Below are 144,179 nucleotides of genomic sequence, written 5' to 3'. Positions count from 1 at the left end.
TTGTATCTCTTTCAAAGGTCATCTTGACTCATCTTTTAATCCTTGTTTTCATCCAAAATCAATTGTGTTCACTCTATATTATTTTTAAATGATATTTAAATACAATTATTTTCTTAAAGTTATTGTGGTTGCTCATGTTTGATTTGGTCATCGAGCTTGCTTTTTGTTATACCAAAATGTATAAGCTTCAACCACTTTTGTCAAAAGCATTTAATGTTTTTAGCCGTTACTGTATAAAAGAGGAAGTCTCTGCTGTAAAGCATTATTCCATTGCCTAATCTATCGAAGAACCTCATAAAAGCTTGGATATCAAAGGAAACACAAAGCAAGAGAGAAACATATTACAAGCAACCTCCAATGGAAACATTTATGAGTTTAATGGATCATTTATGATCCTAAACTATAAATAGACTCATTTATGAAACCTAAAGAAGGAGAGGAACAATGAGAAAAACAAGAACATTCTGCATTTATTTGAACGTCAAAGCTTACCTACCTTCTGTATATCATTTATTGTTAAAAAGCTTAATTGATTATACATCTGCTCTAAAAGAGAGTTTAAAAGAAGTAGTAGTTCATTCTTAAACTTACTCTATTTATTCCTGTTTTACATCTTCAAAACAAAGGAACTTAAGCTTAGGAAGCTCAAGGGAATTTATCATTACCTTTGTAAGGGGGAGAGTTTCAAACTTATTGAGAAATCTGTTTATGTACCGAGGCAATCAAGAGCCTAGATTAATCTTGGTAATATAGTTGGAAATATCAGGAGGTTCTCGAGGACTAAATGTAGACTCAAGTGGTAGGAGTCAAACCAGGATAAATCACTTGTATCAAGCTCTGCTCATCTAAATCTCATGATTGGTGATTTTATTCCTTCATCTCACTTATTATTATTACTGTATTTCAGTTAAATTTTCAATTAGCCCAATTCACCACCCTCTTGGGGCATTTACATTGATGGCATTTGACAAATTAAAATCAAATGATAAGCAGATAAACAAAAACATATATGGAATAATTTTGGATGAAAAACATTGAATAAAAATTACTCACTTTTGGGAATATCCAAGTGAGTGGGCCTTTTTTTTGTACCATTTTTTAGTGGGCTATGGCTTCCCCTCATTATTTGATATATCTTTAGTGAACTATAATGGAATTTATGTTAAAAAAAATAAGATTCTAAAACAATTTAAATATCTTAAAAACTAACATTTATAAAAAATAACCTTAACTTATGTGTTAAATACATCTCTAGTTTCAATAGTCAATAGCTTTCCTATGGAACAAAACTAGTAAATCTTATGTAAATATGGGCAGACAACATAAAAGGACCAGTGGTAACTACAGCATATAAGAAATAAATTTAGTATATGAAAACAAGAAAAATATTGCCAAACTAAATATATATATGCATAAATATAAACAACTTGCCTTTCAAGTACTGAGGCCAGATAATATGATAATTTTCTTTTTGAAATAGTATTTCCTATTGGACGTAATGGCTTGTGACATTATGTTTAGCTTAAGTTTTGATGATGAAAAATATAGATGAGTTAACTATATACATAGTACCATAATCTTCATACCCAACCTATACTTATATACATATTAATACTTGGACTAACCATTTTGTTCATGATATATCATTTAAGGTTATCCAAAGTAAAGATGAGAGAATGAGCATGAAGAGGAAGAAATCAAAGTCATCATTAGCATGCATGCCATACTTAAAATGGGAGAACATAAAGAGAAGGATGATCTAAAAAGAGTTTAAGAACAATGAAGACATTCATACAAACTCGGATGCATCTTGAAAGCCTTAGACTTGATAGGTATAATATCATTTGGATAGAAATCTTTATATTAAACCCATTGACTTAGTTTTAAAATATTGGCTCAAGATATTTTAAATCAGAACATGCATTTTAGCTATAAAGAGAAAGAGTGAGATATATTTTTATATAATCATGTTCTTTATCTTTGATCATATATATCTCACAAGCTTTGAAATGTTTTGATTATTAACTTTATAAAGTTATCAAAGTTGTCCTATTTACTCAAAAAGGAGTTAAGTTGAAAAAGTTATGAACACTTGAAGTCTAAGCTTTAAAATGAGAATTGTGTAGAAAATTAGATTTGACTTTTCATTATGTTTTTAGTCATATCCAATAGCTTTTCAATTATAGTTTATTTATTAAAATGGATTTCTACCGAGAAAAATATGAATTTTAGAAGTTGAGTACTGAGATATTATTTTAGTACTATATTCAGAGTTGACCTTCATTCACTTTTTAATCATATCTCAAAATTTACATTGAGTTTAAGTATAAAATTTAACACTAGACTTCAAGAGCTTTCCATAGATATTTAATTTATTAGATTTGGAGTTGTATTGAGTGAGTTAGAGCCTTATGAAATTTTATGTAATGGCACCCTCTAAATCATGTGTGAATGAAAGAGGGACATGTAACCTCTCCCAATATCCACCTAACATTAGGAAAGGTTAACCTAATCATCATATCCTTGAACCAAATTGTATTCAAAAATATTGTTTGAAAAGCTTGGGAACTAAGACTTATTTTGTGAATCATCAAAATCATTTGAAATACAATACAAAATAATTGTTGCACAATGGAAGACTAATTCTTGCATTCATCACATTGAATACATGCCTTTAAAATAAAGAAACAAAATTAAAAACTGGGCCATGTGCTATAATATGTGGCACAAAGCCATGAGCAGTCCTTCTTTGTGCCATGCGCCGTAACATGACATGCAATGCACCACAGTGCAAGTAACAGTATTTGTTACCGTTATTAGATAGTTCACAGGGTGAACTTCTGGCATACATCATTTCCGCATATGACATCTAATTGGAGTGGTTTAAATGCCCACTCAAAACTTATTTCATAAGTTATTTAATGAGATATGCTTGAACATGATCCAACAATCTAATCAAAATTTAGGCACCCAACTGCAAAAAGCTACTTTTTCTAAAAATTTTATACACCCAAGCACTAAAATCACTTTCATTGTGTCATTAGACAATTTTAGGCCTAGAACCAAGTGCAAAAAGACATTATACACCTGATTGAACAAAATTTATATCATACATACTCACATATCAAAATTTGGCTACTCAATAAACTATTTTCACACCAGACTACTTTTAACATCTTTACATAAAAATAGTAGTTTAGCCATATTCACCATAATTTCACTACTAATCCACATGTTTCTAATTTCATAACATGTTCACAACTAAATCTTATCACATATTGCTCTTTTACCACATATTTATACAGATGGGCTAAGATTTATGAAGTTGTAACATCTCCAATTTCTAATTCTTCTATTAACACTGATTAAGGGATGAATTAGTAATTTAATGTGGGATTAGGATTGTGGATGGTGAAGTGTTAAATTGACTTTTGGGATGTTAAATGAGCAGATATGAGTAGAAGAGTAGCATCTCAAAGTAGAGCATATGAGTATAATGGGGATTTCCTTCACTATGCCACGGGCCATAGCTGAGGGTAGATGTGCCACAGCATGTGGTATAGAATTCTGATAAGTGACTTCATGTATTAGCTGTGAAATAGAAGGGAAAAGAGGACAAGAAGGTCCTGGCATGGAGAAGAAAGGGGACCTTTGCTAGGGCAAGTGATTTCAAGAGAAAGGACAATGTTTCTGACTTGTTACTTATTGAGTAAGTCTTGTACTACCTTAACCTCTAATTCTATCTTATATTTTTCTTTGTTTTAACTATTGAGAAACTAAATTTAGAAGTTTTAAGGAGATGATTTCTTATACTATAGTAATATAAAGGTCCTCTAGGACTAAACTAGTACTTTGTGACTGGTTTGAGTCAAAACAATAAAGCTTTAAAGCTATAAACACAATTTGACCTAGTCTAAAGACAGAGTGGTGAGAGAAGATTTGATTGTAAAGGAGTTGATGCTTGTATTGAGTGGTAATTAGTCTTGGTGTGTATGAGTAAATGTGAATAGAGGAAATGATAGTGATTAGGTATTAAATTGCCACAATTGGCACATTTAGTCAATAAGACAATTGACCTTGGCTTGCTAATTTGGTGTAGATTCTTATGTACAATAAGTTGAATAGCTAAAGAAACTTAAATAGGGTTGTAGAACATGGGTAACCTCTTCTATTAAATAGAAGGGTTGAGGTAACCATATAGTTTGTTATATTGATTAGCTATTATAACTGTGTAGAAGTAAATATGAAATGGTGAATTTGTTGTTTTATGAGCTTTATGCATGATTGACACTGTAAATAGTTTTAGCATGAAAATCTGTTTGTGAAATGAAATTTGAAAGGTAATTGATTTCAACTGATATATATGTATGCATGTTTATATATGTGTGCTTGTGCGTATGTGTGTGTTATGAAACCTAGAAAAGTGGTGAAAAGTATGATCATAGGGGTGGAAGTTCACCTAAGGTATGTGTATGTGGAAATGAGAGTGAACAAATCCATATGGTTAGGTTAGCATCATGGGACATCCAGTGTAGCATATTATAAGATAGTATAGAGAGTAATCCAGTATAGCATATTATAGGATTATTACCGTGGGACATCCGGATAATCTGGAAACTCCATATTGCCCGTTAGGGTGAGGTTAGGAGTTAACGATACCTCTATCACAAGTGTGTGACATGAGGGAAAGCATAGCCCAAAGGTAGGATAGATTACCTTTTTCCAGGTGTTTCTACTATCAAAAGTATGCTCGAGTCAATTAGTGATTGATCTAGTAGAGCCTATGGTTTTATCTTGGGGAGCTTTAGAGGATCGGTGGATAGATGATCATGGTAGTATATGAAAATGTGTGAAAAATATTTATATGAGAAAAGTTATGAGTAAAGCTTTGTTATGATAAATATATAAATGCTATACTTTGGTTTTAGTACATTTGCATGGTTATTTGTGCTAATAGACATTTAATAAGCTATATTGGTTACTGAGATGTTGATCTCACTTATGGTTATTTATATTTTTTAAGTTCTAATAGTTGTAGTGCTAAAGGGAAAGACTCAGGCTAAGAATTGTGATTTTCTTGATATGGCCTTGTAAGAATCAGTGTAATGAATTTGTATATAAGTAGTGGTAAATGTATATATAAGTTGCCTTAGGAAACATTTGCATTTTACTGTGAGTTTTTTTTATGGTATTTGGTGCTTTGACTTCCCAAGCCCTACGTATATGAGTGTACATGATGAAATGATAATGTAGGCTAGTGGATGAATGATAATGTGTGTGGAAATGGTGAATGTAGATTATGTATGTGAAATTGGCCTAGTGTATGAATGAAATTAAAGAAATTTGAATATGCCCAAGTTATGTGTAATAGATAGTTTACAAACTAATTGTGTGTATGTACATTCTATTGTGTATATAATTGGTCAATCAGGTGTACATTGTCTAATTGGACGTAGTTAAGGCCCTAAACGATGTTAATGACTTGTGGTTTCGATTTGAGAGGATCAAGTGGCAAATTTTGACTTGAAATGATCAAAATGCGCTTGGGTCTCCAATTTTCAAAAGGAATATTGGATTTTAACAAAACCAGTGTTATTGGTTAGATTGTGAAATAAGCTTCATGTAAGCGCTTTAACCACCCCAATCAGATATCAAAAGTAAAAATCGCATACTTCTAAACTTCATATCAAATATGAAATTTGACAACAGATTTTGAAACATATATCGCGATGCATGTGTCAACAAAAGACCACATGGCGTGGCGCATGGCACAAAGCATGCAATTGTGATCTCTATGTCACATGCCGCCGTGCATGTGGCACAAGCCACAACGCGTGGCCTTATTTTGATTTGATTAGGTTGAATTGTATATGTTTTCTTGTTGATCTTGAGGTGCTGTTGCACAATGCTTCTGTTGTGTAATATTTTACTACTCGGATATATTATTAAATGATTTTTGAAATATTTTATCTGTAACATCCCAAACTTTCTAAATAAATGGTTTTTAAATGGATTAGCAAATTGAGTGGGAGATCTTATGGTAATTTCAGCGAGGGCATTACAATTAGTTGGTATCAGCTTCTTAAGTTTTGAGATCTAGCCACTTTAATTATTTGTTGCATCCATTCTACAACTTGGCAACTTATATATTTTTCATTACACCTATTCTTTCCCTTTTGCTTAACTTTCTTTTACTTCCCACTTAGGACAAGAAAAAATGAGAAGAATAGGTATTCGGGCTTCGAGAAGCACTCTAGTATGAAGGCATTCGGTAGAAGCACTCAAGTATCAAGGCATTCGGTAGAGAGTGGTGAGAGAGGATTTGATTGTGAGGGAGTTGATATTTGTATGAGTGGTAATTAGTCATAATACGTATGAGTGAATGTGAATAGAGGAAATGATAGTGATTAGGTGTTAAATTGTTGCAATTGGTTTGTTGAGTTAATAAAACAATTAACCTTGGCTTGCCAATTTGGTGTAGATTCTTGTGTACAATGAATTGAATAGCTAACGTGTTAAATATTGTGCCCTAAGGCCAACTATTGTACTATAGACATTGTTATTTAATGAATTTTTCTTTTGTTATCATATCAATTGCATGTTCAATATGATAACTATATCCTTGGATAAACTATAGTGATTGTCCTAAATGTCCCTAGTTAGTCATCTATGAGGGATCATAGATGAAACATAACTGGTATGACTTTAATTAATTATAGAGATACAAATTAAAGTCATAGGCACTTGAAAGAGTACAAGGTGCTGGATTGACCCGCTATGAGAAAGCTACATGGTACAAGTCATAAGCTTATCTCATATGTAACTATATCACTAAGCCCTTTGACCTAAGATCATCATGGATTCCTACATGATGACCATTGAACTTTAACCTAATTAAAAGTCACTTTTGACTGGATGATCATAAAGGTTATGATTGAGTTTAGTGATATTCATGTAGAGGAATATGAGTGGCCAAGATGGAATTTGTCCCTCACATTAGGTGAGAGATATTATTGGGCCCCTTGGTGAATAAGACTGAGAAAATGTATGGCCATACTATAATAGAAAGGTTTTTCCATTGCTATAGTCAGTCCACTCAAAGATCAAGAAAGTAACGGTCAGGTAAAGGAGAATGACAATTCCATATCTCATACTTGACTGAAATATCGTGTGACAAAAGGGATGTGATACGGTTGCATGATAGGTTACATCAGATCATCGATCCCCATGTGAATTGGATAGTTGCAATGTCTTGCTAGAGGCTGCGTAATTAGCCTACTGCCAATTTCATATAGGCCTATAGGGTCACACACAATAACAACCTAACTCGAGCTATAATGTCTAAGTTCATTAAATATGAAATATGTCTAGATTCAATTAATGTAATATAGGGTAAATAAATTATATATATATTTGAATATTTATTTGATTAATATTTATATATATATTTGTATGAAATATAAAATATAAAATATAATTTTATATATAAATATTTATATATATTTATGTGTGTGTGTGTGTCTGATATATATATATATATGTATATGTATATGATATATAAAATTAAATATAATATATCTATATATATATATATTTGAAATATATATGTATATATATTTGTATATATATAATGTAATATGTATATGTGATATATATCATATCATATCATATCATATTATGTTAGTTTTAAATTTAATTTTATATGATAGATTAATAGATTAAATTTAATAACTAACATGATATGAGAGAATATCATGTTAGTTTTATGATTCAAATTTATAAGATAAATTTGAATTACATATGATATCATGGATTAAATTTATGAGATAAATTGAATTAAAATTTTGTGAGCTTTTAAGTGAAAAATGAAAACCCTAATCCATATACTATATATATAAAGGGACATCTTTTATGAAAGAGGAGAGAGTTAAAAAAGTTCTAATAACAAAAACACTTTGAGAGCCACGAAACACCTTAAAGAAGGAAAACTAACGTTCAAAGAAGAACAGATGCTGGGAGTGTTAGCATGCTGTTCGAGTTAAAGAGTTGTTTGTGTGGATACTAATAAAGGGAGTAGATCTACATTATCAGCTCCTAAGATCCAAACTCTTGAAGAGAACGTGCACTAAGTTTGAATAATTAAAAGGTAACTCTTATATTCACCTTGACTTAAATGAGTTTGTTCGGTCCATATCAGTATAGGGACTTTAAAATTTTAATCTTCTACCCCACCTCCCTATCCAACATAAAGAAACTCAAATAGGGTTATGGAACACGAGTAACCTCTTCTATTGAATAGAAGAGTTGAGGTAACCTTATATTTTGTTATGTTAATTAGTTATTATAATTGTGTAAAAGTAAAAATGAAATGATAAATTTGTTGTTTTATGAGTTTTGTGTATGATTGACATCGTAAATGGTTTTAACATGAAAATCAATTTGTGAAATGAAATTTGAAAGGTTATTGGTTTTAATTGATGTGTGTGTGTACATATTTATATATATGTGTATGTGTTATGAAACCTGGAAAAGTGGTGAAAATCATGATCATAGGGGTGGGAGTTCATCCAAGGTATGTGTGGATATGTGTATGTTGAGATGAGAGTGAACAAATCTATATTATCAGGCTAGTAGCATGGGACATCTAGTGTAACATATTATGGGCTAGTACTATGGGTAATCCAGTACAACATATTATGGGAATGTTATCATAGGACATCTAGGCATCTGGCAACTCCTTAGTACCCATTAAAGTATGGTTAGGAGTCAATAATGCTTCTATCATAAATGTGTGACATGAGGTAAACTAAAGTCTGTAGGTTGTATACATTACCTTTTTCTTGAAATTCCATGATAAGCTTTTTAAAACTCTTATCCACACATGCTTTCATTCTGGTACATACTTGTTTTGACAAGGTTCTCGGTCATGAGCCTTTTTTATTTTAAACAAGCTTGCTCCTATTTCGAAACATTTGTATTTTGAATTTGCTACTCGAAGGAAAATTTCTTGGCATGTTTGAAATGAGCAAGTCTAGGTTGTTATGCACAGCTTGATTCAACTTTTGGAATCTCCAAAGTCTTTTGACTTTTAGTTCATGTTTGTGTTTGCTTTAATCCCCTTTAATTGCTAAATCATGCCTGAATCATCATTGAGACATGTTTGTTTTGACTCAGCTCTCTCACTAATCTCTTTGAAATAAGAACCTATAAAATTTTAACACAAATGGTATCCAAACTTTATTGGATCCAATAAGGTTAGATATTAAAGCTCATACACTTCTCATCCTATTAAAATCAAATCATCAACAGTATGACTAAACAAGTTTATGCACAAAATGATTTTAAACCAGAATTTTGAGTAATTGGATTATAAAATAAGTAGTAAAAACAAACTCCTCACTTCACATGTGATGTAAGGGACTATGATATTTTGAATTCAATGCTCTAAAATGAGATTTTCAATAGTATGCATTTCTCAAACTTTAATGAATGACTATGAAAAATTTAGTTTGAGATGAAATCATTTTTTTAAGAGGCATGCAAAGTTTCAAACTTGAGAGCTTTCCTTTAGAATAAGCAAATATTCTAGCATTTATGCATTTAGGATCATAACTCAAATTATGCAAATAGGGTGCAAAGGATGTTTAACCAATGTGAGACTCTATATGATCAATGATGTAATATGTAGAATATGAATTTATGCTTAAAGTATGTTATTGATATGCATATGCAACTCATGCCATGAATTATCAATTTAACAAGTAAGAACCTATCCAAAATGTTATAAAATAATACTAAGAGTAAGGGATAGGAATTCTCATTGATTTTGGCATAGTTGTCATTCTCGCTCTCCTATATCTTCTTGGATTTGCCTACTCAATGATGGATGACTTCAAGTTCCTTGACTTGACTTAAGCTTTTCTTCTATAGCTAGCATATCATGCTTACTATCTAAATGGAATCACAAGCTTGCTAGAAAATATTAGTTCTTTTCATATCCATTCAAGTAATTGGTATGAAATTTGAGATATGAGTATTGATGCATATGTAAAAAGCTTAATGATATGAGTTATGAAAATCATTTTGAAATCAAGTTTCCTTAGGCAAACTTTTCATGAAAATCTCAAAAATTGAATGAAATCAAGTTGATCGTGATTTTTCATGAATGAAATATTTAAAGAGATTTGAAAATGGCAAATCATAATGTTGTCAAATTATAATTGTTTCAAATCATGCATATGACTATTTCAAAAGAATGTATTTTATGAAATCATGAATAATTTGATATTATGCACCAAAAATGACAAGTTTCAACCATTTGACAAAATGTGCACAATTTAATTAGTCCATTTAGCAATCATGAAATTTGATTTGAAAGCAATGAATGATGGATTGCTAAAGGAAAGCAATAAGGACTCTTATCCTAAATGAGTGTATCATAAAATATACGATAAAGTAAGAAATGATATCACCAATTTTGCACATGTCCTTGTGAGATTGCTAGATTTGGTGTGTCAATGTTGATCTTTCTATCTTTGCATAAGTAACACCAATCTTCATGCCCTAATTGTTCAACTTCCTCAAGATTTGTTCTATAGCATTCTTGAGGTGAATTTTCTTTCTTTATCTTCCTACAAAATAATGGAAACCTTTCTTTTTCAAGGTATCCAACTTAACTTGGATCCACTAATCGTTAGCTTGTAGGAATCATGATTCATATGCTCTAAGAAATTTTATCAAGTCATAATAATTGAGCATAATGGGTTAAATATGTCTTTGTGCATAAAGGATAGTTTTCATTTGAAACCAATAGATATGCTCAAAGAGCTAATCTATTGGACACTGCAAGTCCTTTATAAGAGATTTGTCAATAATGATTTTCAAAGGATATGTTATGAAAAATTCATTTCAAAATAGTGTGAAATGTTCATTCCTAAGGTCACAATATTTAAACCTCAATAATTATCATAAGTGATAGTGTTGGAGGTTTTACCAATATTATACCTTGACCTTTATGCTTGGAGGTTTGCATTTGTTCACTAATGCATAAGATGTTGAGATTTTGTATGTTGCCTTGGGTGCATGTTATCCTCTCTCATAAATTGTAGACTTCACAAGTCTTCTTCTTAGCACTTGAGAGGTCTTTCTTTTCTCGTTGCTCTCAAGGTAATGGAATAGTATTTTATTTTATGGTAGTTCATTCTTGAGGTGTGAGGTGCTCTTTTCCATTACTTTCTATGTGGATAGAACTTTTCATTTTTAGCGATGGGTATCTTGAGAGTTCTCTTTGCAAGTACAAACTCCAAGAATTGTCTTTTATGCACTTGAGAAGCTCTCTTGGTCACTTCTTCCTTTCTTGCACCAAGCTGTCCCTTTTTCTTGAATTATCTCTATACAAGTGAAGCACTAAGAGAACATTTCAGTACCCATTTAGCTTGGCTCCTTGTGTAACATCTTGAATTTCTAATCCTGCATTAATGACTAATTATTGACCAAATTAGTGATTTAACGTAGGATTAAAGTTCTAGATAGTGAAGTATCGTAGTAACTTTTTAGGGTGTTATATTAATCCAATTGACCAAAAACACTTAATTGTTGCTTAAATTTATTTTTAGCTATACATTCTTTTCTACTTAGCCATTTTATGTTCATTATCCCTCAATTTCCACCCTTTTTTGTAACATCCTGAATTTCTAATCTTACATTAATGACTGATTAGTGGGTGAATTAGTGGTTTAATATGGGATTAGGATTCTTAGTAATGAAGTGTTATTTTGACCTATTGGGATGTTATATGAACAAATACGAGTGGAAGAGTATCATCCTAAAGCAAAGCATGTGAGTATAGTGAGGATTTCCATCACTGTGCCACATGCGGCGATGGGGGATTATGTGCCGCAGCACATGGTACAGAATTTTAATTAATAGGAACGTGTCCAACTCATAAAACAGAAGGGAGAAATGTGGGAAAAGAGTTTTGGCATGTAGAAGAGTAGGGGATGTGCTAGGCAAGCATAATCAGGAGCAAGGATGGCATTTTTAACCTGTTACTTATCGAGTAAGTCACGTACTACCTTAACCACCAATTCTACCTTATTTTCTCTTAGTTTTAACTAGCAAAAAATTGAATTCGGGAGTTTTAAAGAGTTGATTTCTTACCCTATAGTGATTGAAAGGTTCTTCAAAACTAAACCAGTACTTTGTGACTAGTTTAAATCGGAATGATAAAGCTTTAACACTATAGGAAAATTTTCCCCAATCTAACTAGAGAGTAGTGAGAGAAAATTGGCTATAAAAGGTTAAAGTTTGAAATGAGAGGTAATTAGTGGTAATATGCATAATCGAGTGTGAATTGTGGAGTTAATAGCAATTAGGTGCTTAATTGTGATAATTGGCACTTTTGTCAATAGAAAAATTCACTTTAAATGCTAATTTTTATGTAGATTCTAGTGTGTGATGAGTAGATAAGCAGAAAGAGATTTGAGTAAGGAATTTACATGGGTAAAACCTTTCTATCGGATAGAAAGGGTAGGATAACCATATAGTTTATTATGTTTATTAACTATTATAACTGGGTAGAAGTAAATACAAAATGAGAACTTTGTTGTTTTATGAGTTTGAAGTATAATTTGACATTGTAAATGGTTTTAGCAAGTAAATCTATTTGTGAAAGGTTATTGGCTTCGATTGATATATATATATACTATGTATAAAAGTATGTGATGTGGAAATGTGAATGAAAGTAGTGATTATTGTGGAAGAGCATAATTATAGGGGGTAGGAGTTCCCCCAAGATATGTGGGCATGTGTGTGTGTGGCTGTGAGTAAAAATTCATATGGTTGGACTGGCATCATGGGACATTCAGTGCAGCTTTATATGGGCTAGTACCATGGGTAATCTGGTACAGCATATTATGAAACTATTACTATAGGACATCCGGATAGTTTAGCAACTCCCTAGTGCCTGTTAAGGTACGGTTAGAAGTCAATAATGCCTCTATCATAAATGTGTGAAAAGGTAAACCATAGTCCTTAGGTGGGTTAGATTACCTTTAGTTGGGTGTTTCTGCCACCAAAAGTGTGCTCAATTCAACAAGTGATTGATTCAGGAGAGCTTATGGTTATGTGTAGGGGAGCTTTAAAAGATCGGTGGATAGATAATCATGCTAAAGAGTAAAAGTGTTTGAAACATGTTTTCTATGTGAAAACAATATCTTAGCTATCATATACTATATATAAATGTTATATTATGGTTTTCATTACTTTAATATGTTTATTTGTGGTAATAGGCATTAAACGAGCTATATTGGTTGCTGGGATTTTTATCTTACTCATGGTTATTTACATTTTTTAGGTTTTGGTGCTAGTGGATTAAAGGGAAAGGACCTAGGCTGAATTAATATCTCTTGCTTAAATCTTTGTAAGAATTGGTGTAATGATTTTGTAGATTGTTAGCTAAGAATGTGTATAAGTTGCCATAGGATTAGTACATGTTCATAAAGCTATATTTGTGGTATGTTTGATGATTTTGAGTTCCCTAGCCCTTGTATATTTGTGAATGGTGAAATGACTAGATGGGCTAGTGGATGAATGTATATGTGTGTTAATACGTGATGTGTGAAGTGGATAGATAGTGATTTGGCCATGTATGGGATTAAAGAATGAAAATGTGATTTTGGCCCAAAATGTGAAATAGGCATCTCACAGGACAATTATGTGTATGTTTGATATATTATGTGTAACATCCTAATACTTCAAATCTGGAAGAATGGATTAATTAAGGGATAAATTAGTTAAAAATATAATTAATTTATTTAATTATGTTTTTGGGTGGCTAATTAGATTTTTGGGTCATATTTGGCTCTAAATTGAGATAGGATGAAAGTTGGATCAAGTCGGGAAGTATCAGGGGGAGCAAAATCAAGTTATTGCTCGCTGCGCCGTGAGCTGTGGCTTGCGTGGCATGCGCTACGGTGCACGGCGTAATAGGCAACTTAAATTTTTAGGAATCAATAGAAAAAATTAGATTTTGGGGTGGAAAACCTAGAGCACGAAAGGGGCAACTTTGGGTACTGCTAGGGCATCAATTTAGGAGGATTTTAAAGATGATTTGAGCCTTCAAACTCTTGAGTAAGTTTCCTATCCTTCTCCTCTACCTTTTCATCTCATTTTTCATAGGATTTGGAAGAGTGAGAATTTGGTCTGATAGGATTAAGCCATGAATCAATATTTTAAAGGTTTCTATTGACTCTAAAGGTTTAATTTAGGTTTGTTGATCTTGATATGTGGTAATATGAAGCTACTTTATTGCTTAGTGGAAGTTGGATCAAGCTTTATCTTGATCATGTGGTTTTGAAGTGTGATAAGTTGAGATATTTAGTTTTATGTTGTCATAGAGTAGAAGGAGGCTTAAAGGGATGATGTGAACAAATTTTAATCTTGACAAGTCTATTTGTTGAGAATTTGAGTGAGAAGTGGGAGAATTGGGAGGTTATTATTAGTTAATGGTGCTTGTGTTAATTGAAAATTAGCATATAATACTTGTTGATGTAGATGGTGGTGTGGGAAGACTTACCTTGACACAAAAGAGAATTTAGTACCACGGGTAACCCTTTTAATAACAAAAGGGTTAAGGTAACTAGATAATTTGCATTGTTTATTGCCTTGTATAAGTTATTCTCAAGTTCTTTTCTATGATTTGTTGAGTATATATGTATAAATTCTTTAAAGGTTAACTATTTTAGAAAAAGTGGAGTATTGGTTTGTAAAATTCTATATTTTTGAAGTAAATGGAAAGATTTTGTTATACTTGTTTAAAAAGTTATTTATGCATGGTCAAGTAGAGATATGTAGTGAAATGTGGCATATTAGAGGGTGGGAGGTCACCCTAGTGGAGATAGTGAAGATTAAGTCCATATGACAGTACTAGCACCTTGGGATGCCAGGTGCAGCATTTACTCTCCTTAGTGCCCGAAAATGGGTGCGGTGTTGGAGACTTACTCTCCCTAGTACCCAAAAGGGTGCGGAGTTGGAGACCATGCTCCTTAGCATCCGTAGGATGAGGTGTTGGAGTAATGACACCCCAATTACTTGTAATCGGGGGAAATAGTAGTTCGGAAGTGGTTTAGGACACCTTGGCCGGGTAGTCCTACCATGGATGGTGAGCTTGGGGACCATACATGTGGTTTGATTCTGTGAAATAGTCTACTGGTTCGATCTGGAGTATTGGAAGACCGGAATGATTAGGGATCATGCATGCAAATTTGTGGTGATATTATATGATGTGATTATGTTACTCATTTTAATACTTGTTTATAACTTGGCTTGTTAATCAATAATGTAGATTATCTTAGTTACTGAGATTTTTATCTCACCCCATGGATTATCATTTTACAGGTGCTACCAGTGAGACTGAGCTAGGGAGAAAATCGGGCAGGGGCTAGCATATCTGTTACACTCTTTATAAAGCCTGATTTTGGTTTGAGTAGTGTACATAAACTTGTTATATGATATTATATGTTGCCAACTAGGAATGCATATCATTTTTATTGGTTGCACTTGTTTGTTGTGTATTTTAGCCCAATATTATATATGAGGTGAATATGTGGTAATTTTTATGGTGATGGGCTAAAATATTAATACAAGTACAAGGAATGTTTTATCTATGTGGTGACAATGTATTGGTAGTGTATTATGTGGCAATAGAAGCCGAATAGTGCTTGTAGTGCTAATTGTGCAATTTGGCCATATTAGGCAACATGGCCATTGAGTGGCCAAATTTTGTGTTTGGTATGTTTTTGTGTGTTTGAATGATCACTCAAGTGTATTTTGGTTTATTGGACTTGGTTCAAGCCTCACAATGGGTTAATGGTATAAGTTATGAGTTTTGGGTATTGAATGGTTGAAAATTTCTTTGAAAAACTAACTTTTGCATCTGAGTATCTAAAATTCTCATATGGTGTTGGATTGTAATGAAACTTGTACCATTAGTTATCTTATTGAATAAGCTTCGTGTGGGCGCTTGAATCACTCCAATCGGACATCGGATGCGAAAATGGCACGCGTTTGAAGTTTGTCCAAAAAAGCTGTCATGACAGCATTACTGTCATGGACACATGCACTGCGGCATATTTTTCACAAGCCGTGACATGCAGTACAGCAAGAAAATATGGCATTCTATGTCACAAGCCCAGCGCACGGACCACGAGCCACGGCGCATGGACAAAAACACTCAAAAATGACATTTTGGCCCTGTTTTGAAGTAGTTTTCTTCCTAAAACTTTGTCATACTTCCAATGCCTATATAAATCATTAAGTTTAAGCTCAAACTATCAATTTAAAGGATTTTTATAGGATCCCAAATATTCCTCAATTATTTTTAAAAGATTATTAGTTTTAACCCTTTTATATATAATGTGAGATTAGGAGCAAATCCTTGCTCCTAATTATGATTGGTTGTTGTGATTGTGTGGTGAATTTTGGTAATGTCAAGGTGGACATTACATTTTTTAAATTTTGGTAATATCAAGGTGGACATTATATTATGCATCTGTATGGTTAATCAGGTGTGTATTATTCAGTTGGACATGGTCAAGGCCTAAAAAGAGACTAATGACATTTAGTTTTAAATTGAGACACTTGAGTGGCAAAATTTTAAAAATGGTCAAAATGCACTTGGGTGTTCAATTTTTGATAAAAATATCAGATTGAGATGAAACTAATGTTATTAGTTAGATTTCAAAACAAGCTAGTAAGGATGCTTGAACCATCCCAATCGGAAATTGAATATGGAATTGGCGCACATCTAAAGTTCATATCAGAAACTGCCTATTAATAGTAATTTCAAGTATGTGTGCCAACGCATGTACTCGCATGCTACGACGCACGGCACAGAGTGAAACAATTGTGGCCTTTGTCCCACATGCTATGGTGCATGTGGCATGAGCCGCAGTACACGATGTCAAATTTCACTTTGTTTTTTTTTCAGATTTGCACATGTTCTCCTGGTTCTTTATGCATGTATTCATATTGCTTCCACTATATGTATAAGGTTGTATAACTCGAGAGATTTATAAAATGACTCGTGAAAAATTTTATTTGGGATCCCAAGGTTTTCAAATTAAATGGTTTTAAATTGATTGTAGTGCAGTGCATGATAATGTTAGTTAGGGCATTACATTTTTCCTTTAATTTAAGGCCAAATTTAAGCTTATAGTTTTAAAGCTTTATCGTTCAACCCTAAATCAGCCACAAAGCCTTAATTTAACTATTGAGAACCTTTTTATTACTATAAGGTAAGAAACTAACCCCTCCTTAAATTTCCCTAAATCCATTTCTCTGACTTATACTAAGAGAAGTTATAGTAGAATCAAAGCTAAGGGTTGTATGAGACTTACTTGATAATCTACTAGTTGGAAATGCCTTCTGATGCTTTGAAAATTGATGACCTAGCTAACCTTTCTATTCTTCTCCTCCCTACTTATGCTTTCCTCTTCCTTTCCCTCTATTTTCACGAGTGAGACGTGTACTTATCAGCCTAATTATATGCCATGCGCCATAGCACAGGCAGCTTGTGCCACGACGTGTGGTATAGTAAGGAAAATCCTTACCGCATCGTGCACACTTCTTTCTAAAATGCAATTTTCCACCCATATCTATTCATTCAACACTTTAAAGAATCAAATCACCAAGTAACCATCCAAATTTCTTACCATTACTAATTAGTAATTCACCCCTAATTAGTAACTAATTACTGGATTAGAAAATTAGGATGTTACAATTCTCCCCTCCTTTTAAGAATTTTACCCCCAAAATTCATAAAACACTTAAACTTATACCTATGGAAACATATGGGGATATTGTTACCTCATTTTATCCTCTGTTTCCTAGGTAGTATCATTAGGAGCTGTGTCTTGCCAGAAAACTTTCACCAATCATATGGTTTTTTTTCTCAACTACTTATCCTTTGCATCTATGATCCTCTCTGACTCAGCCTTATAAGTCAAATTCTCCTGGAGCTCAATCTCTTCTAGTTCTATGACATGAGAGAGGTTTGGTTTGTATTTCTTAAGTTGTGATACGTGAAATACATCATGCAAACCCGACAATTGTGGCGGTAAGGCAACCCTATAGGCAACTGGTCTAATTCTCACTAGAATCTCAAAAGGACTAATGAATCGAGGAGTCAACTTCTTATCTCTAATCAACCTCTCGATTCCTATTGATAGAACACATCTGTTATGCAATTTTGTTTGTCAATTAGGACCCTTTTATTAATGATTTATTACAACAAGTTCACTCATTGCATTAGATTTGGAATTTTGCCTAATTTTCTAGGTTTAGTGCATTAAGGGTATTTTGGTCCAAAAAATGAACTTTTGAGAAAATGTACAAGAAAAATTGAGAAAGTCCATTTTATGTCTAGTTGATGAGTGGTGAAATTATATTTTTAAAATTCATTTTAGTTTAGGAGTAACTAAATAAAAAGTCAACACTTTCTTAAGTGTTTTAATTTGACCTAGTTTTCGGTTCGTCTTTGTGTGAAAATTTTTATATAATTTTGTGTAGCCTAAAACTTAGTTATTTTAATTAATTCTCCCTTTTAATTATAAATTTAATTCTTGATATTAATTATATTTTATTATATCACATGCTATTTAATTGAATTATATGATTTATGTGACATAGGTGGCATGTGACTTATGCATTAATTAGGTAATTAAGATCAACACTCCCCGAGGTCAAAGCTAATGGTTTGCACTTGAATTAGGCTTTATTTGGGAATTAAATCAGCTTGAAAATGTGGATCATACATGAGAAATTACACACATATTGGAATCATCTGCCAACCAGTAGGAGGTTGTCACCTAGCAAGTGTGACAAGGCTCCCATTTCCACTTCAATTTCTTTGTCTTTTTTTTAATTAATCTTTAGCTAATGGGAAATACTTAGGAGCACATCCATACACCTCATTTTTAGATCTAAAACATCTCATTCATCTTCCACATTTTCTCTCTCTTGTTCATAGTGTTCTTTATTTTCTCTCTTTTGTTCTTTACTTTCCAGCACCCTAACCTCCATTTTCAGCCACTAAACCTCCATAAAACTCACACCATTCTTCTCCTTTCTTCATTTTTGTTCCATCCCTTCCTATTTCACAAGATTCTAAGCTCATCTTCTTCATCCTAAGTTTCATGAATTTTAGTCAACAAGCTTCCAACTTAGGTTTCTTGAAGATGGTGAAGATTGGCTAAGTTTCTTGGTGGAACCTTAGAGAGATGAAGATGGAGGATGAGTCTTGAGCTTTAAATTGGCTAAGTTATTTTATTTTCTATCCTCTTCTCTTTTTACTGGATGGTTAGATTCCTTAATCTAGGGTTTAATCATCTTAGCTTGTAAATTCTAATTTGAATTTGGTGTTGATGTAAAGAGAGAGAATTGTTTTGTTTAATTCCTTCCTTAGATAGCCATGATTGAATTTTACCACTCTTTGTTTGGCACATAATCTTGTGTTTTTCAATTAGTGAATTACTTATGTTAATATTGCATAATATTGTGGTGTTAATGCTTGTGTTGTTGAGTAGCTTGACATAATCTTATGGTTGTTCAATTTATATGTTTGACCATGGGAGTTCAAAGGAAATTTTGAGTGAATCACTTGGCTAATTTTCACACTAATTGGTTAATTAAAATAGGGACTTTAATCTAAGACCTAGGGAAGTTAACTAATTCGGTTAATTGGCTTGAGATAACTTTCTTAAGTCATGGCAGCTTTAGTCAAGAGGAAAGAGAAGCTTAACTTAACCTAATCATGAGAAGATAATGAGTCCAAAATCAACTAATCTCTAGGGTTCCATTATTATGAAAATTGAATTGCATTTCACTCACCTTATTTAGCATTTTAATCATTAGGTAATTAGTTTAGATAATTATGTAACTAAATTCCTACAACTTTGGGTGATTTATTCTACTAGATAACTTTCAATTAGACTTAAAATCATTCCTTGGAAGATGACCTAGGGTTGGCCCTATATTGCATTAGGGTTATCTTTAGTTTAATTTTGAGGATGAGCAACTAATTCTTATCACCTATCACTAGCATAACCCTCATAAACATATAATCTCCCACCAAGAACTTTAATGGCCTTATACACCTATCTGCATAACTTTTTTATCTACTCTAAGCCGTTAACAACTTTTACTTGATTAACTAGATCTTTTGAGTCATATGTCCACAATATTTGGTCCCAACATACTCCTCTTACTTAATTCTATCCAACATAGTAGTAATCTACACTTTCTCCTATATAATACCTCATAGAGTGCCAATTGAATAATGGATTGGTAACTATTGTTGTAAGCCAACTCAACTAAAAGAAGATGGCTGTCCCAATTACCCTTCAATTCCAATACATAAGCTCTCAACATATCTTTTAGAGTCTATATAGTCCACTCTATTTGCCCATCCATCTAAGGATGATAAGCTGTATTGAATCTCAACTCAGTACCTATAGCTCGCTGTAAAGCTCCCTAGAACTTGGATGTAATCCTCGAATCTTGATTAGAAATGATATTCTTCAGCAATCCATGTAGCCTCACAACTTCTCTGATATAGATCTGTGTCAACTTGTCTAAAAAATCATTGATCCAAATAGCTAGAAAAAGAGCCACCTTCGTGAGTCTATTAACACCTATAGTATCATGCCTTGACTGAGTTCTCGGCAACATAGCTATGAAATCTATTGATATACTATTCTATTTCCATTTAGGGATATCTAATAGTTGTAACATTATAGCTAGTCTCTGATGCTCTATCTTAACCTTCTAATAGGTCAAATATTGAGATACAAACTCAGTCACTTCTCTCTTCATACTCGGCCACCACCAATACTGCCTTATATCCTGATACATTTTCTAAGCTCTTGGATGAATTGTATATTTATTACAATAAGCTTCATTTGGAATAGCCTTCCTTAGATCTACATCTTCATACACATAAATTCTATTTCAATAGACTATAAATGTATCATCATTGTAACTGAAATCTCTAGTTTGATTTGACTCCACCTCTTCTTGAATCCCAAGAAGATATTCATTTTCTAGTTATACTATTCTCAATTCCTTCCAAAAGTCACTATTGATTATAGTAGAATAAGCACTAACCAATGCCTTCAGTGGTGCATCTTACTACAACTCTACACAGGATTCCATCAATTTATGTTCCTGTACTATTAGGCTTGCCACATGCAAAGTCTTTCGACTCAATGCATCAACAACCTATTGGATAGGGAGGCAACTGAAGATTAAAATTTTAAAATCCCTATCCTGATATGGATCGAACAAACTCGTTTAAGTCAAAGTGGATAGAAGAGTTACCTTTTTAATTCTTTAAAGTTGGCACACATTTGGATCTTAGGAGCTGACCACATAGATCTGCACCCACTACCGGTATCCACACGAACAACTCTCTAACTCGAACAGTGTGCTAGCTCTCTCAGCGTCTGTTCTTCTTTAAACGTTAATTTTCCTTTCTATAGGTGTTTTGTGGCTCTCAGATGTTTTTTTTTTGTCGTCATAACTTTTCTAACTCTCTCTCTCTCTCTTTTTTAATAAGGACGTCCCTATCTATATATAGTATATAGATAAGGATTTTGTCTTTCACTTAAAAAATCATGAATATTTAATTAAATTTATCTTATAAATTTAATCTATAATATTATATCTAATTCAAATTAATCTTATAAATTCAAATTATAAAACTGACATGATATTCTCTCTTATCATGTTAGTTATTAAATTTAATCTGTTATATAAAATTAAATTTAAAACTAATATAATATAATATAATATATATCACATATATTATATTATATATATACGAATATATATATACATATATATTTTGAAAATATATATATATATTATATTATCTATATTTAATTTTATATATCATATATATATGTATATATATATATATCTGATATATATATACATATATATGGAATATATATATAATATATATATTTATAATTTTTATATTTCATATAAATATATATATATATATATTTATTTATCAAATAAATATTCAAACATATACATATATATATAATTCATTCACCCTATATTACATTCATTGAATCTAGACATATTTTGGATTCAACGAACTTGGACATTATAGCTTGAGTTAGGCCATTTTTGTGTGCAACCCTATAGGCCCATATGAAATTGGCAGTGGGCTCATTATGCTATTAGCCCACAAGTTACATGTTGCCTCTAGCAAGACATTGCAACTGCCCAATTTACATGGGGATCGATGATCCAATGTAACCTATTATAAAACCATATCATATCCCTTTTGTCACGCGATATTTTAGTCAAGTATGAGACATGGAATTGTCATTCTCTTTTACCTAACCCTTACTTTCTCGATCTCTGAGTAGGCTGACAGTAGCAATGGAAAAACCCTTTCTATTATAGTATGGCCATACATTTTCTCAATCTTACTCATCGAGGGGCCCAGTAATATCTCTCACTTAATGTGAAGGAAAAATTCCATCTTGACCACTCATATTCCTCTGTATGAATATCACTAAACTCAATCATAGCTTTTATGATCACTCGGTCACAAGTGACTTTTGGCTAAGTTAAAGTTCAGTGATCATCATGTAGGAATCCATGATGATCTCAGGTCAAAGGGCTTAGTGATATAGTTACATATGAGATAAGCTTATGACTTGTACCATGCAGCTTTCTCATAGCAGGTCGGTCCAGCACCTTATACTCTTTCAAGTTCTTATGACTTTAATTTATATCTCTATAATTAATCAAAGTTATACCAGTCTTGTTTCATCTATGATCCCTCAATGATAACTGACCAGGGACATTTAGGACAATCATTATAGTTTATCCAAGGATACAGTTATCATATTGAACATGCGATTGTTATGATAACAAAAGAGAAATTCATTAAATAATAATGTGCATAGTATAATGATTGGCCCCAGGGTACAATTTCCAATACAACAACATTTACCTTATTCGAATGATATCTCAATTCAAAATTATAATCCTTTAGAAGTTTCATCCATCTCCTCTGCCTCATATTCAATTCCTTATAATCCACTAGGTATTTCAAACTCTTATAGTGGCTAAACACACTAAATACTACACCATAGAGATAATGACACTAAATATTTAGAGCAAACACCATAGCTGCAAGCTCTAAATCATGAGTAGGATAATTCTATTCATGCAGTCTCAACTATCAAGAAGCATATGCTATCACTTGACCATCTTACATCAAGACATAACCCAAGCCTCTTAATGATGCATCAGTATACACCTCATAAGGTATCATCAAATTAGGAACAATCAACACTGGTGCTATGGTTAACTTTTCTGTTAGCTTCTTAAATGCTATTTCACACTAATCATCCCAAATGTACAATTAATCCTTTCGTGTCAACTTAGTTAAAGGAGAAGATATCTGAGAAAATTCTTAGATAAATTGCCAATAATATCCAACTAATCTTAAAAAATTGCATATCTCCATGACCAAACTAGGACGTTCCCACTTTAATACTGTATCAACTTTATGTGGATCCATAGAAATCCCATCCGCAAACACCATGTGTCCCAAAAATCAAACTTCTCTTAGCTAGAACTCATACTTACTAAGCTTGGCATATAACTACTTATCCTTCAAAATCTAGAGCACCGTCCTCAAATGCTTCACATGTTGCTCCTCATCTTCAGAATAAATCAGGATGTCATCTATAAAGACCATTGTAAACTGATCCAAGTACAGCCTAAATATACAGTTCATATAATCTATGAACACTGCAAGCGCATTGGTCAATCCAAATGGCATAACCAAAAATTCATAATGGCTATACTGAGTTCCAAAAGCTATCTTGGGCACATTTGCTACACTAAATCTTATTCTTGGCAAGGGATACTTATTCTTCATAGTCAGCTTGTTTAGTTGCTGGCAATCAATGCAAAGACGCAAATTATTGTCCTTCTTCCTTACAAATAGAATTAGTGACCCCTAGGGTGTTGCACTCGGTCTAATAAACCTTTTATCTAGGAAATGTTCTATTTTGTTCTTCAATTCTACTAATTTTAATAGTGACATTCTATTCGGGGCCTTTGATATTAGTTTAGCTCCAAGAACCAAAGCAATTCAAAATTCTACTTCCTTTTCAAGAGGTAATCTGGTCATTTCATCTAAAAACACCTTCAAAAACTCACTTATTACCCCAATCTTCTTTATACCACCATCATATATCATACTGGATGCAAAGAACACCATGTACAAATCACACCTTTACTGAATCAACTTCTCTGCATTAACCATCGACAAGAACTTAAACTATTATTTCACTCCATATTATGTCTCTAACACCTATTTCACACCATGAGCTGTAAATATAACACCAAAAAACTTATCTGAACAACCAATTAAAACCATAAATCATTAAGTTATGATATTTGAATTCTCTATACTCTTATTATATGAAAATGATTGATTTTGAGCTAATATCATTTACATTTGCATCATTTGAGTATTAGATCTTTATTGTACTTATCATTGCTCTTAGAGAGAGTTTTAATTAAGTGATTTACATATTTAAAATCATTGTAAAGGTGAGGGAGAAATTTTTCTTATAATCAAGAGAGATTGTTCTCTTAAGAAAAGAAGCTCACTAGTAAAGTGAATTGCTATAAAGGCTTACAAGTGCCCGAATTAAACTTGTGGTTGTATTGTGGTGGCAAGAACCCATATAAGCTTGTTTTATAGTGAAGAAATCTCAACTAGTTTCTTATGGACTAGATGTAGGCTCAAGTGGTGGAGCTGAACTAAGATAAATCATAGTTTGCACTCTTTCTTCCCTTAACTCTTTATATTTCCAACAACCTTAGTTAATGCTATGTTTTAATATACAAAATTGAATTTGATAGATCTAATGCTCTTATTTAAACTTTCACTTAGAAATTGATTTTACACATATTGAGATTGTGAAGATTACTTTAGCATTCTTATAAATAAATTTTAGAACTCAAATTTGCCTGGACTTTTCTTTACATCTAGTTTTGCTGAAGAGTATCAAAAGAACTGAATATTTAACATTGTGTTGCCATATCTAACATTGTCCAATTCACCCCTCTCTTAGGTATGTTGCCATATCTAACATTGTCCACGTATCTCATCCTATCAGGGATATCATTGTGAGTTAGCATCACAGAGGCAAGACATAAAAATTCAAATTGATCTTCTTTGGGTCTAGTGCAAAGATTACTGAGAAACCTATTAGTAATAGGACAAGAATTGATAACATATAAATGAAAGAAAATGAGATAAAATATAAATAATAAATTTATAAGAATTCTAGGATGTCTTTCTTATCAATTGCAAAGGGATATGACCTATCTACACCCACAATTCCTTTACTTCATACATACATTTTGGAAGAAAAATATGGGTTGGAAGCATTTTACTCAAAAATTCAAGCAACTCTGTGAAGCTTGAATCGGTTTACCTACTTCTTGATTTTAAGTTAACCAATCTCAATATAGCTATTAAGAGGGTAAAATTGGTACACCTCAGGTATAATGGCTTCTTTGCATCACCACATAAGTTGTCATATACCTGTGATTGTGCAAATGATGCCATCTCAACATCACGAATCATATCATCTGTTATATAATCCAAGTTATTCACAATTTTCTCATTTTAGGACATCAAAGTTGTTCCTACTTGCTATAATATTCTAATTTTCTAATCCTATGATTAGTCATTAATTAGGAGTGGATTAGTAATTAGTGAATGATTAGAAGTTTGGATGGTTATTTAATAATTTGACTCCTTGGGATGTTGAATGAGTAGATGTGGGTGGAAGAGTTGCATTTTAGAGGGAAGTGTGTGCACGTGGTGAGAATTTTTCTTGCTGTACCACGCGCTGCGACTAATGCTGCCTATACCGCGGCGCATTGCATGAAAAATGACTTAATAAGTCATGAATTGGCATGAGATTTTAGAAGGGAAAGGGAGAGAAAAACATGATGGGAGAAGAGAAGATCAAGGGTTTGCTAGGGCAAAGGTTTTCAAAGTTTTGGAAGGCACTTTCGACTAGTAACTTATCAAGTAAGCTTCATATAACCCTTAGTTTCAATTCTACTATAATTTCTCTTAGTATGAGTTATAGAGAAATTGAATCAGAAAAATTTAAGGGCTTAGTTTCTTACCCTATTGTAATAAAAAGGTTCTCGAGAGTTAAATTTGAGCTTTGTGACTAGTTTAGTAATGAACAATAAAGCTTTGAACCTATAGGCTTAAATTGACCCTAAATGAGTTAAGGTTAGGGTTGAAAATTGTGAAATAAGTGAATTGGGAGTTAAAGAAGTGATAACAAGTGGTAATTGAGTGGCAATGGACCTAGATTAGTTAAAGGAATGGAGTAAACTGCTCATTGTAACCTTAATTAACACTTCAATATTTTTTGGTCAATTGGATCAATTGACTAATTGTGCCAATTATGCATAGATTGACATATATGATGTGTAAGCTGAGGAGGAAGATTTATAGTGAGCTTTTATGATAATTGAAATCCACGAGTAAACTTTCTTATGATAGAAGGGTTGATATAACTAAATAACATCTTCTATTTGACTATTTATTGGATTGCGTGTAAGTATGCTATTTAGTAAATGAAACTATTTTAAACTGAACATGTTTTGTGTTATTGCATGGTTATTCACTACTACAAAAACATAAATATAAGATGCCATAAAAAATGATGGTCAAATAAAAACACGTCATATATAAGAGAGGTGGATGATGGCAAGAAAAAAAATGATGGTTGTTCAAACACCCGTCATATTTTGTCAGACTTTAAATGATGGGTATTAAAAAACCCGTCATTTATTTTAGCCCAATATTTTATTTACTAGAAGGAAAAAAAACTAAAAAATAAACTTGCACTTTAAATGACAGGTATTTGAACTACCCGTCATTTAAAGTTTAAACAATATATGATGGGTATTTAAACAACCGTTATATATTGAGGCCGCCGTTTTAGTTTCTTAAATTAAAAAATAAAAAATTTTAAAACTTTAAATGAAATACCTGTCATTTAAAGTCCCAACAATATATGATGGGTTTTTTAAAACACCTGTCATATTTTAGGGCCAACATTTCATTTTCTTGAATAAAAAAATAAAAAATTTTAAGCTTTAAATGATGGTTGTTTAAAAGAACCGTCATTTAAAGCTTCAATTACATATGATGGGTGTTTAAAACACTCGTCATTTATTGTCATTTTTATTCAGTTTTCAAACTCATTTTTTCATTCCCGCCTATTCATCTTCTCGGTTTTCTCTCTTCTCCACTTCTACACGGAATCTGTAGAAATCTCTCAATCTGCCTCCATTGTTGCCATCAACTACCTTAGTCCCTCTCCAATATGAAAGTGATTCTTCTACGCTGTTCATTGCCACTCTCATTTGCTTCCTCTTTGTGTTTCACTATCTCTTCTTCAAGGTATATGGGTGTGTGATTTTTATGGTTTTTCTTCATTTTCTTCCAATATGCTTAGATTTCTAGATTATGGGATTGATTTATTTAATATTATGGATTGTTTTATTTGTTGATTTTTGTTGTTTAAATTTCTCCTCATTTTTGTTAAAATTGTACAACTTGAAAGTGAGTAATGGATGGAGTGATAAGAGCTTTATAAAAAATCTTACACTTATAAAACAACTTCTACCTGCGAACAACGAGTTTTCAAGGACTATGTATGAGGTAAAACAAATGCTACGCTTAATTGGCATGAGTTATGAGAAAATACACACCTGTCATAATGATTGCATATTATTTAGAAATAAATATGCATCATTAATGGAGTGTCCAAAATATAATGCCTTGCACTACAAAGAGAATGGGAAGAGTCTAAAGAAGGCGTTATGGTACTTTCCCACTGCACCTAGATTTAGATGGATGTACAGTAGTGCAAAGAATGCAAAAAATTTGACATGGCATGCAGATGAACAGATCAAAGATGGGAAGCTTCGACATCCAGTTGACTCTTCACAATATATGAATGATTCTACAGTTGCAGATGATCCTTTTGTGGGGATATCATTTGAAAGTTACTTCATTGAGGATGAAGCCTTTTATATGAAAAATGATCACAACGAATGTATTTGAATTTTAAAGGAAAGAGGTAGAAGCATTTGAGCAAAGAAGGGGAAAAGATAAGGAACGTAAAAGAAAAAGAAAAAGAATAAATTAAACCTGTAGGTTACTTGTTTGGTGTGATTTAAAATTTATTGTTATTTATTATATGCTATATATTTTTTATAATGTGTGATTTACATTAAACCGATAAATTACTTATTATGTGCTTTATTTTTTTATATTGTTATTTATTATTTATTTTGTTTTTCTACTTTTGTAGGAAAATGGCTTCTCAAAGGAGTGCTGGTCTCAGTGGACCTAGTAGTACTGATCCTAACGTTGACATGAATCACCAGTAAATTCAGCAAGAAGCAAATCAAATAACAAGAGGATTGATATTGATGATCGAGGTGAATAGAAGAAGGGCTACTGGATAAAAATATGAAGTTGAATGGAATTTCAAAGGTCAACCTATCAAATCCAACTGAAATAAATTCATCAACTATATAAGGGTTGTGGCAAAAGCAAATGTGCGATTACAATTAGGCACTAAAATGATGTTAGTCCAGCTACGAAAAATTATATTTAGGAGCAAGTAGAGGTAAAATGCTTTACTTACATTGTTGTAGTTAATTGAAATTACTTGACCAAAAATCTAATTAATTGTCTTTGTTTACAGGCAACGTTTGCAATTGATGCTAGTAGGATAAAATTTTTCATCCAACAAGTTGGAAAGGCAATGCTAATATTTTAGTATTTTGTGGGAGTGAAATACATTAAAAAATTAGGAGGAAACATTAGTACTGAGGTCCCCGACTTGATAAGGCCATTAGTTTCACACGAACAGTGGGATGAATTTGTTGCTCAATGTCTCGAGAGACAATTTCAAGTAAGAATAATGAGATGAATTAATTTTTTATTATTATTGATATATTTAATTCTATTGGTATGATTCTATGTGTTTTGCACAAGAGTTGAGCCATAAAAAGAAAGAGTTGCATGAGACAGATCTATACCCTTACAAGAAGGGGGCATAGGATATGCAGGAACTAAGCAACAAATGATAAGTTAATATTTATACTATATAATTTTAGCTTATTTCATGGATATATGTAGTATACTCACATTCAAATTTACTTAAATTCATAGATTGAGCCAGAGGGTTCAGGGGCAAGCTCAATTTCACGTCACAGACTCTTCATAGAAGGCCGAACCAATAAAGAAAAAAATATTGTTGATAAACGTGTTTAGGAGCTTGCTGACAAGAGTGTAAGTACATTAACTTAACACTTTTTTTCATACTCAATCAACTAATTTAACTTTCTTACTATATATTGCACAGGCTGAGATCAAGAAAAGTGGCATGCCTGATGATGATGTCTTGGGCAAGGCGTTGGGTAATACCAAACACCCTGGTCAAGTTAGGATATATGACTTTGATGTAAAAACAAATATTTAGGTCATAGAAGAAAGCAAGGTCAATAGAGGATGTGAGTGCAAGGGCTGAGATTGCCACTTTGAAAGAAGAGCTATCTAAGTAACGAGACATGATTAAAGCTTTGCTAAAGGACAAGGAGAGGCGGGAGGCAGAGTTTCATATTAGTCCTAACGGGAAAGATAGTTATAGTGTTATGCAGCCTATTAAAAATCTCCCTGAGGTAAAACATTATTAATTTATTTCACTTATGTTTCACTATTTCTATTTTCCATAACTTTAATATAGTATATTACTTATTAATATAGGGTGAGAACCGATGTGAGTTATTGGCAAATAGCCCAAATCGTCATGTGATTGCTATCGATTAGGTGTTTAATTTGCTGGGAGACATGCTACATGATATGCCACTCCCTGCGTCCTATGTACGTGTTGCTATTAATATGCCATAGAATTTGAACTATCCACTACTTATTCCCACTGAGGATGCAGGGATTGTTTGATAGGCGACGGGTAGTTTTATTGGATGGCAAGCTAGTCAAGTTAGGATGCTAAGTCTAAAAAAACTAGCAAAGATACACAGTAAAAAAAAGATAATACCCTGATCTAGACTCTCCTCTAAAAAGGCAGTCTCCCATAAAGTGGTGCCTGAACAAGAGCCTCAATTGCCAAGCCAACACAAAAATTTGCTCCAGGCATATGCAACGGGTCATAGGTCTAATCCTCCGATCTTGCAAATCCTGTTTAAGGCTGGTATATATGGCGAAGACTGATCTGATATGCTTTCGCTTGATGTTGTTGAAGAAGTGCTTCAACATGATATGACCAGTCTCACTATTATTAACTTCTACATATGCTAATTTTTTTTCATATATGAATAGTTAATATTTTAAATATAAACTAATCCATTTCTTGTATTTATAATAGCTGCTTGTATGAAAAATTTGTTGTCCCTTTCGATCTACAAACAAAGTTCGTCTTTGTTAGTTCTCATGAAGTGGGTGCACATGCCTTGATTAAAAGTGACAAAATTTTAGAACAAGCAAAGGCATTAAGCAAAAATTTCAAAGCAAGGGCTTGAAAGGGAACATTATTCATAATACCATACTGTCAAGGGTAATGAAATTCTCGCTTATCTTAATAACTTTTTTATTTTTAATTTAATGGATTAATTATAATTTTGCAACACTTGTTAATAATATTAGGGACCATTGGATGTTGATTGCCACTGAACTATTCGGCAACACTCTAAAGATATATTATCTCAATTCTCTTAGAGGGGAACCAAGGAGAAGATAAATTTTATGAAAGTTGATTAATATGTAAGTGCATAAAGTATTTCATATATTTATTTAATTATTTAAATTCCATGCTAACATATTTTTTATTATTTTATTAGGACGATTGTGTTATATTGCACTAACACAAAACAATCAATTTCAAGGTCCTTTACACATTTTGATGCAACCTACGCTTGGAATATAATTAAGGCAATTGGAATCATTTATTAAATTGAAATTTAATGCATTAATACATATTCATCAATTCTTTAATTTTTAGTGTCCAAGACAAAAAAAATAGCTTAGATTGTGGCTATTGCATCATGAGGTTCATGAAGGACATCATTATTCATAACGAGAGCATAATTCCCAAGATGGTATGTCAACAATATTAACTTTTAAATTACAAATATATTTAACGTATTAAAATTATATTAATATATGGTAGATCATTTATATTGCAATACTATGATAATTCTTATGTTGAAGAATTCGGGGATGCAAAAATAAATGAGGTAATTGAAAAATAGTGTCAATATATTTTTCAAGTGTGGACCTCATACAAAGAAGATCAATAGAACTACTTTGAAGAAGTAGTTAGGAAGTTTTTTTTTAATAGACAGTTTATTTTTGAAAATAGTTTACTTTATGTAATTACATTTGTTATTGATTAATTTTGAAATTGAATACAATAAATTTTGTTGATATTCAAATCTGGAATGGTTGGTTGTTGCTATTTTGATTTCTTTTTGCAGGGGGCTGGTATAAAAATAGCTCACATATAAAAAAAACTATATAATAAATGACGATTATACAAATAATCATCATTTATACTAATATAAATGATGGGTATCTTATTTACCCATCATTTAAAGTATGGTGCGAATTGTTACAATACTTTAAATGACGGGTAAATAAGTTACCCATTATTTATATTCTCATTTCACTTGTCTTCTATAAAAATTTTATTTTAAATAATAGTTTTATAACTGTCATTTATTGGTAGACTTTAAATGTCGGTCGAATAAATGACGTGTATTAACTGTCATTTATGGACTAAAATAATCATCATTTATTCCCTTTTTTATAGTAGTGATTGCATGAAAGTGAATTTTGACCTAAATGACAAGTGAAATTGTGTGATAGTATTACAACTGTGTATATATGTACGGTGGTGAGTGGGAATCTATAATTGGTTTGGAAAGCATGATCATAGGGGTAGGAGTTTACCCATGTGAAGTATAGTGAAAGACCATATGGCATCATTTTCCTTAGTGCCCAACGGGGTGCAATATTAGAGACTTGTATCTCCTTAGTACCTATTGAGGTACGGTGTTGGAGATTATCTCCTTAATGCCTATTGAGGTACAGTGTTAGAGATTTGGACTCCTTTGTATGGATGTGATGAGGCATTAGAGTTAACAACACCCTATTGTGTGTATTAGGGGAAACTATAGTTTGAAAGTGAGATAGAACACTTTTGGCTGGGTGACTCTACCACTAAAATAAGCTCAAGGCCAATGAGAGTGTATATTAGTCTAAGGCGAGCTTATGGTTTCAAGTTAAGGTAATTTAGAGGTTCGATCGGTAATGATTATGCTATATGTTAGAAAAGTGGTGAATGTAGTGGTAAAAGAGGTGAAATGATACATATTATTGTGATTTGAAATGAAACATATATATATGTTATGTTTAATTGTATTTTATGCTATACTTGCTTATAGTTGCATGTGATAGTTGATAGTAGAGAGTTATTCTATTACTAAGATTATTATCTCACCCTATGGTTACATTTTTATAGGAAAAAGTAGTGATCAAGGCAAGAAGAAAGAGTCAGGACTGGCATAGTGATGCCATGGATGTGAAATCTTTGAGTTTGTGTAATGAACTATGATTTAATGTAATATTATATATATAAGTTGCCATGGGTATTACATGCATGTTTAAGTTGTAATTTGTGGAAATTTGTAATGATTTTATTAATCTTAGCTCATATGTGGAAATGTGTAACCTTCCCCTATATCTGTCAGATATAGGAGAAGATTAACTAAGTCACCACATCAAAACCATTAAAATAATAAAATGCTTTATTTGAAAAGCTTGTGCCTAAGACTCATTTTACAAAATCATCAAAATCATAAGACACTTGAATAATGCGTAGTGGAAATAACCCCATAAGCATTCATATAACTTATTGCATGCAATTAAAACAAAGAAACAAGGTCTAACTTTGGGCCATGCATCGCAGTATTAGGTACAAAACCACACGCCCAGATCTTTTCTCTGTCATACATCACAATGCACAAGTCTAAATTTGCTGCTGTCATTTGACAGTACTAATGACGAACTTTCGACATATGCCATTTTCACACATGAGGTCGAATGGAGAGATTCAAACTTCCACACGTAGCTTATCTTATAAGCTAACTAATGAGACAGGTTTGGAGATGATCCAATGATTCGATCAAAATTTAGATACCCAAGTGCAAAAAGTCACTTTTTCTAAAAATTTCGCGCACCTAAGCATTCAATTCGATCCCTTACTCTCATTATACCATACTAGGCCTTGAACTAAGTCTAAAAGGACCTAACTCACCTGAATGACCTCATTTCATTACTTATATACACACATATCAAAATTTGGCTATTCAACAACCAATTTCCATAAAACATAAAATTGCACAACTTGGCATAATTTGGCCGACTTGGCTTTTTTCACCACAAAATCATATATATCCACATTTACTATGTGGTCAGTACTAAATCTTAGCCCATACCATTCATTTGCCCACATATTTCTACACAAAGGCTAAGATTTACCAAAATTCACAACATTCACCACAATCTCTACATTCAACAACTTATAACCATTCAAATCATGCATGCAACCTTATGGCAACTTATTTACATAATTTCACTAAAGATTTAGTACATTACACAAACTCAGAGGTTTCACATGGCTTTAGCAACTCCAAGTAGCTATGTATGTACCTTATAAGGTAACCTCAAATTATGGATAATCAATACTGGTGCTGTGATTAATCTCTCTTTCAACTTCTAAAATGCCACTTTGCACCGGTCGTCCTAAATATAAAGCTAATCTTTTCATGTCAGCTTAGTCAAAGGAGAAGCTTTCTAAAAAAAATCCCTGGATAAATCATTGTGAACATCATATTTTGTCCGGGCATTTTTTTAAAATTTAATAATATATCAAAAAATATAAAAAATATAAAAATGAAATTTAATCCTTTTTTAGGATTATATTTTCAAAAAAATCTCACTTAAATTTAAAAAAAAAAATCTCTCTTAAATTATCTCAACCATTCAAATATTGGGAATTAACTTTTAAAAGTTAACTCATTTAAATTAACTTTAAAGATTAGGTTAACAAAAAATATATAAAAAAAGTGAAATAAAGTAACTATAAAGACAAAGGGGCAGGTGAAATGATATATCACCCACCCCAAAATTGCTTTTCAGTTTTCATAGCGAGATCAGTGGAGACACAAAAGAATAAAAAAAAGGAAGCTCAGAAACAGCAAGACCAGAGACATGCACGACAGAAGAGAAAAGTGAAAGAACACGTATACATACTTTCAGGCAGCAGAAGAAAAGAGACAGAACTAAGACGCATGCATGCATGCAGCAGATGAAAACACGTGAAAAGCTTCACTTTGCAGAGAAGAGATGCAAGTTACAGACTACAGAAAAAGAAAAGATAGAGTAGAGGGAGCAAGTCCGAGAGAGCATAAAAGAGAACAAAAAAAGAGACAAGAAAAAAGGACGGGGAAGGGAAGAGAGGAAAAACTAGAAGAGAAGAAAAAAACAGCAAAGGAAGAAGAGAGTCTGAGAGAGGATGGAGAATGAGAAGGAGGCGGAGAGTGAGAGATGAGAAGGAAACAGAAAAATAGAGCACGAAGAAAAATGCAAAAGAGAGGATGAAAAACCAAGAGGAAGAGAGCCAAAGACGTAGGAAGGAGAAGAGGTTGAGAGAAAGAGCAAGAAAAGAAGAAAAAGAGAGAGACAGAAGCGATAAACAGAGCGAGACTAAGAGAAGAGGAAAAGGAAAGAGCACCATGACGTTATGGCAGACACAGAAAACTAAAGGAAGGAGAAAAAAACTGTAAGAAAGGAGAGAACACAGACCACAGGCACACAGAAAAAAATAGACAGTAGAGAACAAAAACTGGATGAGAGAGACACAGAAAAACGGAGCAGAAAATAGAGACAGAGGAGGAAGAGAAAGAAGGAGATTGAGAACGAAAAACAGAGCATGGGAAGAGAGGAGAACAAGAGCACAGAAAAGAGAAGAAAGAGAAACTAAAAAAAAGAGAAGATAGGAGGAACATAAGCATGAACAGAAATGAAGAAGAGAAGAGAGCAGGTATGATAAAATGAAAAAACAGAGCATGAAGAAGGAGCAAAAAAAACTGGATGCAGACAAAAAAAAAGGGAGCCATAAGCCTGAAGAGACTGAGATTAGAGAGGGAGGAGTTTGCTAGACAGAAGTAGTAAGACAGATCTGGGACGTGCTACACACAGGTTCTTGCTTCTGAATCTGAAATGCACGTGTTTAATTTCTGTTTATTATTCCAAAAATAAATTTCATGTTTAGATATCTATCTAATATTTTTCAATTCCTAAATGAAAATCAATGTAATCATCATTTTTTTAATAAAAAAAGAGTGTGTGAAAAAGAAGGATGAAGAAATTGCAAATAATAATTTTTGCTTGCTATCATAACTAAGCTTGATTTGATTTTAGGCATAACCTCATTTCAAATAAAGAATTAGTGTAATTATTAAGCAAGTTCTTTAAATGTGTTTTTAGCATGAAAGGGTATATTAATTTGTGTGGGCATGATTTTTTTTTTCATCTCCATTAGTCCTAAGGTCCTTTACTTGTCAATAATATTGCTACACTCATATCGTATGGCACTCTCCATCATGATTATATGTACGATTTCATTTATTATGACAAGCCTATTTTATAAAAGGCAGAGGGGAGAGAATTCGATTCTTACCTAATTGAAAGAAAAATGAATGAAATGAATAAGAGAAATTTATCTCTAATCATTTACTTGTCGTGTGAGATTTTAAGAATTTTTACAAACATTTAAAGCAATCTCATACCATGTAAATCAATAAGATTTCGCAGGTATAGAAATTCAATTTATATGTATAATCAATGGTTTTAATGACCAACTATTAAAACTAACTATCTTTTTATAATCTAAATAATCTATTTAAGTAAGTCCTTGCAGATATAGTGATTCCCAATTTTTATAATAAATAAATGATTTTTGCAAATAATCATATAACACAATTTAGAAAATTAATTAATCAAATTAATGTATTTAAATTGTAATCATATTCACCGATTATATCTTTTAGTCATGTGAGATTTTTGAATCTCCATAGACTTCTAAGATCATCATATTATCGTATGAGTCAATAAGACTCTACAGATATAATGATTAAGTTTTTATATATATATATATATATATAAAAATTATATATTAAATCAATCAAATTAAAAATCTATTTAAATAAATTTATGTTTGTAAATAATCATATAATAAAGAATTTAGAAAATTAATTAATCAAATTAAGGTATTTAAATGGTAATCATATTTATCAATTATATGTTTTAGTCATGTGAGATTTTTGAATCTCTATAGACTTATAAGATAATTGTATTATCGTATGAGTCAATACGACTCTGCAGATATAACGATTAAGTTTTTAAAATATGTATAAATTATATATTAATATAATAACATTAAAAATGTATTTAAATTTAATTCCTTTATCGTGTGAGATTTTGAAATCTCCGCAGATATTTAGGATAATCATATTACTATATAAGCTAATAAGGCTTTACAGGTGTGATGATTAAGAACCTTTAAAACATATATATACACAATTAGAATATATTTTTAACACCTAAAATATACATAAGAATATAAAATAAATTAAATTGCTAAATTATTTTATCGTGTGAGATTTCAAAATCTTCCCAGATATTTAGAACAACTGCATTACCGAATAAACCAATAAGGCTCTGCAGGTATAACAGTTAAATTCCCAATTATAAAATATAAAAGAAACAATAATTTCAAACTATTTTCTTTATTTATTCTAAAAATTCAAAAATTGAGAAGATAATTAAAATTAAATTACTTTTGCAATTTAAAACACACAAATCAAAATTTCAAAAATCGTTTTATTTGCAAAATAGTGAACTGTTTCTAATTAATTTCTCTTCAAAAAATATACTTTCATCAACAATTTTCATGTTCAAACTACATGGACTTTGACCCCCATCACAGGGTACGTAGGCCTCAGAGTCAGATTTTGAGTCAAGTCCGTCCTTCCCTTGTAAATAAATAAATATTTCTCACCTAATTCTATCATTTTTATCAAATACATGAATATAAAAGGGATAATTAAAATAATTATAAAACCATATTAATAGAGCACAACAAACTTCAAGTAACCATTCTGACGAAAGAGTGTTGTGGAGTGCCTAACACCTTCCCCACACTCAACCGGCTCTCGAACCTATTCTCTAATTTTATGAACCACCCTTATCCTCCTTCATTAAATGGTTTTCTGAGCTTTACCTTAAAATCTTAGTGGCAACTCCTCATTCGATCCAGTTCCCGCTGTGAAGGCCGGGACCTCCGCTCGCTCGCCGTCCGCGTCGCATTTTTTCGGGTGCGACAGTTGGCGACTCCATTGGGGAAAATTTAGGGAGTCAAGCCTATATAAGTTTGTTGTGCTCCAAATATGATATGGTTTTTATTTTTGTTATTATTATCCCTTTTAATTTGTGTGTGCCTTTTTCCCCTTCTTTTCCTTTTCTCTCTCTCCATTTTTATGACATGTTTTAGGATAATAACATGCGTAATAAATCCTAGGATAGAAAACTTTTGTTTATACATATATCTGTCTCTGTGTTTGACTTGATTAACAGTTGAGGGTTGGGTAGCATATAGGAATAAGATAACATGCTTGCATGCTCTTATCACATACTGTGCACTTACACAACTCAACACACATATCTTGGGCCCTATACCCAAGTCTGTGAGTACCATAAGTTAGTAGAGGTTAGTAGTGGTTTCTCTCTGGAGTTTTTGAATTCTCAGAGGTTACTATGAATACCTTACCCAAGCTATTACTTGCGTAATAAATTTAGTCCCTAAGAGCTTATGTTCTCAGAGGGTCAAAATTACTAAGTAAGGTCTTCACCATATAGTGAGGGCATCTTGGGAACCTTTTATCTATCAGGATTATAAATCTACCCTGGAGCTACACATTTTAGATGAAAGCTAGTAGCCAACCATTATACCTTATACCTGATGATTACAAAGACAAACAGACTTAAGCATCCCTAAATAGGATACAAAATGAAAGCATGTTTTATTGCATCATCATCATCATCATAACATATCATTTGTGTATGCTACCATAAGGAAAATAGATGTTGGGTACCTTATGCTAGAGCAGGTATTGAATGTCATTACACTAATCAATGTTAATGTGTCACAAGGATGGCGCTAGCATTAAATAATTAAGCTTTGCCCATGGGTGTTTGACCCCAGTGACTACAAATTCATTTCATAACATTGAAGAGTTGATACATTTTGTCAGCTAATTCCTGTTAAACAACTTTTCTTGTTGTGGGGTAAAATAACACATTTCATTTTGAAAGTAAAACATTAGCCATGTATTAGTTTTGACTATTCATAGGCTAATTGTTAATCCTTTCTCCCTATAGTGAAATAAGCATTGGGAGGAGATTGGAAACTTCTCATTCCCGAATGATAAATTAAGATTTGTTTAATAAGAATTAGTTAACTCTTGTGCATAAATGTCTAAAAACCAACTATCCTTGATTTTTTTTTCTCCTTAAAAAAAATAACAATAATAAGCTATAAGGCTATTACTCTCATGACTTTAATCATGTAGGGATTTTGATCCCTTATAGGTTAATAGTTATTTTCCATTTCCCTATGATGCAGTATGCATATGGAGGAAAGGAAATTTTATTTGACATAAATAAGGTAGCCTTGTAATCACTTAAAAAAACAACAATAACAAATTATGAGGCTATTACTTTCATGACTTTAATCATGTTGGGATTTTGGTCCCTTGTAGGTTGATAGTCATTTCCATTTCCTTATGATGCAATAAGCATATGGAGGAAAGTAAATTTTGCTGGCATAAATGAGGTAGCCTTGTAATCACTTGAAAAAAACAATAACAAGCTATAAGGCTATTACTCTCATGACTTTAATCATGCAAGGATTTTGGTCCCTTGTAGGTTAATAGTCATTTCCATTTTCCTATAATGCAATAAGCATATGGAGGAAAGAAAATTTTGTTTGGCATAAATGAGATAGCCTTGTAATTACTTAAGAGAATGCATAAAAATACAATATTTTTAATATCCAAACCCTTTTTATAGGGATTATTGAATCATTTTGTGCTTACCTTAGCATAAAGGTTTAAGGTACAAGTAAGCACACTTGCTTATTTAACCCTTGTTTATAGGTAAACAGTGAAAATGATATTCAAAATTCTTCCAATTCGATCGCAAACCTTACGTCTCCGAGTAAGATTCAAAATTATTTCAATTTAATTGCTACACCAATGCAAAGTTGTAAATAAATAAATTGATACATCTTTTCATCTCGACCCCTCACTTGATTCCACAATAATCATCTATTAGAGCAAGGCCATATATAACAAACAAATGCATTTGCATCCATGCATTTTTCTATCACATGCCATGATAAAAGACTTTGAAATTTTTAAAATATTGGATTTTTTGGGTCCTTTACATGGGAAGGTCGTAGTCCCTCTCCTTACTTGCCACAATGCCAGTCATTTTCTCACTTCTTGCCTATTGCTATTATTTCATCCATTCAAAGCACATCAATATTTCACAATATACTTTCACGCCCTTGCCTTGACCATAAAAAATGATATGGTAGGTGTGGATGCTAGCATTCACTTGGGGCATATAGTTTTCCTGATTAAGTTGTGAGGTTAACAAAAATAAAGAGGAGAGATATAGAAATCAAGCCTAAATATCACATTCATCAGTAAGGTCGTTCACTATTGAAGAGAGCATTCAAAGATATTATTTCTAACATGTCTTATTTGCATTATGTAATGTTTGTATGGTGAAACTCTATCACTGAAAATGATCTTGTTTAACTTTGTCAATATTATAATCATACTTTTCCATTTGACACCCCTGTATACTTATTTTATCCCTTGATCATTAAATTTCTCTTATCCCATCCATTACTCCCTTAACATTTGGTATTCCCAATGACAAATCACAATGGATATAGAAAAGATCAATTTGAAAAAAATGCCCTTAATTTATAAAAATATGAAGAAGAGTGAATGAATTGAAAAAAAAAGAGAAAGAGAAATAAAAAGAGACTGATTAGAGAGATGAGATAGCATGCTCTATTAGCAAGTTAAGTCAAAGATATGAGGCATTTTTCTTCTTTCTTAAATCTTAAAGGAGTTCCCCCTAGTCACCCATATTGAGCCAGGAGTAGTGTTTCTTTCATTCACTTGTTTACAAATATCACCGGAGTAGGGTACTCAAACATATATCTCTAAGAGAGGATCAAGACTTTCTTTCACCCAATTGAAGCCTTTTTTAACCCTCTAGGTTTATCCATTTAGATTTATTCATTCAGATAATTTCTTTCAATTTCTAAACTCATGAAAGCAAAACTCAAGAGCTAAGAATAAATACCAAAAAAAAAGGAAAAAAAAATATATACTCCTACTGATGAAAAATCAAAAAGAAGATTATTCCTCCACTAGCATTCACTCATTAAATGGGACATAAAGAGTAAAATTGAAAAAGGAAGGAAAAAAAACAAGAAGAAGAAGAAATAGAAGAGAATTTTTCTTCCTTTCCCAATGATAACTCCATTGAAATGTCAAGTCTTACAAGATCACATGTCTAAAAAAAATTCCATTATGATTTTGCACTTATGTTTAAACCATCACTCCTTTCCATTTTCAACCTGCAATTTTATCTTATTCTGCTACATCACAATCCCTGAATATCCTCTCTTGTTAGGTGAACGAAGAATTTACATAAGGGGCACAGAACTTTTGAGCCAAATATACTTTTATTTTATAAGCCAATTTACCCAAGCCACATTACAAACCCCATAAGTCCTTATTGAGATTTGACTTGTTTGAATATAATCTGAATTAGAATCACAAATTCCTTAACTAAACATAGGTTCAAAATTGAATCCTCAAAGAATCAAAATAAGAACATGAAATCAAGAAAATAAATAACAATTACAAATCTAGAAATCTCATAATGTCAAGTCATCTTTCTTGGAGCTATAAATGATCAGCCTCTCATGCTCTTCCTCTTCACTTGAATCAGACCTTGAGAAGCCTCCATGAATGTATGAAGATGAAGATGAAATCTGGAGATAAATGTGTGCTAGACGAAATCTCGAGGAGAAGAAGAAAATGGACAAAAATTTAGAGGAGAATGAAGGAAGAATTCAATGTGAATGAAGGAAGAAGGAGAAGAAATGATCTGGACAGTGAGAGGATGAGAAGATGGCATGATCTGGACAAGAAGATGAGAGAACTGAATCTGAAAAATTGGAGAGTGAATATAAACAAAAATTGAGAGAGAATATGGCTGAAGTGAGAGAGTGGGATCTGAATTATGAGGCTCCCATTTGAAAATTCAGCTTATGTATGTGTGGAAAATGTGAGTAGTAATAAAACCAAAGTGGATGGTGATAAAAACAAGGAAGGTCCAGATCTAAAATGAGCTGGAAAAATGGACGAAAATAAGCTAAAATGAGAATAAAAATGAGGTGTAAAATGTGGCAAGGGACATGTGAACATGTGTGGGAAATGTGACTCCTCCTTAGGCTCCCAATCAGCTACCACATGTCCTCCCATTAGATTTGATCATGTCACACCTCCCATGCCTCTTTTTCACTTGATGATGTGTCCCTCAATGCTTCCCATGCTCCTTTGATTTTTTATTTAATTAATTTTCCCAAATTAAATCTGAATAATGGTGCTACATCATCCCTCAAATAATTCTAGAATTTGCGCCTAATAGCCCCTAAATTCTTCATCTTTATTTATTTGGTATCTCTTGAATTTCTCCAAGCATGTGGACTAGCCTTTGATCCTTGATTCCAAAATTGCCCTCACAAAATCTAAAAAAAAAACACAATAAATTCTAAAGAAAAAGAAATAAAAAGGAAGAGAAGAGAATTAATGCCCAAGATCTCAAATTAGGATATGAAAGTGTCAAAACAATCATCAAATAGCACTACTATGGTTCATAAAGTCAACCTAGAAATGACAACTCAAAACTAGGAATTAAACCCTATTATGCACAATTTGATACCAAAAATCAAGTGCTTTAACATGTAAAATATGAGATAGGTCAATTCCCTTACACTTGGATTTTGCTCTCCGGGCAAAACTCTTTAAAAACCTAGAAAACAAAAAACACACAAAGATTCAAGCTTTCAAGAGTAAATCCAAATTTCAAAGTGAATGCACTCAAATAAGAACTAAAATTAATGTTGCAATCTTTAGAAAAAACCTTAATACATCACAAGTCAACCATTTGCAAGAATGTAATCTCAAAGAGAAACCTCACTGGATTAGTGTTTACCCTCTATCACTTAATGTATAAGGGTACAAATTTCACTTAAATTCCTTGGCAAGTCATCCTACCATAGGCTTGTAATCCCTCTATCTCTCTACTACTAAGATGCAAAGGTTCTCAAAAATCATATGGACTTTCAAAGGATTGTAATGTGCTCAATGAAAGGTAAATTTAGATTTGCATGTGAAAGGGGTAGGGATCGGCTCAAGAAACTTGTCTTGGCCACAATGTAGGTATGCAAAATATACAAGACTACTCAAAACTAAACCTAATAGATGACATAATAGGGATCATAGATGGAATGAATAATTGGCCAAGAATGAGATGAAATGAGAATATACAAATAGAAACAAGTGAATCAAATAGCAAACCTAAGGAAACTTGCTTATTCAAACTCTTTCTTTTGCTTTTCTTTGATCCACTTTGGATCTCTTTTCTCAAATATATTTCTTTCTTTCTTTCTTTTTCTTTCTACGGTCTTTTCCTTCTTTCTTTGTTTTGTTTTTCTCTTGCTGTTTCTTCTTAATTTCATTTTTTTATTCTTCTTTTTTTTTAAGCATAGCTTCTAATATTTGGGTACAACTTAAGAAATGTTCCTAATCATAAAAATGAAATGGTATGGCCGATGTGAATGAATGAAATAGATCCCAATAGATGTTATCTACTAGTTAAACAAAAATAGTCAATGCACATTAAAACATACCAAATGAAAATACATGCAATCTATCCAAAATAGGTCAAGTGTTTAAAAATGACAAAATAAAGAAAGGCTTTATTTGGCTAAGCAAGAGATAATCAAGTAATCAAGGGTTAGCTAAAAAGCCTTGGACACTTTAGTGATGGCCATAATCACTTTCCTACAACCAATCACAAATGTAGCCTCAAGTAAGAGAGAAAATAAGTTTTAGAGGATTAATAAAACCAAGGAACATAGAACTCTTAATGGTTGAAGGCCCCTTCTATATGGTTTAATTCTTAGCTCTCTTAATTGGCTACACTCAACCAAATAGTTTCTTGCTTCAAATAGATTTAAGCTAAAGAAAGCAACATCTCAAAAGTTTAAACTTCAAATACAAAAACTAAGATCATCTTCAAAACTTAAGATTGCTCACACAACAAAAGTTTTTTTTTTCAAAAACACCCTTTCCCCCACACTTAAACAATGCATTGTCCCTAATGCATACAAAACACATAATGGGAAGAATTAAATTAAATCTGTATAGCATGTAAAAGTGTGGAAAAAAAGTCAAATGTTTTATTGAAAACACCACTAAACAGCAAGGAAATAAATGAAAATAAAGAAACAACAAAAACTAACATAACTAAGGAAAAGGAATTTCGTTTTTTGTTTTTTTTCTAACCTAATGAATCAGGTTACATCTCTCCCCACACTTGAACTCAAAATGATATTCACAAACACAAACACAAGTAAAGAATGGTGTACCACATATGTGCATATGTGACAGCAAGCATATCCCAATTAGTGCTCTACTTGTGTGGTTTGTGAATCAATCAAATTAATAAAAAAGAAATAAGAAGGAGAGATACAACCTTTGAAGACTCATGGAGGATCTTTGAATCTCATTTTAGTAAGCAATATGGAAGATTCACCCTCATGAAATTTCTTGTACAAGTGGCCATTTGCCTTGAATGTTAAGCCACTTTAAGGATCTTTGAGGGTGAGAATGCCATAGTCAAAAATTTCCTCCACAATGTAAGGGCCCTCCCATTTAGATTGAAGTTTGCCACTAATGAGCTTGAGCCTTTTCTTAAACTTAAGCACTTTATCTCCCACTTGAAAATGCTTCCTTAAAATACATTTATCATAAATGAATTTTGCTCTTTCCTTGTACAATTTAGAGCTCTCATATGCTTCCAATCTCAACTCCTCTAATTCTTGAAGTTAGAGCTTCCTAGACGTAGCTACACCTTCCTCACTAAATGCACAAGCCTTCACAGCTCAATAGGTTTTGTGCTTAATCTCCATTGGGAGGTGACATTGCTTACCATAGACCAACCTAAATGGAGACATCCCAATGGGTGTCTTGAAGGTGGTCCAGTATGCCCAAAGAGCCTCCTCAAGTCTTTAGCTCTAATCCTTCTATTTGGTCTTATAATCTTTTGGAGGATAGACTTGATCTCCTTGTTCGAACACTCGGCCACCCCATTTGTTTGAGGATGATATGGGGTTGCCACCTTATGTAGAACACCATATTTTTAAAGCAAAGAAGAGATAGTCTTATTGTAAAAGTGTGTCCCTTGGTCTATGATGGTTGCTCTTAGAATGCCAAACCTATAAAACACATGAGACAAAAGAAACTTTGCCATAACTTTTGCATCATTAATTCTAGTGGGGATAGCCTCAACCTACTTAGAAATAAAATCAACACAGAGCAATATATATTCACAACCATTGGAAGAGGGAAAAAAGACCCATGAAATCCATACCCCAAACATCAAAGATCTCATAAAATATAATAGGCACCTGCGACATTTCATGTCTCTTTCCTAAACTCCCAAAATGTTGACATGCATGACATGCTTTGCAAAATTGATGTGCATCTTTAAAAAGAGATAGCCAATATAAACCACATTCTAAGACCTTTTGCCCAGTCCTCCTAACCCCAAAATGACCACCACATGCATAAGTATGACACATCCTTAACACATCATCAATCTCAATATCAGGAACACATCTCCTAATGATACACTACACAATCTCCAAAGAGTAGGTAAATCCCAAACATAGTATCTACTTTTCCTAGCAAGCTTCTCCCTAACATGTCTAGTAATCCTATTTGGAAACACATTATGCATCAATAAATTGACAAAATCAAAATACCAAACAACATCATGGGAAGAAATAGCATATAATGACTCATCCCTAAACTCATCACAAGGGAAATTAAAAGAGGAATTCACCATAATGGAGTCATAAGGCAATCGAATCAAGTGATCCGCCACATGATTTGCTGCTCCACTCCTATCAATGATCTCCAAATTGAACTCTTGAAGTAAAAGCATCCATCTAAGTAAACGTGGCTTGGTGTCCTTCTTCTTTAAAAGGTACTTCAAGGCCGCATGATCTGTAAAATAAACAACCTTAGAATGCAACAAGTAAGATCTAAACTTGTCAAGAGCAAACACTAATGCATACAATTATTTTTCAGTTGTAGTGTAGTTGCATTGTGCTCTGTCTAAAGTCCTAGATGCATATGCAATAACATAAGGTAGCTTGTTTTCCCTTTATCCTAACATAGCCCTAACAGCAAAATTAGAGGCATCACATGAAATCTCAAATGAAATCAACTAATTAGGACTCCTCAAAATAAGAGGGGAAACAATCTTAGCCTTCAAAGCATCAAATGCATCTTTCAGCATTTGACAGTAAAAATGACAAACTTTCGACATGCACCGTTTCCATATACGATATCTGATTAGAGTGATTCAAGTGCCCACATAAAGCTTAGCTTGTATACTAATTAGTGAGTTAGGTTTGGACACAATCTAATGGTCTAATCAAAATTTAGACACCTTGGTGCAAAAAGTCACTTTTTTTGAAAATTTTACGCACCCAAGTGATAGAACACATTTGTTACCCACTTTTATTTGCCAATTAGGACTTTTTATTAATAATTTATCACCTTCAAGTGCACACATTGCATTAAATTCAGAATTTTGCCCAAGTTTCTAGGTTCAGTGCAATAGGGGTATTTTGGTCTAAAAAAAATGAACTTTTGAGAAAATGTACAAGAAAAATTGACAAAGTACATTTTATGTCCAGTTGATGAGTGGTGAAATTAGATTTTTAAATTAGATTTTAGTTTGGGAGTAATTAAATAAAAAAGTCAACACTTTCTTAAGTGTATTAGTTTGACCTAGTTTTTTGTTTGCCTTTGTGTGGAAATTTTTATATAATTTTGTGCAGCCTAAAACTTGGTTAATTTAATAAATTCTCCCTTCTAATTATGAATTTAATTTTGGATATTAATTATATTTTATTATATCACATGCTATTTACTTGAATTATGTGATTTATGTGACATAGGTGGCATGTGACTTATGCATCAATTGGGCAATTGAAGTCAACACTCCTTGAGGTCAATGGCTAAGCATTTGCACGTGATTTATGCTATTTTTAGGATATTAAATTAACTTAAATGATATGGATGACACATGAGAAATTACACACACATTGAAATCATCTACAAACTAATAGGAGGTTGCCACCTAGCAAGTATGACAAGGCTCCCATTTTCATTTTAATTTATTTTCTTGTTTTTTAATTAAACCTTTAGCTGATGGGAAACAAGGGAGAGCACGCCATTTACCCCCTCAAATCAGATCAAACACTCATTTTATTCATCTTCCATATTTTTTCTCTCTTGTTCTTAGTGTTCTTCATTTTCTCCTCCTTCTCTCTACAATACAGCACGTCCAGCCACCATTTCTCCCTCTTTTCACCATCAAATCCACTCAATTCTTCCACCATTCTTCTCCTCTCTCAAGGTCAAACCATCCCCAAGTAACTAGAAGGAGATTTGAAGCTCAATCCATCAAGAAACATGAAGCATGTGCCACAGCCTAGTTGTGTTCATGGAGGAAGCAAAGTACTTTTAATGTTTTCTAGCTAGAGTCTCCATGGAATCCTAGGAGAGAGTTGATGGAAGAGGAGTTTTGAAGTCTTCACTTGGCTAAGCTCAACTATTTCTTCATCTTGTTTCAATTCCATTAGAATACTATGACTATTGTTGATTGTGGTTCAATTTGACCTTAGTTACATGGTTGTTTGTAATTTGTAATATTGAAACAAGATTTTTGAATTAAATTTCATGACCTATATGCTACTGGAATTTCATCCACTCTATGAATTTTCATGGTAATATGTGATTTCAATGGGTGAATATCTTGTATTAGCCTAGCATGTAATTATGTGGTGAATACTTAATGAGTTGCTTGAGTTTTCATAGTTTTGAACTTAGGTACGACTTGGGCCAATGGCAATTGTGAATGAATTTTAACTAAACACTTGGTTAATTCTTAAGCTAAGCTAGTAAGGTTACTTAAGGGGCTTGTAATAGCACTTAAGGAATTGAACTAGTGAAGCTAGGTTGCTTGAGATAGTTATCTTAAGTAAATACATTTTTCAGCTAAGGAAGAGAAGTTGAGTGAGCTGCCATAATTAATTAAAGGATAGGAATCTTTCATTAGTAACACCCTAAGATTCCTACATTAAAAGGGAAGACCATTCCATTCATAATTAGGTTTAGTTTGCTAATTTAATTCACTAGATAATTAGGTTAGCAATTAGTTAATCAACTTCAAACTTTAGGTAATTTATTCTACTAGATAACTTTTAAATTAAACTTAAAATCATTCCTTAGGAGATGACCTAGGGTTGGCCCTATATTGCATTAGGGTTAGCTTTAGTTTAATTTTGAGGATAAGTGACAATTCCTATCACCAAGCACTCAAATTGATTCCTTTCTCTTATTAGACCACACTAGGCCTTGAACTAAGTCCAAAATGATCTAATACACCTAATTGATTACAATTAATCACAATCATACTCATATATCAAAATTTGACCCCTCTATGGCCAATTTCCACAATTCACTAACTTGACATACTTTGCCATTTGTTGGTATATCTTAGCTTACTTGGCTAGTTCTCAACCCATAGATATACAATCACATTCATAATACAATCTTAACTCCCAAATTACTCATTTCATCATATTTTATCCCTTGGCCTAAGATTCACCAACACAATTAACCATATCAACCCAAATACTTAAATCATAGCCCCTTGATTCATTTCAACATATATGCACACAATCAGGCTTGATTTCATAAAATCTCAATTCAATACATCTGTGCAATGACAACTCATATATACTTATATATATAAATAATCTTTCAGTTCATTTCATTACACAACCTCATAGTACACAGCTTTACACATAAGCTGGTCAAGACTCTCTTCCTTTACCTTAATCACTTCCTGATCTTGTAAACATGTAACCACGAGGTGAGATGAAAATTTTAGTAATAGAATAACTCAATCCTATTGACTATCACATGCAACAATATGAAGGTAAACATAGCATATCATTAAAACATGATAAAATAGCATTTATATCACATATCTCAATTTATTCTCAACTTTTCATCATATCACATAGGATTCCATGTTATCTCAAGATATTTCATCATATCACATAGGATTCCATGTTATCTCAAGATATTTCATCATATCTAGCATGATCTCCACCAATCGAACCTCTAAATCACCCTGACACAAAACCATAGGCTCACCTTAGACCAATGCACACTATTATTAGTCTTGAGCTCACCTACAATGGTGGAATCATTCGACCAAAGATGTTCTAATGTACAATACGGACTATGCTTTCTCCCAACACACACAATGAGGCGTCATTGACTCCAACACCGTATCATAAGGATACTAAGGAGTCTCTCATCTCTAACACTGTACTTAAATAAGCACCAAGGTGATCTTCTCCAACACCACACCTTTCAAGACACTAAAGAAAATTATTTCCAATACCGCACCCTACTGGGTACTAAAGAAACCTTACTATATGGTCTTTATCATCTCTTATACTTGGCTAAAGTCCCACCCCTATGATCATGCTTTTATGAACCATTTAAGGTTCCCATTTACCATTTCGCACTTTCTTACATTATATATACAAATAATACTTTACATTACGAAACACACAATTCCATGCATATTTCAACTAAAAGTTATTTCACATATAACAATCACTTAATGATATAAAACATGCTTAGTTTAAAACTGTTTCAAACACTACATAGCATATTAACATAGAGTTACAATAAACAGTCAAACAAAGAAAGTTACTCGGTTATCTCAACCCTTCTATCACTAGAAAGTTTACCCTTGGATTTCAAATATCACACAAGCTTATCTCAATCTTCCTTTCTCTATTCACGTGTCCAATATGCCAATCTGTACACATTTGACACATTTTAGTCATTTGGTCTATTTTGACCAAAAGCTCATTTTTACTACTTAGGGCTATATTCATCCGTAAAATTTTTTCCATTTATCCATTATAAATCCATGACTATCTAATTACTACTTTACATCACCTCAATTGGTCTTATTTCAATCAAATCAGATTTTTGCCCTAACTTTCTATCTCTAAAGGCCAAAATTGAGCCTACGGGTTCAAAACTCTACCATTAAGCTCTAAACTAGTCGCAAAGCTCTAATTTAACTTTCGAGAACCTTTTTATTATTATTGGACAAGAATTAAACCCCTCAAATTTTACCATTTCAATTTCCCTATAACTCATTTTTAGAGAAATTTGTGTACAATAGAAGGTAAGAGTTATACGTAGCTTACTTGGTAAGTTACCGATCCGAATCACCTTCCTCCGCTCCAAAATAACTTTTCTTAGCTCCTCAGCCCTTCTTCCCTCTCTATCTTGTGTGTTTTCTCAATTTTATTCCTCTTAAATTTTTGAATTTTCATGACTTATAAAGGTAATTTTTGGTTAATGCGCCGCAATGCATACAGCACAAGCTGTGGCATGTGGCACAATGAGATTTATTCTCACCATGCACACTTACTTCGACCCAAAACACCCTTCTATCACCCATATCTATTCATATAACACACAAACAAGTCAAAATACAATTAATCATTCGAATCTCTAATCCCACTCTAACTTCCACTTCACCCTCAATTGACCTTTAAACTTAGGATTAAGAAATTTAAGATGTTACATATTGATATGGTTCGATCCATGATGAGTCAAGTAGATCTTCCATCATCCTATTAGATATGTATATTCGTATACATATAATATAATATCTATATGTGATATATATTATATTATATTATATTATATTATATTATATTGTGTTAGCTTTAAATTTAATTTTATATAATAGATTAAATTTAATAACTAACATGATATGAGATAATATCATGTCAATTTTATAATTTAAATTTATAAGATAAATTTAAATTAGATATGATATCATGAATTAAATTTATGAGATAAATTTAAATAAATTTTCTTGAGCTCTTTAAGTGGAAGATAAAAACCTTAATCGATATACTATATATAGATAGCGATGTGCTTTATGAAGAGATAGAGAGAGTTAAGAAAGTTTTAATGGTAAAATACTTTAAGAGCTATGAAAAACCCTAGAGAAAGGAAAAATAACGTTCAAAGAACAACAGATGCTGGGAGCACTAGCACGCTGTTTGAGTTAGAGAGTTGTTTGTGTGGATACAAGTAGAGGGAGAAAATCTATATTGTCAGGTCCTGAGAACCAGACTCTTGAAGAGAGCACACATCAAGTTTGAAGAATTAAAAGGTAACTCTTCTATCTACCTTGCCTTAAATGAGTTCATTCGGTCCATATCTAGATAAGGATTTTAAAATTTTAATCTTCTGCTATGCTTCCATACCTAACAATAAGGGTAGGAGTTCACTCGAGTAGAGAGGTGGTGATAAGACCATATGGCATATTCTCCTTAGTGCTCGATGAGGTGCGGTGTTAGAGAAGATCTCCTTAATACCTATTGAGGTGTGGTGTTGGAGATTTGGGACTCCTTAGTGTCTATGTGATACAATGTTGGAGTCAATGACACCCCATTATGTGTATTGGGAGAAACTATAGTTTGAAAGTGAGATAAAACACCTTTAGCTAGGTGATTCTACCACAAAAGGTGAGCTTAGGGCTACTATGTGTGTACATTAGTCTAAGGCAAGCTTATGATTTCGTATTAGGGTGATTTGGAGGTCCAGTCAGTAGCAATCATGCTATGTGGTGCTTATGTTGCTATATGTTGTAAAAGTCGAGAAAAGTGGTGAAACAAGTGTAAAAGTGATGAAATGTTTGATATGAGTGGTATTTGAAATGAAATATGTGATATGTTATATTAAATGGTATATTATGCTTTACTTTCATATAATTGCATGTGATAGTCAATAGGAGTGAGTTATTCTGTTATTGAGATTTTTATCTTACCCCCGAGGTTATATTTTTACAGGACAGAGCAGTGATCAAGGCAAGGGAAGATAGTCTAAATCGATATAGTGGTGCTGTGGTTGTGAGACCCTAACGAGTTTATGTAATGAACTGAGGACTCATGTATTTATGTGTATATAAGACTTCATAGGGTTGCATGCATGTTTTGAGTAGTGATTTTATGAAATCCTAGCCTAATTGTGTACATATGTAGTATAATGAATCAGCAGCTAAGATTTGTATGAGTTTGTATGGAGAATGTAGTAAAAATGGTGAATTTTAAGTTAATGTGTGAAATTATAATGAAATAAGTAATTTCGGGCTAAGATTGAATAGCAAATATGTTATGGATGTGAATGTGTTGAGAATAGGCCAAGTTATGCCGATTTGAAACATATTGTGTAAAGTTGGGAAAATGTGGAAATTGGCCATTAAGGGGTCAAATTTTAGTGTATGTGTATATATGTGTAGTGTTGTGGTTAATCAGGTGTATTAAGTTTTTTTAGACTTGATTCAAGGCCTTGTGTGGTCTAATGAGAGAAAAGGATTGATTTGAGCACTTGAGTGTGCAAAATTTTCACAAAAAAGTGACTTTTTACACCTAGGTGTCTAACTTTTGATCAGATCTCTAGATCGTGTCCAAACCTATTTCATTAACTAGCTTATGAGATAAGCTTTATGTGGGCACTTGAATCACTCCGATCGAATGTCGTATATGAAAATGGTACATGTTAAAAATTCATCATTTTGTTGTCAAAATGACAACATAATTTCAAAATGGCGCGTTGCAGTGCATGGTGTCACATGTCATGGTGCATGACATAAAGAATCAAGTGTGTGGCTCTGTGCCACAAGCCACAGCGCATATAATGCATGCTGTGGCACATGGCCCATTTTCCAACTTGATTGTATGGTTTTTAATGCATGCAATGATTGAGATGAAAGTATGTGATTTATTTTTACTACGTATTACTTTGATGCATTATGGTTTTGATGATTTTGTAAAATAAATCTTTAGCCAAAGCTTTTCAAACAATATGTGATTATTGATTTGTGAGATTGATATGGTGATTCTATTAATCTTCTCCTGCATCTGGAGGATATGGGAGGAGGTTACATAATGCATCAAAAGATTAACATCCTGAAGGATGAATAAGATAATGTAAAAGAAAGTGAAAGAGATGAAGTTTGGGACACTATATAGGTACATCTCTAATTGTTAGTAAATTTATATCTACTTTTCAAAGTTATTATTTTCATATCATATCTATTTTTTGTTGTATTGAATTATCAGTTGTTACTAAATTTATTATTGGCATATGTTATTTTATAGATTACTTATGATATACCTAACATTTTCAAGCACAAATGGCTTTCATATGCTGCAAGTCAAAGGAGGGATTTCAAATCCAAACTTACTAGAGATTACATGTTTCCTAAGGTTGACAGTGAAAATGAAGATGGTAGTGATAATGATAGTAACAAACAATAACTATGGGATAAGTATCCTTTCATTAATTATGAGATATGGATAAAATTTGTCGAGAGTAGATATGATCCTAAATTTTTGGTAAGTGAAAGAAAAATAGATATTCAATTGTTATTATTAAATTTTTATTTTTAATAAATACTTCTTATTGTGTTTTTTAATCAAAAAAAGTAAAAAGGGTCAAGAGTGTTGTAAGAAAAAACTCATATAATCATACTATATCCCGAGGAAGATATAAACATATTTACAATATAATGCTTTAGGAGAAGTGGGAAGCTAAAAAACAAGCAGCAGTGGTTGATAATATTAGAGACATTTCCCTTCTATCTCTTATTAGTTGTGCTGAAGTGTGGAAGAGAGGGTGAATGAATAAAAAGGGAGAGTTTATTACTACCGAAGCTGGCAAAGTGGTTGCAAAGATTGTAAGTATTTTAATAGTTATCTTCTAGATTATAAGATTTAAATATACTAATTGCATTGGTTTCTTGCATGTTCTAGAATTCTCTTGCAGAAATAGCCTATTAGGGGACCTTTACATCTACTAGTAAGAAGGATATATTGACCACATCCTTGGGGGGTGAAGAGCATCCCGATCGTGTTAGGGGAGTTCTAAAAGGTGTGGGTATAAGATAATATTTTAGACCACCACCCTCTAATAGTATACAAATACACCAAGTGAAAAAGATGATATCTGAATGCAAATCAAGCTTGATGATGGAAATGCAATCAATGATCAGTTCCATGCATATGCAATCGCAACAAGCACAAAAATATGGTGGTGTTTCATAGCCAGAGTATGATCCTAACCTTTCAAATCAAGGATTGCCATGCATAATTTATTTAGAAGATTATGTATAATGCATAGTTGCATATGGAAAAGTGTACAACTATTCTACTATAGTCCACCACCAACAATTACAAGATAATCAAGTAAATATCGTTGTTGAAGTGGTCATAGATGCTAATGCTCTTGTGCTATTTCCTACTAAGGAGGTGCAAACAGTAGGACAAGCTTAATAGACTTTTATTATTTGATTGTGAAGGCTTGTACAACAAGTTACTGAAAAGGTATGAAACTTTATAATTTTGAATACTTCTTAATTAATATGGTAGATATTTCTAATTTTGATTATATATTAATTAGGAACTTCAACAATCAAAAAAAATCACTAGGTTCTAATCCCTAATCGATTTAAGATGACTTGAAACAATTAGCTTCTATGATTATTGACATGAATGAATTTCTTGATGAAATACAAGTAAGTGAGGACATTGTTGGGAAGGATGTTACTTTTCAAGTTACCAGAAATGATATTAATGCTCTCATTGTTATGGGGTGGTTGGACGTATGAATAATACAAGTTTTTATCATGTAAGTGTTTATTTTTATTTCTAATTTAATATTTAATATTTTTATTTATTGTTAATATTTTTGTTATTATCAAAGGTTCCTCCACAAAATGTGCATCCAATTTGATGTCAATCGTTATTTTGGATTCTTATCCCTACTTTTAACTTCAGTTGGGAAACCGAATCAAAAAGTATCTTATATTGGAAGTGTGATGAATAGGCTAAAGAAGAGGTGTTTTTTTTCTTTTTTGCACCAATTGTTGAAAGGTATCAAACATCCCATTCATTTCTCTATTCTTAAAATATTTGCATAATTATGTGATATCAATATAAACTAATATTTTGTAGTAATCATTAGATGCTTCTTATCATTTGTCCCTATGAAAATACTATATATTGATTTTGTTCAATACAATGGAAAGTAAGTGATGGAATGAAGTTATTGTTTGAATTGTAAGTTTTTTGAATAATTATTTTTTATGATATTATTAGCATCTTTTTAATATATTCTAAGTGTGTATATTTGATAAAAAGATCTTTACTTGATTATTGGAGGATGGGGGTATATTTGACAAGAAAAAAAATTGAAATCAAGTGGGTGCGTGTACAAGTAAGTATATTTAAACAATTTCTCAAATTAAAATAAATATTGTATAATATTCATTTGATGAAATGAATTTGTTTTCTTGTTGGTTTTGAGGTACTGAGGCATAGTCCTTTCACTATGTAGTATTTTGTAGCTCGAATATTTTATGATAAGGTTTTTAAGATGTATATTTTGGGATCCTAAGCTTTCAAAATAAATTATTTTATAATGATTAGTGGAGTCAATGGAGGGTTATATGGTAATATCAGTAAGGGCATTACATTTCTCATGCATTGATTGATTTAGATGTAGCAATAAATGTGATTCCATCTTCCATTTATGCTTCATTGAAAATTGATTGTTTGCATGCCACTAACATGATTTGTCAATTAGCTAATAGAAGTGTCAAGAGACATTAAGGAATTATTGAGGATTTGATTGTTAGTGTGAAAAATCGTTTATTTTCAATTGACTTTTATGTTTTGGATGTGGCTAGCAAGGGGAATAGAGAGGATATAATTATCTTATAAAGGCCATTCATGAGAACTGTAAGGACTCTCATAGATATGGACAAGGGGACATTGGTGCTAAAGTGTGGTGATGAGAGTGCTTGTTTTAGCATTTATGAAGCAATGAAGCATCCTTATGAGGACTATTCTCTGTTAGGTGTTAATACTATTAATAGTGTGGTTGATGACTTAGTAGATGAGCTTGTTTTATCTTTTCCTCTTTCATGTGATACTTTGTCATCTACTTTTGCACCTAGTATGGTTTATTCTTGTATGGATGATATTTTATCTGTTAATTGTGAAGGAATTACTTCTAAATTTCTTAATAAAGATTCTCCTTTGGACTTGTCTCTTATGGATGATTGTGATTTATTTTTCTTGATTTCTATGTTTGATCATAGGAAATGTATTTATCCTTGTTTTGTAGGTTCCAAGGGCGTAGGTGTAATGTCTACCTTAACATTACCAACATTTACTACAAAATTACAACAAATAATGATAATTAGGAGTAATATATTGTTCCTAATCTTAGAGTAAATACAAATGGGTTAAAAACAATAATCCTTTATAAATAATTTTGAATATTTAGGATCCTATAAAAACCTTTCAAAAAAGTAGTTTGAGCTCAAACTTAATGATTTATAAAGATGTAATAAGCATGGAAAAGTTTGGGAAGCGAAAACACTTGAAAACAGGACCAAAAATGTCATCGTGTATTTTGGTACATGCACCACAGCGTGTGGCACAGAGACAATAATTCAACCTCTATACTGTGCACCGTGGCTTATGCACAACATGCCATGGTGCATGTTTTGTTATCATGATAGCTTTTAAGGACAAACTTTAAACATATGCCATTTTCGCATCCAATGTCTAATTAGAGCGATTTAAGTGCTCATGCAAAGATTATTCAATAAGCTAACTAATGATATAATTTTCATTGCAATCTTATACTATATGACAATTTTGGATATGCGAATACAAAAGCCAATTTTTAAAATGATTTTCAAGCTTTCAAGTATCCAAAACTCAAAACTTATGCTATTAACCCATTTTGAGGTTTGAACCAAGTCCAATAGACCAATATACATCTAATTGAGCACTTAAACACATAAAAACATACCAAACACAAAATTTGGCCACTTAATGCCAGCTTCGTTCAATATGGCCAAAAACACAACGTCACTACCACATTCACCATTTGGCCTTCATTGCCACATAATACATCACATATACATTATCACCACATGTATACAACATTCCTTGTACTTGTATTAGTATTTTAGCCCATCACCACATATTCAAATTATATACAATATTGAGCTAAAATAAAAAATAATATAGTATAATACAAGTGCAACCAATTAAAATGATATGCATTTTTAGTTGGCATCATATAGTATTATATCGATAAGTTTATGTATGCCACTCAAACAAAATTAGGCATTACTATTTGTAATGTAGCAAATCTACTAATCCTTGCCCAATTCCTTCCCTTTCTCAAACTCAGCAGCCGAACTTGTAAAATAATGACCAGGGGGTTAGATAAAAATTTCAATAACTAAAATAATTTACAATATTGATTAACATGCCAAGATATAAACAAGCTTTAAAACATGCATAAAAAACACACTATATACAATTCACCACAATAAAATGCATGATCACTAATCATTTGATCCTCTAATACTCTCGACTGAATTGGTAGGCTTTTTATGAAACCAAACCACATGTATGGTCCCCAAGCTCACCATTTATGGTAGGACTACTCGGCCAAAGCATCCTAAACCACTTTTGGATTACAGGTTCCCCTTATTATAAGTAATTAAGGTGTCGTTACTCCTACATCGCATCCTACAAAAGCTAAGGAGCATAGTCTCCAACTCTACACCCTTCTAAGTACTAAGGAGAGTAAGTCTCCAACACCGCACCCTTTTTTGAGCGCTAAGGAGAAATATGAGATGCACCTAGCATCTTGAGGTGCCAGCAGTGTCATATCAACTTAATCTCTACTTACTCCACTAGGCCGACCTCCTACCCTCTAACATGCCACATTTAACTACATATCTTCACTTGACTATGCATAAATCACTTTCTAAACTAATATAATGAATCTTACCACTTACTTCAAACATAACATTTTACAAATCAATATTCCACTCATTTTCTAAAATACAGAACTTTTACAAAATTTATACATACATACATAACAAATCATATTAGAACAACTTGAGAATAACTTGTACAAGGTAATGAATAATGTAAATTATCTAGTTTCCTCAACCTTTTTATTACTAAAGGGTTATCTGTGGTACTAAATCTTCTCTTGTGTCAAAGCAAGTTTTCCCACACCATAGTTGATAATATCAAGTACTATATGTTAATTTTGAATTAACACAATCATTATTAGGTATCAATATCATCCCAATTCTCTCACTTCTTACTCATATTATCACTAAAGAGGCTTGTCAAGATTACAATTTGTTCACACAATCCCCTTAAGCCTTCCATGAACTCTATAACAATATAACACTTAATATCTCAACTTGTCACACTTCAAAACCTTATAATTAAACTAGGGCTTGATCCAACTTACACCAAACAATAATTAAGCTTTATATTATCATTTATCCAAGGTTAAGAAACTTAAATGAAATTTTTAGAGTTACTTAAGAACTTTAAAATATAGACTCATAACTTAATAATTCAGAGCAATTTTACGCACTTCACAAATCCAATAAAAATAAGATGTAGAGGTAGAAGAGAAAGGTGGGAAGCTTACTCTAAAGTTTGAAGGCCCAATTTAACTTCAAAATCCTCTCATATTGAAGCCTAGTAGTGCCCAAAACCTTCCTATTCGAGTTCTAAGCTTTCTATAACCAAACTTGCCTTTTTCTATTGATTTTCAAAATTTAGACTTGTCTAGCTATGTCGTGCGCCACAATGCATGACACACAAGCTATGGCTTATGATGCAAAGAGCAAAAAGTCACTTTTGCTCTCCCTGATGCCAACCAATTCAATTTAACTTCCATTCTAACTCAATTTAGAGCTAAATACGACCAAGAAGCCAATTAGCAACTTAGAAACATAATTAAATTAATTATTCATTTTTTAGCTAATTTATCCCTCAATTAGCAATTTATTCCAGATTTAAAGTTTTTAGATGTTATAGTGGGCAACCATTCTCTTAATGTTCTTAAGATTCCCAAGAATAAGGATGGAAGCCTATTCAAAATGACAATAAAGGCCTTATAGGACAAGTGAGAACTTCTACTAAAAGTAAGGAGAGGGTGTGAAGATGCTTAAAGAGATGGATGAAGCCAATTGTTCAAATCTAGAAAAATTTCTAGCTTCATTATTTGATGAGGATTTCAGCCAAAGCAAGATAATTAAGGAGGAAAAGGGCAAAGCAAGGATGTATAAAGGACTGGAGCTTAAAAAGCTAATGCCGTCAAGTGTGGAGCCTCCTAACTCTCTCTCTTGTGATGAGGAACATGCATTGCTAGATGTAATTAAGAAAAATATTCATGCCATTGGTTAGATATTAGGAGACATTTCAGGCATTGATCCACTTGTATGCACTTATAAGATTTTACTTGATGATCATGCAAAACCTATTAGGCAACCACAAAGGAGATTGAACCCATTGATTCTTGATGTAGTGAAGAAAGAGGTGGTGAAACTCCTTAGTGTTGATATTATTTACTCTATTAGTAATTGTGAGCAAGTCTCACTGACTCAACTAGTTCCTAAAAAGGGTGGGATCACAATTGTTAAAAAGAGAAGGGGGAATTAGTGCCCATTAGAGTGCCAAATGCATGGAAAGGTTGCATTGATTATAGGTGTAACCCTCTCCTTATATCACCACCATATAAGAAGAGGATTAACACAATCACCACACACATTACAAATTATAATACAAATACTTAGTTTAAAAAGCTTGAGCCCAAGAATTGATTTTCAAGATCATCTTAAACTTAACATATAGGGCCATACACAATAGAAACAAATCAAAGACATTCATACCAATCATTGTATGCCTTTGAAATAAAGAAATAGGGTCAGACTATAGTTTATGCACCATGATATGTACTACATGTGCCACGACATATGGTACAGAGCCATAAACTCTAATGTTCTTTACACCATGCCCCATGGAGTAATGTTCAATGCACTATGGTGTACAAGCCCTTTTCTGTTGCTATCATTTGACAACACAAATGATAAACTTTCGCATGTATTCTTTCCACATATGATGTTCAATCAGAGTGATTCAAACGCCCACATGAAGCTTATCTCATAAGCTAACCAATTAGATAAGTTTAGACACAATCTAATAGTTTGATCAAAATTTGAACACTTGGGGTGCGAAAAGTCACTTTTTCTAAAATTTAACATACCTAAGTGCTCAAATCGATCCTATTATCTCATTAGACCATTTTAGGCCTTGAACCAATTCCAAAAGGATCTAATACACCTGATTGATCACATTTTATCACTTATATACACACATATCAAAATTTGGTTAATTAGCAGCCCATTTCCACATATATATATTTCCTTAAAGATATTGTCACAATATGATATTGAGGCTAAAACCCCTTCCATTCATTAAAATTTCACCACTAACACATTCACATCAAGCTCTCAACCAAATCTTAGCCTCTGTTCCTCATTTCACCACATATACACTCGTATTGGCTAAGATCTACACAATCACCACCCTTTTCAATAATTTTAGCATTTTACTACTTATAATCAACTAAAACATGCATGCAAATCCTATGGTAACTTATAGACATAACATACACATAAGTATTGTTCATTACACAAAACTCAAGGATTACGTGGCCACGGCTCTACTATGCTGGTCTTGACTCTTTCCTTTTGCCTTGATCACTACTCTGTCCTATAAAAATGTAAACATGGGGTGAGATAATAATCTCAATAATAGAATAATTCTCTACTATGAACTATCACATGAAACTATGAGTAAGTATAACGTAACATATAACTGAACATAACATATAACATACATTTTATTTTAAATCACATTAATATGTAACATTTCACCTCTTTTACAACCATATTCACCACTTTTCTAGCATATAGTATGACCATTACTAACTAAACCTCTAAATCATCCTGACTTGAAATCATAGGCTCATTTTACACTAATTTACACTCTTATTGGCCTTGATCTCACCTTTAGTAGTAGAATCACTCAGCTAAAGGTGTTCGGTCTCACTTCCAGACTATGATTTTGTTGGATAGGAAGGCACTGCAGAAGATTAAATTTTAAAGTCCCTATCCTGATATAGATCAAACAAACTCATTTAAGTCAAGGTGGATAGAAGAGTTACTTTTTAATTCTTTGAACATGGTACAGGTACTCGAACAACATTTGGATCTTAAGAGCTGACAACGTAGATCTGCTCCTTCTACCAATATCCACAAGAACAACTTTCTAACTCGAACAGCGTGCTAGCACTCCCAGCGTCCATTCTTCTTTAACCGTTAGTTTTCTTTCTATAAAGTGTTTCGTGGCTCTCAAATTATTTTTGCCATCAGAATTTTTCTAACTCTCTCCTCCTTCATAAAGGACGTCCCTATCTATATATAGTATATGGATTAGGGTTTTCATCTTTCACATAAGGGTCCATGAAAATTGAATTAAATTTATCTCATAAATTTAATTCATGATATCATATCTAATTTGAATTTATCTTATAAATTCAAATTATAAAACTGACATGATATTCTCTCATATCATGTTAGTTATTATATTTAATATATCATATAAAATTAAAGTTAAAACTAACATAACATAACATAACATAATATAACATAATATAATATAATATAATATATATCACATATACATATTAAATATATACACGAATATATATACATATATATTTTGAAAATATATATATATATATATTATATTTAATTTTATATATCATATACATATATCATATATATATATATATATATATATCTGATATACACACACACATATGAATATATTTATTTCAAAAATATTTATATAAAATTATATTTTGAATTTTATATTTCATATAAATATATAATAAATGTTTATCAAATAAATATTCAAAATATATATATATATATATATATAATTCATTCACCCTATATTACATTCATTGAATCTAGATATATCTAGATTCAATAAACTTGGACATTATAACTCGAGTTGGGCTGTTTTTGTGTGCGACCCTGTAGGCCCATATGAAATTGGCAGTAGGCTAATTACGCTATTAGCCCACAAGTCACAAGTGGCCTCTAGCAAGACATTGCAACTACTCAATTCACATGGGGATTGATGATGTGATGTAACCTATCGTGCAACCATATCACATCCTTTTTATCACATAATATTTCAGTCAAGCATAAGATATGGAATTGTCATTCTCTTTTACCTGACTGTTACTTTCTCGATCTCTGAGTAGATTGATAGTAGCGATGGAAAAACCCTTTCCATTGTAGTATGGGCACACATTTTCTCAGTCTTAATCATCGAGGGGCCTAGTAATATTTCTCACTTAATGTGAGGGACAAATTCCATCTTGACCACTCATATTCCTTTACATGAATATCACTAAACTCAATCATAGCCTTTATGGTCACCTGATTAAATGTGACTTTTGACTAGGTCAAAGTTTAATGGTCATCATGTAGGAATCCATGATAATCTTAGGTTAAAGGGCTTAGTAATATAGTTACATATGAGATAAGCTTATGACTTGTACCATGCAGCTTTCTCATAGTAGGTCAATCTAGCACCTTTTACTCTTTCAAGTGCTCATTACTTTAATTTGTATCTTTATAATTAATCAAAGTCATACTAGTCTTATTTCATCTGTGATCCCTCAAAGATGGCCGATTAAGGATATTTAGGACAATCACTATAGTTTGTCCAGGGATATAGTTATCATATTGAATATGCAATTGTTATGATAACAAAAGAAAAATTCATTATATAACAATATGCATAGTACAATGATTGGCCTTAGGGCACAATTTCCAACAATTCTTGTGTGTGATCCTATAGGTCCATATGAAATTGGTAATAGGCTAATTACGCTATTAGCACACAAGTTACAAGTGGCCTTTAACAAGACATTGGAACTATCCAATTCACATGGGGATCGATGATCCGATGTAACCTATCATACAACTGTATCTTGTGATGCTTCTAACTTTGTTATAGGTGCTATGCTTGGACAAAAGGATAGTAAGCTCTCACATGTTGTAGCATATGCATCTAAGACACTTGATAGCACACAAGTTAATTATACTACAACCAAAAAGGATCTACTTACCGTTGTCTTTGCACTTGATAAATTTAGATCTTATTTGATTTGTTCTAAATGTATCGTTTATAGTGATCATTCAGCTATCAAGTACTAGATGTAGAAGCCCAAGAGCAAGATAAGGTTGATTAGGTGGGTGATTCTTATGCAAAAATCCAATTTGAAAAATTAGGAATAGAAGTGGTTCTACTAATGTGGTAGCCCACCATTTGTCAAGGCTTCCACATCTTGAGGATTCATTAGTAACTTCTAACCTTAACTATTCTATTGTTGACTCTTTTAAGGATGATGTGCTTTGTGCTATTTCTACTAAACCACCTTGGTATGCTTGTCTGGCTAATTATATTAAGTGTGGTGTTTTGCCTAGTGATTGGTCTAAGTTTAAATTGAACAAGTTGAGAAGTGAAGCTAAGTACTTTATTTTTGGAACCACCTTTCATGTGGAGGATTTATTGTGATAAAGTACTTAGGAAATGTGTTGATGATTGTGATGTGTCTTTCATACTTGAATTTTATCATTCTTACGCATGTAGAGGGCATTTTAATGGCAAAAGAACGTGTAGAAAGATATTGGATTGTGGACTTTACTGGCCATCTTTGTTCAAGGATTCTTTTGAGTTTTACAAAAATTGTTTGAAATATTAAAAAGTCTCAAGGTGGAGCAAAAGACATGAAATGCCTAAAATGCCTATTCTCTTTTGTGAAATATTTGATGTTTGGGGTATTGATTTTATGGGACCCTTTCCTTCTTCAGTTGGGAATGATTATATCTTGTTGTGTGTTGATTATGTTTCTAAGTGGATTGAAGCTATACCTACTCATGCTTGTGATGCAAGAGTTGTTGTGAAATTTCTCAAATCTTTCATTTTTTTATAGGTAAGGAGTTCCTAAGGCATTGGTGAGCGATCAAGGCTCACACTTTTGTAACAAAGTGATGAAGGCTCTCTTGGCTAAATATAGGGTCAAGCACAAAGTTTCAATACCCTATCATCCATAAACTAATAGTCAAGCCAAGATCTCCAATAAGGAAGTCAAAGCCATTCTTTCAAAGGTTGTCAATGCAAATTGGAAGGATTGGTCGTTACACCTTGAGGATGCACTTTAGGCATATTGGACCGCCTTTAGGGATGTCCCCTTACTAGTTTGTCTATGGGAAAGCATGTCATCTACTGGTTGAGCTTTAGCATAAAGCTTATTGGGCAATCAAGAAGTTCAATATGGATGAGGAGCTTATCGCTAAGGAGCGGTTCCTCCAAATTCAAGAATTGGAAGAGACAAGACTTGATGCATTTAAAAACTCAAGGATCAACAAGGAGAAGACAAGGCTCATCCATGATCAAATGGTTTTTAGGAGAGAATTCCATGTTGGTGATCAAGTTCTCTTGTACCAAACTAGATTTATTCATAAGATTTCCAAACTCAAGTCTAAATGGGCAGGTCCTTTCCTTGTAACTAAAGTTTTTCCATATAGAGTGCTTCAACTTCTTTATGAGCCATCATCATCCACTTTGCAAGTCAATGGGCAGTCAATGGACATCTTTGCAAACTTTTCAAGAAGGGCAATAAAGAAGCTAAGGAGAAGCACAACATCAAGCCACCATGAAGAGCTTCAAAGGTTGTATTTATCCTTCCTTATTGCTTGATTTTGTTTGTGCACATAGCACACAAATGGATACACTTAATGGTATATGCTTATTACCACTTTTCACACATGTGGAGTACCTTTCTTTCATGTGTTTGTGCTTTGTATAACTCTTGTTAAAGCATAAGTGTGGGGGAGATACAATCAACCTCATTAGTTTAGGATTATATGTTTTGTTTTCTTTATTTGGTTTTTTTTAGAAAAACAATTATGCCTTAATTTTTGGTGAGTTTGGTTTGATCAAGTTGCAATTTTTAGGTTTTCATAGTGATGTTTTTATTTTTGAATTTTGAAAAAAAAAATTGCATTATATAGAGTTGGACAATTCTCTGTTCCCAGTTTTTATGTCTTAACTTCAAAAATTCACTGGGATTGTGTCTGATGGATTTTTGACTTAGAATTTTTTTCATTTGAAATATAAATCTCTTAGATTCAATATGATCTTATTTTAGTCAATTTTAAGCCTGAGGAGTAGTCTTGTGCAATTTTTTCAAGCTAACAAGGTCCAAGGAGCCTTTATAGAGGATCCTAAAATCTTTAGGTAACTTTGACTTGGCATATCTCTCACATTGTATGTCCAATTTGTTTGGCTTCCATTTTTATATTTCTCCTTATTGTCTTAGTTCTATTTCTTGTGTTGATAATTTTCTCTAATTTTGTCTTTATCTTGTTGGAAAATTTGTTGGAGTCTTATAAGGTCCTCTGGACAAATTTTTGTTTCTCTAGAACTGTAGACCATATTGTGAAAAATTCTAGGAAGAATTGGAATGGAATTTTGAGCTGAAATTCCTTTCTACTTTTCATAATTTTTTCTTTTATCTCTCATAAGATGTTTATGGGAATTTTTTGTGTGGATATGCTGTTGTAAAACCTCAAAGTTCACTTTCCCTAGAGAGACATTTGCAGGATTTTTAGAATAGTCAAAATTTTGGTGTTTTTGGTCCTATGACCTTATTTGCCCTTGTCTCTTGAACTTTTCATGCATTTAGTATCTTCCATATTTGAACATACATTGATGACAAAGCATGCTTAAGTGTGGGGCGAGAGCATAAAAATTGGTTTTTTTTATTTGTCTTGGGAAATTTAAAAAAATGTTTTGGATTTTGGAATATGAACTTTTGAGATGATGTTGCCCTAATTTGTGTACTTTAAAAAGAAAGTTTTCTTTTAGAGTGTGTGCATTTGATTAGAAAAGCAAAATTAGCCAAATGGAAGGACCCTTCAACCAATGAGAGTTATGTCTTTAGTAATTGCACCCTATAAAACTTGTCTTTCCTCTTAATCAAAGCTACATCATTACATTTGTTGTATAGAAGATGATTTTGGCATTCATATAAAAAACACAAGGCTTTCTAGCTAACCCTAACTTGATTAATTATTCCTTATTAGCCAATTTGAGCCTTTCTTTTGTTTCATTCATTTTTAAACATTATCCCTTTGTTTTTCCATAGATTGCATCTATTCTTTTATAGTGTTCTTCAATATCCTTAATTTTTCTTAGTTTAACTTAGTGGATAAACTCATTCCTTCATCATTTTCCTATATCTATTCCATCTTCTTAAAAGAACAAGTTTTTATTTTATGTGACTTTTGTCCATTAGACACAAGACATTTCATGGCTTTTGCATGAGAGAAAGGAAAAAAAAATGGAAAAATATGGCAAGAAAAAAAAGAAGAAAAAAATATATATGAAGAAAAAAAGAATATAAAAAGAAATAAAAAGAAGAAGAAAGAGCAAAAGAAATAAAAGAAAAGTTGGCAAAAGAAAAAAAATGAGAAAAACCAAAAAACAAATGAAGAAAAATGAGAGAAGAAAAGAAAGGGAATGCAAAAGCAAAATTCAAGCAAGAATTTGAGGGTTTCTTGAGTTACAAGTCATCTTATTACTTTGTTCCTTGTTCTTTCATATCCATTTCATTTTCATTATCTACTTGCATTTATATCCACTTAGTTGAGGTTTGAAAAGTTTTGAACATTGTTGCATGCTCACATTATGGCCAAGGCATAGTTTCTTGAGCCAAAACCCAACCCTTTCACATGTAAATCCAAGTATATCCTTTAATTAGCCATATTACATCCATAAAAAAGACCAATTGATTGTTGAGAACATATACAAAATTAGTAGTGAAGAGGTAGAGGAATTACAAGCCTATGGTAGGGTGCTTTGCTAATGTACATGGAGTGAAATGATATACCTTCAAACATTTAAGTGGACTGAGAGCAAACACTATACCCTTGTGAAGCTTTATCTATGATTTTGCATCTTTTTAATGGTTTATTTGTGAGTTATAAACTTCTTTGATTAAGGTAGTAGCTCTTCTTTGTTTATAAGAAGAATTTCCTTGACTTTTTATTTGATTTCCCATAGTATTTCATCTATGTTTTTCTCCTTTTGTCTTTAGGTTTTCAGGAATTATGAGGTAATGGTATTTAAGACCATATTTCATGGTAATAAACCTTAGAATGTGCATTCTTGATGTTAAATTAGGGTTTTAGGCCCTAGTGAGAAAGTGTACATATTAGGGGTATTATGATCATTTTGCACTTTATTGGGAATTTAAGGAAAAATTTGAAATTTGATGTGTAGTCCATTTGGGTTAAAATATTTGGTCTTAAAAGTCACATTTGGACTTAGGGTTAAAAAGTCAACATTTTTGGTTGATTTGCCAATTTAGCTAATTTGACCTCACTTGCAAGCATGCATGGCCACCTTATATTTCTTATGTGTACTTATGAAGTTTTGGAGGAATTTTGAAAATACATACAAAAAGATATTAGTATTTAAATATTTTTTTATTTTATCACATGTGCAAAATAACTTGGTCAAATTTCATATTGTCTTCTTAGGTGACACTTTGCATTAGAGAGACTTTGTTCAAGAATTAGCTAAGCACATGAAGAGCAATGTGGCACATTATTTTAGACCTAATCTGAACCCAAAGTGGCATGATTAACAAGGCTAAATAAGGCACACAAGAGGTTTACCATGCACATGCACACAAGGGATCAAGTTGACTTGTCAAAGCTCAAGTTAATTGTAATGTGTTTAAGAAGCTTAGAGGCAAATTTCAGATCTGAATTTGAGCTTCATTAGGCATGAATTCCAAGGAAATTAAGGGAGCATAAGAGCTTATCATATACGTGCATATATGAGATTAGAGAAGCAACATTGGAATTATCACCCAAGTTGACTTGCAACCTAGACTACCTTTAACCTCACTTGACCTAATGACTGGTGTTTAATTTTTTGTCAACTTATTTAGGAGGTAACCTAACTTAGATTTCAGCCAAATAGGTTTAGGCAAGGGAGAGATTGAATTTTTAGATCATTCAAGCACAATTTCAAATTTTCTTCTCAAGTTCTCTCACTTCTCTCTCTACACTTGCACTCTCTCTCCTCCATATCTCTCAATCTAACCATCCAAATGCCACAAAATTTATCTCATTCTCTTCCTCTCTTCTTCTTTACAAAACATAATAACTTTCTCAAGGATTAAACCTTGTTTACTTGGGGCAATTTTTGGGAGAAGATTCAGCCATGGAGTTAAAGCTTCATCTTATTTATCACTCAAAGATGCAAGGCTAGATTCTTGAAGGAGCTACTATAAGGAGGAGAAAACCTTGAGTTTGTATTATTTTTCTAGCTAGTTTGAATTTCTCTCTCTACTTTTTTCTCTAGAATTGCAAATTTATATGACTCTTTGAACTTGTAATCTCAAGTGATGATTCGTGTGATTGAGAGATTCTTGTTGCAACTTGAGTTTAGTTATGTTTAGTGCGTGAATTCGGCCTCCTTGAGTTGAACCACAATCTTGGTATAGCTTATTGAGTTTAACATGTTTTCTTATTGGTCATAATCTTGCTAACTTGAATGCATGTGAATTTCTTCATGTATCACAATCTTGGTTATGTTGATTCCTTCTTATGTGCTTGATTTAATTAACTCAAGTTTTCTAACACTTTGGCTGGGCTTAATGCCAGTTAGGTTTTGACACACTCAAAGACCATAATTATGGATTAGTGTTGGTCAAGAGATTAACTAAGTCTTGGTAAATATAATTAAGTCACTAAAACCAAAGAGAATAGAGAGGAGATCACACTAGCTAGGCCACAATCAAATAAGGATAGGTGATCAAATCCACATAGGGGTTCTTACTTTTAATAGATTTATACACACCGACTTCATTTACCTTAGAATTAGGTTAATTAGCTCATTTAGTTTTGAAGTCAAATCTATCCCAAATCACACTTGACTTGTATCACACTTCAAACCTAAATTTTTCATTAAGCCTCCTTAAAGAGATTGACCTAGGTTAATACTAATACTACATTAGTGTCGCTTAGTATTATTTTGCTAGGGTAGCGACAACCTTAGTTAGATAGTTCGCTTAGTTTTCCCTTCTGTCTAAGGATGAGAAGCTGTACTAAATTTCAAAGTAGTACCCATAGCTCTTTGTAATACTCCCTAGAATTTAGGTGTAAACCTAAATCACGGTCAGAAACTATATCCTTTGGTACTCCAAACAAATGCACAATCTCTTGAATATCAGTCTTCGCCTGGTTCTCTAAAGAATCACTAGTCTTGATGGGTAGGAAATGAGCCGACATAGTCAATTGGTCAACAATCACCTAAATTGCATCATGCCTTAATTGAGTTCTTGGTAATCCAAAGATGAAATTCATGGAAATGCTGTCTTATTTTGACTTTGGTATCTCTAATGATTATAGTGCTCCAGCTATTTCTAATGCTCGATCTTAATTCTTTAATAGGTCAAGCACCATGCTACAAACCCTGTCACTTCTCTCTTCATTCTTGGCCACCACCAATGATGCTTCATGTCTTAATACATCTTTATAGCTCATGAGTGAATGGTGTATTTACTATAATGTGCTTCATTCAAGATCACTTTTCTCAAGTCCCTATTACTAGGCACATAGATTTTGTCCTGATATATTGTGAATCTATCATTATTAGAGCTGAAATATCTAGACAAATTTCATTCAACTTCTTCAAATCCCAAAGAGATATTCATCTTCTAACTATGCCATTCTTAACTCTTTCCAAAATTACTACTGATTATAGTAGTATAAGCATCGACTAGAGCTTTTAATGGTGCATTTTGTTGAGATTTTGTGAAAGACTTCATCAAATTGTGCTCTTACACCATCAAACTAGCCATACATAGTGTCTTCCTTCTCAACGCATCAGCTACTACATTATCTTTCCTATAATGATATTTTAACTCAAAGTTGTAATTCTTGAGGAACTCCATCTACATCCTCTATCTCATGTTCAGCTCTTTCTAATCCACTAGATACTTCAAACTCTTATGATCACTAACTATGCTAAATACTGAGTCGTATAGGTAATGATGCCAAATCTTCAGAGCAAAGACTACAACTGGAAGCTCTAGATCATGAGGTAGATAACTTTCTTCACGTGGTCTCAACTATCTTAATGCATAAGCTACCACTCGCTCATCTCACATTAGCATACAACCTAAACCCTTTAGAGAAACATTAGTGCACACCTAATAAGGTAATCTCGGATTCAAAATTACTAATATAGGTACATTAGTCAATTTCTCTTTCAACTTCTGAAATGCAGTTTCATACCAGTCTTCCCAGGTAAAAGGCTAATCTTTACGGGTCAACTTCATTAACAGAGAGGCAATCTGAGAGAAACCTTGGATAAACTATCTATAACATCTAGCTAATCTCAAAAAACTTTAAATCTCCGTAACTGAACTAGGTCACTCCTATGTCAACATAACATCGACTTTATGTAGATCAACAGAAATTCCATCTGCTGACATCATATGACCCAGAAATCTAACTTCTCTCATCCAAAATTCATACTTATTGAGCTTAACATATATCTTATTCTCTTTCAAGATTTGAAGCACAATCCTAGGATGCTTGGCATACTACTCCTTATCTTTATAATAAACTAAAATGTCATCGGTGAAAACCATAACAAACTAATCTAAATATAGCTTGAAAATATAGTTCATGTAGTCCATCAATATCGTAGGTGTATTAGTCAGACTATAACCTCCTCCTACATCCACTCAATATAGAAGAAGATTACGGTGTTACTACTATCTCACATCATTCATGATAATCAAATTTCATTTCAAAAGCTTTGGCCGAAGACTTATTGTTTTAAAACCAATCAATTCACAATACAATCAAAGAAAAACACAGCAAAAGTAAATCATACACTCCTCAATTACATAGTGGACATAACCCACCAATATTCTATTCCAATTGCATGCATTTCAGCACAAAAATAGAACTAAATTTTTGGTTCGTGCACTGTGGTGGGTGATCAGTGCGCCGCAGCAAGTGACATAAAGCCACACGCTCACCCTTTCTATGTCGTGCATCATGGTATGTGTCACTATGTGCCGCAGCATGCCTGTCTATTTTTCTGTTGTCATTTTGATAGCAAAAATGATAAACTTCTGGTGCATGCCATTTTCACATACGACATCCGATTGGAATGATTCAAGCGCCCACACAAAGCTTAGCTCGTATGCTAACTAATGAAATAGGGTTGGACATGATCTAACGATCCAATCAAAATTTAGACACCCGGTGCAAAAAGTCATGTTTTTTAAAAATTTTGCACGACCAAATGCTCAAATCAATCCCTTACTCTCATTAGACCATACTAGGCCTTGAACTAAGTCCAAAAGGATCTAATACACTTAATTGACCACAATTAATCAAAATCATACTCATATATCAAAATTTGACCCTTTTACGGCCAATTTCCACAATTCACTAACTTAACATAGTATACCATTTCTTAGCATAACTTAGCCCACTTTCCTATTTCTCAACTTATACATACGCAGTCATATTCACCATACTATCTTAGCCCCCAAATTACTCATTTCATCATAATTTGTCCCTTAGCTTAAGATTCACCAACACAAACAACTATTTCAACACAAACATACTCAAATCAAAGTCCCTTTGTCTCAAACAACACATATACACATAATTAGACTTGATTTCATAAAAACTCAGTTCAATACATGCATGTAACCCTATGGCAACTTATATACACTTAGGCATATACAGTCTCAATTCAATTTATTACACAACCTTAAAGTACTTGGCTTCTCAACTCATGCTAATTCAGACTCTCTTCCCTTGGCTTGATCACTTCCCGGTCCTGTAAACATGTAACCACGGTGGTGAGAAAAAATCTCAATAATAGAATAACTCACTCCTATTGACTATCACATGCAACAATATGAAAGTAAACATAGTATATCATTAAAACCTCATAAAGCAGTATTTACATCACATATCTCATTTCATTTTCAACTTTTCATCAATCCTAAAAGATTCCATGTTATCTCAAGATATTTCATCATATCACATAATATACTAGCATGATCCCTACTAACTAAACCTCCAAATCGCCCCAACAAAATCATAGGCTCATCTCAGACCAATGTACACTCTCATTAGTCTTGAGCTCACCTATAATGGTATAACCACTTGGCCAAAGATATTCTAACACACAATACAAACTATAGTTTCTCCCAATACACACAATGGGGTGTCGTTGACTCCAACATCATATCACAAGGACAATAAGGAGTCTCTCATCTCCAACACTATACCTCAATAGGCACTAAGGACATCTTCTCTAACACCGCACCTTTCAAGGCACTAAGGAGAATTGTTTCCAACACTGCACCCTTAAAGGCACCAAGGAAACCTTGCTACATGGTCTTTATTATCTCTTACATACTGGGTGAACTCCCACCCCTATGATCATGCTTTCTCGAACCATTTAAGGTTTCTATTTATCATTTAACACTTTCTTACACATAACATATAATACTTTTTACTACAAAACACACATTTCCATGCTGATTTTAATCAAAAGCCATTTCACACACAACAATCACTCAATGCTATAAAACTTGCTTAGTTTAAAATCATTTCATGTACTACATAGCATACTAACATATAGTTACAACAAACAGTCAAATACAAAACGTTATTCGATTACCTCAACCCTTCTATCACTAGAAAGGTTACCCATGGATTTTAACTATCTCATAGGCTTTTCTCAAGCTTCCTTCCTCTATTCATGAGTTAATATGCCAATCTGAACACATTTGACACATTTTAGTCATTTGGTCCATTTTGACTAAAAACTCATTTTTACCACTTAGGGCTATATTCATCCGTAAACTCTTTTCCATTTATCCATTCTAAGTCCATGACTATCTAATTACTACTTCACATCACCTCAACCAATCTTATTTCACTCAAAACTAATTTTTGCCCTAACTTTCTCTCTCTAAAGGCTAAAATTAAGCCTAGGTTTTAAAGCTCTACCTTTCAGCTCTAAACTAGTCACAAAACTCTAATTTAACTTCTGAAAAACTTTTTATTACTTTTGGGCGAGAATCAAACCCCTTAGATTCCACCTATTCAATTTCCCTATAACTCATTTTTAGAAAAATTTGTGTAAAATGGAAGGTAAGAGTTATACATAGCTTACCTGGTAAGTTACCGATCCCAATCGCCTTCCACCGCTCCAAAATGACTTAACCTAGCTCCTCAGCCCTTTTCCTCTCTTTATCTCGTGTGTTTCTTAATTTCTCTCCTTTAAAATTTCTGAAATTTCATGACTTATGAAGACGCATGCAGCACAAGTTGCGGCGCGTGGCATAGTGAGATTTATTTGCACCACACATACTTGCTTCAACCTGAAATGCACTGCTATCACCCATATATGTTCATGCAACACACAAACAAGTCAAAATCCTAATTAATCACCTGAATCTCTAATCCCATGCTAATTTCCACTTCACCCTCAATTAACCTCTAAACTTAGCATTAAGAAATTTAGAATATTACAGTTCTCCCCTCCTTTTAAGAATTTTGCTCTCAAAATTCATAAAAGACATAATTATATACCTATAGAAACATGTTAGGATATTACTGCCTCATTCTATTCTCTGTCTCTGAGGTAGCATCACTAGGAGCTATGCCCCGCTAGAAAACTTTAATTAATTGTATAATCTTATTCTTCAACTGCTTCTCTTTCACATCTATTATTAGCTCTGGCTCAGCCTTATAGTTTAAATTCTCCTAGAATTCGATCTCTCTGGTTTTATCACGTGTGAAGGATTAGGTTGATATTTCTTAAGCTACGACAGGTGAAACACCTCATGCACACCCGATAACTGTGGTGGCAAAGCGATCCTATAGGTAACTAGTCCGATTCTCTATAGAATCTTAAAAGGACCATTGAATCTAGAAGTAAATTTCTTGGCTTTTATCGATCTCCCGATTCCCATTACTGGTATAACCCTCAAAAAATATATGGTCTCCCACCAAGAACTCTAACGGCCTTCTACGCCTATTTGTATAACTCTTTTGCCTACTCTGTGCTGTTAACAGATTTTGCCTAACCAACTCAATCTTTTGAATTGTCTAATCCACAATATTCGATCTTAACATACTCCTTTTGCTCAACTTTATCCAACAAAGAGACGATCTACATTTTCTCCCATATAATGACTCATAAGTACCATTTGTATAATAGAGTGGTAACTGTTGTTATAAGCAAATTTAGCTAAATAAAGATGGCTATCCCAGCAACCTTTTAATTCCAATACACAAGCTCTCAACATGTCCTTTAAGGTCTGTATGGTCTGTTCTATCTACCTATCTATTTGTGGATGATATGCTGTACTAAATCTCAACTCAATACCCATGGCACGTTGTAAAGCTCCCCAAAACTTGGAACTAAATCTTGGATCTCTATCAAAAATTATATTCTTCAACACACCGTGTAACCTTACTACTTCTCAGACATAGATCTCTGCCAACTTTTTCAGAGAATTACTAATCCAAATTGCTAAGAAATGGGCCAATTTAGTAAGTCTATCTACTATAACCCAAATGGCATCATGTCCAGATTGAGTTCTTGATAATCTAGTTATAAAATCTATAGAAATGCTCTTCCATTTCCACTTAGGAATATCCAACGGTTGCAATATTCTTGCTAGTCTTTGGTGCTCTATCTTAACCTTTTGATAGGTCAAACATTGAGTTACAAACTCCGTTACATCTTTCTTCATACCAGGCCACCACCAATACCGCTTCACATCCTAGTACATCATTGTAGCTCTCAAATGGATTGTGTACTTGCTACAGTGAGCCTCATTCAAGATAATTTTTCTCAGATCTACATTGTCAGGCATAAAAATCCTATCCCGATAAACCACAAAACCATCATCATTGAATCCAAACTTAATAGCTTGATCTGCTTCAATCTCTTTTCTATCCTTTACAAGACTCTCATCTTTTAGTTATGCCATTCTTAATTGCTTGCAAAAATCATTGCTAATCTTAGTGGAATAGGCACCAACCAATGCCTTCAATGGCATATCCTACTGTGACTCAACAAACAACTCCATCAATTTGTATTCCTTAATCATAAAACTTGCCACATGTAAAGTCTTCCGGCTCAAAGCATCAGCAACCACGTTAGCTTTACCCGAATGGTATTTCAATTCAAAATTATAATCTTTAAGAAGCTCTATCCACCTTCTCTGCCTCATATTTAGTTCCTTTTGATCCACTAGGTATTTCAAACTCTTATGGTCGATAAACACAGTGAACACTGCATCATATATGTAATGGTGCCAAATCTTTAAAGCAAACACCACTGTTGCCAGCTCTAAATCATGTGCAGGATAGTTCTTCTCATGTAGTCTCAATTGTCGTGAAGCATAGGCTACCATTCAACTGTCTTGCATCAAGACACCACCAAGACCTTCAAAGACACATCAGTGTATACCTCGTATGGTAACCTTGAATTAGGGATAATCAACATTAGTGTAGTGGTTAATTTCTCTTTCAGCTTCTAAAATGCTACTTCACACCAATCGTCCTATATATACAGTTTCAAGTTAGTTTAGTCAAAGAAGAAGCTATCTGGGAAAATCCTTAGATAAATCTTCAATAATACCTAGCTAATCCTAGAAAACTATGTATCTTTATGACTGAATTAAGACATTCCCATTTCAACACTATGTCAACCTTATATGGATCCATTAAAATTCCATCCGCAGATATCATGTGTCTCAAAAATCTCACTTCTCTCAATCAAAACTCATACTTACTGAGTTTGGCATACAACTTTCCCAACATTTAGCATAGACATAAATTTGGCTGAGCCAAATTCCTTAATTTATAAAACAATTCAATTAAAGCCTTTTTAATTCATATAATCCATTCTCTACAGTCATTTATCATTAGGCTACTCAAATGACCAAAATTCACTCCTAACTTACTTGTTTATCTATTTTCTTCATTTTTAACCTATCAAATTAGGGTAATTAAACCTATATCCTCAAAGTTCAACCATTAAACACAAACCAATTGTGAAACCTTAATTTCATACCCGAAAGCTCTTTTTAAAAACCTTTCCCTTGGATTTTAATTCCTTAAAACTTCCTAATTCAATTTTATATTGACCAAACATAAAGAAATTTAGGTAGAAATGTAGCATAGGGCTATACGATACTTACTTGATAAGTCACTGGCTAAAGAAAACTCTCGATCACCAGATAATCTAAGCCCTAGTAAAGCCAAGCTACCTTTCCTCTCCAGATAAATTTGTACACTCTCTTCCTTCTAATTTTACGAGATAGAAATGTAGCCTTTAAGTAAAAATCTATGCCATGCACCGTGGTGTGTGGTACAGTGAGGCTATTCTCACAAGTGCTCATGCGTTATGTCTCGAGTTGCCATTATATCATCCGATCCTATAACCACACCAATGAATCAACATCATACATTAATCCAACATCTAAATCTATAATCAATCTACTAATTACTAATCTACCCTTAATTAGCAACAAGTTTCCTTTGAATGAAATTTAGGATGTTATACCACATGCACACATACTCAATAATATCAAAAATTTACTCTTTAACCTGTTTAATAAAAAAGAAGAAGGGGGTTTTAGCATTGCATTTTACCATCAACATTCATAGTTATGATCAAATCAACATCCCTATACTTATACTAATATTTTGGCCTTATCAATATTTTAACATCTTACTTTAACATTCCAGGGCCTAAAATACATCTCAAATTCATTAACAGCAATATAGTACAAGTGCACTCAAAATGCATCCTAATTGGTAATATTCAATGTATTATACAAAATAAATATGATGAGGAGGTTTTACAATAGGAATTTCATGAATTCATAAGCCTCCAAAGTCTTTCCCTTTTTTGCACTAGAACTAAAGCCTGTAAAGTATTAAAAGAAAAGGGTGAGTCTAGCCACTCAATAACCAAGGTATGCCTATCCTATGCAATTGCATATCAATTGATTTAAAGCTTATAAAAGAGAATTGAATACATAAAAATATGAGATTACATGTAGCACAAAAGGCTACCTTTATGAATAAACTGATTTTCATAATATCATACATAACACATGTGTATTACAAATTCACCATCATTTTACTATCAAATCTTTCACATATTCATATTACGAGACATGTTGCCACAATATAGACTATCACGTGATAATGGTCCAATCCAACAATAATAATACAAATTGCCACAATATAGACAACTATGTGACAATGGCATAACCATCTTATCACGACTTGCTACAAACTTAACAGCCATGTGACACGTCAAATATATATATGCATGATCAATTCCTCCTTATACACTCCTTATTTCCTCCAACTGAAATCATGAGCTATACTATCAATTAAGGCTCTATTTGTGTGACTGGACTACCCAAGCTGACAAATTGTGAGGTGTGACCTGGCTAAAGATCACATAACTCACTCTTAGACTATAGTTTTCCCCATTCTTAAATCTCCAGGGTGTCATATACCCTAAGCTAAATAGATAGAGATAGCTAGGTTTTAGTCTCCCAATAATCTATAGGATAGTCCTTTTATAAACAATAGGATAAAGCTAGTCTTTGTGCATTGAAAGGTGGCCATAAATATGAATTTTATCTACTCCTTTCTATAAGCGAACTCCAGTTAAATGATCATGCAATGTTTTCATGCTCACTCATTTTCACAATTTAATTTACTCGACATCAACACATTGGGTTTACGATATTACGCTACCCAAGCAAGCATCAAATATTATTTTCACAATATTCTCAATTGTAACTGTCAATCTTATAACACGTTTCACATCTTTATTTAACCACATATGTAATATTCACTTTCTAATACAACTACACTATCTTATTAACTTGACAATTATCATGCTTCAACATTTAATGATAAACTATGCATATTTTCAAATTCAATACCACATCTTAGGTTAGATCAAAGTAAATACCCCATTATATGGTTTATAGCATATTTTACAATCATGATTTCAATTATATAGGCAAATAAAACCCATTTCACATTACAAGTCAATTAATAAACATCTACCCAAAAAAAGGTTTCCCCCTGTTACCTCAAACCTTTAAGAGGTTAAAGGTTTACTCTTTAATATATGCTTCTAAGCTTGTTTTCCAAGATGAATATGGTGCTTGGATGATTACCCTGCAATTAATCAAGTTTAAACTCATCAACATTGTTAAATACATACTTCTATCTCTGCCTTTTTATTCTTAAAAATACTCAATACCCTTATCTCTCACATTTAAGGTACTTATTAGGTGTTTTAACTCTTATTGATTTCATTAATTGTTTTTAGGGTCATTAATTCTCCTAACAACCCTATAATTCACATTTATCACCCATTTGTGGACATTAATGGCTCCAACCCACCATTAATGTCTAAACTCATAATTTATATGTTTAAATACTCAAAATAACTTCCATTAACTCTATATGAGTCATTGGGCTTACATCCATTACCTATATGGATTGAAAATTAACTCCCATTACTAAACCCTAACTAAAAGCCTTAAGAAAATGGGTTGGGAAGGAACAAGACAAGCTAGAAGACTTACCTTTAGGTTTAATGGCTTCAAAATGCTCTAATCATCCTCTAGAAAAAAACCTTAGTAAAAAGTATACCATGCATGATAGAATATGGGTACAGAGAAGGCATTTCGTGTCTTCAAGCCCTATGCGCTGTGGCATATGGTACATAGGCTTTTCTCCTTGTTTTTCTCTACTTTTAAAGCTCGAATTACCCGATTTCACTTTTGATTCAATCATAGGGCTGAAATCTAACTAGAGTTATCACTATCCTACCAAAATAATACTAAGCTACACTAATATAGTTGTAGTGTGAACCTAGGTCGATCTCTATAAGGAGGCTTAGATGGAAATTTATGTTTGAAGTGTGCTACAAGTTAAGGATGATTTGGGCATAGATTTAACCTTAAAACTAAATGAGCTAATTAATCTAATTTTAAGGTGAATAAATTGGGTGTATGAAAACCTATTAAAAGTAGAAACTCCTATGTGGATTTGGTCACCTATCCTTTTTTTGATTATGGTCTACCTAGTTTGGTTTCTCTTCTCTTCTCTTTGGTTTTGGACAAAAAGATAAGGGTTACCCTCAAAATAAGTTGCCATAAAACTCAAAACAGGTCATTAGGTCAAGTGTGGTTAAGGGTAGTCTAGGTTGCAAGTCAACTTGAACGATGATACCAATATAGGTCTTCTAATCCCATATATGCATAGACATGTTAAGAACTTGTGTTCCCCTTAAAAATCTTGAAAATCACGTCCAAACCATGCTCCAATCAGATCTGGAACTATCATCAAAGCTTCTCAAACACATTGCAATTATCTTGAACTTTGACAGGTCAACTTGATTCCTTGTGAGCAAGTACATGGAGACTTCACGTGTACCTCACTAGCCTTGATAAATCACACCATTTTGAAGCCCATTCAGGTCTGAAATTTCGTGCTCAATCTCCCCCATGTGCCAAACCAAGTCTTGAACCAAGCCTCTTCCATATAGAGTGTCACCTAAGATAACAACATGAAATTTGCCCAAGTTATTTTGCACATGTGATAATATATAAAATATTTAAACCCTAATATCTTTTTGCATATATTTTCAAAATCCATTTAAAACTTCATAAACACACATGAGAAAAATAGGGTGGCCATGCATGCATGCAAACTTGGTCAAATTCACCAAATTGACAAGTTAACGTAAAATGTTGACTTTTTAACACTAGGTCAAAATGTGACTTTTATGACCAAATATTTCAACCCTAGCAGACCTAAAACTAATGCACATATCAAATTTTCAATTTTCCCTTGAATTCCAACAAAGTGAAAAATGACCAAAATACCCCTAATATGTATACTTTCTTATTAAGGCTCAAAACCCTAATTAACACCAAGAATGCACATTTTAGGGTTTCCTATCATGAAAGGTAGTCCTAAATGTCTAAGAAAAGTGTGTAACAAATATAACCTATCAAAATTCCCCTTCACTAATATTTTTCACTCTGGGCAAAATCAAATCAAAATAATACCATCACCTCACAATTCCCAAAAACCTAAAAAGATAAAGAAGAAAACATTAATGAAATGCCAATGAAAATCAAATAAAAAGCCAAGGAAATTCATCATACAAACAAAGAAGATGTTTTTGTCTTAATTAAAGAACTTTATCCCTTATAAATAATTCATTAAGAGATGCAAAATCATTGATAAAGCCTACAAGGGTATAGTTTTTGCTCTTAGTCTACTCAAGTGTTTAAAGGTATATCATTTTAGTCTATGTACACTAGCAAAAGCATCCAACCATAGGCTTTAACTCCTCTACCTCTTGCTACTAATTTGCAAATTTTTTCAAGAATCAATTGGTCTTTATTATGGATGTAATGTGGCTATCAAAAGGATATACTTGGATTTATATGTGAAAAGGTAGGGTTTGGCTTAAGAAACCATGCCTTAGCTACAATGTGAGCATGCAACAATGTTCAAAACTTTTCAAACCTTAACTAAGTGGATATAAACTCAAGTAAATAATGAAAATGAGATGGATATGATAAAACAACGAACAAAATAATGAGATGACTTGTAACTCAAGAAAACCCTCACATTCTTGCTTAACTTTTGCTTTTACATTTCCTTTCTTTTCTTCTCTCATTTTTCTTCATCTTTATTTTGAATATTTTTCTTTTGGTAACCTTTCCTTTTTTTTTCTTTTGCTCTTTCTTCTTTTTCTATTCTTTTTATTCATAAATGAGACTACTCTTCTTGTTTTCCTTAATACCATCAATTCTTTCATGAGCTTGTCTAAAGGTATCCCATATTTCTTTTGCAGTAGTGTGGTGAGTAACACGATAATATTCCATTCTATTAAGAGCACAAGCAATTGTAAGTTTTTTCTTTTACATTGAGATTCAATCTTCTTTCATCCTCATCATCCCATTCTTCTCTTATTTTTTGTCTCATGAGGCTATCATCTCCGGGGATTATAGGGACATATGGACCTCTAGTAACAATGTCCAACATCTCAACATCCTGAGTTTTAAGATACATCATCCTTTTGCCTTTCCAGAAGGGATAGTCTTCTCCCCTAAATGTAGGAGGTCTTATCATTGACAAACCTTCTCCTAAATTGTCATTTACAAAATTAGCCATTAAAAGGATCTTTTGCTCAGATAGTTAAGTTAAAAATGAGCAACTAAGCTCTGATACTAATTGTAAATGCCCTAAGGGGATGAATTAGGCTAATTGAAAATTTAAATGAAATGCAGTAATAACAAGTGATATTAAGGAACAAAATCACCAATCATGAGAGTTAGATGAATAGAGCTTGACACAAGTGATTTACCCTAGTTTGACTCTTACCACTTAAGTCTACATCTAGTCCCTAGGAACCTCTTGAGATTTTCACCTATATTACCAAGATTAATTCGGGCTCTTGGTTGCTTTAGTATATAAAAAGACTTCTCAATAAGTTTCAAACTCTCCCCTTTACAAAGGTAATGATAAATCCCCTTAAGCTCCCTAAGCTTAAGTTCCTCTCTTTTGAAGATGTAAACTAGGGATAAACAGAGTAAGTTCAAGAATGAACTACCACTGCTTTTAAACTCTCTTTTAGAGTAGATGTATAATCAATGAAGCTCTCTAACAATAAATGATATACAGAAGGTAGGTAAGCTTTGATGCTCAAATAAATGCAGAATGTTCTTATTGTTTTCATTATTCCTCAGCTTCTCTAGGTTTCATGAATGAGTGTATTTATAGTTGAGGATCATAAATGATCTGTTACACTCATAAATTTTTCTATTGGAGGTTGCTTGCAATTTGTTTCTTTCTTGCCTTATGTTTCCTCTTATATTCAAGCTTTTTTGAGGTTCTATAGTAGTACCAGTGTTTAAAAAAGATATAGAGTGAACAAAAATGATTTGGATGAAAACAATAATTAAAAGATGAGTTTAAATGACCTTCGAAAGAGGTATGAAAAATAGAGCACAAAGATTCATAGTAGTACCAGCGTTACTATGTTCTAGCACTGGTGTTATAGTGATGAGCAAACACAGAAGGAAGGTTATAACAAGGTGTTGTCCCTATAGTATTGGTATATTTCAATGCGTAAAAGATGAAGATTTTTATATTTTTGGAAGAATTAGAATGTTTCTAAAAAGATTATTTAGCACCTGTGTTAAAAGGAAACAACTCTGAAGTAATATATTGATCACATCTTTTCATAGGATAGTACCAGTGTTAAGGCGTTAGAACAAGTGTTGCACAAACTTGAACACAACTTAGTACAAGTGTTAACAAGTAACATAGGTGTTGATTTAAGTCAACTAAAGATAAATGAAGAATAAGACTGATGATGAAAAGATAGTACTAGTGTAAGGAAAAATATTTGAATAAGAGAGACTCGATTGCACAGGTTTAAGGGATGACACCACTATTATTATAGGTAGGACCAGTGTTGTAAGAAACATAAAATAATAAAATAGTGATGATAACAAAGATAACACTGGTGTTAAGGCTTCCAATACCAGTGTTATCAACACTTAACTTGGTTAAGTCAAATACTTAACTAACAAGATAGCATACATTCTATTATGTATAAGCTCTCACTTAATCAGATTTAATGTTAAGCCAATTATCTTGGTTTTAGTTAAGAAAGCCTAAAATGCACAAAACTTTTTTTATTTTGTAATTATCAAAACCAGGGTTCAACATGAGAGATATACTAATTCAAAGTTGCCTCAAGGTTTCAGGATCCTCTGTAAAGACTCCCAGGACCTTAGCCTGTAAAAAATTCACAAAGCACTCCTCATGTCTAAAATGGACTAAATCAAATGGAAATTGAAGCTAAGATATGTATCTTTTAAATAAAAAAAATTACAGGTCAAAACCCCTTCAGATTCATTCCCAATGAATTTGTGAATTTAAGGTAGAGAAACTACAAACAGAGAATTGTCAAGCTCTAGAACATGCAAATTTTTTTCTTTATTTTTTTGAAATTGCAAAAAACAACCAAATAAACACATAAAAATGGAAATTTGACTAAATCCAGCTCACCAAAAATTAAGGCACAAATTTTTTTCTAAAATCAAACAAAATAAAGAAAACTAGAAGTCATAAACTAATGATCTTAGTTGTACCTCCCCCACACTTATGCTTTGACAAGAGTTATACAAAGCATAAAAACATGCAAGAAAGGTGCTCCTCATGTGTGAAAAGTGGTAGCAAACATATACCAACAAGTGTATCCACTTGTGTGCTATGTATAAAAAAAAATCAAGCAATATGCAAGGATAGATACAACCTTTAAAGTTCCTCATGGTGGCTTGAAATTGTACTTCTCCCAAATGATTTGATTTCAAATTGTCAAAGCTCCTCCTTTGTCCAGTGCAAGATTACATGAAATGATCTATTTGAAAGCATCACAAACAAGCTCTTCATGAATTTGAGGCACATCTTGAAAATCTAGAGCATGATCTTGTGAATTGCTCTCATTAGGTAGCATGGCCTCTCCAATTCAAGTGCAATTCCTCCAAGTTCATCATCAATTTCAGCCATGTCTAAATGTGCAACTATAAAATCAACAAAACACCTTTCTTCAAGCACACTTGAATTCAAAGAAGTGCTATTGTTATTAAAGACAAAGGAATCAATTTCTAAGCAAATAGAGCAAGGATCATCATTTGAACAACATGTAACTAGAGAGTTATATTAAGTACTTTGAAACAAAGCCAATTCATTATGAAATTCATTACCATCCATATTATTGTTAGACTTTGTACTATCATTTCCTTGAATTCCTATCTCTCTGTCATCTTAAACCATCTTTAAGTCTTTGTACATCCTTGCTTTGGCTTGTTCCTCTTCAAATTCCTTGTGTTGGACAAGATCAACCTTACACAATGATACTAGAAAATTTTCTAGATTTGAGCAATCTCCTTCATACACCAATTTATCCATCTTTTTACCCCCTCCTTGCTTTTGGTCAATAGTCTCACTTGAATCGGTAGTTTCTAAGGCCTCTATTATTGTTTTGATTAGGCTTCCATCTGATAGAACATATTTGTTACGCACTTTGATTTGTTAATTATGACCATTTTATTAATATTTTATCACCTCATAGTGCACACATTGCATTAGAATTGAAAAATCACCCAAGTGTCTAGGTTTAGTGCAGTAAGGATTTTTCGGTTCAAAAAATGAACTTTTTGAGAAAATGTACAAAAAAATTAAAAAATAAGAAAAAGTGAAAAAGTGAATTTTATGTCTAGTTGATGAATGATCAAATTATATTTTTTAAATTCATTTTAGTTTGGGAGTAATTAAATAAAAAGTCAATACTTTCTTAAGCGTCTTAGTTTAACTTAGTTTTCGAGTTGTCTTTGTGTGAAAATTTTTATATAATTTTGTATAGTCTAAAACTTAGTTATTTTAATAAGTTCTCCCTTCTAATTATGAATTTAATTCTAGACATTAATTAGATTTTATTATGTCACATGTTATTTAATTAAATTATGTGACTTATGTGATATAGGTGGCATGTAACTCATGCATCCATTAGGCAATTGAAGTGAACACTCCTTGAGATCAAAGTTGAGCATTAAGGACATTTTTCTGCATTAATTAGGGGATTAAATTAGCTTGAAAATATGGATGAGACATGGGAAATTAGATACACATTGGAATCTTCTACAAGTCAATAGGAGGATGCCACCTTACAAGTGTGACAAGGTTCCCATTTCCTTTTAATTTTCTTTTCTTATTTTTCAATTGTGATCAGCTGAAGGGAAACACTAGAAGCACATTCATTCTCACTCAAATTCATATTCACACCACCTCATTTCACCATCTCTTTCATTCTCTCTCTAGTTCATCTTATTCTTCATTTTCTCCACCTTCTCTCTACCTTCTTCATTTTTCCAACACCCATACCTCCATTTCCAGCTACCAAAAATCCATAAAACATACACCATTCTTCAAATATCTCCATACTCATCCCATCCCTTCTATTCTCATAATGATCTAAGCTCAATTTCTTCATCCAAACTTCCATGGATTTTGGCCAAGAGGTGCTTCTCCTAGGGTTCTTGAAGATGAAGATGGTTGGCTAAGTTTCTTGGTGAATTCCTAGAGAGATGAAGATGAAGGATGAATCTAGAGCTTTAATTGGCTAAGTTTCTTTTCTTTTCTATTATCTTCTCTTTTTACTAGATGATTAGATATCTTAGTCTCGAGTTTGATCATCTTGGCTTATAAATTCTATTTTGAATTTGATCTTAATGTAAAGAGAAGAGGATTGTATTGGTTAATTTCTTCCTTTTGCTACCATGGTGATTTTGGCCACTTCATGTTTAGCATATAGTCTTGTGTTTTTCATTTAGTGAATTACATGTATTGATGTTGTATAATCTTCTGATGTTAATGCTTGTGTTGTTAAGTAGCTTGACATAATCTTATGGTTACTCACTTTATTGCTTTGGCCATGGCATTTAAAAGGATAATTTGAGTGATTCACTTGGCTAATTTTTGCTCTAATTGGTTAATTGAACTAGGGAATTTAATCTAAGACTTAGGGAATTTAGCTCATTAGGTTAATTTACTTAAGATAGTCTTCTTAGTTTAAAACAGCTTTGATAAAGAGGAAAGGGAAGCTTAATTTAGCCTAATTACATGAAGATAATGATTCTAAAATCAACTAATCTCTAGGGTTCGATACTTGTGAAAAGAGAACTTTATTTCACTCACTTTAATTAGCATTTTAATTACTTGCACATTGGTAATTAGTTTAGATAATTAGGTAACTAAATTGAAACTCTTTAGGTGACTTATTACATTAGATAACCTTTTATTAAACTTGAAACCATTCCTTAGGAGATGACCTAGGGTTGGAACTATATTGCACTAGGGTTAGCTTTAGTTTAATTTTGAGGGTAAGCGACTAATCCCTATCACCATCCTTGTGATTGGGAATCTTAAGAACATCAAGAGAAGGATGATTGTCTACACCCTTGGTACCTACAACACAAGAAGAAATACCTTCCTCATGATTAAGCATAGCATTCAAAGAAGATAAATCCAAATCATCCACAAGAGACATGTCTAAAGGGAAATCTTTATCAAGCAATCTAGACTCAATTTCTTTACAAATCTTACATGAAACTCCATCAATACAAGTACAATTAATACTATGCTCAAAATTAGATGACAAAGTATTATATGAAAAGGGCAAAGATAAAGCATACTCATCTACTAAGTCATCAGCAACAATTTCAATAGCATTTAGACCTAGTAAAGAATAATCTTATAAGGATGTTTCATGGCTTCATAGATATTAAAGCAAATACTCTCATCACCATATTTAAGTACAAGAGTCCCCTTGTCTATATCAATGAGAGTCTTTACGGTCCTCATGAATGGCCTTTCCAAAATAAGTATCTTCTCCTTATTACCCTTGCTAGCCATATCTGAAACATAAAAGTCAACTAAAAATAAAAGGTTCTTGATACTAACAATCAAATCCTCAATAATTCCTGTAGGTCTCCTAACACTTCTATCAGCCAATTAACGAATCATGTTAGTAGCATGTAAATAATCAATTTTCAATTGAGCATAAATAGAAGATGGCATCACATTTATTGCTGCACCTAAATCAATAAATGCATGAAAAAACTTTAAAGCACCAATTTGGTAAAGGATGGTGAAAGACCAAGATGCCAATACTTTATAGGAAGTTGAGGCTTTATGATAACATTAATAAAAGATGCCAATTACACTCTGGAATTTGGTTTAAATTTCCTCTTATTTGTGCAACACTTCTTAAGAAATTTGGCATGTTTAGGAATGTTCTTAATCAAATTGAAAAGAGGTACATTCACTTGAATTTTAGAAAAGAAATTCATCACCTCTTGGTCTTGTAGTGCTTGAGATAGTGATTTGGATGCTTAGACTTGAAGGAAGGGAAATTTCCTCACAATTTTTTGACTTGGTGTAGCTCCTTGACCCTTCTTCTCCTTCTCATATTGCTGGACATTCATGTTTTATCGCTATACAGTGGCACTTAAGGCTTGATTTCTTTAATTTTCTCTTTTGGCTATTTTTGAGGTGGGGGATCATTATAGACTTATTCTATACCTTCCTTATCTTCATCACTATAAGAAATAACATCATTAGAACAAGAATTTGCATTAAAATCACAAGTAAGAGGTGCTTGAACAAAATTTCTTGAATTGACATTTTCATGAACAAGCTTATTTTCATCATTTTGACGAACTATTTTTCCACTTCTAAGCTCAATGGAATTTATAGAAGACTTAGGATTAACAACCATATTGCTAGGTAAAGTAGGTTATTGAGCATTAATAGAAGAAATATAGTTAGTCAAAATACTCATTTTCTTACATGAAGCATCTATAGCACTCTTCATACTAGACATATCATCATTTGTGGCTTTGTTTTGAGCTTGTTGAGGCTCCCAATTACTCTTGACATCATTTAATAACAATTTAAAATTTTTAGACAACATGGTATTGGCATTAGAAGGTGAAGAAGATGGTCCCTCGATGGGTACAATTTGCCTTGGTTGAGAGTAGGAACAATTAACTTTGTCGTGATCATAATTTAAGGCACTACCTTATCCATATGGCAATGAGTTGCCACTATTTGGGTACCTTTAGAATCCCCTTGGATTGGCATAAGACAAATTAGGGTGGTTCCTCCAAGTTGGACTGTATGTGTTCCCATACATGCCTTGTTAACCTCCTCCTTGGTTATTTGCCCTATGCATAGTATTCAACTCATAAGCATATTCATATTGTAAAGAACAATTACCATCATTATGCATGGAAGAGTTAGAAAAAGAACAAGACATAGGGACCATAGCATTACAAAGAACACCAAGATTAGACATACTCCTTAAATTAATATATGTATTTGCATTTACTTATGGTGAAATGAGCTTCCTAATTCTATATGCAAGGTCATCTGATTGTGAGCTAGAAAAACCATTAGCAATCAAAGCTACTTTAGGTTCCTTTAACCTATATTGAGCTCCACTTTGTGCCATTTTATCAATCAATTCCTAAGCTTTGGTGGGAGATAAATCATTAAGGGAGCTATTACAGGTGGTATCTAGACTCATCTAATCCTTAGGCAAGAGACCATTATAGAAATATTGAATAAGGTGCTCACTTGGGATTTAGTGATGTGGACATCTAGCCAGCAAAGATTGAATCTTTCCAAAACTCAAAAAGACTTTTATCAAAATTTTACACCATGCTTATGATTTATTTTCCCAAGCTAGCTAGCTTATATCACTAGTACAAAATAAGAAATTTAAACCACCCTATCTTCACTAGTTATAGTGCATACAGTGTAGAAAATAAAGGCGGTAGCACTATCATAAATAAAATTTTATTCAGCTAATTTCTATACCGTCTTAGTTCTGAACCAATATAGATAACAATATCTATACCGGGGTTTTTCTAATTAGGGTACATATATATTATATTGAAAAAAAATTATTTTTTGTCATATCTACACCGGTTACAAATAGTACCCGGTGTAGATAGATTATAATTTTACATTTTTAAAATGTTATATTAACATATCTACACAGGTTCAGTTGTGACTAGTGTAGATATGTTATTCAGAATTAATTTTTTTAAAACAATTTACATATCTACACCGATTACTTTGCTTAACTAGTATAGATGTATTTTTTAAACTTATCTACACCGGGTATTTTTGCCAATCCATGTAAATATAGTTTTAAAAACAGAACTCACTCATCTTCAGCTCATATCACACTTTATCAGCATTTTCCCCTTCATCATTTCAGACCTAAGTGTAAGGGAGTGGGAGTCATAGCTAGTGAAAATCTCTAAGGTGATCTCTTATCGATCGAGCCTTGTAATAAAGTGTCGAGGTAAATCTTCTCTTTAATCCTCCAATTTATTGCCCCTCTCTACTCCTCCTTATCTAACTCACCATCTGTTCCCTGATTTTGATTCGTGAAAGCCACCTATTACTCTTCATCAATTTTGATTTGTCCCTGCCTCTTCATCTTCTCCTAAATGTTACTATCTAATGGGCACTGTTGATCCCAATGGATGCCTTAAAAAGGATCAAGTTTGTATTATTCTGTAAGCACAATTCTCTTCTGTTTCCTAATTTATCTATCAGTAAAAAGCATAGCTCCATTTTATGTTCAGGCGTTGATTTTTTCCCCTCTTCATTTTATGTTCAGGTGTTGATTTTTTTTAATTTACTATATAACTGATAAATTCTTTGTAATTCCTCATTATATTTTGGTCACTAACTAATTTCAATAGTTAAGAGAAATACTCTATTAAACTTCATCTTGGCTAAAAAGTGGCAAGTTATTGCTATCCATATTTATTTTACCCTTACCCATGGGATTGTGATACATATGTGGCAATATATTTGGTAGCAGATGGACTTACTCAGTCCTTAGCATTTGTCTAATTCTAACACTTCCTTTAGACCCTATCATGGTTCTGTTAAAATTTGTTTGCTTGGATAAATAGTGGTACGGTTGAGTTGTATTTGACTTAACATGGATAAAAAAGTTACGATGGGAGACCTTCCCATCATTTGAAGATTGGTTTTGTTTGAATTGGGATTAGTTAGTAGTATTTATATTAGATGGTTGTATCAAAAGAAGTCTATTTTTTGTCTCTTATGCTCATGTCATGCCTAATGTGGTGCTTTATGCTATAAATTTTTACCCTGCATATTTCTTATCCTATTCCTCCTCTTTTGCTTGTCTTTTCTGCTTGTGTCAATAATAGTGACTTCTTGAACCATTAGCTGCTACTCTACCTCTATTAGCATCAGAATGTGATCTTCTAGAACTGTTCTTTAGAGAATGTGGAGGCAAATCTTTATGCTCTCTATCATAGGTGTGTCTTTGAGCCCTTGGTGAAAGATCCTCAGACAATGTTTTTCTTTCAACATGCTCTCGCCTTCCTGACCGTCTCCTCTTTTCCCTTAATTCTTCATAATAAGACTTATTGATTCCTACCTCTCTTTCTTTTCCTAATCCTTAGCATCAGGATTTTTTCCTAGATATTGCTTCCTAGCAATACTCCTATACTTAGGGTAAAGAGGCTTTTGAACAATCCTAATCATACAATAATATGTGCAGTGATGCAGAGACACCTTTATATTCGAGGTGTGTGGAATTCAGTCTATTGAAAGTAGTGTTGGAACTTAAAAGCTAGATCCTGGTGGAGTAATAAGAGTTTCACAAAAATGCTTGAATTATTCAAATTAATGCTTTTAAAAGAAAATATGTTGCCGGTTCGTTACTATAAGGCAAAAAAAGTTCTATGCCCACTGGGCATAGAGTTCAGGCAAATACATGCATGTCCAAATAACTGCATACTGTATAGGAAAGAGTATAAAGAGGAGTAGAAGTGTCCTATATGTGAGACAACAATATATAAAGGAAACAAACCTCCTGTGAAGGTGTTTTGGTATCTTCCAATTATACCAAGATTTAAACAATTGTTTGTTAATGAAAAGGATGCGAAGAATATGAGATAGTATGTAGATGAGAGGATTTCACATGGAAAGCTTTGACATCCAGTCGATTTGAAGTAATGGAGGAAAATTGACACTTTGTTTCCTAAGTTTGGCAGTTATCCAAGGAACCTCAAGCTTGGACTTAGTACAGATAGCATGAATCCTTACTGTAGCCTTAGTAGCATACATAGTTTATGGCCTGTTCTGTTGATGATTTACAACTTATCTCCTATGTTGTGCATGCAATGCAGGTATATCATGTTGTCTATGTTCATTTTAGGACCAAAACAACTAGGAAATGATATTGATGTTTACTTAAGGCCCTTAATCAAAGACTTGAAAAAGTTGTGAGAAGTAGGTGTGGATGTGTTTGACGTAAATTAGAAGGAGATATTCAAGCTATATGCGATGATCTTTTGCACATTAAATGACTTCCCTGCATATGGAAATTTGTCAGGCTATAGTGTTAAGGGAAATAAAGCATGTCTGATTTGTGAAGCAAGCATAAGCTATCATCAACTTCGTCATGAAAAGATGATAGTCTATCTTGGTCACAGGAGATTTCTTGAAGAGGGTCACCATTATCGTAGAATAAGGAAAGCTTTCTATAGTGGTCAAGAGCATAGAACTACCTTAAAGCCATTGACAGCAGAGCAAGTTTATGAATTGATAAAATATATCAATGTTACATTTGGCAAGACTATAAGGAATAGTGAAAAAAGTATCTAAAAAAAGAGGTTTATCTTCTTTGACCTTCCATATTGGTGCTATCTTGATGTGAGACATTGTAATGATGTCATGCATGTGGAGAAGAACATGTCTAATAGTATTGTTGGAACACTTCTTGACATATCAGGCAAGTCTAAGGACGATGTAAAAGTAAGATTGCATTTGGTAGATATGAAAATTAAAGAAGACTTACATACAAGGCCGGTTGGTAAAAGGACTTACTGTCCTCCAGCTAAACATACTTTGTGCAAGGATGAGAAAAGAAGCTTTTGTGTATGCTTACATGGCATGAAAGTTGCCTCAAGATAATCTTTAAATTTTAAGAAGCTTGTGTTAATGAAAGATTTAAAATTAGTGGGCCTTAAGTCTCATGATTGTCATGTTGTAATGCAACAACTATTGCTAGTGGCTATTTGAAACTTTTGGAAAGATGAATTGAGGGATGTCATAATTAGGATTTGCTTTTTCTTCAATGCTATATGTCGAAAAGTCCATGAGCCTAAAGAATTAGATGAATTAGAAAATGAAGCATATATTATCTTGTGCCAACTTGAAAAGCTCTTTCTTCCAACATTTTTTGACATTATGATACATCTAATTGTTCATATAGTGAGGGAGATAAAGTTGTGCGGCCCTGTGCATTTACAATGGATGTACCCAATTCAAAGAATAATGAAAGTTCTAAAAGGATATGTGAAGAGTCCACACCATCCTAAAACATCCATCATTCAAAAATATGTCATTGAAGAAGTGGTAAAATTTTGCTAAGATTATTTGAATAATGTACGACCCGTTAGACTGAGACAATGTGGCATTAAAGATCATAGACGTGGCATTTCTGTGAAGACAGCTAATCCTCATGAATTGTAACAAGCACATTTACATATTTTATAAGTTTTTGCATCAATTGCTAGTTTCCTCGGGTAAAGACAAAAAATATAGATTTCTTTGCCCATATTACACTAATGATAAGGAGACCACCAAAGAGATAAAGGAGGCATATATGAACTAGAGGCTTAGTGAAGGCAGAAAGGAGTGTTACTTTTTCATATTTCTCAATCTATAAGTAAATACATTTTAATTTATTCATAATGTTATTGAACATTTGCTTAAGTCAATGTTTTTTTACAATACAGACTGGTAGTTGATAGTATTTTCAATGAAGAGCAATTGTACAATTTTTTTTATGCTCTTTGTATCGTAAACTCAATCCAGCAATGAAGAAATCTTGCGAACCAGTAAGTGTGCTTAAGAAGTCTTATAATACATGATGCTTAGTGATTAAGTTACTATGTCATGTTGATGATAGGGTTATGAAGATTGGCCAGCAACTCCGATTGGGCAAGGCCCCATGTGATGTCAAGGATCCTACATGGATAATACCAAAGGTAACAAGTTGTACGTGTTTTTATTTCATGTAATTTTGATGATATGGCTCTCTTTTAGTGTAATTGTGACAATGTTGTGTTATACCATAAAGCCGTTGGCAACTCCTTACTAATTTGTGCTGCTTTTATGTGTTGAGACATGCATACAATATCATCACGGCCGGCTTGATGGAGTTCATTGAGGAGGTAAATCTAATTTTAGGTGTTATTTTTTTTTCTTCAAATTGTTAATTTAATTCCCTTATCCCTAATTTTTTATAGCTGTTCAATGATCCATCTCCATTTTAAGATTCAAAGATCCATCAAATTAAGTAACATTAGGGACTCTTCATGTTAGAACTTCATAATCATCATCGTTTGAAAGAGTGATTTGTGTGTAGGATTACTTAGTTGACAATTTATGTTTTATGCATTTGAAATTGTACATAATTTCAAATTCATTTGATTTGAATAATATATGATTGCCTGGCTGTCTGGCTATGATCTGGCTATTATATATTTGATTCATACAGATTTAAATTGCAGCCTATTATGGCTGGGGTAAATGAAAAAAATAAGGAATTTTTTTTTCAAAATTCAATATCTACACTAGTTCTGTATATAACCGATATAGATATGCTATTTCTACATTGGTTATAGACAGAACTGGTGTAAACATATAAGTCATTTACACCGTTCTAGACATAACTGGTGTAGCTAATCTATTATCTACACTGGTTGTCCTAAACCAGTGTAGATAATAGCATATACCTATTGTCTTGAACTAGTATAGATAATAGCATATCTACACTGGTTTTGTCTAGAATCGGTGTAGATATTAATTTTTTAAAAAAATTATTCAAAATTAATCTTATCTACACTAGATTTAGAACCGGTGTAGATATGTCAATTAACTACACCGGTTACTCATGATATCTACACTAGTCATAATCGGTATAGATAAGCTATTTTAACCAGTGTAGATTTACCTATTTGTACTAATAGATGATGGAAAGAATTTATTCAAAAACATATCCCTCAACTCTTCCCAAGTGTGTATGTTAACATGAGGTGGAAAGTTTATATACCATTCTTTAGCACGTAACTCAAGACAAAACACAAATGCACTAGCTTGAACATCATCTATATGAACACCAATTGGTTTCATGGTATTACACACAAAATACAATGAATGCAAGAATCTATGACAATCCTCACCGAGCAACCCATGAAACTTAGGTAATGCTTGAATAAGAGAATGCTTAAGCTTAAATATATGATCGTGTTGAGGAATGTACAAAACATAGAGATTAGTATTCCAATTAGGAGAAGTAAGTTGCCTAATAGAAATCTCATCATTTTGAGGATGATGCATGCCTACTTCTTCCCTAAATGCATAGTTATGATTTTGCATGAAGTTTGATAAGAGGAATAGTTACTTATCCTTAAAATTAAACTAAAGTTAACCCTAATGTAATATAGAGCCAACCCTAAGTCATCTCCTAAGGGATGGTTTTAAGTCTAATCAAAAGTTATCTAGTGGAATAAATCACCCAAAGTTGAAGTTGATTACCTAATTACTAACCTAGTTACCTAATTGACAAGAAAATAAAATGCTAACTAATTGAATAGATTGAACTTCCCTTTTTCTTAGTAGGAACCTTAGGGTATTGTTAATAGAGGAATCCTAACTTTTAATTAATTATGGCAACTCACTTAACTTCTCTTCCATGGTTGAAAAAGTGTTTACTTAAGACAACTATCTCAAGTAACCTGGCTTTACTAATTCAATTCCCTAAGTGCTATTACAAGCCCTTTAGGCAACCTCACTAGCTTAGCTTAAAAATTAACCAAGTGTTTAAGTAAAAATCATCCCTAATTGCCACTACTCAAAGCTATACCTAAGCTCAAGACTATAAAACTCAAGCAACTCATCAAGTATTTGTAATGCCCTCACTGACATTACTATACGCTCCATTGTAAAATTTCTAATTACTTTGAATATTTGAGTTGAAATTGTAGAAAATATTGGGATCCTAATAAAAAATTTTTAGAAATCTTTATATAATTCACACAAGTATAAATCTTATTATACACAACGGAAGCAATAAAGCATTTTGCATCAAAGCTCTAGAAAACATGTGCATCATTGAAAAATAAAGTGAAAATTGGCACTGTATGTCGTGGCATGTGAGATAGAGGCCATAGTCATTTGCTTTGTGCTGTGCGCCGCGGCATGCGAGTACATACACCGTGGTGCATACACCTGAATTTGCTGTCAAATGACAGTTTTTGATATGAAATTTAGATGAGTGCCATTTGCACATACTGAGTCTAATTTTGATGGTTCAAACGCCCACACGAAGCTTATTTCAAAGTCTAACTAATGACACTGGTTTCATCCCAATCCGACATTTCTATCAAAAATTGGACACTAAAGTGCACTTTGACCATTTTCTATCAAATTTTTGTAACTTAAGTATCTCAATTTGAAACCAATTGTCAGTAGCTTCTTTTTGGGCCTTTACCAAGTCCAAATAGACAAAACACACCTAATTGACCATACACATACACAATATAACATACATACACAAATTTGACATGTAAATCGCCTATTTCTCCCTTTGGGCTAACTTCACATTTCATTTCTTTAATCTTATATATGGCTAAAATACTACAAATAGTCTCCACTCATTTCATATTCACACATAATTATCTCCACCTACTAGCCCTTCCAGTCATTTAATCATTCACACATATACAAGGGCTAGGGAGTTCAAAATCACAAACATACCACAATCATATCTTATGCACTTGTACAAATCCTATGGCAACTTATACATATCCAAGACTAATATCAACCAAATTCATTACACCATGTCTTATAAAGATTTAAGCGAGAGATGTCAACTTAGCCTATATCCTTTCCCTTTGACCTACTAGTACTACAACTTGAAAAATGTAAATAGCCACGGGTGAGATAAAAATCTTAACAATCAAATATAGCTCATTAAATGTCTATTACTATAAACAACTATGCCAAAGTAACTAAAATCATCATATAGCACATATATACATAGTATATTATAACTAAATTATCACTTTCGCATATAAATCATGTTTCAAATACTTTTGCAGCATAACATAATCAACTATCCACCGATCCTCTAAAGCTCCTCGAAATGAAGTCATAGGCTCTTTTGGATCTACTACTTGTTTGCCAATGCTCACTTTTAATGGTAGAAATACCTAAACAAAGATAATCTAACCCACCTGCAGACTATGGTTTCCCTCTTCAGACACTTGTGATAGAGGTGTCGTTGACTCTTAATCGCACCCTAACATGTATTAGGGAGTTGCCAGACTGCTTGAATGTCCCATGGTAATAGTCCTATAATATGCTGTACCAGATTACATATAGTAATAGCCCATATGTTGCACTGGATGTCTCATGGTTGCAGCTCAATCGTATAGATTTTACACTCACATATCTCCACATAGACACAACCCCACATATCTTAGGTAAACTCCCATCCTCTATAATCATGCTCTTTCACAACTTTCACTACTTATACACCTTTCCATAACATATATACTTCCATATCATATATATATATATATATCCATTGAGATCAATAAATTTTCCAATCCATTTCATAATGCAAAATTCATGTAAAAACCATTTCAATAAGAATCATACATAAAACTCATAAATTCACAATTTACCATTTGATGTTCACTTCTACACAATTATAATAGTTAATAAACATAATAAACTATATAGTTACCTCAACCCTTCTGTTCGATAGAAAGGGTTATCCATGTAACTTCAACCTATTCAAGCTCCTCTCTCATAATCGTGCATCACACACTAGAATCTACACAGAATTGGCATTTAGAGTCAATTTCTTTATTGACAAAAAGTGCCAATTATCACATTTAAGCACTCAATTATTATCAAATCCACATTTCACACTCGATTATGCACATTACCACTAATCACCCCTCATGTCAAGCTTTAATATTTTCTAATAATTTTCTCTCACTACTCTCTCTCTAGATTAGGGTAATTCTTGCCTATAACTTCAAAACTTTATTGTTTCGACTTAAACCAGTTTAACTCCAAAGACCCTTTTTATTACTATTATGTAAGAAATTAACTTCTTAAAACTCCCGAATTTACTTTCTCATTGGTGTCAAATTAACTCACAAATTTGATAGCATCAGTGCTATCATTTGACAGCATGGGGAGCAAACTTCTAACACGTCCTAAATCTCTGTTTGACATCCAATTAAGGTGGTTTCAGTGTCTACATGGAGCTTTCTCCTAGCTCTAGCTAATGGAACCGGTTCACACTCAAACTCTTTTTCTATAAAAAGTTGGATACCAAAGCTCATTTTGACCACTTTTTCATGAAATTTCACAAATGGGGTGTCCAACTCAACTATACTTGCCAATAGCCTTCACCAATCATTCAACCACACTCAATGGATTCTAATAAACCCGTGCAAGACACCATACACAATCAAAAACACATTTATCATGAAATCACCACTCAACCCTAATTTCACAAAACACAAGGTAGAGGAAAACATTACACAAAATCATTTTCATTCCAACTATTTCAAAATACATATTTTCCTACTTGCACAAGTATTTTAGCCCTAACCATGGGTTTACAACCAAAACTTTCTAGCCCAGGGCATAAAATATGCTAATTGTACACAAAATAATGCAAGTAGTGCAAAAATAATGTCAAATGATCCTAGTTGACAAAAGCATTAACATATATACATGAAACAACAAAAAGGAGGCATATAGGGGATTACTTGACAATCTTAAGCCTCTATGTGTTTTCCTCAACTCTGATCTAATGAGCTAGGTCTTGAAATATTGAGAATTGAGGGGTGAGTACAACCATTCAGTAACTAAGTTTCACCTAACCTAAACAGTCACATATCTATTGTAAAATAGATGCCATTAGGCAAATATACATATATCACATATAGACACTTGGCCACGGTTCACAAAACTAATAACCATATGACTGAGCCCACAACACACGATATCATGTTATTTTACAAGCACAACACGAGGTTGCAATAATAACAAGCATGCGCCCCTAACCCATACTAGACCACAAAACTAAGAATTATATAGCCAGACTTATATGCATGATTAGATGCCAACCTTATACCCTCCTGTTACCTCTGACATAAAATCGGTGGCTATCACATGGTTACATCCTTCACATACTAACTCAACCTTCCACTTGTAAGGAGCTACCAGGCTAAGGTAAACATACTTGCTTATATAATTTAATTTTCTTTAATACTAACAACTATGGAGTGTCGTACCCCTAATCTAGCCTCCTCATGAACCGGTGGAGACTAGTTAGGTTTGAGTCCTTCATAGAATAAGTAGGACAATCCTGAATCAATCATAGGACAAGGGCTACCTCTCAATTCCAAATGTCAGTACCAAGGCAAATTCTTGATTCCAATGATCATTGTTAGTACCATGTGGATTTAAACCAATCTACTCCTTTCCCTAGGCGAACTGTAACAAATGATCATGCTATGCATATATATCACATAATTTGCATTTCAAGAATTAATACATGGTAATAATCTCATATACTCATAATGAATTACTTTACATAATCAACACATGTCACATCACAAATTCTCGACCCACAATAACAAATCAAAACCAAGTTCATAGTCATAAAGGGTGGCAACATCAAGGTTTTTCTTTCCAAAATCATTTCACAAATCAAATATATTGCCAATGTGCATCATTAATTTTAAATCATAAATCACTTTTCACAAACACAATTAATATTTAACTATAAAGATTAGGTTTCTCTTAGTTACCTCAGACCTTTGAGAGGTCAAAGGTTTACACCTCACACAAAACACTTCCAAAGCTTCTCCTGAGCTTGAATGGTGCCAAATGAAACCACACTACAATCAAAATCAAAAATATCATCATAATCCCAATTTTAAAGATTTACCAATACCAAACTCCACATATCCATTCTACCAATCCATAATTCACTACCTATTCATACCCAATAGGTTTACTAGGTTCCATTAATGCACATTATCATTAATAACACTTCGAACCACCATTAATGGACAAAAAACTCTCCCAACTACCTCATTAATGTTGATTTTTAGATATAAAGCTCTACCTAACAAACTCTTGATAAAACCAACAATGTAAGATTTATCTATCCCAAACAACCCCTAATATACCTATTTTGATCAATAAAATTAGACCCATAATTCTATGGATCAAAAATCCATCTTCCAACTCAAACCCTATAATAAATCACCATAAATGAGGGAGAGAAAGGAAGAAGGTATAATAAACTTACCTTAGGTGTTTGGAAGCCTCACTCTATCCATAAAGATCTAAATGTATATGCCCTAGTAGAGCTTCAATGTCCTCTTTGTGTTTTGCTCTTCCTCTTCTCCATTTTCTCACATAAAATATGACTGATTTATCAAAAATATTAGCTATGCATTGCATCGTATGCTACTCTCTGCCGAGGTGTATGCCACAGAAAAGCCTGTTATGTTCAAATCTACCTTTATGTGCCGTAGCTGACTGACCACGTGCTACAGCATATGGCATAGAGAACAAACCTTCACTTTTTCTTTTTCTTTCCTTGTTTGGGTGGCCTGCCATTGATCTGGACCCATTTTTAAGGCTGAAATCACAATAATTACACTAAGTTAAGCCCCTCTGGCCACAAACCTCATTAACTCACTAATCTAAATCATTGGGTTAACTAACCATGATTAATTTTCCCATATGGTACAAGGTGATTATCAATAGGATTTCTTTCTTTTTTTAATCCTACTTAAGGTTCTCTCAATCACTTGGTCAATAGGTATTTGCTCACTAGGTCTCCCATGAATCATGCAATGTATGCAAAGATAAATGAGAAGTAAGAACCAAAATCACAATAAAACACATAAGATGCAAACACAAAGATACCAAAAGCTGGTTTTAATAATCAAAGACTCAAAGAATGCAAAGCATAAAGACTTGCAATGCAAGCAAGTAAATGACTCACAAGCAAAGCAAAAGAGAAACGTAATATTTTGTTTTCTAAAAATAGAGAAAAACTCTAGAATCACGAAAACACAAAATTAACTAAAACAACAAAGTGAATTCAAAACAAAAACAAGCAAGGGAAAAGTTTAGAAATGCTCAAGAAGAGTCTTCTTCCAAAACTGGACGTTTTGGAACTCTACCTTCTGCCTAGTCCACTTGTGCAATTTCTACAAATCAATAACCACATCAAAATGACCTTAACATTTAATTGCAATCAGGGAAGATACTAAATAACAATATATAAAAATTTTGGAATTTTTCAATAAGCTAAAACTTCCCAATTTTTCCTTCAATTTGGGCTACAACAATCTAGAAATGGAATTTCTTCCAAATTGACCCTGCAAGCTTTGTTACTTATGTCAAACAGGTTAGTAGCTAAATGACAAAAAACTTAAAAAACCAAAAATAAAGCCAAGATACTTAGGGGAAATCTGAGCTTTGGATAGAAAATTTTAGATATATACAGAAAAAGTTATAGGCACACAAATTGGACACAGAGTCCTAGATTTCTCCAAAAAAGAGTATTTGACCTTGTGTACTTTAAAAATTCACTCAGAGCAATATACGCATCCAAATGATACCAAACCAAATTTTTTCAAAATCTAAGATAAATATTTTCATGTACAAATGTTCAGATTTTGTCCCTAATAGACTAGTTCCCAGTGAATTTTCAAAATTTATCCAAGAAAGCTAGGAAAACAGTCTTCATAGAGTTGCACCCTTAATAACCCAAACTTCACAAAAACATAAAAAATCATGAAAATTCACAAAAAAAATAAAAATAATAGAATTGATAAATTAAACACAAATCAACCTTAAACAAATCCTAGCCTTCGTTCCCTGGAAATGGTGCCAAATTTTGACTAGAGTTGTCACTACCCTAGCAAAATAATATTAAGCTACACTAATATAGTGGTAGTGTGAACCTAGGTCGATCTCTATGAGGAGGCTTAGTTGGAAATTCACATTTAAAGTGTTCTACAAGTTAAGGATGATTTAGGATAGATTTAACCTCAAAACTAAATGAGGTAATTAATCTAATTCTAATGTGAATAAATTGGGTGTGTGAAAACCTTTTAAAATTAGAAACTCCTTTGTGAATTTGGTCACCTATCCTTATTTGATTATGGTCTAGCTAGTTTGGTGGCTTCTCTCTTCTCTTTAGCTTTAGTGACTTAGATATAGTAACTAAGACTTAGTAATACCTTGACTAATCCTAATCCTAGATTATGAATCAACTTGAAGATGCCAAAATCTAAAGCTTGAAGTAACAAAGCTCAAGTTGCAACAAGTATCTCTCAATCATATAAATCATCACTTGAGATTACAAGTTCGAAGAGTCATGTAAATTTGTAATTCTAGATAGAGAAATATAGAGAGAAGAAATTCAAATTCAACTAGAAAATAATACAAACTCAAGGTTTCCTCCTCCTTATAGTAGCTTCTTCAAGAACCTAGCCTTGCATCTTTAAGTGATGAACAAGATAAAGCTTAACAAATCTTAGCCATTCTTTACCTCAATTTCACCCTAAGTAAACAAGTTTTGATCCTTGAAAAAGCTATTAGGTTATGTAGAGGAAGAAAAGAGAAAAAGAATGGTGGTGGTTTAGTGAAATTTGGATCGTTAGAGTGAGAGAAATAGAGGAGAGAGACTAAAAGTGTAGAGAGAGAAGTGAGAGGATTTGATGAACTTGGAGTTTAAAATATGAAAATATGAGTGAATGATCTAAAAATATAATCTTAAGCCCTTTCTAAATGTGTTGTGGATGAAAGTATAAGGGTAACCTACTAAACAAGTCGCCATAAAACTCAAAACAAGTCATTAGGTTAAGTGAGGTTAAGAGTTTCTTATCCTTCACATCCACTATTCACTTTGGTTCTGCTTTATAAGTCATATTTTCTTGTAGCTCCACCTTTTCAAGTTCAATCACATGGGAAGGATCCGGTTGATACTTCTTGAGTTGAGACACATGGAATATACTATGAATCCCAAATAATTGTGGAGGTAAAGTAATTGGATAAGCAACTGGTCCTATTCTCTCTAAAATTTCAAACAAACCCATAAATCTAGGAGTAAATTTCTTAGCTCTAATTAATCACCCAATTCCTATTACTAGCGCAACTTTCAAAAACTCATGATCGCCTACTAAAAACTCTAATGGCCTTTTTCTTCGATCGGCATAGCTCTTTTGCTTGCTTTGAGCTGTCAATAATTTCTGCCATATCAATTCGATCTTCTGAGTAGTTTGATCCACAAGATTACGTCTTACAGTGCTCCTTTCACTCAACTTGGTCCAACACAATAGAGATCCACACTTTCTTCCACATAGAGGTTTATATAGGCCTATTTGAATGCTTGAATAGTAACTGTTGTTGTATGCAAATTTGGCCAATGGCAAGTAGCTATCCTAACTACCACGCAACTCTAGCACACAAGATCAAATCATATCTTCTAGAGTTTGAATGGTTCGCTCAATTTGCCCGTCTATCTGAGGATGGTAAGTGGTACTAAGCTTCAAAGTAGTACCTATGGCTCTTTGTAACACTCCTTAGAACTTGGATGTGAATCTCATATCTCGATTAGGCTATATCCTTAGCCACTCTATGTAAACGCACAACCTCGCAGATATAAATCTCAGCCAACTTCTCTAAAGAATCACTAACCTTGATGGTTAAGAAATGAGCTGACTTCATTAACTGGTCAATTATTACCTAGATAACATCGTGCCCAGACTGAGTTCTTGGCAATTTGGAGATGATATCTATGGAAATGCTGTCCCATTTCCACTTAGGTATTTCTAGTGGCTGTAACGTCCTAGCCAGCCTCTGATGCTCGATTTTCACCTTTTAACAAGTCAAGCACCGTGCTACAAACTTAGTCACCTCTCTTTTCATTCCTGGCCACTACCAATAATGCTTAATATCCTGATACATCTTCGTAGCTCCTGGATGGATAGTATATTTACTACATTATGCTTCATTTAGGATCAATCTTCTCAAATCCTCATCACTAGGTACATAAATTCTATCCCAGTATACCATGTATCCATCATTATTAAAGCTGAAATCCGTAACCAAATTTGACTCAATCTTTTCTCAAATCCTAAGAAGATACTCATCTTCTAGCTACGCCATTCTTAATTCCTTCCAAAAATCACTACTGATCACAGTAGTATAGGGCACCAACTAAAGATTTCAATGGTGCATCTTGTTGAGAACTAATGAAAGACTCTAGCAGATTGTGTTCTCGAACTATCAAATTAGCTATGTATAGTGTCTTCCTGCTCAACGCATCAACAACCACATTAGCTTTCCTTGGATGATATTTCAACTCAAAGTTATAGTCTTTAAGCAATTCTATCCATCTTCTCTGTCTCATATTCAACTCCTTCTGATCCATCAAATACTTCAAACTCTTAGGGTCACTAAACATGCTAAACACTGACTCATATAAGAAATGATGCCAAATCTTCAGTGTAAAAATCACCGCTGTAAGTTTTAGGTCATGAGCTGGGTAAATTCTCTTTATGTGGCTTGAGTTGTCTTAACACATATGCCACTACTCACCCATCTTACATCAGTACACAACCCAAACCTCTTGGAGAAGCATTTGTGTACACTTCATATGGCAGTCTTGAATTCAAAATTATTAACATAGGTACAGTAGTCAATTTATCTTTCAACTTTTGAAATGCAATCTCACACCTGTCATTCCAAACAAATGATTGATCTTTCCGGGTCAACTTCATTAACGGGGATGCAATCTGAGAGAAACCTTGGATAAACCTTTGATAATATCCAACTAATCCCAGAAAACTTCAAATCTCTGTAATTAAACTAGGTCACTCCCATGTCAACACAGCATCAACTTTATGCAAATCAATAGAAATCCCATTTGCTGACACTACATAGCCTAAGAATCTGACTTCTCTAAGCCAAAACTCATACTTACTGAGCTTGGCATATAGCTTGTTCTCCTTAAGAATTTGGAGGATAATCCGAAGATGCTTGGCATACTATTCCTCATCTTTCAAATAAACCAGAATGTTATCAATAAAAACCACAACAAACTGGTCTAAATATGGTCTAAAGATATGATTCATGTAATCTATGAAAATTGCAGGTGCATTGGTCAAACTAAATGGCATGACAAGGAACTCATAATGCCTATAATATATACAAAAGGCTATCTTAGGTACATCTTTCTCATAAACCTTCAACTGATGATACCCTGACCTCAAGTTAATCTTAGAAAAGACTCAGGCTCTAGCCAACTGATCTAACAAATCATCAATCTTAGGCAAATGATACTTATTCTTCACTGTCACCTTATTCAACTGTCGGTAATTGATATACAGTTGCAAACTGCCATCCTTCTTTCTTACAAACAACATCGGTGAACCTTAGGGTGATACGCTTGGTCTGATAAAACCCTTGTCAAGCAAATCCTCAATTTGCTTCTTCAACTCATTCAGTTCTGATGGTGACATCCGATAAGGGGCCTTAAAAATTAGTTATGTATCAGGAACTAAATCTATTGAGAATTCAACTTCTCTTTTCGGAGGTAATCCAGATATCTCCTTAGAAAATACCTTAAGAAATTTACTTACCACTCTAATCTTCTAAATACCCCTATCATATATAATGCTAGCCACACAAACTACCATGTATACATCACATCCCTTCTTGATTAGCTTCTCAGCTTGCATAACTGACAAAAATCTGACTTGCTTAGTAGCATAGTCTAGCGTAGCATCATTAGCTGCTAGCTAATCCATGCTAACTATCACATCAATCCCTTTCATGGGAATGCTAATTAGATCGATCACAGATACTCAATCCTCAAATACAATCTCAACTTTCTGACATGCTCTGCTAGTAATACTTGAGGACCCAGAAGATGTCGTCACTTTAATTATCATAAGTAGCTCTTCCAGTTCTAACTTCAGTTTATCTACACATTCTTCTAAGACGAAACAATGTATAGCCCCTGAATTAAATAAAGCTTCAATTCTATTACCACAGACAGAAATAATACCATTGATTAGGTTTGGAGATGCTCTGGCCTCTTTTTGTGTCACAGTAAATACTCATCTTGGAATCATTGACCACTGCTCTATCATCTCAACTCCATCTCAAGACAATATTTGGCGATATGGCCTGGCTTCTTATACTTGAAATAAGACTAACATCTTCTTGCATGAAATCTACCATAGATACAGTATTAGGGTGACCTTCTAGTGCTAAAAGTAGGAGCTAGTGTATTTGAGGCTTGCCTTGAAGGTTCTTGAGGCCCAATTCTGACCCCAGTACTCCTCTACATAGACCCTCTTGAAACTGATCGTGTTTAGAAACCTCTACCAAAACTCCTCTTCGCAGTAGCTCTAGAAATGCTTGAGTTATACACAAGCTTCTTCAACACACCACCTGATGGACCCAAATAAGGTATAAATCTTCTTGTATTGTCCCTCTTCTTCTCAGCCTTTACTTCTCTACCTCTCTTTGTAGCTATCCTCAACTTATGACACATGTCCTCATAAGTGGTGATGTTGAAAAGAGCAATTTGCTATTTGTACTCTAGACACATCTTCTCTAGAAACCATTATGCCTTTCACTTAGTGTCATCGTGGTGCTGCAGATTGGTAGAATAGGCTGATAAGTCATTGAATCTCTTTTTGTGAATTCCTCTTCATCCAAGTGCCCTTGCCTAAACATATGGAATTCTTCCTCTTTTTCAGTACGAAAGGATGCTAGGAAGTAGTAATCAAAGAACACCCTCTTGAATTCTTCCCAAGAATACCTCACACCACCAGTCGGGCTCACTGAATCCCAGTATCTCTTAACTGCTCCAACTAGCTAGACCATGGCTAAGGTCACTCTTTGCTCTAAAGTGTAGGTCACCACCTTGAATAGTCTCGAGACACTCAATCTACTACTTAGCTTCTCCTTCTCTCATGTTGCCGTCGAATGTAGGTGGACTGAACCTCACATATGTCTTCCAAACTTAGTCAATAGATAGATCTATAATAACTCCTGCAATCTGTCTACCACTTAAAGCTTGAGGTAGTTCTAGTTTGCTATGATCTTCTTTCGGTATTGGCCTCTCTTGGGCTTCTCTTTCCTTTGCTTGGTCTCTTCTCCTCAATAATACATTATGGTCTCTCATGATTTTCCAAATATCTATCTTCATATCTCTCAACTCATCCAATAAAAAATCTCTTCAATCGACTTGTTGAGGCACATCTAGTTGAACCTCGAGCACAGGTTCATCCTCAACCGGACGCCTGGACACTCGAGTGCTATGTGCAGCTCGAGTACCTCTTCTTCTCATTTTCTCCCCTCCTAAGGATGAAAGTAACATAAAGGTTAAGCAAAAGGGAAAGAATAGGTGTAATGAATGAGATATAAGTTCCTAAATTCTATAGTGAATGTACAAACAAGTAGAAAGACTAGATCTCAAAACTCGAGAGGTTGATACCAACTAATACTGTAATGCCCTCACAAACATTACCATACACTCCATTACAATTAATCTAATTACTTTGAAATCATTTAAGTTATAACTATTGAAAACTTTGGCATCGCAAGAAAAGATTTCAAATCATCTTATAAATCACTTAGGTTATTAAATCCAACACACAAAACATATACATAATAGAAGTAACAAGTATTTGGGTACCGAATGCCCAAAAGAAACATGTACATACAAGAAAACAAAGTACAATTTTGCACCATGTGCCTCAGCTTGTGACACATGCATTGTGGTGTGTGGCACAAAGACCACAGTTTCTCACTCTGTGCCGTGTGCCCTGGCATGTAGGTACATGAGCCGCAGTGCACACACCTGAATTTGCTATTAAACAGCAGTTTCTAATATGAAATTCAAATGCGCTCCATTTCATATATGATGTCCGATTAAGGTGATTCAAGTTCCCATATGAAGCCTGCTTCGAAATCTAACTTATGACTCTAATCTTATCTCAATTTGATATTTCTATCAAAAATTGGACACCAAAGGGCAATTTGACCATTTTCTGGCAAAATTTTGTCACTTAAGTATCTCAATTCAAAACCAAACGTCATTAGCCACTTTTTTAGGCCTTGACCACGTCCAAATGGACAATACACACCTGATTGACCACACAAATGCATAATATATCACACATACACACATTTGGCCTGTAAACTGCCCATTTCACACTTTGCGTCAAAATCACATTTTCACTTCTTTAATCTCACACATGGCCAATTACTACCCAACCACTACACATATCACATATTCACACATGTATATCTTCTTCCACTAGCCCATCTAATCATTTCATCATTCACACATATACAAGGGCTAGGGAGCTCAAAATCACAAAACATAACATTCACCATAATATGCACATGTTTAAATCCTGTGGCAACTTATACATATTTATAACTACTAATAACAATTTCATGACACCAAATTTTTACAAAGGCTTAGTGAGCGATCTCAACTCAGCCAATGTCTTTCCCCTTCAAACCACCAGCACCAGAGCCTGAAAAATATAAATAACAACGGGTGAGATAAAAATCTCGGTAACCAATCTAGTTCATTAAATGTCTATTACCACAAATAACCATGCTAAAGTAATAAAAAATTAAAGTAATATTATGTATAGAAATGATTCATCTTTTCAAAGCAATTCCACACAAATACACACTAGCATGATCGTCTAGCCATCGAACCTCTAATGCTCCCCGACATGAAACCATTAGCTCTCCTGGATTAACCACTTATAGACCCGAGCATACTTTCAGTGGTAGAAAAACTTGGCCAAAGGTAATCTAACCCACCTATGGACTATGGTTTCCCTCTTCACACCCTTATGATAGAGGCATCGTTGACTTCTAATCGCACCCTATTGAGTACTAGGTAGTTGCCAGACTGCCCGAATGTCACATGGCAATAGTCCCATAATATGTTGTACCAGATTTCCCATGATAACAGCTCGTATAATGCTTCACAGGATGTCCTATAGTCTAGCTGACCATATGGATTTTTCACTAACATATCTCCATACACACACATCCCCACATATCCTGAGTGAACTCCTACCTCCTATGATCATGCTCTTTCACAATTTCCACTTCTTATACACATTTTTACAACATATATGCTTCCATATCATATATCGATATATCTATTGACATTAATAACTTTTCAAATTCATTTCACAATTCAAAGTTCATGCTAAAACCTTTTTAATAACAATCATGCATAAAACTATAAATTCACAATTTATCATTTGGTATTCACTTCTGCATAGTTATAATAGTTAATAAACACGATAAACTATATGGTTACCTCAACTTCTATTTGAAAGAAAGGGTTACCTGTATAACTTCCATACTATTCAAGCTCCTTTCTCGTAATTCATGTGTGACACACTAGAATTTACATAAAATTGGCAACCCAAAGTCAGTTTCTCTATTGACAAAAGTACCAATTATCACCTTTAAGCACTTAATTGCTATCAAAGCCATATTTCACACTCGATTACGCATATTACCACTGATTACCCCTCATTTCAAGCTTTAACATTTTCTAGCAACTTTCCCTCACTACTCTATCTCTTGATTAGGGCAAATCTTGCCTATAGCTTTAAAGCTTTATCATTTTGACTCCAACAAGTCACAAAGCACTAGCTTAGTTCAAAATAACCTTTATGTTACTATAGGGTAAGAAATTAACTCCTTAAAATTCCTGAATTTAATTTCTCACTAATTAAAACAAAGAAAAAATAGGGTAGATTCGGAGGTTAAGGAAGTATGTGACTTACTCAATAAGTAACAAGTCAAAAACACTGTCCTTGTTCCTGATTTTGATTACCCTAGTAGATCTCCTACTCTTCTCCACGTCTGAGCTCTTCTCTTATGTTTTCCCTTTCGGCTTCACGAGCTAAACACGTTCTATTAATTTGATTTCTACTCCATGCATTGTGGCACATCTATCCCCCACCTGTCGCGGCGCGTGTCACAATGAGGGAAATCCTCACTATGCTCACACGCTCTACTTCGGGATTTTACTCTTTACTCATATCTGTTCATATAACATTCTTATGAGTCAATATAACACTTCAACACTCAGAACCCTAATCCCATGTTAAATCGCTAATTCATTCACTAATTACTAACTCTACATATACAACATATAGCATAATTACTACTGACTGAACCTCTAAATCACCCTGACACGAAACTATAGGCTCACCTTAGACCAATGTACACTTTCATTAGCCCTAAGCTCACCTTTAGTGGTAGAATCACTGGCCAAACATGTTCTATCTCACTTCCAGACTATAGTTTCCCCCAATACACATAATGGGTGTCATTGACTCCAACACTGTATTATATAGACACTAAAGAGTCCTAGATCTCCAACACTACACCACAATAGGTACTAAGGAGATCTTCTCCAACACCATACCTCAAAAGGCACTAATGAGGTATAATTCTCCAATACCATACCCTGTTGAGCATTAAGGAGAATATGCCATATAGTCTTATCACCACCTCTCCACTCGGGTAAACTCCAACCCTATGATCATGCTTTCTGAACCATTCATAGGTTCCTAATCACTACTTTACTCATATATATATATACATATTTTCACATCAATTTACACAAACTTCATTACTTGTTTAACCAAAATCTCTTTTTATGCAATAAACACTCAATGCTACTAAATATGGTCAAGTCAAAACTATTTCATGTATTGCATAGCAAACTCACACACAGTTACAACAGACAGTTAAATAAAGGAATAAGTGATTCAGTTACCCTAACCCTTCTATCATTAGAAATGTTACCCATGGATTCCAACCACCACTACAGCTTATCACAAGCTTCCTTTCTCAACTCACCCGCTTAATATGCCAATCTGAATACATTTAGCACAATTTAGTCATTTGATCCAATTTGACTAAAAATACATTTTTACTACTTATGACTATATTCAATGGTAAATTCTTTCCATTCTAGGGGCACTACTACTCGATTACTACTTTACATTAACTTAAATGGTTTTATTTCACTCAAACTAGATTTTCACCCTAAAATCTCTTTGAATTAGGGCCAACTTGAGCCTACAAGTTTAAAGCTCTATTGTTTAGCTCTAAACTGGTCATGAAGCTCTAATTTAACTCCCAAGAACCTTTTTATTACTATTGGGCAGGAATCAAACCTTAAAATTTCATCAATTCAATTTCTCTATAACTCATATTCAAAGAAATTTAGGTAGAATGGAAGGTAAGAGTTATACATAGCTTACCCGCTAAGTTATTGATCAGAAGCATCTTCCAATGACCTGAAATGGCTTGCCCTATCTGACCTACCCTTCTTCTCTTCTCCTTTCGTGTGTCTTTCAGATTTGTCCTTTTGAAAATCACCCAAAATTCATGACTTAAGGGTCACTTTCTGGTCTATGTGTCATAGTGCATACAGCATAAGCCGCGATGCATGGCACAGTGAGAACAATTCTCACCATGCGTGCTTGCTTTGATCGAAAATGCTATCCTCTCACCTATACCTATTCATACAACATCCCAATGAGTCAAACCATCATATAATTATCCAAATCTCTAATCTCATACTAATGAGCACTTTACTCTTTATTATTAGTTAATCATTAGATTAAGAAATTCAGGATGTTACACTATATGCATCACGGCATATGGCATAGAAACCATAGCTGCCCACTCTGTGCCATGCACCATGGCATATAGTCCTTTGATGACACATGCACTGTGGTGCACATAGCAGAATCTACTTTTAAATTTTAGATTCTAATATGAACTTAAAAGTGTGCGGTTTACTTATTCGATGTCCGATTGGGGTGAATCAAGCACCTACATGAAGCTTATTTCAAAATCTAACTAATGACATTGGTTTCTTTTTAATCTAATATTCTGTTCAAAAGTTAGACACTCAAGTGCATTTTGACCATTTTAAGTTAAAATTTACCACTTAAGCATCACTAAATGAAACTGTATGTCATTAGCCACTTTTAGGGCCTTGATTATGTCTAAATGAATAATGTACACTTGATTGGCCAATTATATACACATTAGAACACATATACACACAATTGGCCTATAAACTGCCCATTACACATAACCTAGGCAAATTCACATTTCTTGTAACCTCTTCTCATATATTCACTTAATATAAGAGAAGATTACGGTGTTATCATTATCTCACATCATTCACAATAATCAAATTCCATTTTCAAAAGCTTCAGCCAAAGACTTGTTTTAAAAAATCAATTAAATCACAACACAATCTGAGAAATCACAACAGAAGTAAATCACACACTCCTTAAATACATAATGGACATAACCCACCAGCATTCCTATCTCAATTGCATGCTATTCAGCACACAAAATAGAACTAAATTTTGGTCCTGCACTGTGGTAGATGGTTAGTGTGCCACGGCATGTGGCATAAAGCCATAAGCTTGTCCTATTTGTGTCGTGTGCCGTGGCATGTGTCACCATGTGCCACAGCGTGCTTGTCCAAATTTCTGCTGTCATTTTGACAGCAAAAATGAGGAACTTCCAATGTGCACCATTTTCGCATATGACATTCGATTGGAGTGATTAAAGCAGCTATATAAGGCTTAGCCCGTATATTAACTAATGAGATAGGTTTGGACACGATCTAACGATCCAATCAAAATTTAGACACCCAGGTGCAAAAAGTCACTTTTCCTAAAAATTTTGCTCACCTAAATACTCAAATCGATCCCTTTCACTTTTAGACCATACTAGGCCTTGAACCAAGTCCAAAAGAATCTAATACACCTGATTGACCATAATTAATCACAATCATGCTCATATATCAAAATTTGACCCTTCTATAGCCAATTTTCACAATTCACTAGCTTAACATACTATGCCATTTCTTAGCATAACTTGGCCTACTTAGCTATTTCTCAAATCATACATATGCAATTATATTCACAACACAATCTTAGCCCCCAAATTACTCATTTCCTTATAATTTGTCCTTTAGTTTAAGATCCACCAACACAAGTAACCATTTCACACATATACTTTAAGTCATAACCCTTTTTTTATTTCAAACAACACATATATACAATCAATCAGGCTAGACTTCACAAAAACTTAGTTCAATACATGCATGCAACCCTATGGCAACTCATATACATTTATATACACAATCTTTCAATTCAGTTCATTACACAACCTCAGAATACATGGCTTCACAACTCAAGCCGATCTAACTCTCTTCCTTTAGCTTGATCACTTCTTGATCCTATAAACATGTAGCCATGGGGGTGAGATAAAAATCTCAGTAACAGAATAACTCGCTCCTATTGACTATCACATGCAACAATATAAAAGTAAACATAATATATCATTTAAAACCTCATAAAGTAGTATTTACATTACATATATCATTTCATTTTCAACTTCTCATCAATCCCAAAGGATTCCATATTATCTCAAGTCATTTCATCATATCATATAAAATACTAGCATGATCTCTACTAACCTAACCTCCAAATCACCCTGACATGAAACCATAGGCTCATCTCAGACCAATATACACTCTCATTATTCTTGAGCTCACCTACAGTGGTAGAATCACCAGGCCAAAGATGTTCTAACGCACAATACGGACTATGGTTTTCCCCCAATACACACAATAGGGCATCGTTGACTCCAACCCATATCACAAAGATACTAAGGAGTCTCTCATCTCTAACAAAGTACCTTAATAGGCACTTAGGAGATCTTCTCCAACACCACACCTTTTAAGGCACTAAGGAGAATTATTTCCAACACCGCACCCTAACAGGGTACTAAGGAAACCTTGTCATATAGTCTTTATCATCTCCTATACTCTCAGGTGAACTCCCACCTCTCAGATCAAGCTTTCTCGAACCATTTAAGGTTCCTTTTTCACAATTTAACATTTCTTATACAATAAATGATATTTTTCATTACAAAATACATTTCCATGCTTATTTCAATCAAAAGCTGTTTCACACACAACAATCATTTAATGCTATTAAACAAGCTCAATTTAAAACCATGTCATGCATTACATAGTATACTAACATACAGTTACAAAAAAAGTCAAACAAAGAAAGTTATTCAGTCACCTCAACCCTTCTGTTACTAGAAAGGTTACCTGTGGATTTCCACTATTGTACAAGCTTATCTCAAGCTTGCTTTCTCTATTCATGAGTCCAATATGCCAATCTAAACATATTTGGCATATTTTAGTCATTTGGCCCATTTTAATCGAAAACTCATTTTTACTATTTAGGGCTATACTCATCTATAAACTCTTTTCCATTCATCCATTCTAAGTCGATAACTACCCAATTATCACTTGACATCAGCTCATTCAGTCTTATTTTACTTAAGATAAATTTTTGCCCTAACTCTCTCTCTTTAAAGGCTAAAATTGAGCCTTCGAGTTTAAAGCTCTATCATTCAACTCTAAACCAGTCATAAAGCTCAAATTTAACTTACAAGAACCTTTTTATTAATATTGGGCAAGAATCAAACCCCTCAAATTCTACCAATTCAATTTTCCTATAATTCATTTTAGAGAAATTTGTATAGAATGGAAGGTAAGAGTTAGACGTAGCTTACCTAGCAAGTTACCAATCCGAATCACCTTCCATTGCTCCAAAATAGCTTGACTTAGCTCCTTAGCACTTCTAATCTCTCTATCTTGTGTGTTTCCCAATTTATGGTCCATGTGCTGTGGTGCATGCAGCACGAGCCGTGGTGCGTGGCACAGTAAGATTTATTCTCACCAAACACACTTACTTTGACTTGAAACACACTCCTATCACCCATATTTATTCATACAACACACAAATAAGTCAAAATACAAATTAATCATCTGAATCTCTAACCGCACTTTAATTTCCATTTCACCCTTGATTAACCTTTAAATTTAGGATTAAGAAATTCAGAATGTTACATTCTCAATCTCATTAATACCTAAGGCCAAATTTCACATACACATCAAGCATTTTTCATATTCACACATACTACCTTCCACCCACTCGCTCACACTGCCATTTCATCATGTACACATATATACACATATATACACATACATACATTAACAAGTTCATGCATCAAATGAGCATTCCTATGGCAACATATATACATAACCACTACTATTTACTTAAAATTTATTACATCAATTCTTATAAGGCTTTATAGAGAAAATCATAGTTCTCGGCCTGAATCTTTCCCTTAAGAACTACTACTACCGGAACCTGAAAAATATAAAAACTCATGGGTGAGATTAAAATCTCAGTAACCAATATAATTTATAAATGTCCACTAACACAAACAACTATGTTGAAGTAACAAAACTAAAGTAATAATATATATACATTAAACCATATAGAATTTCCTCTTTTAAAGCATTTCCACAAAATTCCCATAATAGCATGATCATCTAACTATTGAACCTCCAATGCTCCCCAACATGAAACCATAGGCTCTATTGGATCAATCATATATTGACCCGAGCTCACTTTTGGTGGTAGAAACTGTAACCTCCTCTTATATTCACTTGATATAAAAGAAGATTACAGTATTACCACTACCTCACATCAATCACAATAATTAAATTTTATTTCAAAATCTTCGGCCGAAGACTTGTTTTGTAAAATCAATCAATTCACAATACAAGCAGAGAGAAACACAATAGAAGTATATCATATACTCCTCAAATACATAGTTGACATAAACGACTAGTATTTCGATTCCAATTGCATGCATTTCACAACAAAATAGGATTGAGATTTGGGTTATGCACTGCGGCGTGCAGTTAGTGCGCTATGGCATGTGGCATAGAGCCACACACTTGCCCTTTCTATGCTGTGTGCCGCGACATGTGTCACCATGCACTATGGAGCACTTGTTCGAATTTCTGCTATCATTTTAATAGTAAAATTGACAAACTTCTGGCATGCATCGTTTTCACATATGACATCCGATTGGAGTGATTCAAGCACCCACATGAAGCTTAGCTCATATACTAACTAATGATATAGGTTTGGACACGATCTAATAGTCTGATTAAAATTTGGACATCCAGGTGTAAAAAGTCACTTTTTCTAAAAATTTTGCGCACTCAAGTGCTCAAATCAATCTCTTTCTCTCATTAGACCATATTAGACCTTGAACCAAGTCCAAAAGGATCTAATACACCTGATTGACCACAATTAATCACAATCATACTCATATATCAAAATTTAACCCCTCTATGGCCAATTTTCACAATTCACTAATTTCACATACTTTGCTATTTCTTAGCATAACTTAACCCACATGGCTATTTCTCAACCCATACATTTACAATCATATTCATAATACAATCTTAGCCTGTAAATTACTTATTTCATCGTAATTTGTCCCTTAGCTTAAGATTCACTATCACAACCACCATATCAACACAACCATACTCAAATCATAGCCCCTTTTGCCTCAGACAATACATACTCAAATCTCAGTAACATAATAACTCACTCCTATTGACTATCACATGAAACAATACAAAAGTAAACATAGTATATCATTAAAACCTCATAAAATAGTCTTTATATCACATATCTCAATTCATTGTCAACTTTTCATCACATCACATAGGATTTCATGTTATCTCAATATATTTCATCATATCACGTAACATACTAGCATGATCTCTACTAATCAAACTTCTAAATCACCCCGACACGAAACTATGGACTCATCTTAGATTAATGTATACTTTCATTAGTCTTGAGCTCACCCAGCCAAAGATGTTTTCATGCACAATACGGACTACGGTTTTCCCAATACACACAATGGGGCATCGTTGACTCCAACACTATATCACAAGGACACTAAGGAGTCTCTCATCTCCAATACCATACCTAAATAGGCATAAAGGAGATCTTCTCTAACACTGCACCTTTTAAGGTGGGGAATTGTTTCCAACACCGCACCCTAACAGGTACTAAGGAAACCTTGCCACATAGTCTTTATCATCTCTTACACTTCGGTGAACTCCCACCCTAATGATCTTGCTTTTTTGAACCATTTAAGGTTCCTATTTATCATTTAACACGTTCTTACACATAACATATACATATAATACTTTTCATTACAAAACAAATAAGTCCATGCTTATTTCAATCAAAAGCCATTTCACATACAACAATCACTTAATGCTATAAAATATACTTAGTTTAAAATCATTTCAAGCATTACATAGCATACTAATATATAGTTACAATAAAAAATTAAATAAAGAAATTTATTTAGTTACCTTAACCCTTTTGTTACTAGAAAGGTTACTTGTGGATTTCAACTATCACACAAGCTTATCTCAAGATTCCTTTCTCTACTCACGCCTCCAATATGCCAATTTGAACACAATTGCACATTTTAGTCATTTGGTCTATTTTAACCAAAAACTCATTTTTACTACTTAGGGTTATATTCATTCATAAACTATTTTTCATTCATCCATTCTAAGTTTATGGCTATCCAATTACTACTTTACATCACTTCAACCAGTCTTATTTCACTCAAATTAAATTTTTGCCCTAACTTTCTCTCTCTAAAGCTAAAATTGAGCCTATAGGTTTAAAGCTCTATCATTCACCTCTAAGCCAGTTGCGAAGCTCTAATTTAACTTCTAAGAACTTTTTTCTTACTATTAGGCAGGAATCAAACCCCTCAAACTCCACCAAATCAATTTCTCCATAACTCATTTTTAGAGAAATTTGTGTAGAATGGAAGGTAAGAGTTATACGTAGTTTACTTAGCAAGTTACCAATCCGAATCACCTTCCACCACTCTAAAATAACTTATCTTAGCGCCTCAGCCCTTCTCCTATCTCTATTTCATGTGTTTCTAAATTTTCACTTCTAAAAATCACCCCATTTCACAACTTAAGAAGTAATTTTTTAGTCCATGCATTGCGATACATGTAGCACAAGTCGCGGCGCGTGGTATAGTGAGATTTATTCTTACCATGCGCACTTGCTTTGACCTAAAATTTACTCCTATCACCTATATCTATTCATACAACACAAAAATAAGTCAAAATACTAATTAATCATCTGAATCTCTAATCCCACACTAACTTCCACTTCGCCTTTGGTTAACCTCTAAATTTAGGATTAAGAAATTTAGGATGTTATAGTTCTCCCCTTCTTTTAAGAATTTTGCTCTCAAAATTCATAAAAGATATAAATATATACCTAAGGAAATAGGTAAGGGTATTTTTGTCCCAACCTATCCTCTGTCTCCCATGTAGCATTGTAATGTCCACCTTGACATTATCAAAATTTACCACACAATCACAACAAACAATCATAATTAGGAGTAAGGATTTGCTCCTAAGTTCACATTGTAGATATAAGGGTTAAAACTAATAATCTCCTAAAAATAATTGTGGAATATTTGGGATCCTAGAAAAACCCTTTAAATTTGTAGTTTAAGCTCAAACTTAATGATTTATAAAGGTATTGGAAGCATGAAAAAGTTTTGGGAAGCAAAATACTTCAAAACAGGGCCAAAAATGTCATTTTTGAGTGTTTTGATCCATGTGCCATGGCATGTGTCATAGAAAGGCAAGTTTTCTTGTTGTACCGTGTGCTGCAGCTTGCACAAAATGTACCACGGCACATGTGTCCATGATAGCTTTTCTGGACAAACTTCATATGCACGCCATTTTCACATCTGATGTCCGATTGGAGTGATTCAATCACCCACACAAAGCTTATTCAATAAGCTAACTAATGGTATAAGTTTCATTATGATTCGACACCGTATGAGAATTCTAGATGTTTAGATGCAAAAGTCAGTTTTTAAAGTGATTTTTAAGCATCCTAATACCCAAAACTCATAACTTATACCGTTAACCCATTGTGAGGCTTGAACCAAGTCCAATGAACCAAAATACACTTGATTGAGCATTCAAACACAAAAAACATGCCAAACACAAAATTTGGCCACTCAATGGCTATTTCACCCAATATGGCCAAAATACCAAATCAATACTATATATACTATTTAGCCTCTATTGCAACATAATACACTACATATACATCGTCACCACATAGATAAATCATTCCTTGCACTTGAAATTGTATTTTAGCCCATCACCATAAAAATTGCCACATATTCACATCATATACAATATTAGGCCAAAATACAAAATAACATAGTATGAAACAAGTGTAACCAATCAAAATGAAATGCATTCCTAGTTGGCAACACATAATCTCATCCATATAAGTTTATGTACATGATTCAAAATAAAATTAGGCTTAACAATGAGATTGTAGCTAGTATGCTAGCCTTTGCTCAATTCCTTCCTTGGCTCAGTCTTAGTGGTAAGCCCTGTAAAATGATAACCACGGGGTGAGATAAAAATCTCAGTAACTAAGACAATCTACATTATTGATTGACATGCCAAATTATAGACAAGCCTTAAATCAAGTAAAATAAGCACAACATATAAAATCACCACAAGTTACATGCATGATCCCTAACCATCCAGTCCTTCAATACTTTTGACTAAACCGGTAGGCTATTTCACAGAACCAAACCACATGTATGGTCCCCAAGCTCACCATCTATGGTAGGACTACCCAGCTAAGGTGTCCTAAACTACTTCTGGACTACTGGTTCCCCCTATTACAAGTAATTAGGGTGGTCGTTACTCTAACACTACATCCTACGGATGCTAAGGAGCATATTCTCCAACTCTGCACCCTTTTGGGTACTAAGGAGAGTAAGTCTCCAACACCGCACCCATTTTTAGGAACTAAGGAGAGTAAGTGCTGCATTTGGCATCCCGAGGTACCGGCAGTACCATATGGACTTAATCTTCACTACTCCACTAATGTGACCTCCTACCCTTTAATATGCCACATTTCACTATATATCTCCACTTGCCCATGCATAAATAACTTTCCAAACAAATATAACAAATCTTACCATTTACTTCAAAAATATGGAATTTCACAAACCAATACTCCACTCATTTTTTAAAATAGTTAACCTTTACAAAATTTATACATATATACACAACAAATCATAGAAAAGTAACTTGAGAATAACTTATCCAAGGTAATAAATAATGTAAATTATCTAGTTACCTCAACCCTTTTATTACTAAAAGGGTTACCCGTGGTACTAAATCTCTTCTTGTGTCAAGGTAATTCTTCCCATACCACAATCTACATCAACAAGTACTATATATTAATTTTCAATTAACATAAGCACTATTAGCTACTAATAACCTCCCAATTTTCCCACTTCTCACTCATATTCTCAACAAAGAGGCTTGTTAAGATTAGAATTTGTTCACACAATTGTTAAGCTTGGCATAGTGCTTGTTGTCCTTCAAAATTTGTAGCACGATCCTCAAATGCTTTGCATGCTGCTTCTCATCTTCAGAATATATCAGAATGTCATCAATGAGTACCATGACAAATTGATCCAAGTAAGGCCTAAATATGCAGTTCATGTAGTCCATGAAAACTGCAGGTGCATTTGTTAACCCAAATAGCATTACTAGGAACTCTTAATACTCATATCTAGTATGGAAAGCCATCTTGTGCACATCCTCTAAGCGCACTCTCAATTGATGGTATCCTAACCTCAAGTCAATTTTTGAGAAAACTGAAGCTTCCACCAATTAATCTAACAAATCATCAATTCTTGGTAAAGGATATTTGTTCTTCACCGTCACCTTATTCAACTATCTATAATCAATACAGAGCCATAAGCTACTGTCGTTCTTCTTAACAAATAGCATAGGTGATCCTTAAGGTGACACACTAGGTCTAATAAACCCCTTTTCAAGTAACTCCTTTATCTACTTCTTCAACTCAGCTAGCTTAGTTGGTGGCATCCGATATGGTGCCTTTGAGATTGGTTCAGTTCCTGGCACTAGGTCTATATGAATTCCACTTCCCTTTCTGAAGGCAAACTGGACATATCATCCATAAATACCTCAGGAAATTCATTCACTACCCCAATCTTATCAATACTTCCATCATAAACCCCATGTACTGAGAAGAAAACCATATAAGCTATACATCCTTATTGCATCAGTTTCTCTACTTGCACTACTGATAAAAACTTAGACTCACTAGGAATATTAGCTAGTGTAGTATGTACCGGTAACAAAACTGTCTTCCTAGCACAGTCCAAGGTGGCATTATTTGCCATCAACTAATCCATACCAATAATCATGTCCAAACCTTCATAGGAATCTGGATCAAATTGAGAGTGGTCGAATGATTTTCAAACCTCACTTCTATATTCAAACATGCTTTATTAGTCATATCAGATGACCTAAATGGCATAGACACTTTTAATCACATAGGGCAATTCATGCAAAGGAAGTCCCAACCTCTCTACACATTCATATGGACACATTTGTGAGTCCACCCGATGTAAAAAGAGGTGTTTTTACACTTTTTACATCGGGTGGAGGTCTACCCAGTGTAAAAAGTTATCTTTGTAAACCGGATGAGTCTGCCCGATGTAAAAAGAGGTGTTTTTACACCAAGTGGACCTCCACACGTCACCCAATGTAAAAAGTTTGTTTTTTAAATCGGGTGGAGGTCCACCTGATGTAAAAGTTTCAAATACTTTAGCATAATTATAAAAATGCCACTGCCTTTATTTTTTACACCGTTTGCCTTCCAACGGATGTAAAAAGTACCCCATAAATTTCATATTTTGTACTAGTAGTGGCCAAGATAACTTTCTGCTTTGAAGTATAGATTACCACCTTAAAGATAATTTCCATTCCTTTTATCCATAATTCTACTTTACCTTTTTTCATACTTTCATCAAATGTTGGCGGATTAAATCAAACGAACATCTTCCAAGCATGATTAATAGATGGATCAATGCCAGGAATCTTTAGTCCATTACCCAAATTTTGAGACGGTTTAGGTCTACTATATGCTTCCTGCACTGGAATATTTTGAGCTTCAACTCTCTCTTCTTGCTCTCTATCCCTTAGGATTGTGTCATGATCCCTAACAGTTTGTCATATATTAACAACCATATCCTTAAGCTCTTCTAGTAGTTCATCACATCTATCCCTTTGCGGTTGAACTAGTTGAACTTTCAGCTTCCGTTCCTCCTCTACAACCCATCTAGATACTACAGTTCTTGCATGAGTGCTTTTCAAATTGTACTATTTTCTCCCTTCCTAAGGATGAAAATAGGAAACACAAAGGACATTTGGGAAAGAGCTATGTAATGAACAAGATAAGTTGCTATATTTCTAAATGAAAGCATCAATAACCATCAGTTTCGAAAACTGAGAAACTAATACCAAAATTGTAACCTCCTCTTATATTCACTCAATATAAAGGAAGATTATGGTGTTACCGCTACCTCACATCAATCACAATAATCAAATTTTATTTCAAAAGCTTCAGTCGAAGACTTATTTTGTAAAATCAATCAATTCACAATACAATCAGAGAGAAACACAGCAGAAGTAAATCATATACTCCTCAAATACATCATGGACATAACCCACTAGCATTCTGATTCCAATTGCATGCATTTCATCACAAAATAGGACTGAAATTTAGGTTATCCGATATGGTGTGCAGTCAATTCACCGTGTTATGTGGCACAGAGCTATATGCTTGCCCTTTCTGTACCGTACGCCATGGCATGTGTCACCATGCACTGCAATGCACTATCCGAATTTCTATGTCATTTTGTTCAGCGTGCATTGTTTTCACATATGACATCTGATTAGAGTAATTCAAGTGCCCACACAAAGCTTAGCTCATATACTAACTAATGAGATAGGTTTGGACACAGTCTAATAGTCCGATCAAAATCTAGACATTCGGGTATAAAAAGTCATTTTTTTGAAAATTTTGCGCAGCCAAGTAGTCAAATCAATCTCTTTCTTTCATTAGACCACACTAGGCCTTAAACCAAGTCTAAAAGGATCTAATACACCTGATTGACCACAATTAATCACAATTATACTCATATATTAAAATTTAACCCCTCTACGACTAATTTTTACAACTCACTAATTTCATATACTTTGCCATTTCTTGGCATAACTTAGCCCACTTGGCTATTTCTCAACCCATAGATATACAATCATATTCATAATACAATCTTAGCCCCCAAATTACTCATTTCATCATAATTTGTCCCTTGGCTTAAGATTCACTATCACAACCACCATATCAACACAACCATACTCAAATCATAGCCTTTTTTGCCTCAAACAACATATATATACATAATTGGGCTTGATTTCACAAAATCTCAATTCAATACATGCATGCAACCCTATGGCAACTCATATATAGTTATATATACAATCTTACAATTTAGTTTAATACACAACCTCAGAGTACATGGCTCATACTCAAGCTGGTTAAGACTCTTTTCCCTTGCTCTTATTAGTTCTCGGCCCTGAAAACATGTAATCATGAGAGTGAGATAAAAATTTCAGTAATAGAATAATTCACTCTTATTGACTATCACATGAAACAATACAAAAGTAAACATAGTATATTATTAAAACCTTATAAAATAGTAATTATATCACATATCTCAATTCATTCTCAACTTGTCATCACATCACATAGGATTCCATGTTATCTCAAGATATTTCATCATATCACATAACATACTAGCATGATCTCTACCAACCGAACCTCCAAATTACCCCGACACAAAACCATAGGCTCATCTTAGATCAGTGTACACTCTTATTAGTCTTGAGCTTACCTGCAATGGTAGAACTACCCAACCAAACATGTTCTAACGCACAATACAAACTATGGTTTCCCTCAACATACACAATGGGGCATCGTTGACTCTAACACCGTATCACAAGGACACTAAGGAGTCTCTCATCTCTAACATCATACCTAAATAGGCACTAAGGAGATCTTCTCCAACACCGCACCTTTCAAGGGCACTAAGGAGCATTGTTTCCAATACCATACCCTAACGAGTACTAAGGAAACTTTGCCACATGGTCTTTATCATCTCTTACACTCAGGTGATCTCCCACCCCTATAATCATGCTCTTTTAAACCATTTAAGATTCATATTTATCATTTAACACTTTCTTACACATAACATATACATATAATACTTTTCATTACAAAACAAACAATTTCATGCCTATTTCAATCAAAAGCTGTTTCACACATGACAATCACTCAGTGCTATAAAATATGCTTAGTTTAAAATCATTTCATGTACTATATAGCATACTAACATTAGGTTACAATAAACAGTTAAACAAAGGAAGTTCTTTGGTTACCTCAACCCTTCTGTTACTAGAAAGGTTACTTGTGGATTTCAACTATCACACAAGCTTATCTCAAGGTTCCTTTCTCTACTCACACATCCAATATACCAATCTAAACTCATTTGGTATATTTTAGTCATTTGGTTCATTTTGACCAAAAACTCATTTTTACTACTTTGGGCTATATTCATCCGTAAACTCTTTTTCATTCATCTATTCCAAGTCCATGGCTACCCAATTACTACTTTACATCACCTTAATCAGTCTTATTTCACTCAAATTAGATTTTTTCCCCTAACTTTCTCTCTCTAAAGGCTAAAATTGAGCCTGTGGGTTTAAAGCTCTGTCATTCAGCTCTAAACCAGTTGCAAAGCTCTAATTTAACTTTCAAGAATCTTTTTATTACTATTAGGCAAGAATCAAACCCCTCAAACTCGACCAAGTCAATTTCCCCATAACTCATTTTAGAGAAATTTGTGTAGAATGGAATGTAAGAGTTATACATAGCTTACCTGGCAAGTTACTGATCTGAATCACCTTTCACTACTCCAAAATGACTTGTCTTAGCTCTCCAGCCCTTCTCCTCTCTCTATCTCATGTGTTTCTAAATTTTTACTTCTAAAAATCACCCTATTTCATAACTTAAGAAGTGATTTTCTGGTCCATGCATCGCAGCACATGTAGCACAAATTGTGACGTGTGGCAAGTAAGATTTATTCTTATTTTGTGCACTTGCTTCGACTCGAAATGCAATCCTATCACCCATATTTGTTCATACAACATACAAACTAGTCAAAATACTAATTAATCATCAGAATCTCTAATCTCACACTAACTTCTACTTCACCTTTGATTAACCTCTAAATTTAGGATAAAGAAATTCAGGATGTTACAGAAACACCTAGCTAAAGGTAATATATCCTACCTGCGAACTATGGTTTCCCTTTTCTTACACACTTGTTATTGAGGCGTCGTTGACTCTTAACTACACCCTAACAATACTAGAGAGTTGCTAAACTGCCCAGATGTCCCATAGTAACAGTCTCGATAAAATGTTATATTAGATTACCTATGGTACCAGCTCGCATAATATTGTACCAGATGTCCCATGGTGCTAGCTCGACGATATAGATTTGTTCTCTCATATCTCCACACACACACATCTACACATACCCTAGGTGAACTCTTACCTTATATGATCATGCTTTTCACACATAATTCACTGCTCTTCCACAACTTATACCACATAGATATATATATATATATAGACACATACATTTAGATCAAATAAATCCAATAATCAGTGAACTTCCTTTTTACAAATCCTTTTCATGCTAAAAAAAATCATCTATAAATCAAAGTCATGTATAGAAATTGGCCAAACCATGATTTCACAAACTTACAATCACTTTTTCTGCAGTTATAATAGCTAATAAACATAAAAAATTATATGCTTACCTCAACCCTTCTATTTGTAAGGAAGTGTTACTCGTGTTTCTACTACCTTACTCAAATCTCTTTTTACTATTAACACATCACGCGTAAGAATCTACACGAAATTGGCAACCGTAGTCAAATATCTCATGGACTAAAAGTGTCAATTATGATAATCTAATACCTACTCTCTATAATTTGCTGTATTAACATTTATTCACGCACATTTTAACCATTCACTACTCATGACAAGCACTAACTTCCTCACAATCCATCTTCTCTCATTCCTCTCTCTCTCTCTCTCTAAACTAGGTTAAATTGAACCTATAGCTTAAAAGCTTTATCATTTTGACTCAAACAGATCACAAAGTATTGGTTTAGTCCCAGAGGACCTTTCTATTATCATAGGGTAAGAAATCATCTCCTTAAAAATTTTGAACTTAGTTTCTCAATAGCTAAAACTAAGAGAAAATAGAGTAGAATCAAAGGCTAAGGCAGTATGAGACTTACCTGATAAGTAATAGGTCAAAAATGCTGCTCTTACTCCAATTTCACTTGCCCTAGAAGACCTCTTTCTCTCCTCCATACCTGACCCTCTTTTCTTTGTTTTCTTCTTTATTTTCCATGAGCTACCATATCCCCATTTATTAGAATTCTGCACTATGTGGTGCAGCACATCCAGCCTTAGCCGCGGTGCATGGCGCAGTGAGGAAAATCCTTACTCTACTCACATGCTTTACTTCAGGATGCCATTCTTTTACTCATATTTATTCATATAACATCAGACAGAGTCAAAATAACTTTCCATTATCCAAAATTATAATCTTGTATTAATCCACTAATTCATTTCTTAATCAGTTATTAATACAAAATTAGAAATTTAGGATGTTACATACCTCAACATTACCATAAACCGCCATAATGGTAGTTAGTATTAGATATAATCACTTGTGACATTATGAGTTAGCTTAAGTTTTGATGACGACAAATATAGATGAGTTAACTATACTTATACCTAATTATTTTCATATATATAGTAGTTAACTATGATTATGGAACAAGTACTTTAAAGTGGTTTTACTTATGTTGTTCTGTATTATGAGATTAGGAAAAATACAACAAAGTTATTTTATACTATCATATTTTTCCTTATCTTAAATTGATTCTATATCCAAGAGTATTCATAGTATTATCTTTCATAACTTGAATATATACATATTGAGACTTGGACTAACCATTTTATTCGTGATATATCATTTAAGGTTGTCCAAAGTGAAGATGAAAGTAAGCATGAATAGGAACAAAGTTGAAGTCATCATTTACATGCCATACTTATGATTAAAGAATATAAAGATAAAAGGAAGGATGATCTAAGAAGAGTTTAAGAAGAATGAAGACATTCATATAAGCTTAGATGCACCTTAAAAGCCTTGGACTTGATAAGTATAATATCATTAGGCTAGGAGTCTTTATGTTAAACTCATTGATTTGGTTATGAAGTATTGGCACTAGATATCTTAAATCAAAACATGCATTTTAGCTATTAAGAGAAGTGTGAGATATAATTTTCTATAATCATAGTTTTCATCTTTCATCACATACGTCTCACAAAGGTTGAAGTGTTTTAATTACTAACTCCATAAAGTTTTAAAGCTTTTCTATTTACTCAAAATGAAGTTAAGTTGAAAAAGTCATGAACACTTGAAGTCTAAGCTTTGAAAAGGCATTGTACAGAAAATCTACTTTGACCTTTAGTCATGTTTCATATCATATCACTCACTACAAATATTATTTTAGTGTGAAACATTACTAATTTGAAAATAGACTCCAACAGCTTTTCAATGATAGTTTATTTATTCAAAATAGAGATCTATTGTGAAAGATATGAACTTTAAAAGTTGAGTGTGAAGATATTAATTTTGCATAGCATTTAATCCTAAACTTCATTCACTCTTTTGATAATATCTTAAAATATAAATTTAATTTGAGTGTGAAAATTTCATTAAAAACTAGACTTCAAGAGCTTTCTGAAGATATATAGTATGTCAAAAGTGGAGTTATATTGAGTAAGTTATGACTTTGTGAACTTATGTGCATTAAAGTTGCAAAATCATGTGTGAGAGCAGAAGTCATGCACGCGTAATTTAGCACTAGTGTTCAATCTCGCGTGAGAGATCTTTCATGCATGTGTGAAAATGCACCCAAAAGCCTATTTTTATACTGAATAGCCTTTGAATGCTATATCACATATGGAACAACTTGTACACATGTGAGAAATGACCTCTAAAGCCTTGTTTTTCATTTTATAGCTACTATGGTCTAAATCACGCATGAAGACACCTTAATCCCTTGTGTGATTTGTCTTCTGGGCACTACAACATGCATTTTTCTTGCATGAATTAGCACTTGTTGCTCACAAGATTTTGTACTAACGGCAATAATCACTGTACAACGTTTATAAATGGTCATTTGATGTCTCTAATAATTATTTCACTCTATTGGCAATAAATTTACTACTCCAAACTCATCTTAATAAGGGATTAACCTAAAAAATCATTAAGTTATGAAATGCGTGACCATATTACTCTTGTTATATGAAAATCATTGTTCTTTGGTCAATATCATCTATATCTTTATTATTTGAGTAATAGAGCTTCATTATACTCATCATTACTCTTAAAGAGAGTTTCAATTGAGTGATTCACATACTCAAAACCTTTGTAAATGTGAGGGAGAGATTTTTTGTAGAATCAAGAGAGGTTGTTCTCTTAGGAAAAGAAGCTCACTTATAAAGTGAGTTGTTGTAAAGGCTCACAAGTGCCTAAACTAAACTTGTGGATGTAATGAGGTGGCAAGCTGATAGGAAATTAGTCGCTTATCCTCAAAATTACACTAAAGCTAACCCTAATGCAATATAGGACCAACCCTAGGTCATCTCCCAAGGAATGGTTTTAAGTCTAATTGAAAGTTATCTAGTGAAATAAATCAACCAAAGTTTGTAGGAATTTAGTTACCTAGCTAATTATCTAAACTAATTACCTAATGTGCAAGTAATTAAAATGCTAGTGAAAGTGAGTGAAATGAACTTCCCTTTTCACAATAATGGAACCCTAGAGATTAGTTGATTTTGGACTCATTATCTTCTCATGATTAGGCTAAGTTTAGCTTTCCTTTCCTCTTAACTAAAGCTATCATGACTTAAGAAAATTATCCTAAGCCAATTAACCTAATTAGCTAACCTCCCTAGGTCTTAGATTAAAGTCCCTAGTTCAATTAACCAATTGGTGAAGATATTAGCCAAGTGATTCACTCAAAATCCTCTCTCAACAGCCATGGTGAAACACATAAATTGAGCAACCACAAGATTATGTCAAGCTACTCAACAACACAAGCATTAACACCACAAGATTATGCAATATTAACACAAGATATTCACTAATTGAAAAACACAAGATTATGTGCCAAACAAAGAGTGGCAAAATTCAGTCATGGCTGTCCAAGAAAGAAATTAAATGAAACAATCCTCTCTCTTTACATCAACATTAAATTCAAATTAGAATTTATAAGCTAAGATGATTAAACCCTAAATTAAGGAATCTAACCATCTAGTAAAAAGAGAAGAGGATAGGAAACAAAAGAACTTAGCCAATTTGAAGCTCAAGACTCATCCTCCATCTTCATCTCTCTAGGATTCCACAAAGAAACTTAGCCAATCTTCATCTTCAAGAACCCTAGTGATTGCTTGTGAAGGCCAAACTCCATAGCTCTTGAATGATGGAAATGAGCTTCAATCCTTGTGAAAATAGAAGGGATGGAACGAAAATGAAGAGAGGAGAAGAATGGTATGAGTTTTGTGTAGGTTTGGTGGCTGAAAATGGAGGTTAGGGTGCTGGAAAATGAAGAACAAAAGAGAGAAAATGAAGAACACTATGAACAAGAGAGAGAGAATGTGGAAGATGAATGAGATATGTGTTGGATCCCATTTGGGGTGCGTGCTCCTTGGTGTCTCCCATCAGCTGAAGCTTAATTAAAAGAAGGAAAAAGAAATTAAAATGTAAATGGGAGCCTTGTCACACTTGCAAGGTGGCAACTTCCTATTGGTTTGTAGATGATTCCAATGTGTGCCTAATTTTCCATGTGTCATCCACATCATTTTAGCTGATTTAACCCCTCAAAATAATCATAATTCACGTGCAAACCATCAGCCATTGACCTCAAGGAGTGTTGACCTCAATTGCCCAATGATGCATAAGTCACATGCCACCTATGTCACATAAATCACATAATTCAATTAAATAGTATATGATATAATAAAATCTAATTCATGTCTAGAATTAAATTCATAATTAGAAGGGAGAATTTATTAAATTAACCAAGTTTCAGGCTGCACAAAATTATATAAAAATTTCCACACAAAGGCAAACCAAAAACTAAGACAAACTAAGATACTTAAGAAAGTGTTGACTTTTTTATTTAATTACTCCCAAACTAAAATGGATTTTAAAAATATAATTTCACCATTCATCAACTGGACATAAAATTCACTTTGTCAATTTGTCTTGTACATTTTCTCAAAAGTTCATTTTTTTGGACCAAAATGCCCCTAGTGCACTGAACCTAGAAACTTAGGCAAAGTTCTAAATCTAATGCAATGTGTGTACTTGAAGGTGATAAATCATTAATAAAATGGTCCTAATTGACAAATAAAAGTGAGTAACAAATATGTTCTATCACAAGCACCCACTTAAGTTTGTGTTATAATAAAGAAATCTCAAGTAGTTACTTGGGGACTAAATGTAAGCTTAAGAGGAGGAGCTGAACTAGGATAAATCATTGTTTGAAATCTCTCTTTCTTAACTCTTTATATTTCTAGCAACCTTAGTTAATACTATATTTTTGTGTATGAAATTAAATTTGATATATGTACTTGCTCATACTCAAACTTCTACTTAGAACTATTTTTTACACATATTTAGCTTGTGAAGAATAACTTTAGCATTCTTACACACAAAGTTTAGAACTCAAATTTCCTTAAATTTTCTTTTGAACGTAGTTTTGCTGAAAAGTTTCAAAAGAACCAAAAAAATTCATAAACATCCAATTTACCCCTACTTGGGTGTGTTGTCATATCTAACATTTGGTATCAGAGCTAGGCTCTTGGATAAAGAAATTAATAGTCTCAAGAGTTCCAAATGGCATCTTTTCCAAGTTTCTCAATTTTTGAGGGAATTGACATTAAAAAACCTCTAGCTCTTGAAAATACAAATTTTTAGTTTTGGAAAATAAGAATGGAATTTTACATTCAATCCATTGATTTAGATATATAGAAAGTTTTCATAAATGATTTTGATTTCAAACATATAAGAGATTAGACCAAGAAAGAAAAGAAATTATTTTCTTTAAACATTAGAGCTATGAAGATTTTATATAGTGCTTTAACTGCAACTAACTTTGTGAAATTCAAATATTGCTCTAATGCTAAGATTATTTGGGATACTCTTGAATTCATCTATGCTACTAATGATCTTGTTGAGATTGAAAATATTGGCAGTACTCCAAACTTTGAACATTAAGAGGACCAATGCTTACTAACTTTTAGAGAATACACAGAAGATGAGATTGAAGAAGGAGAAATCATTGAACATTTCATAGTTCAGTCAGTACACTTGGATAAGAGAAAGATGATCCCCAAGAAGAGCTTCATGTGAAAAACTTTACTATATCACAATTTGAAGCTTAAGAAAAATATGAGATATGTCATTCCAATCATTTTTGTGCATACAAGTCATATGATTTTGAAAATTTTCAAACCAAAAATTGTAAAAGTTTCCAAAATGCATACCATCTTATTATTTGCAATTATTATGGTAAGTTTGGACAAGTTTCTCACACATATTATATTGAAGAAACTCTAATGTGAAAAATACATTTGTTTGGGTTCCTAAAGGACAAGGAAGGTCTATTGCAAACTTTTAAGAACCCAAAGCTAAATGGGTATTGAAATGTCCTTTTGGTGCTACATTTGTGTGAAATAAGAAAAATGGACAGCTTGGTGTAAGAAAGGAAGAAGTGACCAAGAGAGTTTCTCAAGTGGATAAAAGAATTCTTAGAGCTTGTACTAGCAAAGAGAACTCCCAAGACATCTATTGCTAAAAATGCAAAGTTCTATCAAAGGAGGAAGCAATGGATAAGAACACACACCTTAAGGATGAACTACCATAGAGTACTATTAAACTATCTTGACGAAAACAAGAAAAGGAGGACTTCTTAAATGCCCAAAGGAAGACTTGTGAAGTCTACAACTTATGAGAGATGATCACATACACCCAAGGCAACTTACACAAAGCCTAAACATTATATGCATTAGGTGAGCAAATGCAAACATCAAATTACAAAGGTCAAGGTATAACATTAGTGAAACCTCTTACACCATCACTTTTGATAACTATTAAGGTTTATATCTTGTGACATTAGGAATGATCATTACACACTATTTTGAAATGAATTTCTGATAACATATCCTTGGAAAATCATTGTTGATAAATCTTTGATAAAGGATTTGCAATGTTCAATAGATTATCTCTTTGTGCATACACATTAATTTCAAATGAAAATATTATGCATAAAGCCACGTTTTACCCATTATGCTCAATAGTTATGATTCGATAAAATTCTTTAGAGCATATGAATCATGATTCCTACAAGCTAACTATTAGTAGATCTAAGTTTAATTTGATATGTTGAAAGAGAAAGGTTCCATTATTGTAGGAAGATGAAGAAAGCAAGATTCACCTCAAGAATACTATACGTGGAGAGAATAGAACAAATCTTAAGGAAGTTGAACAAATTAAGCTTGAATTTTGGTGTCACACAAGCAAGATGAAAAGATTAATATCCACACACCAAATCAAGAAATCTCACAAGAACATGTGCAAAATTAATGTCATTCCATATTTATCCTATACCTTATGATACACTCATATTTGGATAAAAGACCATGTTGCATTCCTTTAGCAATCTATTAGTCATTGCTTTCAAATCAAATTTCACCATTGCTAAATGGACCAACTGAATTGTGCACATTTTGTCAAATGGTTGAAACTTGTAAATTTTGGTTAACAATTTAAAATTGTTCATGATTTCATAAAATGCATCATTTTGAAATGGTCATTTGAAACAATTATAATTTGACATCATTATGATTTACCATTTTTAAATATTTCATTCATAAAAGTTCATAGCCAACTCAATTTCATTCAAGTATTTCAAAGAAAAGTTAGCTCGAGCAAACTTAATTTTAAAATGATTTTCATGATTCGTATCATCAAGCTTTTTCATATGCATCAATATTCATATCTTGATTTTTAATTTCTAATTACTTGAATGGATATTAATAGAACTAATTTTTTCTAGCAAGCATGTGATTCAATTTGGACAGTAAGCATGATATACTAACTATAGAAGAAAAGTTGAAGTCAAGTTAAGGAACTTAAAGCCATCCATCATTCAGTAGGCAAATCTAAGAAGATGACTACAAGAGAGGGAGAATGACAACTATGCCAAAATCAATGAGAATTCCTATCCCTTACTCTTAGTATTGTTTCATCTCATTTTGGATAGGTTCTTACTTGTTAAATTGATAATTCATGGAATGAGTTGCATATGCATATCAATGACATATCAATGACATACTTTGAGCATAAATTCATATTCTATATATTGTCATTGATCATATAAGGTCTCACATCAGTTAAACATCCTTTGCACCCTATTGCATTCCTTGAGCTATGATCCTAAATGTATAAATGCTAGAATGTTTTCTCATTCTAAAAGGAAAGCTCATATGTTTGAATTTTAGAAATTATGTATGCCTTTTGAAAAATGACTTCATATAAAACTAAGTTTTACATATTCATTCATAAAAGTTTGCAAAAATTCATTTTAGAGTGTTATGTTCAAAATGCCATGGCTTCTTGCATTACGTGAAAAAAGGGAGTTTTACTATTTTCAACTCATTCTATAATCCTCCTAATACTTAAAATTTGTGTTTAAAATCATGATCATTTTAAACACAAACATGCTTAATCATGATATGGATGATTTGATTTTAAATGATGAGAAGTGTATGAGTTTCAAATATCTAACTTTGTTAGATCCAATAAAGTTTAGATACCATTTATGTTAAAACTTTATAGGTTCTTAAATTAATTCTAAGTAGTGTACCACACATGAGTTAAAATTTTAGAAAGATTGGTGAAAGGAGCTGAGTCAAAACAAGCGTGTCTTAATGATGATTAAGCAATCATAATGGATTGAAGTTAAAAATAGCTTGCACTAAAAGTCAAAGGCTTGAAAGGTTTTAAAAGCTGAATGAAGTTGTGCAGACAACTTAGACATGCTCATTTCAAACATGCAAAGAAATTTTCCTTGGAGTGACAAATTCAAAATACATATTTTGAAATGGGAACAAGCTTGTTTAAGATAACAAAGGATCAAGACTAAGAAGCTTGCAAAAATGAAATTACATGTGGATTAAAGTTTTAAAGAACTTATCATGGAATGTACATTTGAAAGTAGGCTACCCAATTGTAAAAAGATATTTCTTTAGCTAAATGAGGTCTATAAGGAAGAAGTAAATCTTGAGAATACATAAGACAACTTCCAGTATCAGTTTACTACTCATATGAACTATAAAAGAAGCAATATAAAAGCACATAGAGTAGATGATCTTTAGATCAAATTTCAAGAAATATTTGAGCATTAAATACCACAAATATGAAATGTGATGATTATCCTACTAAAGAAAAATTAAAAGTTCCACCTTAAGGATGAAATGAAAAAGAAAAAAGAGAAAGGGTGAAAGTAAATATCACTTGGATTCTAAAGAATGTAGCTACACTAAATTCAATCATCATCAAGCTTTCAAAGTCAGAAAATACATGGATAACAAGATTGAGTTGGATCAAATGGTGAAATCTATGTAAATCATAAGGCTATTAATGAGTTGTTAATGCTATCAAATCCACGTAATCAACATGTACCAACTTTAGAAAAATGGATCACCTTAACAAATGACAATTTCAAGTGATTTGAAGCTAGAAATGGTCAAAAGGAATCAAGCTTCCTTAGAATTATTGGACAATTTCATCATCAATAATGGTATCTATGAGCTAACAACTAAAGGAACAAGAAGGAGTAGAAATAGGAAGAAAGAACTCAAGGAGCAACAATTGGTAGTTATCTTTGAGGAATTTATATCAACTTGCCAAACCTTCAAATGAGCATTTCTAAACCCTTAGCTTGCTAATTTTGAGTTATATGCATTCATTAAGGGGAGCATTGCATGATTAACAAGTTTAGATTATAACAACTATCTTTAACATCTTCATGCCTTTCTATGGGATCTATTTGCTTTTGAAAAACATATTTTGAGCATCATATTTATAAAATCATAACATTTGGTTTTCCATTCATTGTCTCATATTTTAAGCCAAACGAAAATTTTGATAAAGTCAAATTATTCTCACTATTTCATGCTATTTTAACCTTAGTTGTTTAAATCTTTAGCATACAAAAATGAGTCATTTATATTTAGTATGATTTCTTAGTCTTTTGAACACATTTTACCTAAATGAGTCTTAAATCATTTCAAGCTTGCAAGAGATGTCATTCTAACTTGCTATGATTTACATAAGTGGAATTTTGTCGGATTGCAGAATCACATATGATTCTACATGGTCAGTCATAAGATTTAGCATGTTGAGCATACTAACTAACATTTTACACAAGAGTCAGGGAGTGATTCACAAGTAATTTGTCACTTGTGTTATATGATGCCTTAAACTTTGCTTCTGTGTGTAACATCACACTAGTTAGCCACTAGTCTCCATGCAAGTTTTAGCAGCGGTATTTCATTACTTTGTGTCATAAGCCATTTCACACATGAAAGCTAATGGTAGCCATGCATGATTTTTCATTTGCTACTTAAACATTTCTATATTGAGTCTTAAGTCATCTCCATCCAAGTTTAAATTACTCAATTGTATGATCTATGATTCACATTTTATATCTCTTGATTAGGCAAAATCTTGCTTGAGCCATATGCACTTCCACACATGAAAATGTACCCAAACTAGTTTGTGCCTTACCGCCTACTATTTCACGCTTGAGTAAAGATGTGATCCACGCATGATTTGTCCTCCCAAATGGACTAAGTTTGAAGCTAGTTATTTCACATGTTCTGGCTTTCTACTTCCATATGAGTTTTGTTCACAAGAATTGGATTTTGAATTTTGCTAGCCATCCCACGCGTGATACAAAGTTAGTTCCATGCAAGTTTTGTCTTATAGAATTAAGCTTGGCATTTAGCCAACTATTTCACATGTGAGAACATATAACTCACAACAAGATATGTCACATAGATTTGGCTTTAGCATTGTGCCAGCCAAATCACATGTGAGGACAAGAAGGTCACATGTGGGTTTTGTATCACAAAATGGTTTGCACATTCATATTTTGATATCTATATGCCATAAGCATATTTTGATATATTTATATCATGATGCTATATTTTCAAATTGATTTCTTCTTATTATTTATTAGTGTTCAATTCATACGTAGAGAAGAATTAACAATCATTAGCTTATTACAAAAAGGTGTCACTAAGGGGAAGGAATCATCTTCAAGGAGTACTTCTCAAATCCAGAACATGAACAAGCCTCATGCTAATATTTCTCTAATAGAGGGAGAAAATTTTGAAATAAGGCCAACTTGATGTAATCATATAGGGAAGAAGTCAAATTTAAATTTCAAATTTCTCTACATGACAAATAGGAGAAGTTATATTTAAAAGGGGAACTATAAACCTTGCATATACTTCAAAGCCTTTCTGTTAATGACAAATAAGGGGAGAAGTTATCATGAAAAATGTGATTTGTTAAAAACTTATTTTCTATCATATAAACATATTTTTCATAGGTGATTTCTCATCATCAAAAAAGACGAGATTGTTAGACAAAATGACTTGTGACATTATGTGTTAGCTTAAGTTCTGATGATGACAAATATAGATGAGTTAACTATACTTATGCCTAATTGTTTTCATATATATATAGTAGTTAACTATGACTATGGAACAAGTGCTTTAAAGTGTTTTCACTTCTGTTGTTCCATATTACATGAGAAAAATGATTTGTGTGTATCAAAGTTATTTTATACTATCATATTTTTTTTATCTTAAATTGATTCTATATCCAAGAGTATTCATAGTATTATCTTTCATAACTTGTATATATATACATATTGACACTTAAACTAACTATTTTATTGATGATATATCATTTAAGGTTATCCAAAGTGAAGATGAGAGTAAGCATGAAGAGCAACAAAGTTAAAGTCATTATTTGCATGCTACACTCATGCTTGAGGAACATAAAGATAAATAGAAGGATGATTCAAGAAGAGTTTAAGAAAAATGAAGACATTCATACAAGCTTAGATGCACCTTAGAAGCCTTCAACTTGATAGGTATAATATCATTAGGCTAGGAGTTTTTATATTAAACTCATTGATTTAGATATGAAGTATTGGCTCAAGATATCTTAAATCAAAACATGTATTATAGCTATTAAGAGAAAGTGTGAGATATAATTTTCTATAATCATAGTTTTCATCTTTTATCACATATATCTCACAAAGGTTGACATGTTTTAATTACTAACTCTATAAAGTTTTCAAAGTTGTTCTATTTACTCAAAATGAAGTTAAGTTGAAAAAGTCATGAACGCTTGAAATCTAAGCTTTGAAATGGCAATTGTGCAGAGAATCTGTTTTGACCTTTAGTCATGTTTTGTGTTATATCTCTCACTACAAAGATTATTTTAGTGTGAAACATATCTCATTTGAAAGTAGACTCTAATAGATTTTCAATGATAGTTTATTTATTCAAAATAAAATTCTATTGTGAAAGACACGAACTTTAGAATTTGAGTGTTGAGATATTGATTTTGCACAGCATTCAATCTTAACCTTCATTCCCTCTTTTGATCATATCTCAAAATATACATTGAATTTAAGTGTGAAACCTGTTTCATTGAAAACTAGACTTCCTGTGCCAAAATTGGGTTATGTTGAGTGAGTTAGGACAATATGAAGTTATGTGCAGTGAAGCTGCAAAATCACGTGTGAGAGCAGAAGCCACGAGCGCGTGATTTAGCACCGGTGCTCAATCACATGAAAGCATCTTGCATACACGCATGAAAATATATCCATAAGCCTCCTTTCACACTGAATGGCCTCTAAATGCTAAATAACATGTGAAACAACTTGTACACACGCAAGAAACGACCTCTAGAGCCTTGTGTAACCTCCTTCCATATCCTCTAAATGTAAGAGAAAATTAACAGAATCACCACATCAATCGCACAAATCAATAATCACATATTATTTGAAAATATTTGGCTAAAAACTTGTTTTGAAAAATAATCAAAACCATAATGTATCAGAGCAATACGCAGCAAAAATAAATCACATGCTTTCATCTCAATCATTGCATGCACTAAAAATAACAAAATCAAGTTGGAAAATGGGCCATGCACCGCGGTGTGTAGTACGTGTGCCATGGCATGTGGCACAGAGCTATATGCTTGATTCTCTGTGTCATGTGCTGCGGCATGTGACACTATGCGCCGTAACATACTAGTCTAAAATTTCTGCTATCATTTTGACGACAAAATGACAAACTTTAGGTGTATGCCGTTTTCATATACGACATCCGATTAAAGTGATTGAAGCACCCACATGAAGCTTATTTCATAACCTAGCTAATGAGAAAAGTTTGGATATGATCTAACTTTCTTATCAAAATTTAGACACCTGAGTGCAAAAAGTCACTTTTTCTAAAAATTTTGCACACTCAAGCGCTTAAATCAATCCTTTTCTCTCATTAAACCACACAAGGCCTTGAATCAAGTCTAAAAGGACCTAACACACCTGATTAACCACAATATAACAAATATATACACATATACTAAAATTTGACCCCTCAAGGGCCAATTTCTACATCTTCCCAACTTTACACAATATGTTTCAAATTGGCACAACTTGGCCTTTTCTCAATACATGCATATCCATAACATATTTACTACTTAATCTTAGCCCTAAATTACTCATTTCATCATAATTTCTCATATGGGCTTAAGATTCACGATTTTCACTGTATTTTCCACACAAATTCACACAAATCTTAGCCCCAAATTCATTTTATCACATATATACACAAAATTGGGCTAGGATTTCATAAAATACTCAAAACATGCATGCAACCCTATGGCAACTTATATACACAAACTCATTAAGGTCTCACAACCATGGCACCACTATGCCGATCTAGACTCTGTACCCTTTATTGAAAATTGTGCCCTAGAGCCAATCATTTTGCTATGCATATTGTTGTTTAATGAATTTCTCTTTTGTTATCATATCAATTACATGTTCCAATATGATAACTATATCTTTGGAGAAATTATAGTAATTGTCCTAAATGTCCTTGGTTAGTCATCTATGAGGGATCATAGATGAAACAAGACTAGTATGACTTTAATTAATTATAGAGATACAAATCAAAATCATAGGCACTTGAAAGAGTATAAAGGTGTTAGATGACATGCTATGAGAAAGTTGCATGGTATAAGTTATAAGCTTATCTCATATGTAACTATATCACTAAGCCCTTTGACCTGAGATCATTATGGATTCCTACATCATGACCACTGAACTTTGACCTAGTCAAAAGTCACCTTTGACCAGGCGATCATAAAGGCTATGATTGAGTTTAGTGATATTTATGTTGAGGAATATGAGTGGTCAAGATGGAATTGCTTCCTCACATTAAGTAAGAGATATTACTAGGTCCCTTGATGAGTAAGATTGAGAAAATGTATGGCCATACTATAATGAAAAGGGTTTTTCCATTGCTACAGTCAATCCACTTAAAGATTGAGAAAGTAACAGTCAGGTAAATGAGAATAACAATTCTATGTCTCACACTTGATCGAAATATCATGTGACAAAAGGGATGTGATATGGTTGCATGATAGGTCACATCAGATTATCGATCCCTATATGAATTGGGTAGTTGCAATGTCTTGCCAGAGGCCACTTGTGACTTATAGGCTAATAGCGTAATTAGCCTACTACCAATTTCATATGGGCCTATAGGGTCGAACATAAAAAAAACCCAACTCAAGCTATAATGTCCAAGTTCATTAAATCTAGAATATGTCTAGATTCAATGAATATAATATAGCTTGAATGAATTATATATATATATTTAAATATTTATTTGATAAATATTTATATATATTTATATGAAATATAAAATTCAAAATATAATTTTTATATATATATATATGCGTGTCTGTGTGCCTGTGTATACATATATCTGATATATATATATTTAATCTATTATATAAAATTTAATTTAAAACTAACATAAAATAATATAATGTAATATAATGTAATATAATATATCACATATACGTATTATACTATATATATACGAACATATATACATATATATTTTGAAAAATATATATATTATATTATATATATTTAATTTTATATATTAGATACATATACATATACATATATATATATATATATATCAAATACACACACACACATATGAATATATATATATATATATATTGAAATATATATATATATATAATTATATTTTGAATTTTATATTTCATATAAATATTTATCAAATAAATATTTAAATATATATATACATAAAATTCATTCACCCTATATTATATTCATTGAATCTAGACATATTCTAGATTCAATAAACTTGGACATTATAGCTCGAGTTGGGTTATTCTTGTGTGCGACCCTGTAGGCCATATGAAGTTGGCAGTAAGCTAATTACGCTATTAACCCACAAGTCATAAGTGACCTCTGGAAAGACATTACAACTACCCAATTCATATGGGGATCGATGATTTGATGTAACCTATCATGTAACTATATCACATTCCTTTTGTCACGTGATATTTTGGTCAAGTGTGAGACATGGAATTGTCATTCTCCTTTACCTGACCGTTACTTTCTCGATCTCTAAGTTGACTGATTGTAGCAATAGAAATACCCTTTTCATTGTAGTATAGCCATACATTTTCTTTGTCTTACTCATCAAGGGGCCCAGTAATATCTCTCACTTAATGTAAGGGACAAATTCCATCTTGACCACTCATATTCCTCTACATGAATATCACTAAACTCAATCATAAACTTTATGATCACTTGGTCAAAGATGACTTTTGAGTAGGTCAAATTTTAGTGGTCATTATGTAGGAATCCATGATGATGATCTCAGGTTAAAGGGCTTAATGATATTGTTATATATGAGATAAGCTAATGACTTATACCATGCAGCTTTCTCATAGTAAGTCGATCCAACACCTTGTACTCTTTCAAGTGCTTATGACTTTGATTTGTATTTCTATAATTAATCAAAATCATACTAGTCTTGTTTCATCTATGATCCCTCATAGATGACTAACCAAGGACATTTAGGACAATCACTATAGTTTGTCTAAGGATATAGTTATCATATTGAACATGTAATTGATATGATAACAAAAGAGAAATTCATTAAATAACAATGTGCATAGTACAATGATTGGCCCTAGAGCATAATTTCCAACATCCTCCTACTTATACTAGGTACAATCATTAACTTGTCTAATTCCCATTATCATGACATAACGCTCATGCCTCACCTATGCAAGAGGCTTTGTAAGACGATCAGCAACATTGTCTTCTCCTACTACTTTATATATTTTTATATCACCTCTAGTATTGATCTCTCTGATAAGGTGGAAATACCTGAGCATATGCTTAGTCTTTTGGTATGACTTTGGCTCCTTGCTTTGTGCAATTGCACTGTTATTGTCACAGAACAAGTTTATTGGATATGAGATGTTAGGCACTACTCATCGTTCAATAATAAACTTCCTGATCTAAACAGCTTCCTTAGCTGCATCTGATGCTGTTATATACTAGGTTCTGCTGCATAATCAGCTGTTGTGCTCTACTTTAAGCTGTTCCAGCTCACTACCCTACCATTTAGGGAAAGAGCTAGGACTAGTTTCAAGGACTGAATCACATATTGGTGTATCTATCATAGGTGGTTTATGCATTGGATTCTATGTGGTTATTAGGTTATAATCATTATCACCTAGTCTTGATGGTCATTAAGACACCTTTACACACTAATTGAAGAAGGCAATTGAATCTAAAATAAGGTGAGGAAGAACAAGGATGGAAGTGGTGGATTCTAATCCTAGAAAGCTACTTTGATACTTGGTTGATTCCTACTCATTTTCTCTTTGGTTTTTTCACATTAAAATTAAGGGCTAAGGTTCAATTTTTCCCTATACTTATTTTTTAGGAGCGCCGGGCACCCTATACTCTTAAGTGGGCCAATTTTAACCCTGAATTATTTTTCAAAGGAGCATAAAACCCCCTCCATTAACCAACCATTAATTTTTCTATTTTTTGCTGACATGGCATGTGCGTGGGCCCATACACAGTGAAATGTAAGATGTGGCATGTCCTTTGGTGCTGATTTGTACCTAAACTCTTTTTTTAAGAGCTCTAAGCATCCTAAAGTCTTTTTTTAGAGCGTTATGCACGTTGAAGTTTTGTTAAAATAAAATTGAATAAATATTGTTAAAATATTAAATATTTTAATATTTAATAATTTAAATATTATTATTTAAAACATTACACCACCCAATTTAATATTTTTTATATTTAAATATCATTTTTGCTAGCATTTTATAAATTTATAGATGACTTTTTATTTTTTATCTATCAATCTTCAATCTTCTTTCTGATATAGTACCCAAATTGTTACAACTTTTGTACATGTTAGAACTTACTTATATTTTTAATATTGGTTAATTTTCTTAATATTTTTGGTCAACTAATGATCTTCCTCCCAAATGTTGAATTACTCAAGTTTAATACTCTCTATATATTGGAAAATATCAAAGTAGAGAGATGAGAAAAAAGAATCCCTTCATTAACTTAGAGATTCATTCACTTCATTTTTAACACAAAATTGCAAAATATCAAAAATATTAAAATATTAAATTGGGTGATGTAATGCTTTAAATAATAATATTTAAATTATTAAATATTAAAATATTTAATATTTTAATAATATTTGTTAAATTTTATTTTAACAAGACTTCAAAATACTCATCACTCTTGGAAAAAGAGTTTAGGGGCAAATTAGTACCAAAGGATATGGTCAGAATCTGACTTGTCACTATGCATGGGTCCCACGGATATGCCACATCAGCATATAACTGTAGAGATAATGGTTCATTAATAGAGGGGATTTTTTTCTCCTTTAAAAAATAGGTCAAGGGTAAAATTGCCCTACTTATGAGTATAGGGTGCCCAGCACTCTTGAAAAATAAATATAGGGGCAAAATTGAACCTTAACGCTAAAATCAAACATAAATATTTAATTTCTTTCTTAAACTCTCAAATTCAAGTATGGAGTTCTAACTTGTCATGATCATTAGCTTGATTTGGTTCCAAATTGCTTGCTTCTTAAGGATAGAATGACCTAGGGTGCTCTCACTCCTACACCTTAGTTTCTTTAAGAAGCTTGACCTAATTAGGGATTTTCAAGTTGTGCCATTATTGGGAGCAACATAGCCAATCATATCATTTTATTGAACATCATTTCAATTTATTTTTACTTGGATTTTCACTTTTTTAATTGATTTTCAGAGTAAGGGACAAGCTAGACATAATCTGGACAAGACTCAATACTGCCTCTATCTCTAAAATTCTTTACTCATATTTAAATTGAACTAGGAATGATTTAGGTAGAGTTTGGAGGTGTAACTTCATTCATTGAAAAGATACAGGTCTTAGATTTAATTCAAACTTGTTTCATAATTTTTGCATGTGGGAAGTACTTTGTAAAAATTTTACAAGCCAACAGGTTCCAGGAAGCCTTTCTAGAGGAGTTCAAAATCCTGAACTAATTTTGAATGAGCATATCTCTTTCTCTCTCTGTCCAAATTACTTGGGTATTTCCTCAACCTTTTCTTTATTGTCTTATCTTTGTTTCTTGTTTATCATTTTCTTTAATTTTTCCATTAACCTATGCCAAAGAGTGTTAGAAGCTTACAGGGTTATCAGGAGAAAATTCTAATTCTTTAAAGCTGTTAATCATTTTATGTGATTTTCTGGGAATTACTAAGAAAGAGTATTGAGCTAAAATCTTTATAGAGCATTCCTCTACATTTTTTCTAAATCATATAAAAATTTCATAAGATTTGCACATGAGTAAATTTGAATACATAGCTCACAAGTTTACTAAATCTAGAGTGCTTGAGCCGAAACCTTTAGAAATCTGGACAGAATTTAAATGAGCTTTTCTAACTCTATTACTTCAATTTGTGTCATTTTTGTTTCTAAATTTTCTTTGTCATCTTAGCTTCATTTTCTAGGTTTTGTATTTTTTCTAATTCTATCATTTTCATACTTGATTTTTCTCCTTTTATATTATAGAGTTAAGTGAGAATAAGAATCTAGATTCTTATATTCTTATTCACACTTAACTCCACAATATAGAGCATCGTTTTGTACTTTTTGCATCTCTTTATGCATACTGTGGAGGATTATTTTGATTTAAGGCAATATCAATTGGAGTAAGAATAAGAAGAAATAAGGCAGCTGAAATCTAAAAGTGAAGATAAAATCCTTATTACAATAAATGTATTGGGAGAAGAATTAAAAGGAATCTTTCAATCATCTCTTCTATTTGAGCCTTCTCCTCCACAACACTACACAAGCCTCAATTCATACAACCAAGCAACCTTTGTAACATCCTGGATTTTTTAATTTTAAGTTTAGAGGTTAATCGAGGATGAAGTAGAAATTAGTGTGGGATTAGAGATTCAAATGATTAATTAGTATTTTAACTTTTTTGTGTGTTGTTTGAATAGAAATGGGTGATACAAATACATTTCAGGTTAAAGCAAGTGCGCGTGGTGAGAATAAATCTCATTATGCCATGTGCCGTGGCTCGTGCTGCTTGTGCTTCAGTGCATAGACCAGAAATTACCTTCATAAGTCGTGAAATTTTAAAAATTTCAAAGGAGTAAAATTAAGAAACACACGAGATAGAGAGAGGATAAGGGCTGAGGAGCTAAGTCAAGCTACTTTGGAGCAGTAGAAGGTGATTCAGATCGGTAACTTGTCTGTAAGCTATGTATAACTCTTACCTTCCATTCTACACAAATTTCTCTAAAAATGAGTTATAGAAAAATTGAAACAGTAGAATTTAAGGGGTTTGATTCTTGCACAATACTAATAAAAAGGTTCTCGAATGTTACATTAGAGCTTTGTGACTGGTTTAGAGCTGAATAATAGAGCTTTGAACTGTAGGCTCAATTTTAGCCTTTAGAGAGAGAAAGTTAGGGCAAAAATCTGATTTGAGTGAAATAAGATCGGTTGAGGTGATGTGAAGTAGTAATTGGGTAGCCATGGACTTAGAATGGATAAATAGAAAAGAGT

The sequence above is a fragment of the Prosopis cineraria genome, unplaced genomic scaffold (assembly GCF_029017545.1).
Source record: "Prosopis cineraria cultivar Desert tree isolate PC_DT_omini unplaced genomic scaffold, ASM2901754v1 PC9, whole genome shotgun sequence".
Lineage (NCBI taxonomy): Eukaryota > Viridiplantae > Streptophyta > Magnoliopsida > Fabales > Fabaceae > Prosopis > Prosopis cineraria.
Note: the sequence above shows the minus strand (reverse complement) of the source record.